Below are 143,640 nucleotides of genomic sequence, written 5' to 3'. Positions count from 1 at the left end.
GTAATCCCAGCACTTTGGGAGGCCAAGGCAGGTGGATCACAAGTTCAGGAGTTTGAGACCAGTCTGGCCAACATAGTGAAACCCTGTCTCTACTAAAAATACGAAAAATTAGCCGGGTGTGGTGGTGTGTGCCTAGAATCCCAGCTACTCAGGAGGCTGAGGCAGGAGAATCGCATGAACCTGGGAGGCAGAGGTTTCAGTGAGCCGAAATTGTGCTATTGCACTCCAGTCCGGGTGATGGTGCAAGACTCTGTCTCAGAAAAAAAAAAAAAAAGAAAAAGAAAGACCCGGAAGGATATGTAAATTTTATTTATTATTTTTATTTTTAGATAGAGTCTTGCTCTGTCTCCCAGGCTGGAGTGCAGTGGTGAAATCTTGGCTGACTATAACCTCTCCCTTTCTGGGTTCAAGCAATTCTACTGCCTCAGCCTCCCAAGTAGCTGGGGTTTTAGGCATGCTCCACCACACCCAGCTAATTTTTGTATTTTTAGTAGAGTCAGGGTTGCACCATGTTGGTCAGGCTGGTCTCAAACTCCTGACCTCAAGTGATCCACCTGCCTCAGCCTCCCACAGTGCTGGGATTACAGGTATAAGCCACCATGCCCGGCCTATATTTTTCTTAAAAAGGAAAACCTTATTATCTTTACTTTCTAAACAAAGCATGGCTGGGAAAAGAGAGAGAGAGGAGAGCATGTGCTGTGGCAGGGGGGCAGAGGCACATGTTCTGAGCAGAGAAAGAACACTGGGGTGAAGGCGCAGGGTGGGAGCTCAGGCACACTGGGGAAACACTAAATCAGTCTGGAGCGTGAGGTAGTGGAAAAAGGGACTGGGAATGTAGACTGGAGCCATATCACAGAGACCCTTAAATTCCAAGCTAAGGAATTTGCACTTCATTTAGTAGGCCACAGGGAACCTCTACAAGTGACTGGATTAGAAGTGCACTTTAGGAGGAAAACTTCAGGTGTGGATGAACTTCAGGTCTCATTACATTAGTTAAGCTGCTAGAGGATGATGTGGGCTCCTTCAGGATGGCGTTCTCTAGAACTGGAAGTGGGAAGAGAATCAGTCAAAATTCCCAGGTGTTGATTCTTATTCTGATGAGAGCTTCACTAGGTGTGAGCCTCTAGTCCATCACAGGTTGATGGAGCAGGCAGGTGAGTGAACAGCTGCTCTGCAGGGTGGGCCAGGACTCCCTCTTGTCAAGAGGAAATGCTCTGGACCGCAAAGAAACCTGCAAAGGTTTCCCAAACAGAAGGGAACAGAAACCCCAGCTTTTTCTTGCTCTCGCTTTAATCTAGCAAACACATTTTATGTTTAGTTGGCACCTAATCCGAGTTTCAACCTGCCAGTCGTGAAGCAAACAACATCTACCGAACACAGCCAAGTGTCCAGCTACCTGCCCTTTGTCCACCTTCCTGACAACCCAGAAGGGCTAGGATGAGACAACCAAAGCACTGACGGGCCCACTGGACTGGGTGAGCCTGGGAAGCCCTTAGGACCCAGGGGTAACTGACCTCAAGACATATGTGTCTGGGCTGGGTGCAGTGGCTCATAATCCCATAATCCCAACACCTTGTGAGGCCAAGGTAGGAGGATCACTTGAGCACAGGGGGTCAAGGCTGCAGTGAACTAATTGTGCTACTGCATTCCAACCTGGGTGAGAGAGTTAGACCCTATCTCAAAAATCCCAAACAAAACAAAACAAAACCTGTGCCCCATCTCTCATCTTTGCTTAATTGGGTTACAGAAATTACTATTGTGAAACAGGGAAAAGGTAAAAACAAGAACAAAACAAACAAACAAAAAAACCCACATTCTCCTTACTCCTAACCCTCTACAAGAGGTCAAGTGAAGTCACCCCTCCTTGACTTGCTGAGGATGGCCAAGCCATGAAAATGGCTTCTCAATTAGCCAGGCACGGTGGCGCGTGCCTGTAATCCCAGCTACTCAGGAAGCTGAAGCATGAGAATCGCTTGGAGCCGGGAGGCGGAGGTATCAGTGAGCCGAGATCGCACCACTGCACTCCAGGCTGGGTGACAGAGCAATACTCCATCTCAAAAAGAAAAAAAAAAAAAAGAAAATGGTTTATTAAAGGCTGCAACAAGGCCAGACAGTACAGGGCAGGCAGAAAATGACACAGAAAGTCGGACCAGGGACAGCTGGAGGAGTTTACTCCAACATGGTGCCTGGAGGTACCTGTTAATTATTTATGGTTTGCATTAATGAATCTCAGAAATCAGGAAGCACTCATTATAAGAGAAATGCAATTAAAACTGCAGTGAGAAACTATCTTTTACCTATGGGATAGGCAAAGATCAGAAAGCTCAATAAATTCTGAGTTGGTGAGGGTATAGGAAACAGACTCATGTACCCCGTGACTGCAGTTGTAAGTCAGTAGCTTCTGTGCAAGGCGATTTAGCAGTATTGATCAACACCACAAATGCATGCCATTTCAGCCAAGCAGGTTCACTTCTGGGAATTCATTCTGCAGAAATGCACATGTGCAAAGCAACCTAGGGACAAGTGTGTGTATTGCAGCTTTGCTTGCAACTGTACAAGATTAGAAAATAGAGGGCTGGTAAAATTGATTATAGTTAATCTATTCAATTAAATGTTATGAATTATGATATGTACTAATCTGCAAGATAAATTACTTTGAAAAAGCTAGGGAAAGAATAGTGTGGATAGTATTATATCATTTGTATGAGCATAAAAGATAATGTGTGCATGTCTGTATGCTAACATTGGGGTGGAAAACAATACATACTTGCTTACATAAGCAAAAACTATCTCTAGAATTAAACACTACAAAACTTCCTCAGCTTGCTCCAGGAAGGGGAACTGGGTAGCTGGGAGGCAGATACATCGCATATTCATTTGTACCTTTTAAATTTTATCCTATGTACAAGTGGTACTTGATAGAAACATCTGCAATGGCTCACACCTGTAATCCTAGCACTTTGGGAGGCCAAGACAGGCGATCGCTTGAGCTCAGGAGTTGAGTCCATCCTGGGCAACATGGCGAGACCCCATCTCTATAAAAAGTAAAAGGTTAGCCCAGCGTGGTGGCACATGCCTTGTCTATAGTCTCAACTACTTGGGAGGCTGAGGTGGGAGGATCACCTGAACCCAGAAGTTTGAGGATGCAGTGAGCAGTGATTGCACCACTGCATTCCAGCCTAGGTGACACAGTGAGACTCTGTCTAATAATAATAATAATAATAATCAGCAGCAGCAGCAAATGCCATGGAGATTCCTCCAACAGGGTGCCCGCTGGGCAGTGCCTGTCCATCTGCAGCACCACCTGCTGCTGTTAGTGAGCATGCACTGTGCAGGGTCGGGGCAGGAGGTGACAGGGTGGGGGATTCTTTGAGGGAACACTGCATCCTCTTTAAAGAAAGGCAGAAAGAGGGCCAGGCAGGATGGCTCACGCCTGTAAACCCAGCACTTTGGGAGGCCAAGGCAGGTGGATCATACGGTCAGGAGTTTGAGACCAGCCTGGCCAATATGGTGAAACCCCATCTCTACTAAAGAGACTCACCAGCTGGGCGTGGTGGTGCATGCTGTAGTCCCAGCTACTCAGGAAGCTGAGGCAGAAGAATTGCTTGAACCCGGGAGGTGAAGGTTGCAGTGAGCCGAGATCACACCACTGCATTCCAGCCTGGGAGATAGAGGGAGACTCCATCTCAAAAAAAAAAGAAAGGCAGAGAGGAAAGAATAGTGTATGATGCTGGAGCTGCAAGAGCCTTGGAAAGGACAGGATGAGCTGGGTGCCCTGGTGCACTCCTGTAGTTCCAGCACTTTGGAGAATTGAGGCAGGAGTATTGCTTGAGTTCGAGGCTGCAGTAAGCTATGATCGCCACTGCACTCCAGCCTGGGCAACAGAGTGAGACACTGTCTCAAAAAGGAAAACAGAAAGGACAAAAGGCATTGTTTGGCATCTGAGATCTGAGGCACAGCAGAAGGGGCAATGGAAATGGAATGGACAGTCCTGGACTTGAGTACTGAACCTGTCTTCGTCAGCTGTGAGCCGCTGGACACATGACCCTTCTAATAAGTCTCAGTTCTTGCCCCATAAATTGGGCTAATAATGCCTTCCCTTAGGGTTGTTGTGAAGATCAAATAGGGCACAGAATGTGAATAGTGCTTTAGAATTACAAAAGTGCTATAAAAATGCTAGGGGATTATTTTTAACTAGCCCCCTCATTTTATGAGGTAATAAGAGGAAGTATAGGGCAGTGGTTAAGACAGAGACTCTGGAGCCCAGAACTGCCAGAATCTGAAACCCAGCTTCACTGCTATCCAGGGTGATCTAGGGTGAATTACTGAATTTGGAGATCTCTGTTTTTCACCTGTGAAATATGGCTAGTAATAACATTTTCATCGTGTCATTGTGAGGATTAAGTGAATAAATATACATAAAGTACTTGGCATCATGTGTGGTATACAGTAAGTTCTGTGTAAGCATCTGCTATGACTGACTTTTCATCATACATGCAATGCTAATGTACCTTACATAGGGGCTTGATAGGTGTTACCAAGCAGTACCATTTTACATGTGAGGAAATTGAGACCAGGAGAGGGGACATAACTTGCCCAAACACCTCCCAAAGAACTCTAGGCACCTCCTAGACATAAGTGCTGTAGTTCAGAGGGCATTCTCAGGTAGGGGTGTTATTTCTTAATTGGGCTCAGGATTTCGAGTCCATCCTGGGCAACATGGAGAGACCTCATCGTTACAAAAAGTAAAAAATTACCCCAGCACGGTGGCACATGACTGTCTGTAGTCCCAGCTACTTGGGAGGCTGAGGTGGGAGAATCGCTTGAGCTCTGGAGTTTGAGGATGCAGTGAGCTGTGATCACACCACTGGATTCCAGCCTAAGTGATAGAGCAAGACTCCCTCTCATCATGATCATCATCATCATCAGAAGAAGCAGAACCAGAGAATGCCATGGAGATTCCTTCAACAGGGTGCAACCTGAATTAACAATCTGAATTAAAGCAGGGAGAGATGGAGAACAGAGGAAGGGGGACCAAGAGGAAGAGAAGCTTTGGAAGAAAGATACAGAGGGCAGGGTTTGTGGGGAGACAGATGAGTATCCTGCTTCAGGCTCTATGAGAACTTAGCAAAGAGATGTGGCACTAACAGGAAACCGAATTAGAATAATAGGAAATGAGAATTAGGGTTGCAGGACCCTGGCAGAACTTCCGGGTGGAGGATCAAGGATAAAAGATCTTCAGCCAAGCTTTTGTGGGGGATGCAGAGCTGGGTGAGAATTGAGAACATGATGATAATTATCATCTTCCCTGTGAATAACTATTCCCCCAAAAAGGCAACATGCTGTATTGGAAGGAGCACTAATAAGTATTTATTGAGTATCTACTATGTACCAGGCTATAAATCAGAGAGTTTAAAAGCTACTATTTCTTAACTGGATGCCCTTAAGCAAATGACTAAATCTCTGACCCTCTGTTTTCACAACAGGCATAGTAATACTTACCTGGCAGGATTATCCTAAAAAATGAAGTTAGGTGATAATTAACGTGGAAGCCAAGCACAGTGCCTGGCATCCTGTTGGCACTCACACGCTTTAGCTGGATCTAAGTTGAACATCTCTGTGTAGGGCACTGAGCCAGGTACCGGGAGGAATACGAGAAGTTGTGAGGTGGGAAACCTTTTGCCAAAGGTGTTTGGGATCTAGCTGAAGAAACAGGACAGATGCATGAAAGATGTAAACAAATAAACAGAAAGCAGTTCCCATAGTACATTTCACAAACTGGAAATGAGCAGCTAGTTTGAGGTGTAGGCATTCATCAGGGGCTGGGCTGCTGAAGGGGGATCCCTGAAGACATGACCTCAAAGGACTAGTGAAGGTGAGAAGAATGAGGTGCAGGCCAGGTAGAGAAGAGCAGAGGAAATGCCTGGCTCAGAAAGCAGTGGGCAGGAACAAATGTTTACTAAATACTTCTGTCAGTTACCTGCCAGGGGCTTTCCAGGCCCTAAACTTACTGCATCCCCACAGCAACTTGTGAGGCACTTATCTTTAACCCCATTTCAAAATGTTGAGAATCAGAGAGGCTAAATAACTCGCTAAAAGTTTGGGAGACTGAAGCAAAATGAGGCCAGGAATTTGAGGCCAGACTGAGCAACACAGAAAGACCCCATCTCTGAAAATAAATAAATAGCTAGTGTGGTGGCAAGCACCTATAGTCTTAGCTACTCAGGAAGCTGAGGCAAGAGGCTCCCTTTGCCCAGGAGTTCAAGGTACAGTGAGCTATGATCTCACTACTACATTCCACCCTAGGTGACCGGGAAAGACTCTGTCTCTTAAAAATAAGCAAAACAGCCAGGCACAGTGGCTCACACCTGTAATCCCAGCACTTTGGGAAGCCAAGGCAGGTGGATCACAAGGTCAGGAGTTCAAGACCAGCCTGGCCAAGATGGTGAAATCTGTCTCTACTAAAAATACAAAAATTAGCTGGGCATGTGGCAAGTGGCTGTAATCCCAGCTACTTGGGAGGCTGAGGCAGAGAACTGCTTGAACCCGGAAGGCAGAGGTTGCTGTGAGTGGAGATTGTGCCGCTGCATTCCAGCCTGGGTGACAGAGCGAGACTACATCTCAAAAATAAATAAATAATAAAGCAAAACAAGGCCGGGTGTGTTGGCTCATGCCTATAATCCCAGCACTTTGGGACGCCAAGGCGGGCAGATCACCTGAGGCCAAGAGTTCGAGACCAGCCTGGCCAACATGGTGAAACCCCATCTCTACTAAAAATACAAAAATTAGCCAAGTGTGATGGCACATGCCTGTAATCTCAGCTACTAGGGGAGGCTGTGGCATAAGGATCACTTGAACCCGGGAGGCAGAGGTTGCAGTGAGCTGAGATGGTGCCACTGCACTCCAGCCTGGGTGACAGAGCAAGACTCCATCTCAAAAAAAAAAAAAGGCAAAACAAAACAAAACAAAACTGGGTTTGTGAAAGCCATAAGGAAGAAACTAAAGATCATGTGAAGGAGTATTATGAAGGAAATAAGGGTGCTGAGGTGAGGCTACGGAGGTAGTACAGACCATGCCATGCAGACTCTCATACACCAAAGTGAAGAACTCTGGATTCGATCCTAAGTACAGTGGGAAACTACCGAACAGTTACAAGCAGGGGATCCAACTGATGTTGGATAAAGAGCATTCTGGGCTGCTGTGTGGAATAGGATTGAAGTGGCCATGAGCAGAGACAGAAGCAAATTGCAGTTTGCAGTTATCTCAGAAGATTGGTGGTGGCTTGGACTGGGGTGGCAGTGGAGACAGGGAGAAGCAGCACATGAAAGACTATTTTAGGAATAGAAGTGTGAGATGTGGCTGAACTGGGTATGAGCAGAGTTCAGAGTGTTTGAAGATAAGGTTGACTCTGAGATCAGGAAATGCAGCTTCTGAGATTGAAAAGATTGAAGGAGGAAGCGATTTGAGGCAGGAGGGAATAGATCGGGAGTTTAGTTTATGTGGCAAAGAGAAGACCATAATGTAAATTTCCCTTGAGAAAATTCAATCCTGTTAGAAAAGGTAAATAAGTGTGTAGTTTAAAAACATGGGTGAAACATTTTAAGATGTTTCAACAAAATGTTTGTTAGACATAGGCCGAAGTCATAGGGTATGTTAAATAGCAAGTAGAGCATCTGTATGTTAAACAGAGATAGGACCAAGAAATGCCTAATATTCGTGAGGCACCTGGGTACTGAACAGTCATAGTATACTAAATGCACAAAAGGTGCTAAATATTCCTAATATCCTAAACATGCATAAAACACTAAATATACCAAAGTCACTAATATTCAGGAGACACCAAATATATATGGGCACTCAATACCCATGTGATTTTGCTTTTGCTTTTGTTTTGAGACAGGATCTTGCTCTGTCACCCAGGTTAGAGTGCAGTGGCACAATCATGACTCACTGCAACCTCTGCCTCCCAGGCTTAAGTGAGCCTCCCGCTTCAGCCTCCCAAGTAGCTGTGACTACAGACGTGTGCCACGAGGCCCAGCTAATTTTTGTATTTTTAGTAGAGACGGGGTTTTGCCATATTGTACAAGCTGGATTCAAACTCCTGGGCTCAAGCATTCTGCCTGCTCAGACTCTCAAAGTGCTAGGATTACAGGCATGAGCCACAGCACCTGGCCCATGAGGTTTTTTAAAATAAGTTGTATTTTGTTTTTAATTGACACATAATGATTATACATATTTATGGGGTACAGTGTGATGTTTCAATATATACACACATTGTGTAACAATCAGATTGGGGTAATTAGCATATTCATAAGGTTGGTTTTTTTTGTTTGTTTTTTTTTTTAGAGAGACAGAGTCTGGCTCTGTTGCCCAAGCTGAAGTGCAATGGTGCAGTCTCAGCTCATGGCAGTCTCTTCCTCCCAGGCCATTCTCCCACCTCAGCCTCCCGAGTAGCTAGGACTATAGGCACGTGCCACCACACTTGGCTAAATTTCTTTTGTATTTTTAGTAGAGATGGGGTTTTGCTGTGTTGCCCATGCTGGTCTCAAACTCATGAGCCCAAGGGGATTTGCCTACCTCAGCCTCCCAAAGTGCTGGAATTACAGGTGTAAGCCACAGCGCCCGGCTGCTATCAGGAGAGTTTGTCGTGTGTGTGTGTGTTTGAGTTTCCAACTTTTAAGTTCAAGGGTATGTATGCAGGATGTGCAGGCTTGTTACCTGCCACGGTGATTTGCAGCAGATCATCCCATCACCCTAGGTATTAAGTCCAGCATCCCTGAGCTATTCTTCCATAATAGCTATTCCTCCTCCCACACAAGGCTTTAATTCAACCCATTGGTAACATTTATTCTGGCCCCATGTGCCCTCTGCTCAAGATAAACAAATAAATTGTGGCTACTCATCAGGCTAATTAGCCAGCTACAGTTATAGCCCTGCAAACTTGTTCCTCTGTCTGAAAAAGCAAGTGTGTGTCACTGGACCAGGCAGCTATCTATCTGTGGGTACCCTGGCTTGAATGTCAACTCTGGCCCTTGTAACATCATCATCAGGGAAGGAGACGCAATAGAAAAATATATAGAACAGGTGAACCCATGCACCCTAGATTCAGGTAGTGTGGTCCTCCCCCCAGTTTGCACCCTACCCTAACTTGGTTAAGTAGCCCCATCCCTTTTCCCTTGCATCTTGCTCTGTGTTTTAAATTGATTCAATAAACCATGTGATTCAAGCATTTTACCTTTGTCTAGGAGCATTTCTGTTCTGTAACCTCAGGGATAGCTCTGTGGTCATGAACTTGGAGGTTATTATTGCAGCAAGATAATTTCCCACATGACAGACCTCATGGTGTACTTTTGTTTGGCAGTGAGGCAGCATGTTTAAAGTGGTGTTTTGGAAACATTATGTGGCAGCTGTGTGTGGCATGGATTGAAGTAGGGAAGACTGCAGGCAGAACTAAGACAAGACTCCTGGCTAGAAGGCTAAACCAGTATAGGAGCATTAGGAATAAAAGAATGGGGTGTACTTTTTTTTTTGAGATGGAGTCTTACTCTGTTGCCCAGGCTGGAGTGCAGTGGCACAGTCTCAGCTCCTGGGTTCAAGTGATCCTCCTGCCTCAGCCTCCCGAGTAGCTGGGATTACAGGTGCCCATCACCATACCCAGCTAATTTTTAAAAATTTTTTCAGTAGAAACAGGGTTTCACTATGTTGGCCAGGCTGGTCTCAAGACCTCACGATTCACCCACCTCGGCCTCCCAAAGTGCTGGTATTACAGGTGTGAGCCACTTCACCTGGCCATCTCACCCTCTTAACTTGTCAGTTTGGAGCAAGCATCAGGAACATGAGGTAAGGGAAGAGTTGTCCCAAAAACTGAGCAATAGCAAGAACACAGTGGTGGGAGGAGCCAGAGTTAAGGGCGGGCAGGCGATGCAGCTAAGGAGGTTGGGGGGACAAGAAATTACAGAAAGTAAAGGATGGAAGGAGTAGCATGCATGAACCATGGGGTAAGCAAGCAAGAGGTCAAATCCAGCTACCCAGGTTCCCTGAGTGTGGGGAGACAGTTGAGGTATGGCCTAGGAAATCAAGGGGCAGGGAGCAGGAATCTAGGCTGGGAGACTGGAAAGCAACAGGCCAGGCACTAGGCAGAGGGCTGAACATTAAGGGTCGAGTCCTTAGGCCAACAAGTCCCAGAAACACATATAGGCAGCAAGTATGGAGCCCAGAGTATTATAAGTGAAGGGATCTCAATTTCCCAATTAGAGCCAGACCTGTCTCAGCATGTGCACTCCTTATAACTTGAATATGGTTTTAAAAGTATGATTATGGCTGGGTGTGGTGATTCATGCCTGTAATCCCAGCACTTGGGGAGGCTGAGGCGGTTGGATACCTGAGGTCAGGAGTTCGAGACCTGGGTTCAAGTGATTCTCCTGCCTCAGCTTCTCAAGTAGCTGGGATTACAGGTGCCTGACCAACACAGTGAAACCCCGACTCTACTAAAAATACATTAGCTGGGTGTGGTGGCACAGACCTGTAATCCCAGCTTCTTGGGTGGCTGAGGCAGGAGAATCACTAGAACCTGGGAGGCGGAGGCTGCAGTGATCCGAGATCATGCCATTGCACTCCAGCCTGGGCAACAACGGCGAAACTCTGTCTCAAAAAAGAAAAAGATTACATTTTTTGCCTGGCCAGAGATGTGAAAAATCTCTGTTTTTACATGTTATAGGCTTACAGAAAGAAACATGAAGAACATATTCCTAGTATTTATTCCTATGCTGGTCTGAATTCAAGAAACATTTGGTCACTCCTTTGGGAATGGAATCAGCCTGCATAGCTCCTAGGGTGAGAAGGCAGGGGGAAGAAACAGGAAGAGATAACATTTGGAGTTGGCCAGATCCATGGGCTCATGACAGAATGTTCTAAATCACCAATTCAAAAGGATGTCACTGGGATGGCTGTCATGGCTTGTGCCTATAATTCTAACGCTTTGAAAGGCCGAAGGGAGAGGATTGTTTGAAGCCAGGAGTTAGAGACCAGCTTGGGTGACAAGGCAAGACCCTGTCTCTATATAAATATATATATATAATCAGGGGTAGGGGTTGTGGCACACGCCTGTAGTCCTAGCTACTCAGGAGGCTGAGACAGGAAGATTGCTTGTGCCCAGGAGTTCGAGTTTACAGCGATTTACGATTGTACCACTGTATTTAACCCTGGGTGACAGAGTGTAGCCCTCTGCACAAAGGTTTGACCAAATTATGATTTACAGGAAGGACTGGCTTGGCCTCAGGAAGGGACCATTTATTTCAATACCATTGAACTAGGACCAAGCCTCCCAATTGTACTAAGTTGTCCATGATCAACCATGGATTTGGAAAGGAAAATCCCATTCCCTTCCTGGAGAGGCTAAGAGGGGCCTTAGTAAAGCACATCTCTCTATCTCCTAATTCAGCTGAGGGACAACTAATCCTAAACGATCAATATATTACCTGGGTAGCTCCTGACATCAGAAGGAAGCTACAAAAACCGGCCCTGGGACCAGATAGTACTTTAGAGAACCTCCTGAAAGTAGCCACCTCAGTCTTTTATAAAATAGAGACCAGGAGGCCCAGGAAAGAGAGAGGAGATGCAGGAAAGAGGCAAAAGCTTTAATGGCCATTGTTTAAGCTCACAAACTCCAGAATTCCCAGGGTGTACCTTTAACTGCTAAAAGATACGGCAAGAATAGTTCTCTCTTCTAAACTCAAACCACTCCCATACAAGGCTTAATTTCTTACAGCTCAGGGTACAATGTTGTTAGTATATTTTACTTTTTGTCTCTGTAATCTTTGGCACTAAATTATTTCCTTGTTTAATACATATGTTTAACTCATGCATACTTAACCTTATAAAACTTGTTTTTTTCTCTCGAACCTAGAAGCCACCAAACTTCAGAGCCCAGGATGATGGCTCCCCTATGCCAGGAACCCTTAGATAGACCTCTGGGAGGAGTCTGACTGCTGTTTTCCCCAAAACAAGGCCCCCTGTCAGCAGGAAGCAGTTAAGACTGGTCTTGGTCCATATTCTAAGGGCAGTTAGATGTACCTCTTCAGAGTGGAGAAATGATAGGGAAGTACTGGGAAGGGAAAAGTGTGGTCCTTTTAAATGATAGGGAAGAGTTTCAAAACTATTGGTAACATTTCTCTTGTCAAGAAATGCCCATCTTTTGACCCAGTGATTCTATTTTTAGAAATGTATTCTGACTGGCTCAGTGACTCACACCTGTAATCCCAGCACTTTGGGAGGCCGAGGCAGGCGATTCACCTGAGGTTGGGAGTTCAAGACCAGCCTGACCAACATGGAGAAACCTCATCTCTACTAAAAATACAAAATTAGTCGGGCGTGGTGGCACATGCCTGTAATCCGAGCTACTCAGGAGGCAGAGGCAGGAGAATCGCTTGAACCTAGAAGGCAGAGGTTGCTGCTGTGAGCTGAGATCACACCATTGTACTCCAGCCTGGGCAAGAAAAGCAAAACTTTGTCTCAAAAAAAAAAAAAAAAAAGAAAGACAGAAAAAGAAAGAAATGTATTCTGAGTAATTGGAAAAGTGTTGCAATGTATTGAACTGCCTGGGACTCCATAGATATATGGTCTTATCTACCACTCAGAACTTTACCAGACAGGTACCCTCAGCCTTTTACAGATCAGGACACACGTTCAGAGGTTAGAAAAATGCCACAAGTGCTCACAGATGCTACGGCAGTGAGCAGTACCAAAGCACGCCAAAGGCTCGGCTCACCATACGTTGTCTGTCTCTCTCCATTTTTCCCACTATAAATTTTATTCATTCGTATTCCACTGTGCTGCATCTTGATCACGTGTTACCTGATTGAGGGGCAGGATTGAGCTGAGTGAATAATCTGGTTCATGGATACTCCTGGTTTTGTTGGCCTAGTGGTTGTTCCCTCCTCACCCCACCCCCTTTCTGTAGCAGAGGTGATTAGAGACTAGGGATATTGGAGTCTGAGAAGGTAAAGGCTATCCTTTAGAGGAGGAGAGGTAGCTAATAACCAGGACTAGAAAATGTCTAGACCAGGCAGGAGCAGTGGCTCATATCTGTAATCCCAGCACTTTGGGACACCAAAGTTGGGAGTTCGAGACCAGCCTGGCCAACATGGTGAAACCCCATCTCTACTAAAAATACAAAAATTAGCCAGGAGTGGTGGCGCACACCTGTAATCCTAGCACTCAGAAGGCTGAGGCAAGAGAATCGCTTGAACCTGAGGTGGAGGGTGCGGTGAGCTGAGATCATGCCACTGCACTCCAGCCTGAGTGAGACTGTCTCAAAAAAAGAAAGTGTAGATGAGGGACTGGAAAACTAGCTTAGGGGCACGCAGGTAGGAAGAGAGGACAGGGAAGATCTAGAAACCTCCTAAAGCTACACACAATTGTACATTCATGGGGCGTCTCGCCATATTTTTTTTTTTTTTTGAGACGGAGTTTCGCTCTTGTTAACCAGGCTGGAGTGCAATGGTGCGATCTCGGCTCACCGCAACCTCCGACTCCTGGGTTCAGGCAATTCTCCTGCCTTAGCCTCCCGAGTAGCTGGGATTACAGGCGTGCGCCACCATGCCCAGCTAATTTTTTGTATTTTTAGTAGAGACAGGGTTTCACCTTGTTGACCAGGATGGTCTATATCTCTTGACTTCGTGATCCACCCAACTCGGCCTCCCAAAGTGCTGGGATTACAGGCGTGAGCCACAAAAGGTCCAAAGAGTTTTGAGATTCTCAGAGGATCAGTGGCCCCCAGAAGCTTTAAGATCCATTTAAGGTAAGAGTGATTCTAGAGGAGGGATCGTGGTACACTGAGTGGCAAGACTGCAGAAGGGAGGGCTGGCCCAGCTCAGACACGGACCCAAGACTCCATGGCAGGCGCCACCCCCCACTCCACACCCCCACCCCTGGACAGCATCTCCCCACCCTCCTGAAGAGTTTTTGGAACAAAAAGCAGTTCCCCATCCCACTGAGCTGAACCCCATCTTAATTCTTTGGGGATGGTCAGAAGAATTTTGTTTTGAGAAAGTTTAGTGGCATTTTTCTAGAGCTGGCTCTTAAAGAATCTTCTTAAAGGGCAAAAAGTTTGGAACGAATGTTAAAGTCTTCTGGAGGGAAGTCTGGGCTGGGAGGAGGGAAAGCCTGATCAACAAGAGGGGGCAGTCAGGAGAAGTGCCTGGGACCTTGAAACCCCCAGCATTGCCCTGGGGGAGGGCAGAAGAGCAGGCAGAAAGCAGCTGCGGACCGGAGACCTGCCCCAGGCCCAGGCGCCACATGTGAAAGTATTTCCTTCTTGGCCCTGACCCTCTTAACAAGCACAAAGCTTTGCTCTTCCAAAGGGTGGGACTAGCCCACTTAACAACGAGGAAACTTTTTTCCTGCTCATAGGGTGACCTGGAAATCTCCAAAAGCAGATCTTTAGGCTCCTGTTTTTAACTGAGTTTTCTGAAAAAGGGAGCTGAGGTGCCCTCTCCCTGTGGGGCCGTGAGCTCAGGTGGATTACCTCTGAGTCTTCCTCCAGGGCACTTTCTCCTCCTTATTCAAAATTCCCCAAACTGAGGTCTAAAGTTTCCTTCCTCTAAGAGTGTTCCATTTAAGACACAGGAGAAGGGTGTGGAGAGGAGGGTTCCCCCGACACTACACTTTTCAGTAGGGTAATTCAGCCCTTGGCTACCACCGCCCCACAAAAGGGGAAGGATATCTATAAGATCTGTTCTTTCCAAAAGATGCAACTGTCTTATCATCTGTCTTCCTCCTCAGTCATATAACCTATTTTGTCAATTTCTCAGGCCTTCTTCCTTTATGTTGGCAGCAGACTTTGAGGAGGGGGTTGCTCAGTGCAAAGGTCCAGGGACAAATGTACCCAAAGCACACAGAGTCACGATCTTGGGGGGCTTAGAGGTGGGAGAGGTTCTCCCCAATCTTCAACAGAGACCAGCCCCTCTTCCCACTGGGCTCAATACCAGGCACTGGAAAACCCCACCTGATTCTCCGGCTTTCACCATTATTACAAGGAGAGGCACTCATAATTTGTAATTTTACTTTTTCCTGAAGCCTTTGCCGGGTTCCTTTAGAATCTTGCAACAAATGGAGCCAAGGGGCGGTGACACCTCCTCCTGCCTGCTTCTTCAATAGTTGAGGAAACCTCACATTTAGATCTCACACTCGTTATCATTTGATAAAAAGCTAGTTTTAACTAGCCACTGACACAGATGATTGGGGGGGGAAATTATATATTTTTGGGAGGGGGCACTGCTGAAATCCACAGGCTTCATACAGTTCCAAACAAAGCCCCACATGACTTCAATTACCACCAAACATTTCCAGTTCCCCTCCCCCAACATAAACTAACACACGCAAACACTTGGAGGTAGGGGTTCTAACTTACTTTCTCTCTTGTCCTGAAGACAGTCAACAAAGGGTGGTAAGGCGCCATTTACCCCATCACCATTTAGCTAAGAAAGCAAGGTCTAGGACTGGGAGCCCTCTTCTCTGCCCCACCCACAACCAAGTAGGTAAGGGGGAGAGGGGAGGAGGAGGTGTGGTTTGGTTAAACTAATAAAATGTTACAACCCTGTTAAATACAATTAAAGGGATAGATCTCTCGAAGATAATTAAATGCATTTATTATTATGATTATTAGCTTTTAATTTACACTGCTAAGAAACGGGAGATAGTGAAAACTGAGTTATGTGGCATACTTGTATTCAACCAATCCTTTGGAATTAAAATTCTAAAATATTCCAAATAGTTGAGGGAAATAATGTGTATTGGAAACAGGAGTTCTCACACCAGCCAGGATACTTTTCGACATCACTCCTCAGGCAGCTAACTTAAGAAAAGCCTTGACTTTTATTTGTGGGGGATAGGGGGAAGATAAGAAACATCTGCTATAAACATTCTATCAATCTTGTGATATAGAATGTCATGTAAACATTCAACCCACCCCCACAGCCACAAAGAGCCTGTCCAGAGCCTTCCTCCAAGCAACACCACTTTTTTTTTTTCATTTTTTTCTGGACAAATTTTAAAGAAACCAGTCTTTCTGTCAAAGGAAAACTAAAAAGCCCATCAGCCCATCAGTCCCCTCCCTCCAACCCACCCGTCTTTATTGCTTTTTGAAAAAAAATAAGCCCTAAACAACCACAAAAACCCACACAAACCAATCCAGAAACTACTAACCTGAACAGTTTGGGGGTTCTGAGATCTCCTGGCATCTCTCCCCTTTTTTTCCTGCGGTCCTTTCACCCCCCAGCCAAAAATTTCCTAACAAATGCTCAATGCGAATGCTTCCCCTGGACATGCAGGGAGGCAGGATCAATACTCCTGGTGGTGTGTTTTGGTGCCGGGCTGTTTCAAAACACACTTCACAAAGCATTTTCGGGCCACTGGAAGCATTTGGTGCAGCGAACTGAAACGAAGAGAAGCCAGAGAGGGGAAAGATCTTCCAGCCTGCAGGGGAGTGGGCCAGGGGGCCGAGGCCATTCCCACCCGATCTCCACCTTCTCCTCACCAGCACCCCCCAACTTCGATTTTTTTTCCCACATCTTCATCTCAGTTGAGACTTTTCCAAAGAGTGAATGAAGCAAACAGGACAAATGAGGAGGGAAAGAAAATGGGGAAGGAAACAAAACGAATCCAAGTCCTGTTCAAAATATCCAACAGCTTCCACAGGCCCAGCGTCAGTGACGAGCCTCACAAATTTGGCTTTTATATTAGTTGAATGGAACGAACTCCCAACGACTCAAAAGCCAACAAAAACAGCGCAGGCTGGGTGCCTCTTCCAGCAGGCCCAGCCCTGCCATATCACAAAAAACTCCAAAGTAGGGGCGGGTTTTGAAGGGCTCTCAAGAAAGTGAACCCTTCCCCCAACTACGCCCCCTTACACACACACACTCACACACACACACACACACCCCTCATTCTTCAGCCCTGGCGCCCATACCGCTGTTTTTTTTTTTTCTTTTTTCTTTTAAATAGAAAATATATATAATTAAATTTACAAAGACTATTTACAGTTTTAATTACAAACCTTGTGGGGGTGTTGGGCAGAGAGTTCTCTTTTAAAAATCAACCTAAAAGTGAAATGGTTTCGATCGTTCTTTATTTAAAAAAATAAAATACGGAGTCCGTAGGGGGCCTCACCCCAGGCGGAGGTTAGCGCCGCGCGGGACCGGCCTGGGAGCTCCCCTCACACGGTGGTCTCGCCGTGCCGACTGTTGGTGAGGCGAGTGTAGAACTTCCTCCACGAGTGCAGCGTCTTGCCCGACCAAATCCAGAAGCCCGATGTGATGCCCACGATGAGCGTCATGAGGTATTTGATCATGTAGACCGTGAAGTCGGGCGACATGCGCGGCGTGTAGTGCGCCGGGCACGGGATGGCCAGGCTCTTGCAGTGTTGGCTCACCCACGAGCGCTCCCAGTGCTCGCGGAAGGCCTGCTCGTAGAAGTAGCAGGCGATGACGATGGTGGCGGGCACCGTGTAGAGCACCGAGAAGACGCCGATGCGCACCATGAGCCGCTCCAGCTTCTCGGTCTTGGTGCCGTCGTGCTTCATGATGGTGCGGATGCGGAAGAGCGACACGAAGCCGGCCAGGAGGAACGACGTGCCGATGAACAGGTACACGAAGAGCGGCGCCAGCACGAAGCCCCGCAGCGGGTCCAGGCTATTGAGACCCACGAAGCACACGCCGCTCAGCAGGTCGCCGTCGATCTGGCCCATGGCCAAGATGGTTATAGTCTTGACCGCTGGCACGGCCCAGGCGGCCAGGTGGAAGTACTGAGAGTTGGCCTCGATGGCCTCGTGGCCCCACTTCATGCCGGCTGCCAGGAACCAGGTGAGAGACAGGATGACCCACCAGATGGAGCTGGCCATGCTGAAGAAGTAAAGCATCATGAAGAGGATGGTGCAGCCCTCCTTTTTGGTGCCCTGCACCACCGTGCGGTAACCGTCCTCGGAGAAGCGCTCGTTGCACACCACGCGCTCCTGGAGCACGAAGCCCGAGATGTAGGCCACCGACACCATGGTGTAGCAGCCCGACAGAAAAATGATTGGCCGCTCTGGGTAGCGGAAGCGCTGCATGTCTACCAGGTACGTGGTGACAGTGAAGAAGGTGGAGGCGCAGCACAGCACCGACCAGGTGAGGATCCAGAGGCGCGCGAAACGCGTCTCCTCTTGCGAGAAGAACATGGAACCATCTGGCCGCGCGGGTTCGCAGGGCGCGGCACAGTCACGCTCGCCCAGAAACTTGTAGCTGAGATAGGATGGCACCTTGAGGACGCGCGGGCAGTGGAACGGGTGCTCCAGCGTGGCGTAGCGCGGGGGAGCGCCGCCGCCGCCTGGGCCGCCCGGGGTGCCCCCGGCGCCGGGCTGCAGACCTGGCGGTGGCGCGGTAGTGAGCAGCGCTGGCGCTCCGTCCTCGGAGTGGTTCTGGCCCACGCAGATCTGCTCCGCGCCGTGGCGCGGGAAGTGTTCGCAGCGCAGGCGATCGGGCCACTGAAAACCGAACTTGTTCATGAGCGCTTCGCAGCCCTGGCGCGCGCGCTCGCAGATAGAGCGGCACGGCGGGATGGCCTGTTCCAGCACGGTGCACACGGGTGCGTACATGGAGCACAGGAAGAAGCGCAGTTCGGGGGAGCACTGCACCTTCACCAGTGGATAGAACTGGTGCACCTCCAGGCCTGCGTCCTCCTGGTTCGTGTGGCCCAGAAGGTTGGGCATGATGGTCTGGTTGTAGGCGATGTCGGTGCACAGCGGGATGGAGATGGGCTGGCAGAAGCCGTGGTCCGGGATGGAGATGCCCTTCTCCCCGTGGAACTGGGCCGGCCCGGCGGCGGGCAGAAGAAGCAGCGACAGCAGCAGGCGGGGCAGGGCGCTGCGGGGCCGCATGCTGGCCACCGCCCCCCACCCGGTTCCTTGGATCCCCCCGCCCCCGCCCCCAACCCGAAGACTGCGCTCCTTCCCCGTCGCCTCCTCGCTGCGGCCGCGGCCTCCCGCGCCTCTTTGCAAACTTTGCGCACGGCCGCAGAGTTGGGGTGGCCGGGCGGGGGAGGGGGCGGCGCGCCTGCCCGCTGGCTCGCCGCGGTCCGACTGAGACGCCCGAGACACCGCGCGCCGCTGCCCTCTCTCCTCTTCCTACTCCTCTCGCCTCTCAGCTCCCCCCTCCCCTCCCTTCAGCACCCAGCGACTTCTTTGTGCCTCCTCCAGCCCTCACCTCAGCCTCTCCGGTCCCAATTAGTCGGTTTCAAGGGGGCCCCCGCTGGCGGCCCCGCCCTCTCTTCAGCCCCCCAAAAAAGGGATCCTTGAAACCGCCCCGTCGAGCTCTAAGCACCATCCCAAAATGTGCTGTCGGCCAATCAGATTTAAACCCGAGGACCAGGCCCGAGGGCTGGATTGGTCGACCACAACATAATGAGATCAGAAACCAGATGCCAACAAAACTACCCCCCCCCCCCGCCACCCCGCACCCTTTTGCTTTTTAAAGAGACAAGCTATTAGTACACTAAGGACTGTTTGCCCAGCCCGGGATTCTCCGGAGTCGACCCGGCGAGACCGGGGAACACACGTTCCTCAGAGCCGCGGTGGACCCAGGGTACTCAACCCTGGCTTACTCCTCTTCCCCGGGGCCGAGGTGCTCTGCCAGGTGGGGACTTTTTAAATCCTTGCCCCCGACCCCGATCCTCGAACTCCAGCTATTTCTAGTCCAATTTTTCAAATCTAGTGAAAAATCTCAAATCTAAAAATTAAAACAGAGAGACTTAATAAAAAAACCTATTAATTTACAAAGACCTTTTCTGGTTTCTTTCTGGAGCCCAGGCGAAAGTTTCACTTCACTTTACACGTAGACCCCCTCCCTCGCCCTCCCCGACACACACCCTTAAATAACCCTCTGAAAAATGGGAACCTGTCTCTTTAAGAGGCTCTTAAAGGGACCTGGACTCCGAGGCGTAATTGCCCCGTAGCCAGCACAAAGGAGCCCATTATGGTTCTTTGTGTTCAGTGGCACCTCAAAGTGAGAAAACTCGGGAACTCGGAGGCCCGGAGCTGGAGGGTTGGGGCGGGGGGTTTGGAGGGAGCGAGGGGAAGGAGAATGGCCTGGAGCTGCGCTTCTTCCTCCCTCTTCTTCCCCGGCAAATCTTAATTGTGCAAACTAAAGTTTAGTTGCCCTAAGGAGGAGGTCTTAATCGAAAGTTAATGGTGGGGGGCGGGACGGGGGGTGACGGGCAATTTTGAGTGAAGAGACGACTCTCTTAGGCCTGACGAACGTTTGGGGGAACTTTCCTTCTGCCCCCGAACCTCTACCTCCGCCCCCTAAAAGCTTCCAGATCCCGTCTCCACTTGTCTAGCAGGGTGAGAGGGGAGTTTTACCCAAATCTTAAGTGGTTCCACAGCAGAGAGGGGCGGCGTGTGTGACGCGGGAGGAGACTGGGGGGTTATGGTGAATTATCCGCCCCCGCCATCTCTCACATGGTAAGGGGCGAGGGGTGGCCAGCAGGGTTCCTGCTACTTTCAGAAATTTTTTTCCTTCCAGGATTTTAAATTTGAGAAGCGAGTCGAGGAGGAGTTTGCATGTAAATCTCCTGGGCCTGGTGCTGGATGATGGATCAATTATTTTCTGTTGTCTCTCCCGAGGAACGTCGTCGCGGGGGGAGAGGGGGACGAGGGGGGGCACACTTAAAAAAAAGAAAGAAAATTGAGTTTAGAAAGCCCCTTTGCTTCACAGTGTGGGCCAAATCCTCACAGTCTGGCGAACTGTTTCTTGCTCCAATATAGAAAGGAATTGTTTTAAACAACAGCAGCAGAAGAAAATAACAAAAAGAAGAAAGGAGTGGGGAAAAGGAAAGAATGTTCTAAGTAGATGGATACAGGGATCCAGGTTTGACAGGATTTAAAAAAAAATTTTTTTTTCCCGTATTGAATGAAATAAAGATGTTCCAGTTCCTTACAACTTGAAAATGTTCCTCATTACATCCTGGGAAAGTTGTCTTTTCCCTACACTAGAATGAATGTTTTTCTTCAAAATTGGGGTGTGTGGGGGGGCATATGCCTCTCTTTTGTGCATCCCATTTCCAGCCCACCCATCTCTATTTCACCAGCAAGCCCATTTTCCCACAGAGCAGGCTAAGGATGGGAACATTGTCCTCTCTGCTCCATCTGAGCCTGAGCTTTTGGTCCTCAGATCTCCTGTCTACTCCATGTCAAAGCATCTTGAGAGCCAGTACCAATCCAGGAAGCTAAGCAGTGGAAACACAAATGAATGACAGGCTCCCATACTCCACTCAGGAAGCTCGCAGTCTGTTAGGAAATAGAGAGCAAATCTCCAATGTAAACGAAGCATCTTCAATTTCCTTCCATGACAAACCCATTTTCCTGCCCTAGGGCCAGGCCTGAGTGACAGTTATCCCCCATCCAGCCACCCCAAGGTGGGACAGGGAGCTGGAGCTGGAAACAGGAAATAGAAGACATTCTTCCATTCACTCAGGCAACTTTTCATTCCTTCAACACACTTTTATTCTGATTTCAAACCATCACAATAGGTGCTATGGAGAATGTGGAAAAAGATGACAGAATCTGCCCTTCAAGAATTTATAGAAGGCCAGGGGCAGTGGCTCAAGCCCGTAATCCAACACTTTGGGAGGCCGAGGTGGGCAGATCACCTGAGGTCAAAAATTCAAGATCAGCTTGGCCAACATGTTGAAAACCCGTATCTACTAAAAATACAAAAATTAGCTGGGCATGGTGGTGTATGCCTATAATCCCAGATACTCTGGAGGCTGAGGCAGGAGAATTGCTTGAACCTGGGAGGTGGAGGTTGAAGTGAGCTGAGACTTCACCAACTGCACTCCAGCCTGGGAGACAGAGTAAGACTCTGTCTCAAAAAAAAAAAAAAAAAAATTATAATAGCCCAGATAAAAAGCGAGTCCACGAAGATGTTACACTTGTCTAGCATTTGTACATGAAATAAGGAGGAATCACAGTATTTCATGTTTTCTCTTGCCTTTCACGTGAGGAACCTGAGTGTGAACAGGATCAGAATGCATCTTCAGATTACAACCCTACCTACAGCAATTCCAATTCTGCCAGCCTGACTCTTGAGTACAGGAGCCCTGGAACTAAAGGATGTCATTTGTAATTTGATAGATACAGCACTTAGTTCTGAGTTTTTAAAAATTATCTTGGGCAGCCAGGTGCAGTGGCTCATGCCTGTAACCCCAACACTTTGGGAGGCTGAGGTGGGCAAATCACCTGAGGTCGGGAGTTTGAGACCAGCCTGACCAACATGGAGAAACCTTGCCTTTCCTAAAAATACAAAATTAGCTGGGTGTGGTGGCACATGCCTGTAATCCCAGCTACTCGGGAGGCTGAGGCAGGAGAATCACTCGAACCGGAGAGGCGGAGGTTGCGGTGAGCCGAGATGGTGCCATTGCACTCCAGCCTGGGCAACAAGAGCGAAACTCTGTCTCAGAAAAAAAAATTAGATTGGGCAAGATGCAATGGCTCATGACTTTAATCCCAGCACTTTGGGAGGCCAAGGCAGGAGAATTGCTTACAGCCAGAAGTTTGAGACCAGGGCAACAAAGTGAGACCCCTGTCTCTATAAAAATTTTAAAACATTAGCTTTGCATGGTGATGCATGCCTGTAGTTCCAGCTACTCAGGAGGCTGAGGTGGTAGAATTGCTTGAGCCCAGGAGGTTGAGTCTACAGTGAGCTGTCATCGTGCCACTGAGCTTCAGCCTAGGCAACAGGGTGAGACCTCCAAATATATAAAAAAATTAGCTTGGTCATTCACGTGTACCAAATTTGTAACACTGTCACTAACTGTACAGCCTTGGAACAGTCACTTTGCTTCTTTGAACCTCAGTTTTCCCATCTGCAAAGTAGGAATAAACCAAAGGATTTTTAAAATGTGAGACTCCACATCCAAAATAACTTCAGAATGACAAAAATACATTTCATAATCATAAAGCACCTTTTAAAACAAGAAGTTACATTGAATTAGATATTTATTTGGCAGGCATCCTGGGAGATCTAGGGTAATTGCTACTGTTTTTTGAGTTTCTACTAAGCTCTGTTTATGTATATGCCTACAAAGTGGGTATTATATTTTGTTTACAGACGAAGAATCCACCTTACGTGAGATCTGGCAACTTTCTCAAAGTCACGTAATATGTGGCAGAGGTGAGACTGAAAGCAGGCCTGTTTGGCTCTTAAAGCTGAGTTCTGTCTCCTACATCATGTAGCCCCTAATGTCTGTAAGAATTGTGTGCTGTTATTCACATAACAAATTTATGGCCAGGCACAGTGGCTCATGCTTGTAATTCCACTTTGGGAGGCTGAGGCAGGAGGGTCACTTGAGGTCAGGAGTTTGAAACCAGCCTGGGCAACATAGCCAGACCTCATCTCTCTTTCTTTTTTTTTTGAGAGGGAGTCTCACTCTGTCACCCGGCCTGGAGTACAATGGCTCATTCTTGGCTCACTGCAACCTCCACCTCCTGGGTCCAAATGATTCTCCTGCCTCAGCCTGCTGAGTAGCTGGGATTATAGGCATGTGCCACCATGCCTGGAGAATTTTTGTATTTTTAGTAGAGACAGGGTTTCATCATATTGGCCAAGCTGGTCTTGAACTCCTGACTTCATGATCTGTCCACCTCAACCTCCCAAAGTGCTGGGATTACAGGCATGAGCCACCACACCTGGCCTCTCTCTTAAAAAAGAAATTACATTGAGTACCAGACCTAACCCCTTATTCCTATGGAGCTCATGTCCTAGTGGGAGACACTTACATTCACTGCAGTCAATGACAGGGATGTAAAATTGCCATGGGATTCGGTGCTGTGAAGGGAAGATCCATAGTTCTTTGAAAGCATCATGGGAGAGGGAATCTGACTGAGTCGGGAAGGTAAGAAAAGTTCTGTAATTGGAGAAAGGACAAAGCAGGACACGGTAAAGAGGCCAGCAGGGATCAGAGTTGCAGGGCCTCACAGATCATGTGTGAGGTGTTAGATGTAGAAACATGAACCCACAATCTAATAGGGAAACAGACATGTAAACAGACAAGGCAGGTACCGGCATTCCAGACAGAGGGAACATTGTGTGCAAGGGTGTGGTGGGGTGAAACAGATGGAGGGGGCAGGTAGTACAAGACTTTGGCCCTGTGAGAGTCCCACGTGCATCTGGGAGAATGATGGCAGAGGAGGCTTTAAGTAGTCTGATATCTTGGATACCTTGCACACTGTCTGGGCTCCTAGAGATGGGGCTATACTGGAGAGTTTCGGGAACAGAAGAGGTCACATTTGCATTTTGAATTGTGCATTTGGGCAGTTTTGAAGAGCATGATGCCAGGAGCCTGAGATACCAGTTACAGATTGATCATAAGAGACCAGGCAAAAGAAAAAATGAAGGAAGAATACTAGCGTTAAAAAAAAAAAGAGACCAGGCAAGAAATAGTGAGGGCAGGAACTGAGATGTGGCAGTGCAGATGATAAGGAGAGAGAGAGAAAAAGCAAAGAGATCAACCAAGCTCTGACCTAGGTGCCCTAATGCCATTAACCAGGCTAGGAAATGCAGGGAAAGGGCAGATCATGTGCGTAGTCAAGCAAGCCTGGTCCAATGGCACATCCAAGAGAAAGTGTCCAGAAAGCAGGTGAATAAACTAACTCTGTGCTCAGGTGGGAGCTCGGCTAGATTTAGATCTGGCACCTTTAGCCTATGGCAGATTGTATGATCGTGGCTAAGATCATCTAGGGAAGATGGATTGGGCGGGAAGGCCAAAGCTTTGGGGAATGTCAGTATTTAATAAAGGTCATGGGGCCAATGAGGAGGGAGACTGAGAAGGGGTGTTTCGGCCAGCAGAGATTCTAGCCAACATGAAGATGTCTCAAGGTTTGTTTCTTCTGGGCCTGGGAGCCTCAGGTCAAATTTTTGTTTGTTTTTATTTTTGAGACAGGGTCTTGCTCCATTGTCCAGGCTGGAGTGCAGTGACTCAGTCTCACTCACTGCAACCTCTGACTCCCTGGCTGAAGAGATTCTCCTTCCTCAGCCTCCCAAGTAGTTGGGATTTCAGGTGTCCACCACCATGCCCAGCTAATTTTGTGTTTTGAGTAGAGACAGGGTATCAACATGTTGGCAGCTGGGTCTCAAACTCCTGACCTCAAGTGATCTGCCCGCCTCAGCCTCCCAAAGTGCTGGGATTACAGGCATGAGCCACTGTACCTGGTTCAGAATTTTTATTTTTCTTATTTCGGTTGTGAAAATTAAATGAGACAGCATATGGCACTCACTATGACCTGGTGCTAGGCTAAAAGCTTGGTAATAGTAGCTATTATTTTATCCAATAAATTATTGAGCACCTACTATATGCAAAGCAGATAGTCTGCAGAGACTCAGACTCCAGCTTCAGGGAGCCTACAGTCTAGGGGGCCACATTCTGCTCTCCCTCCCTAAGGAGCATTTCTCTTTAATCTTGGGCTTCTGCTCTGGGCTGGGAACCTAGGTGTACCTAATGCACAGAAGTGCCACTTTTTCCCTAAACCCCAAGGCACCATTGTTAATCATTTCTGCTTACAAATCTGATATCTAGGACCAAGCGGAGTGGCTCACACCAGTAATCCTAGCACTTTAGGAGGCTAAGGTAGATTACTTGACCCAGCCTAGGCAAGATAGCCAGGCCCTATCTCTACAAAATATTTAAAAATTAGCCTGGTGTGGTGGCATGCACCTGTAGTTCCAGCTACTCAGGAGTATGAGGTGAGTGGGTCACTTGAGCCCAGGAGTTTGAGGCTACGTGAGCTATTATCTCCCCACTACGCCCCAGCCTGGGCAACAGAGTGAAAACCCATCTCAAAAAAAAAAAATCTGATATCTGGGGTAACTGTTGGGTACCTACTGTAAATCTGCTGTACCTTCCATTCCTCCATTCTGTGGGATGGACTTGGAAGGAGTAGAAATCTCAACCTAACAGGAAAGCAGAGAGAACAGCTGCTGGAGTGGAAAGAAACTTGGTCTGGGGCTCCAGATGTCTGGGCTGCAGGCCTGGCTCCAGCCCCACTGGCCCAGTAGCTTAGGTCAGTCATCTTCCCTTCCTTAACTGTGACTTTTTCATCTGTAGAAAGGGATCATAAAACTATTTATTGATTTTACCTTTGAGCCAGATGGAGGAGGCTGTGAGAATACGATGCTTGGATCGTTGAAACTTTCCTTGCTTCATGCCAACCAAACTAAATGAAAGGCTTGTATGTCAGAGATAAGTGAAATGACAGCAACCTCCATCACACACAGGCATGCTCAGGAGAGGAGAGCATGGGGAAATTCTCACTCCTAAGGAAACCTGGGGAGATTGCCTAGGGCTCCCATTCCCCCCACAGAAATCCTCCTATCTCTGGCCTTTTACCTCGCCCCTGTCACAGTTTGGTAATTACACATGTCTGGGTCTCCTTGTGCCTTTTCCTTTCAAGCCTTGCTTTCCAGAGAAGCCATCAGCTCTCTGTCCTTGAGGGCTCTTCTAAGGGACAATGCCTGGTATGGTGACTCCCCAGGCAATTCCCCCTGCTTCAGTAAGCCCGGTGGGGACAAGTCCTCTCTTTGTTTCCTCTATTCTGGGTCAGTGTCCTTTTCAAAGCACTGAGGTCTCCACCCTAAGGACGGAAGGGCTGTGTTACCTGTTTGGGAGACAGGGAGCAAGGAAGAGGCCTTAATTTCAGATACTTTAAGTGCCTCAATGGTTTTATTTTCTAAGCAAAAATATTCTGCTCTAAGTTGGGTGGGTCCTAGACACGTGGAAAACAGGTCTGAGCCTGCAGAGAATCAGTCTCCTTGGCTACCATCTCCCCTGACCCATATAATATGCCTCTACTTTGGGTGAATTCACCTTTCCTCCTCTCTCCCTGAACCTATTAAGACCTTGAATCCACCTTCAGGTGAGGTATCAAATTCCTTCTCCCTGTACTCCATCCTCCATTTAGATCTCAGGGAAATGGCCCTTAGAAATGGGCCACAGGCCAGACACAGTAGCAATCTCAGCACTTTGGAAAGATGAGGCTGGCGAATCACTGGCACCCAGGAGTTGGATACCAGCCTAGGCAACATGGCAAAACTGTCTCTACTAAAAAGAAAAAAAAAAAAAAAAAGCCTGTCATGGTGGCACATGCCTGTAGTCCCAGCTACTCAGGAGGCTGAAGTGGAAGGACCACCTGGGTGGAGGCTGCAATGAGCTGCAATCCTCCCACTGCACTCTGGCCTGAGCAAGAGGAGTGTGACACTATCTCAAAAAGAAAGAAGAAAAGAGTAGGAGAGAGAAATAAAAGAAAGAGAAAGAGAGAGAGAAGAAGGAAGAGAAGAAAGCCGGGCATGGTGGCTCAAGCCTGTAATCCCAGCACTTTGGGAGGCCGAGGCGGGTGAATCACGAGGTCAAGAGATCAAGACCATCCGGGTCAAAACGGTGAAACCCTGTCTCTATTAAAAATACAAAAAAAAAATTAGCTGGGCATGGTGGCACGCACCTGTAGTCCCAGCTGCTGGGAAGGCTGAGGCAGGAGAATTGCTTGAACTCAGGAGGCGGAGGTTGCGGTAAGCCGAGATCGCACCATTGCACTCCAGCCTGGGTAACAAGAGTGAAACTCCGTCTCAAAAAAAAAAAAAGAAAGAAAGAGAAGGAGAAAAAGAAATGGGTCACTGAATAATCAGGAGACCTAGGACTCCTGGGACTCCACTTCCTGACAACTTGTGGGTTCAGTCAGTGCAGCCAACCCCTGCCAAATTCCAAGGAAGGAGACTTAGCAGAGTATAGCTGTTACCCTTTTATCTCTCCAATACCCTTCTTCAAGATCTCTGGCAGGGAAAATGGGCCATAAAAGCATTAAACAGATAATCTGTTAATTGAGGGCCTTAATTGGCCCAAGCCTGGGCCTAGTGAGACCAAGGTGTGTGCTGTTCAGAGCCAACTGGGAAAACAGGATCTGGAAAGCCAGTGTTGGATTTGATTGGGTGATTCTGACATCTAGATCAGGAAATAAACGTCCCTGGGAATGAATGGTTTAGATATTTTGTCTTCCAGAAACTTCCAGAACCTAATGCCAAGGGGAGAGGAATAGGAGAGCCTAAATAGCAGAGCTCTGTAGATGTGGAGGGGTCCTTGGGCTGATGGGTGGGTGTGGGGGTACTCCCTTGGGAGGGAGGAAAAGGCAGATTGGCTTCCCGGTTGGGGCTCCCCTCCTGCTCCAGCAGAGCACACTCTTCCACCCCAGCTGCCTGGAATCTCACTCTGATCTTTCTTTTCCTCCTTCTTCCTTTTCCACTCCTCCTCTTCCTCCCTCCTCTCCCAGAATGTCTCTCCAGGCTGGGCCACCTCACCCCCTCCCCTTCCCCTTTCCTGTAACTGAAGCTGTTGCTGGGAGTTGGAGGAGCTGGGCTGGTTTGAAAGGAGGCCCTGCTGCTTTTCAGGGAGGAATTGAAACCGTGGAGCTGGGGGTGAGAGGAGGCAGCAGAGCGGGAGGGGGTGGCTTGAGAAATCAAAGCGGCTGCAACTCCATCTGGGAAACCAACTTTGATTTACTAGCAAGGACCTAGCTCTCCCACTACCCCCACCCTTGCCCACTCCCCCTCCTTCCCTGGACTTTGCTTTGTGGTGACAACTGGGGGATGGAGGACCCCCTCCCAACCTGAAAGGCTGCTCTTGCCCTGGGAGGATCAGCCTAGAGGAGGAAGGCATGGGGGACCCTGCTCAGTCAGGCTGCAGTGTGGCTGAAGGGGGCCCAACATCTCAGGAACCTGGGAGGGGAATGGATACTCCTGGGAAGGAGGAAAGCCTATTGGCCTGGCCCAGGCAGACTCAGCCCTGCTCTGGCTTGGGGTCCAACCCCTTCCTGAGATGTGGGGCTGGGATGGGGCACAGAGGGAGAAGGCCAGGGCTTTTTCATTTATCTATAACCTTCCCCTCAACTGGGAGACTTGGGGGCCATGGCTGCCTAGGAAGAGCCAATAAAAGAAAATGACTGAGAAGGAAAATCTATTGTAATAGACTATTTTGTGTTGAAATTCAGTGTGAGCTATGGAGGACACTGGGTTCTGGTGGGGACCTGAGCCATTTTGGGTGGAAGTGCTACCTTTCTCCTCCCTTCCTCTCTTGTCCTCTCTGTTTCACTTTTCTCCTCTATCTAATTCTTAAACCCCTCAAAGTTGAAGAGGCTCTGTAACCAAAACCCTGCAACTGAAATAGGATCCTGAAGGTCCTAAACCTGAGGGCCAGAGTGGAAATTCAGAACAAAGTGGGTCATAACTTCAGGAAACGCTTATGCATTTCCCTGTTGTCAGCTGACTCCATCCATTCCTCCTTGGTGTGGTGGTGAAAGTTTAAACCCCTGGGCTCCTGGGTTCTAGGCAGAGCCCCCTTCTTCTGAGCCTCCATCACAGCAGCATTTTTCAGGGTTCAGCATCCAACTTTCAGGACTAGCTCTTAGGAGAGAAAGGGACTAATTCGGCACAAATCTAATCTTTTCTGAGCTCACAGTGTCTGGGACTGCCACATCAGAGCTCCTACCCAAGGACAAAGTTTCTGAAAGCTGAGTCCACATGCTTCAGGATCATGGCAGGAGGGGCAATGGGACCTGGGGTCTACCTGTTAGAAATACAGATTCCTGGGCCCTGCCCACTGATCCAAATATATCATCCCCAAGTGATTCATATGCACACTTATAAAGCTATCTGCCTTCCAGACCTCCAGACCATTCAGTTAGCTTTCAGAGCCCCCTAGTTCCTTTTTTTTTTTTCCAGACTGGGTCTTGTTCTGTCACCCAGGCTGGAGTATAGTGGCACAATCATAGCTCACTGCAGCCTCAAACTCCTGGGCTCAAGAGATCCTCCCACCATTCCCACCTCCTTCCTGTACTGCAGAGGCTGGAAGCCAAAAGCCTCCTCTCTCAGCTTCCCTTGCAGCTAGAGCTCTGGATGCAAAATGTACTCATTTGAGATTTGGAAGGTGGAAGGGCAAATGAGGTCATGTTCTTGCTGCTGTGGGCTATTTCTGCTGGCACGCAAGGTCTTGGAGATGGGGTTTGTCCTACAGCAGCACCCAGTGTCCAGTCTCTGTGACAGCAGTAGCAGCAGTGGCACTGATCCCTAGGTGCAGTTACCCTCATTTAGTTCCAATGGCAGCCTCTTTATTTCTTTTCTTTTCTTATTTCTTTTTTGAAACAGAGTTTCACTCTGTCCCCCAGGCTGAAATGCAGTGGTACGTACTTGGCTCACTGCAGCTTCCCCCTCCTAGGCTCAAGCGACTTTCTTGTTTCAGCTTCCTGAGTAGCTGGGATTACCGGTGGGCACCATCACACCCAGCTAATTTTTTATGTTTAGTAGAGAGAGGGTTTTGTCATGTTGGTCACGGTGGTCTCAAACTCCTGGCCTCAAGTGATCCGCCCACCTCGGCCTCCCAAAGTGCTGGGATTACAGGCATGAGCCAAGGCGCCCAGCCAACTGCAGCCTCTTGACCTCCTACCTGCTTGTGGCAGAGGTAGCAGCTTCTACTGGAGGTCATTTCTGTGGCTTTGAGACAAAGTTTACTCCTCCAGCCCATCCAACAGTTTCACAAGCACCTAGTTTCCTGTTGTCTTAGTCTGCTTGGGCTGCCATAACAAAATACTGTAGATCGGGTGGCTTAAATGACAGAAATTTATTTTCTCATAGTTCTGGAAGCTGGAAGTCTGAGGTCAGGATGCCAGGATGGTTGGGTTCTGGCTACGGCTTTCTTCCCGGCTTGTAGATGGCCACCTTTTCAGTGTTCACGTGGCCTTTCCTTGGTATATGTAGGTTGGAGGTGGGGAGAGATTTCTCTCTGTTCCCCTTATAAGGCTGCCAATCCTATCAGATTGTGGGGGGGGACCCTTCCAACCTCATTGAACATTAATTACCTCCTAAGACCCCTATCTCGAAATACAATCACATTGAAACTTTGGGCTTTAACATATGAAATTTGTGGGACCACAGTTAGTTTGGTCTATGGCATCTGTATTGAATCTTTTTTTTTTTTTTTGAAACAGAGTCTTACTCTGTTACCCAGGCTGGAATGCAGTGTTACACTCTTGGCTCACTGCAGCCTGGACCTCCCATGATCAAGCAATCCTCACTTTTGGCCTCCCTAGTAGCTAGGAGCACAGACACCCACCATCATGCTGGGCTAATTTTTTCTATTTTAGGTAGAGATGGGGTGTCACCATGTTGCCCAGGCTGGTCTGGAACTCCTGAGCTCAAGCGATCCATCCACCTCGGCCTCCCAGAGTGTTGGGATTACAGGCATGAGCCACAGCACCTGGCCTGAATCTCTTTTTCGATTAACCTAGAGCCATTCCACCACTGTAAATCCTTGAAGTCCCCTTCTCTGTGGTGCTTCCCTGATACCACTCCCATCCTTTCTCTGAGTTGATGTTTATCTTACACCATTCAGCATGTGGCATGTGTTACCTACATATGTCTAACTACTGCCTCCCCACCCCCCAGCAAGATAATCTCCTGAGGGCAGAGGCTGTGTCTTGGGTTTTGTGCATATCTGAGTGCCTTGTGTGTCATAGGCACTCAAGAAAATTGTTAAATGAATCAAGGCTCTCTGTAAATACGGCAAGGTCTGAACTCCCTGGGCTGGGTAATCTAGAGACACAAACATCCTGCCCTGGACAGCGAGCCCAATTCTCTTCCTCATACATTCTGCCCCACCTCTGGAACCCACACTTCGGAGGGGAGAAGCTCAGCTCTGGGGAGGAAAAATAAGCAAGCCAGGTTTCTAGGGTCCAGATTTCTAGTCTCCAGTTTTCACAAGTATCTGGTTTCTCAGAGCCACATTTACTTACGAATATGCCCTGTCTCTACAAGAAAAAAAATTACAAATATTAGCTGAGCATGGTAATGCACACCTGTAATCCCAGCTCCTGGGGAAGCTGAGGCAGAGGGCCACTTGAGCCTAGTAGGTCCAGGCTGCTGTGTGCTGTCACTGCACCACTGCACTCCAGCCTGGGCGCCAGAACAAGATCCTGTCTCAAACTAAACAAACAAAACAAATGAATTCTCTTTTTTTTCTTTGAATATATTCTCATCTCCAGTCTGAGAAGGAGTGAAGTGACAAATCTGACATCATCGTGAGAACCCATGAAGTGGACATAGGACACCTGACTGCTCATGTCCTGGTCTTGGTGCTTAATACTTTTCTGACCTTCAGTGAATCTTTGTACTTCTCTGAGTATCGGTTTCTCCATCTATGGAATGGGCACAATAAATCTGTCCTGTTGCCTCTGAAGTGAGGAATGAATGAGAAACTGGATTTGTATGGAGAGTTGCTTTGGAAAAGGGAGCTCAGATGGTGCATGCTGTTCTGTAACCTGGAAGTAGAATATCACCCAGAGGTCACCATGGGGGCCTGCACACACACATGGGGCAGACCTAGTCATGAGGCAGCACGCTGGGCAGACCACCGTCCTGGACTGGCACTCAACAGACTCAGCTCTGCTTCCTGATTGCATTCGCTGAGATAGGTCACTCCCTTTCTGAAGCTCCAACTCTTCATCGATAAGAGGGAGACACTAATCTTCTCATGAAGGGTGGGGAAGATAAGATCAAGCGGCGGCTTCACGTAGTGTACACTCAATATAAGCCTTTAGTGTTGCTCTTTCCTGCTCTCCCCAGATCAGGCAGAGGCAGCTGGAGAAGGAAGTTTTCCGAGGAGTTGAGGCAGGTGTCAGACTTCTTTTTTTTGATGGCGTTTTGCTCTTGTTGCTCAGCCTGGAGTGCAATGGCGTGATCTTGGCTCACCACAACCTTCGCTTCCTGGGTTCAAGTGATTCTCCTGCCTCAGCCTCCCTAGTAGCTGGGATTAGAGGTATGCACCACCAAGCCTGGCTAATTTTGTATTTTTAGTAGAGACGGGGTTTCTGCATGTTAATCAGGCTGGTCTCAAACTTCTGATCTCAGGCGTTCCACCCGCATCAGCCTCCCAAAGTGCTGGGATTACAGGCGTGAGTCCGGGCACCCAGCTTTTTTTTCCAGACAGTCTTTCTCTGTCACCCAGGTTAGAATGCAGTGGCACAATCTCAGCTCACTGCAACCTCCGCCTCCCAGGTTCAAGCAATTCTCCCGCCTCACCCTCCCGAGTAGCTGGGAGTACAGGTGCATGCCACCACGCCCAGCTAATTTTTGTATTTTCAGTAGAGATGGGGTTTCTCCATGTTGTCCAGGCTGGTCTTGAACTCCGGATCTCAGGTGATTCATAGGCCTCACTCCCAAAGTGCTGGGATTACAGGTGTGAGCCACTGCACCGGCCAGGGTGTCAGATTTCTAAGGCTCTGGGGGTTGGTTGCTTTCTCCTGTGGCTGGATCACTGATTAATCCTTGAGGAATCTCGAGGCCTAGGGGTTGCTAGTCTAGAGGGACACATATGTGAATGCTGGTTAAAGTAAGAGTCTACAGGGGACTTCAGTTTTGGGGACAGATTGATACCGCCTCTTTGAAGCTGGGGCTGACCCAATCACTCTCCAAGCATTCCTCTTCTGAGGCACACCCCCTCCAAACTCTTCCAGTCATCTCTAAGTGTCCCAAAAAGGTAGAAACGGACTCATTTGGAAGTGAAGAAAGAGATCAGGGCCTCAGCTCTGCAAAGCTCCTTTCAGGCCCCTTGGGAGGAGCCTGAATGCTGAGGCAGCTTGTTGGGAGGGACTCCAGTGATGGAATGAGGAAAGGCAATTCCTACCTTGTGGATGGGTTTCACTAGGAAGAGAAGAACACTTCCCTCCTCTCCCCAGGAAGCTTTTCTTCCCTGCAGCTGGATCTCCCCCGCCCCATCCCAGGCCCTTTCCTTAGAGACAGCCTGCAGAGCCTGGAATGAGAAGAATCTGAACTACAAACAGACCTCCCAGAGGCACCCCCAACTCTTTGGTAGCCACTCCTAGCCAGCAAAAGGCTGGCTTCCTGGAGTGGAGATTGGGAGGCTGGACTGGGGTTTGGGCTTTGGAGAAGGGGCCTAGTTGGGGTGAGGTGGTATTTTTTCCTGAAGAGAGAGGGGAGGGAAAAGTTGAGGCCAAGATAGGGACCATGTCACGTAAGAACCATTTTCCAGGCAGGGCGCAGTGGCTCAGCACTTTGGGAGGCCGAGGTGAGCAGATCACTTAAGGCTAGGAGTTTGAAACTAGTCTGGCCAACATGGTGAAACTCCATCTCTACTAAAAATACAAAATTAGCCACATCTGGTGGCAGGTGCCTGTAATTCCAGCTGTTTGGGAGGCTGAGGCACAAGAATCACTTGAGATTCCAGGAGGCAGAAGTTGTAGTGAGCCGGGATCACGTCACTGCACTCCACCAGCACTCCAGCCTGGGTGACAGAGCGAGAATCCATCTCAAAAAAAAAAAGAACCATTTCCAAACCCCAAATCAGACTCAGCAATAGTATACTTGCAAGGGCCATGGAATTTTGAAATTAAGCCTGTCCCAGGATGATCCAGGCTGTGAGGCCCATGCCCCAAGAGTGACTAGCAATTGCCCAAACCCAAATACAACGCAGGAAGAGAAAAGGAACCTTTAGCGCCCCTGCTCACCTCACTCCCTTCCTGTCTGAAACACTCAGTTGAGGTGGCCTCCAGAGGACATTCTCTGCCCCATCCTGTCTGGGCTGCATAACAGTTTGAGAAGCCAGTGAATGGGCTTTGGGAAGTTGGGGGCAGGGGTTGGAATCAGAGAAAAGATGGAGAGACCTGCCAAAAGGGCAGATGGCACAGAGCCAGAGGAGCCCCTCATGCCTGCCACATTTCCCCACTGTTCCCCTGGCATCCCTCCTCTCACCTGGACCCAGTCTGGGGCTTTGATGTGAGTCAGCCAGGGCTGTCAGTGCCCAGGGATGTCAGGCAGTGTACCAATGTACCAGTGGGGGAACCCTGGGGAGGAGAGGCTGCTGGAGAGGGAAGCTGCCGTAGGCACGTTGACCTCTTTGCAGGGGCCTCTCTCTCCAGCTTGTATAACACAGCTCCTGCCAAGGGTGGTATAGAAAGGCACAGAGCCCACAGTGGGCTGGGGAAGGCAGCTGAAAAGGCAGCTTAAGGGCTTCCTGCTGGGTGAGATGGATTAGGGGCCTGTAGGGAGGGAGCTGGGCAGTCAGAAAGGCGCCGGCCCAGCGCCACAGCCCCTTGGCCAAGGCCCTCTGGGAGCAAGAGCCCCTGGGTGTCTGGCAGGTGGGCGGTCAGGTCAGCATCCTCCACCTGGCCAAGTGACTGGGAGGATGAGGACCCAGCTGGGGTGACGCACAGGGATGGGGAGCTAGACCACAGGGCCCCCCAAATAGAGGGACATTTCTCAAGGAGCAAATAAGACTTCTAGCAGGAAAAAGGAGGAGGGAAAGAACTGACTTGCCCAGCTATTCTACTCGTGTTGCCCTGCTGCCTCTCACAGTGAAGGTCTCATCCCAGAGGTTTCCTGATGGGAGGGGAGGGGACAACCCTTCCTATCCTCCAGCCAGCCCTCTGCTTCTCAAGGACCCCCATGTGGAGCTGAGAGAAGGGGACCCACATGGTCCTAAAGTTTCCACACAAGCATCGATTTAGGAGAAGAGCACAGGTGGCCACTGACACAAGCTGCACTGCTGAGAAACCTGGTGACAGTCTCTGGCTGCTTTTGCTTTGGGCTCCATTTGTCTAGTCCGTGAGATGGGATCTCTGTGGCCACACCGTGGAGTGGAATGAGGACTGCTGGAGGAGTCAGGGGATCTGACTTAAGCTCTTGGAGACTTGTGTTTTTTTCACCAGTCAAATATAGAAGAGTCTGTTCCATTGATTAGATGGTGTATCTATCAAAGATGACACGTGGCCCAGTGTCATGGCTCACGCCTGTAATCCCAGCACTTTGGGAGGCTGAGGCAGGTGGGCCACTGAAGGTCAGGAGTTTGAGACCAGCCTGGCCAACATGGTGAAGCCCTGTCTCTACTAAAAATACAAAAATTAGCCAGGCATGGTGGCGGGCTATAGTCATAGCTACTTGGGAGGCTGAGGCAGGAGAATCGCCTGAACCTGGGAGAGGGAGGTTGTAGTGAGCCGAGATCGCGCCACTGCACTCCAACTTGGGCAACAGAGTGAGATTCCATCTCAAAAAAAGAAAAAGAGATGACACGTGCATTCTGGAAATTGCAAAGTGTGATATGGCCTTGAGGTATCGTTACCCCTGAAGTGCTTGTATGTGTGTATCCATCCTTTTGATGGATGTTTCATGGGAGGGGAGGGACACACTGAGAACCAGGGACTGCCATGTGGGATGCTTTGCAACTCTATCTTCACAAGGATTTTGAGAGAATGTCATTGTTGTCCCCATTTTACAGATGAGAAAACTGAGGCTCAAGAGCAGAAATAACTTGCCCAAGTTTGCAGAAGCGCATAAAAGGGTATCCGAATTAGAAAGCAAGACTCTTGGGTCTCTAATAGGTCATGTGGCCTCAGGGTCTGGAACCATTATTCGTAGGTCTCTATGTTTAGAGCAAAGATTTCCCCAAAGGTTTGAGTCCTCCTCCCTCTAGTTAGGCTCAGTTAGGAACTAGGCTTGGATTCTCAAGACATTTCTCCCCAGCGTACAAAAGGTTAGGGAGGGTTTGCAAAGTGGGTGAGAAAGTCTGAAGTAGGCCCAGATGACCAGATAAGATACACGTGGCCACTGGGGACATTCTCTGGGGAGAAGGGACTCCAGGGAAGGGTACTTCAGCCTCGGGGCATCCCTGGATCAGAGCCGCCCTGTCTCCCATCTCAGTGGGGCCAGCCCCCTTCTTTGTGCTCGTTTTTTTCCCACAGTCCAGCAAGGGGGGTACTGGGATCCCAGGCCCACCCCCTCCTGCTGGGCGGCACCCCATCAACCCCCACATAAAAAGCTTGAGAGTGGAGAAGGAGGGGGGCATTCTTACTCTGAGAAGGCCTGGGCACCCTTCTCTCTTTCTGGGGAACAAGCAACTTGCTGATGGCTTGGGCCCCTTCCCCAGCCCCTGGCCCCAGCCCTGGCTCCCCCAGACAAAAAGCTGCTTTACATGAGAAGAGCGGGCTGGCCTGGCCTTACTCGGGCACTCAAAGAGGCGGTAGCCCCTGACAGCCGCCAGACTGCCCCTTCCCACAAGCCGAGGCCTCATTTAGTTGCAATTAGCAATTCTTTGCATATCCCCGCGAGGGGCTGAGAGGGTTGCTCGCCCTCACCTCCCAAACTCAGCCTTCAACCTTAGGAAGCCTCCCAGCCAGGGCTCCCCTTTCTGTCCCCTTCCTCCTCCCTCCTCCCTCCTCCCAGACTCCCCCTTGCTGCCCCACCCCCAGTTCACAGACTAGCTTGTTGACTCTCTGAGTTCTCCACAGGGGAGGCACCCAGAGGGTCCAAACCTAGGGTGCTCAGGGTCTGGGTAGGGGTGACCCCCTCCTCAATCCACACTGCCCCTTTCCCCCTCCCTTCCTACTTCCTACCTCTCTCCAAATCAGGAGTAGCTTTTGGATCACTGGGAGGGGAAGGATCCAGGAGTAGCTTTTGGATCCACTGGGAGGGAAGAGAGGTTTTAAGAAAGAAATCTGGGGCCAGCACTTTGGGACGCCAAGGTGGGTGGATTACAAGACCAGGGGTTCGAGACCAGCCTGGCCAACATGGTGAAACCCTGTCTCTACTAAAAATACAAAAATTAGCTGGGTGTGGTGGCACACTCCTGTAATCCCAGCTACTCAGGATGCTGAGGCAGGAGAATCACTAGAACCCAGGATGCAGAAGTTGTTTGTGAGCTGAGATCACACCACTATACTCCAGCCTGGGCTCAGGGCGGGGAGGGGGTGGTAGAAACAGATCTGAGGGTGAACTGGTGGCGCAGAGGTCCGGGGGTGCTTGAGGAGGGGAGGGGGCTCTTTCTCGAAGGCAGTCAGGGACTCACCTCGTCTCCCCAGGCTGGCCTGCCCCTTAATGCTATCATGTGGTTCTCTTCTTCATGCAGAAGGGCTTCTGTGCAGGGCTGGGGACCTGGAACACTCTGACACCACACCCAGGCAGTGGTAGGGTGGTGCAGCTTTGGAAAACCACTAAGAGGGAATAGAACCCCAGAGCTCTGTTTAGGCTCACACAAATCCGCTCCTCAGTATCTGGTCCACCCATGAGAGAGGTAGGGGAGGAGAGGGAGAGTCAGGAACATCTTCAAGCCCTTGATCCACATTAGTTTTCCCCAGGGTCCTCCCCTCTACTCCTCCTAGTCTCTCGTGGGCTTTTCCTGTCCACACCAAGGGGAGGTGGGGGCTCCATACAGTGGGGGCTCCAGAGCCGGCGGAGAGTGGGGGACCAGCCAGGCCTGCACTCCCTACACCCACAGGGCCTTCCTTTCCCCACAGACTGAGACGGAGCATCCCTGGGGGAGAAGACTCCTTTCAGCGATCCCATCCTTTAATTCTGCCCTGACCTTAAGGGGGTTCTGTGGGGAGCAGGGGATGATGTACAACAAACACCTGTGGTCCACCTTGTTATTAAGGGGCGGGGCAAGGCAGAGGGACTAAGGCCCCTCCCCTAGGGTCATCTCAGCTCCACCTGCGGCTTTTCTGGAGGACTCAGGGATTCCTGGCTGGTATGGTGGTGAGGGGCATCTATCTCCTAGGGGTCTCTAGGATTTGTGAAAGGAAGAGGGCAGGACTGATTTAGAGGCACAGCAGAGGCTCATGGTTGAGCTGAAATGGGCTGGGTTATTTGGGGTGGTCCTCTCCCCATTTTAAATATTGTAGAGTGCCCTGCACATGGGTGTGGGCAGGCATGGCTTAGGTTTAAGAGATGAAGGAGAAAGATCTACCTCCTCTTACCAGCCTGTGATGGGCTCGCAAAACTCACAACCTTGGAACCTGGCCTCACATCTCAGAACCAGGGAGAAAACTGCAGACTGACTCTCAAAGAAGGGGTTCATTGGAGGCCCCAGGTGTTTCTAGAGAAAGAATCACTCATGATTATTTCCTTGGGAATTTGCCTCCCTTTGCCTTGAGAAATCCACAGCCATTGTTTGGGAAGAAAAGGTGCCCTATATTTGTTTATTTTAATTATTAATTTGTTTTGTTTTTGAGACAGAGTCTCGTTCTTGTCTCCCAGGCTAGAGTGCAGTGGCATGATCTCAGCTCACTGCAACCTCCGCCTCCTGGGTTCAAGCAATTCTCCTGCCTCAGCCTCCTGAGTAGCTGGGATTACACGTGCATGCCACCATACCTGGCTAATTTTTGTATTTTTAGGAGAGATGAGCACCACGATTGGTCAGGTTGTTCTCAAACTCCTGACTTCTTGATCCAACTGCCTGGGCCTCCTAAAGTGCTGGGATTACAGGCCTGAATTTTTAATTTTTTAAATAAATATATATATATATTTACACATATGTATACATATGTGTGTATACACACACACGCACACACACCCATATATATATATATATTTAAATAGAGACAAGGTCTCACTATGTTGCCCAGACTGGTCTCGAACTCCTGAGCTCCAGTGATCCGCCTGCCTCGGCCTCCCAAAGTGCTAGGATTACAGGCGTGAACCACTGCACACAGCCTAAAAGTGCCCTCTAAATGAAAGAAGGGATGTAAGTTCCCAGCTGGAGGTGAGGGGTCCGAAGCGGTAGCTAGGAAAGCGAGGGCTGAGGTCCTAGCCCGAGGGAGAGAGGCACCATCTCGGGCTTCCTTCTCCGAATCTATCCCTGGGGCTTTCACTGGAAGCCTGGATTCCAGTTCCTCACAGGGCCTGGAAAGGCTGGGCATCTGGATCCCGGGACCCTGCCTCCTTCAGCTTGCTGAGAAGCTCCGGGTCTCTGGACCTGTGAAGCCCTGGTGGCCACCTAGCTCCTCTGGGAGGAAGGAACTGAATGGGGGTCAAGTGTTGGGAGGTCTGGGCAGGAAGCAGTTGTAAGCCAAAGGCAGGAAATACTCCTCAGGAGCTGTCCTCCCGCAGCTGACCTCCTCTGAGAAGACTATACGCTGCCCTCCCCTCCAGAGCTGTGCAGGGAAATGGGGACAGACGGTAAAGGAGGCAGGGGCCCTGCCACTCACTGCCACCTCCCATTCCTGCCTGGCAATTTCCCTAGTCTGTCCAGGTCCAGACCCTCCCCAGCCTGAGGCATCTAGAGTTCCATCTGGCTGAGAGCCCTTCCATCTGGCACCACAGTCTAGGCCCCCACAGTTTGCAGGTCAGCAGGCCTTGTCTCCCTCCACTCACCCAGGAGCACTGGGCACCCAGCCCCGCTGCTGGCTGGCCTTGCCTCCCTGGCCTTTGCTGTTTTGGTCTTGCTGTTTCCCTGTGCTCATCTCCCCAGGGCAGAATCCTACAAATCTTTAGAAATACAGCTAGAACCTGGAATCCACTGAGACAGCTACCCTGAAACTCTCTCCCTCAGGAATTCCCGCCTCTGAGTTCCTGCACCAAGTTGTTCTCACTTCTCAGAACACAGACCACATGTTCCCCTGTTTTTGAATTATTCAGATGATCCTGTCTGTCTTCCACTGAGCTGAGAGCTCCCAGAGCAGCTCTGCCCCACAGAAATAAGATGGAAGTCACAGATGCCAGATAACGTCTTGTTTAAAAAACCCAGTTGTGGCCGGGCGTGGTGGCTCAAGCCTGTAATCCCAGCAATTTGGGAGGCTGAGGCAGGTGGATCACTAGGTCAAGAGATCAAGACCATCCTGGTCAACAAGATGAAACCCCGTCTCTATTAAAAATACAAAAATTAGCTGGGCATGGTGGAGCGCGCCTGTAGTCCCAGCTACTCGGGAGGCTGAGGCAGGAGAATTGCTTGAACCCAGGAGGCGGAGGTTGCGGTGAGCCGAGATTGTGCCATTGCACTCCAGTCTGGGTAACAACAGTGAAACTCTGTCTCAAAAAAAAAAAAAAAAACAAAAAACCCAGTTGTTAGCTGGGGGTGGTAGCTCATGCCTATAATCCCAGCACCTTGAGAGGCTGAGTAGTGGGCAGATCACGAGGTCAGATGCCATTTCAAATGTTCTACCCAGCTGGATAACATGAGACCTCACCTGCTAAAAACAAACAAACACAAACCTATATAAAAGCTGGGTACAGTGGTGCATGCCTGTAGTCCCAATGACTCAGGAGGCTCAGGCAGGAGGATAGATTGAGCCCAGGAGTTTAAGGCTACCATGAGCTATGGAAAAATTAACTTTTGAGACAGGATATCACTTTGTCACCCAGGCTGGAGTGGAGTGGTGTGAAGACGGCCCACTGCAGCCTCAACCTCCTAGACTCAGGCGATCCTCCTCCGCCCTCAGTCCCTACAAGTAGCTGGGATTACAGGTGTGCATCACCATGCCCGGCTAATTTTTATATTTTTTGTAGACTCAGGGTTTCACCATGTTGCCCAGGCTGGTCTCAGACTCCTGAGTTTAAGCAATCTACCGGCCTTGGCCTCTCAAAGTGTTGGGATTACAGGTGTGAGCCACCATGTCCGGCTAAAATTAATTTAAATAATATATCTTATTTAACCCAATAGATCCAAAATATTATCATTTCCACATGTAATCAATACAAAAGTTGATAATGCTTTATTTTACATTTTTCTCAGTCTTTGGAATTCAGTTTGTATTTTGAGCCTGCAGCACGTCTCAGCTTGGATTAGTCACGTGCTCTGCAGTCATGTGGCTGCTGGTGGTACATTGGACAGCACAGTTCTAGAGAACGGAGACGGAGCCCTGGGTTTATACTTTAAAAGTCCAGATAACATCTTGTTTTAAAAAGCCAGTTGTGGGAGCGGGAGAAGGAAAGGTAGGGGAAAAAAAAACCCAGTTGTTAGCTGGGCATGGTGGCTCACGCCTGTAATCCCAGCACATTGGGAGGCTGAGTAGCAGGCAGATCACAAGGTCAGAAGTTTGAGACGAGCCTGGCCAATATGGTGAAACCCATCTCTACTAAAAATACAAAAATTAGCCGGGCATGGTGGCACTTGCCTGTAGTCCCAGCTATTCAGGAGGCTGAAGCAGAAGAATCCTTTGAACCTGGGAGGTAGAGGTTGCAGTGAGCCAAGATTGTGCTATGACACTCCAGCCTGGGCAAAAGAGCAAGACTCTGTCTCAAAAACAAACAAACAAACAAACCAGCTGTATGGCCAGGCGCAGTGGTTCGTGAAAGATTTATACGATCTAAAGAGGAACCGGAGTACAATCCCTGCACTTTGGGAGGCCGAGGTGGGTGAATCACCTGAGGTCAAGAGTCCAATACTAGCCTGGACGACATGACAAAACCCCATCTTTACTAAAAATACAAAAATTAGCCGGGGGTGGCTGGGTGCAGTGGCTTATGTGTGTAATTCCAGCACTTTGGGAGGCCGAGGCAGGCGAATCACCTGAGGTCAGGAGTTTGAAACCAGCCTGGCCAACATGGTTAAGTCCGTCTCTACTAAAAATACAAAAAACTAGCCGGGCGTGGTGAGGGGCACCTGTAGTCCCACCTACTTGGGAGGCTGAGGCAGGAGAATCACTTGAACCCAGGAGGCAGAGGTTGCAGTGAGCCAAGATTGCACCACTGCACTCCAGCCTGGGCAACTAAAGTGAAACTTCTGTTTCAAAAAAAAAATTAGCTAGCTCTGGTGGTGAGCACCCATAATCTCAGCTACTTGGGAGGCTGAGGCAGGAGAATCACTTGAACCCGGGAATTGGAGTTTGCAGTGAGCCAAGATTCCACCACTGCACTCCAGCCTGGGCAACAGAATGAGACTCTGTCTCAAAAAAAAAAAAGCCCAGTTGTTGGACTCAGACTGCATGGGTTTGAACACTGGCTCAACCTCTAGTTGTGTGGCCTTAGACCTGTCCCATAACCACTCTGTGCCTTAACTGTCTACTCTGTAAAACAGGCTTAACAACCCTCATAGAATTGCTGAGGATTAAAGAACTTAGATCAATGCCTGGCATACAGCAGGTGCTCATTAAAGGTTGGCTGTCTTCATCTCTGCAGGATGCTAACCTTGGCCCAAAACAATCATTTATTTATTTGACACAGGGTCCCTCACCCAGGCTGAAGTGCAGTGGGACAATCTCAGCTAACGGCAACCTCCACCTCCTGGGCTCAAGAGGTCCTCCCACCTCAGCCTCCTCAATAGCTGGGACTACAGGCACACGCCACCACACCTGACTAATTACAAGGTGTTTGTAGAAAAGGGGTCTCACTATATTGCCCAGGCTGGTCTGAACCTCTTGGGCTTAAGCTATCCTTCTGCCTCTCAAAGTGCTACCATTACAGGCCTGAGCCACCATGCTGGGCCTCTTGCCCCAGCCAATGGTTTGCCGGAAGATTGAATGAGAAAAATAGTCCCTTGCCCTCCAGGAGGTTGAAGCAGAAGTGAGAGCTGGGTGGGGCCAGTGAGTTTTGTCTGGAGAAGCTGGAATAGGATGGAAGAGGCTCCAGCTGTGGGGGGCGGGAGGCTCTCTGGGGGGACGAGATGGAGGTTTACAGCTGGGCTGCCATGGAATTTGGAAACTCACAGCAGCATAAGGCCTGGATGATTCATTGCTGCATCGAAGCTTCTGGGGTTCACAGAAGGGAGGTCTGGAGGGCTGGAACCTGCAGAAAACGCTTCAAGGAGCAGCGTGAGGTTTGAAAAGCCAGCGAGCAGCGGAGAAAAGGGCTGTTTGAGACAAAGGGTCTGATTGGAGTGAGGCCCGCTGCCTCTGGCGGGTGGCCTCCGTCGCTAGCGGCCTGCCTCGCGGGAGAGGGGAGCGTCTGAGGATTGCATTTTGAGGCCACAGCGCCCTCTGCTGGACATGGGGACTTGATGGCAGCAGCACGAGTGGGAGCAGGGGACAACATGGGCGGGCGAAGTTCTGTGCCAGATACGGTCCTTCCCATTCCCAAGCACCCCTGGGAGGATCACACAATCGGAATTCCTTAACAAGTATAGGACGTTCATAGAAAACGAGCAAGCCCTGCAGTGTACTCGTCTGTTGGGTCATCTTCATTTGCTCACAGCTGGTGTAGATGAACGTGTACTATATTAAGTTTATTTCACCTCATAATGCTTACAGGGCTGTGGATTAGAGGCAAATAATGATAACAGCTAATGTTTACATAGCCCTATGATGTGCCAAGTGAGATTTTATATCATTTTACAGATGAGGAAACTGAGGCACACACTTTGTTTTTGTTTTTGTTTTTTTTAAATAACCAGCATAACATGACATAGCTGACATAGAGCCAGTAGGGTGCAGAGTGTGTGCACTAAACCATCACTTCCTACTGTTTCTCTGAAATAATCAAGGCCATTTTCCCCTTTACATAAGAGATGTTAAGTCCTGGGTGCTCCATGTATCTAGACATTCCTAGTTCTGTTCCTGATTCTCAGACCACTGCTAAATAATTTTTTTTTTTTTTTTTTTTTTTTTTTTGAGACAGGGTCTTGTTTGGTTGCCCAGGCTAGAGAGCAGTGGCAGGATTTCAGCTCACTGCAGCCTTGACCTCCCTGGCTCAAGCAATCCTCCTGCCTTACCCACTCGAGTAACTACAGGCATGTGCCACCATGCCTGGCTAATTTTTGCTTTTTGTAGAGACAGGGTTTTGCCATGCTGCCCAGGTGGGTCTCAAACTCCTTCAGCTCAAGCAATCTGCCTGCCTCAGCCTCCCAAAGTGCTGGGATTACAGGGGTGAGCCACGGCTCCTGTCTTAATTTTTTTTTAAGTGATGGTGGCTGGGTGGAGTGGCTCACCCCTGTAATCCCAGCATTTTGGGAGGATGAGGTGGGTGGATCACTCAGGTCAGGAGTTCAAGACCAGCCTGGGCAAAACAGTGAAACCCTGACTCTAATAAAAATACAAAAAAAGAAAAAAAAAATCGCTGGGTGTGGTGGCCTGCACCTGTAGTCCTGGAGCAAAGTGTTTGTATTCTTTGGCAATACAGGCTGATTCTTTTTTTTTTTTTTTTTTTTGAGACAGGGTCTCAGTCCGTTGCCTAGGCTAGAGTGCAGGGGTGCAATCTCAGCTCACTGCAACCCTTCCCGCCCAGGCTTAAGCAATCCTCCCATCTCAGCTTCCTAAATAGCTGCAACTCTAGGTGTGCACCATCACGCCCAGCTAATTTTTTCGTATTTTTTATAGAGACAGGATTTCACCATGTTGCCCAGGCTGGTCTGGAACCCCTGAGCTCAATGGTTTCACCATATTTCCCATGCTGGTCTCGAACTCCTGAGTTCAAACAATCCACCTGCCTCGGCCTCCCAAAGTGCTGGAATTACAGGTGTGAGCCGCTGTGCCTGGCCCTGCTAAACACAGTGCTAGAATATCTGCAACTTACTTTCAAATGGTTCAGAAAAAAACCCAAAACGTAAATTTACATATACAGAGAGGAAGAGAGAGAAATTTTGCAATTTAAGAATCTTGAATCTTGAATTATAGACTTAAAAATGGTTAAAATGGCAGATTTTGCTATGTATAATTTACAACAAGCTTTTTGTACAATAAACAGGGCATGTGGGGGCTGCATGCTGTTATTCTGCAGATATACTGAGGAGGCAAGTTGACCAGCTGCTAAGGGACTTGACCATAGTCAGACAATCTGGCTCTGTCTTCCATAGCTACAGGAGCCAGGGCAAGTTTCTTATCTCTCAGCCTCAGTATTCCCATTTGTAAAGTGGAGATTATCAAATTTCTTGCCTCTTAATGTGTCAAAAATTACTTCAATAATCCATGTAAAGTATTAAGCATAGTGCCCGGTATAGAGCCAACTCTCAGTTCCTTCAGTTCTGGAAAATGTTCATGTATTATTTCTTGTATTATTACGTTCATTTATTCTTGACAGGGAATGATTTTCTTTCTTTCTTTCCTTTATTTTTTCAGGGTCTCGCCCTGTCACCCAGGCTAGAGTGCAGTGATGTGATCACGGCTCACCGAAGCCTTAACTTCCCAGACTCAGGTAATTCTCCCACCTCAGCTTCCCGGGTAGATGGGACTACAGGTACACATACCACACTGGCTAATTTTTATATTGTTTCTAAATATGGGGGTTTCTCCATGTTGCCCAGGCTAGTTTCAAACTCCTGGCCTCAAGTGATGTGCCTGCGTTGGCCTCCGAAAGTGTTGGGATTACCGGTGTGAGCCACTGTGCCCAGACTGTTCTTTCTTTGTGTGTGTGCTTTTGTTTGTTTGTTTTGTTTTGCGTCGTCCTTGTGGCGCGCGGAGCTGGGGCTGGAGGGATGGGTCCGCCTCCAAGGCTGGCCAGTGCCTGCGCCGCGGGGCTCCCGTTAGGACGCGCATTCTCATACCCTCCTTCAGCTGCGCGCGCCCGGGGGCGTGGGAGGGGGCGGGGAAACCGGAAGGGGCGGTTGTCGCAGGAGGGAAGGAGCGAACCCTGAGAGCTTGTCCTGAGAGCAATGAAGGCGGCAAAAAGGCGGACCGCTTCTCCCGCTTCTACGAGGACCGACACTTCCCGGTAAACTCGGGTATCGCGGAGGATGCGGGTAAGGCGCTGGTCGAGCCCGTATCTCCTTCATCTCCGGCTCCCAGCCCTCTTCTTTCCAGGCTTTCCTCCAACTTGCGAACCGGCTCGCTCTTCTCCCGTCTCTGCTTTCTCAACGGGCTTCCCGGCTTGAGGGAGGCCGCATCTCCTCTCAGCCCCATTCTCTTACCTCTGAAACTCAGGCCGCGGGGTTTGGGGCTTCCACCTCTTGGCGTCGGATTTCGGAACCCCGGCCTGGGCGTTGTGTGGGGGTCTGTAGCCTCGGGGTTTGCCCGGCCTGTGCCGGCGAAGGGCTGGCTCCCAGGGGACAAAAGGGGTGGTTGGGTTGGGCTGGGAGGGCTTCCGAACCCCGGGATTTTGCTCTCGCGGACCCTTTTGGGGTCCTTCTCTCTTCAGAATCTCAGTGTTTCACTGGCTGCCTTCGTTATCAGACGCCTTACTGGTTAGTGAAACATTGAGATTTCCCGGGGCGTATAAGCGTTGATGTAGTTATTAGACTGTTAATCGGGCTTGGAAAAGGGTAAGTTACTGGACCGTGGTCCAATGTAAGTGTGATATAGCTGGCCTAGAGTGAGAACCTGAACAATGCCATTTTATAAAAGACAAAACTGTTTGCATTCTCCTCACAATGACTGCTAACCTTAGCTTCTGTAAAACTGCTAGTTTACAGAATGCAAAGAAGTAAAGCTGCTCACCTTCTCTTATCTGTAACTGCCAGAATTGCTGGCCTTTGTTTACCAGTAATAACCAGAATAAGCACCCCCAGATAATTCCATCCTGGCGCCAAGTAACTAAAAATCCGTGGATCCCACCCCTACCCAGACGATGTGTAAACGAATACTAATCTTAGCATTTGTGAACCGCTTAAGTGACAATCAGCATGTCAAATAGTCCCCTGGCCCTCGGAATGTCCGGAACCCCCTCACCCTCATCTTCGCCCAGAAATCCACTGGAATGTCCGGAACCCCCTCACCCTCATCTCTGCCCAGAAAGCGATTTGAATCCACTAGACCTCGGAATGTCTGAAGCCCCTCACCCCATCCCCTCCTCTCACCCCCAAGTTGATTTTTACGGGTATAAAACGTCTTGTCACCTTCTTTTACAGGGCCACGGGTTGGAGAGACGTGAGTCCTCCGTGGTCGCCGGCAATAAACCCTGCAATTTGGCATACGTTTGTCTTGGTGTTGACTTTCTATGCTCGGTCCAGTATAACATAAGCTTAACCTCAAATCCTATCTCGAAAGAAGATTTGTAAGAAGCGTAATGGTAATGGGCCTTCCGTAATGATAATGGTCACTAGTGCCAAAAGCTTGCTTTTTCTTTCTCCAGTTGCAAATGTTAGTAGGGAAAATGCCCTTATGATGGCAAGCTCTATTGAGTAAAAAATAAAGGTCAAATTCGTATAGCTCGTTTTTTCTTTGCTTAAAATACTTTGCTGTTTAAATTATTACCGCGGAAATCTCGAAGACTAAAAGGGATTTAGTATAGATTGGCTATTTGTAGGTAAAACACATCCGTAGAGTCTCAAAAAAACCACTGCATTACTACCGCATATCCTGGCAACTGCAATTTGGGTCAAGAGATGAATCTCAGAACTCAAGTTTTGATCCCGCTGCAGATCCTACTCAAAGCAATACGAAAGCACTCTAGCTGTTGTTTTAGAAGGCAGTTTAAAGGGTTTGGATTCCCTGAGATGGTAGGATTGGTAAATAAATATAGGTAAAGCAGTTTAACAATTTTAACCCAGCACTGTTAATAGTCTAGTACATAGAAGGCTTACGAGAAGTTTTGCAGCTAGGGATCTGGAGGCTGTTGAAAAGCCTTGTGAGATCATGCGCCTGCTGTATAGCTGCAGCACAATACAGAAGAATCTCAAGGTGTTCTATGGATATAATGCAGATTCACCGAAGTTTGGAAGCAGTTCATGTTAGCCTTTTGGTCTCAGAAACATATGTATTTTTAGCAAGCACCGTAAAATACGAGTAGGCTGCAAGGTGTATGAGCTTTATTGATTTTTAAATTACCAATAGAGACATATTGATAACCAAAGCCTGAAAATGCTTTTCAGAGGAGAGAATCTCAAGGTGACCTAATAAAATTGAAAATGGATAATATGGACAATACTGTGAACCACAGAATTCCAGCAGGCTTAACAAAAAGGATTTTCAGGGCCTTTAAGGAAGATTTTGAAAATTGTGGATAGCAGAGTGTGAATGCTGTTTTCTGAAAAAAAAAAAAAAAAAAAAAAAAAAAAAAAAAAAATTGAGGGACTTAGCCTCTACTTTTTCAGTAGTCAGTTTCTAAGTAAGATGACCCTCTCTTCAAATGCTTTAGTTGGGTATTGCAAAACCTGATTTTGGTTTCATGGTAGTCGTTTGAAGATGATACGTATACTTCAACTTTATTTTCTGCTTATGTGTTGAAAGAAGCAACCCCTGTTAAGTTGGATCAGCCAGGAAAATGTTGGCTTTTAAAATTCAGATATCCTAGCATTTTAGGTAAATAGGGTATTGGACATGAAACCTTTTTAGGCTGTTGTAAGATGTTAAAACGTTTATAAATTGTGTTAACATTTCTAAAATGTATTCATTTAAAAACAGTGATTTTTTTCTGGATGTTTTAATAAAGGGAAAAATACAGATTGACTCTCATTAATGATATTTTTTGATTCAGTTATTGGTGAGAGAATGTAATGTAATAGGATGCTCCTGTGAATAATGTATCTGAAACATTTTCAGCTTTAGGTTATTCAAAATTAAATGTGGCCTCCTTTTTAGATTTTAAGTAATAAATGAGGTGAAGCCACTGACCATACTTGAAAACAAATCCATAGTAGGTTTCCAGACTCAGTGGATAGATCTTGTTGCTTTCATCAGATCTTGTAGCACTGGACATTTCTCTGTTCATCTTCTCTGGTAAGATCAGATGACTGTCATTTTCTTTGTCTTTAATTTGGCTGGTGATTTAAAGTTGTAGAACTTCACTCTACCAGTTTATCAAGTGCAAATTTTGGAGAGTTTGATGTCTCTTGAAATTAATATGGAGTCAGGGAGTTGGGCTATTACAATTTGTGAATACCTAAAGTTTCAAAGGTATTTTGTAGAAAGTAGTGAAAAGTTATAGTTAACAGTGGTATGCACTCATGAATATAGAGATTAATCATTATCAGCGACCTACCTTTTTTTTAATTGGTAACTTTACTAGAATAACAAACAGGTCCTATTCCACAGGCTTTATCTGTCTCAACACACAGTCTTCACTATAACCCTAGGAGGTAGGTACTGTTGTTACTGGTGTTTTCAGCTGAGACACAAAGAATTAAGTACATCTGTTAAATGACAGAGCCTAGATTCATACTGGCTTTTGGACTCTTGAACTTGTGCTCATGACCATTCTGTCTGCCTCTGGCAATTATATATTTTATATAGCTGCAATTGAATAATCAAATGTGAAGAAGGATAAACTTGTAGGTGACAAATAATAAGGGAGCTTTTAGAAAGCTGATTCAATTCCAATTTTTATTCTATTCAGTTTTGTTCAGATCTGTTTCTTTCTAGTCTCCCAAGGGTTTCTAGGGAGGTTTTCAACAGTGATAAATTATATTGTTTCATAGAGGATAGATTGATAACTGTTTTAGTTTAGACATTTTTTTGTCTAGACTTTTAAGTGTTTTTTGTTTTTTAAATCTTTGGGAATCTTTGTAATCTAAGCTGATGTGTTTATTTTTACAGGTGTTTTAAGAGTTTTAACTACTTGTTTAAGAATTTGACCTCAATTTCTGGGGCCGCCGCCGCGCCGCGACTTGAGGGCGGGAGGCTGGGGGAGGGTAGCGGAGCCGGCACCGTCGCCATGTTGGGTCTGAAGCGGCTGCTGTAGGCGCCTACCTAGCGAGCCGGCGTGCGGAGCGGGCGACAGCGGCGTGGGATCTGCCTCTCTGCCAGCGGCCTGGGGCGGCGGCGGCGGCGCCATGAGCGGGGGCACCCCTTACATCGGCAGCAAGATAAGCCTCATCTCCAAGGCAGAGATCCTCTACGAGGGCATCCTCTACACCATGGACACCGAAAACTCCACTGTAGCCCTCGCCAAAGTTCCATCCTTTGGTACAGAAGACAGACCAACAGATCGTCCAATACCACCTCGAGATGAAGTCTTTGAATATATTATATTCCGTGGGAGTGACATTAAAGACCTCACTGTTTGTGAGCCACCAAAACCACAGTGTTCTTTGCCTCAAGACCCAGCTATCGTTCGGTCCTCACTAGGCTCATTGACTTCTTCATTCCAGTCCATGGGTTCTTATGGGCCTTTCGGCAGGATGCCCACATACAGTCAGTTCAGTCCAGGTTCCTTAGTTGGGCAGCAGTTTGGTGCTGTTCGTGTTGCTGGAAGCTCTTTCACATCCTTTGGAACAGAGACATCAAACAGTGGTACCTTACCCCAAAGTAGTGCGGTTGGTTCTTCCTTTACACAGGATACAGGAGCCCTAAAAACACAGTTATCTCAAGGTCGTTCAAGCCCTCAGTTAGACCCTTTGAGAAAAAGCCCAACCATGGAACAAGCAGTGGAGACTGCCTCGGCCCACTTACCTGCTCCAGCACCTGTTGGGAGAAGGAGCCCTGTTATCAACCAGGCCTTTGCCATCTACCAGCCAAAAAGCAATAGAGAATCAGGGGCACAGGAGAGCTGAAGTACACAAAGTTTCAAGGCCAGAAAATGAGCAACTCAGAAATGATAACAAGAGACAAGTAGCTCCAGGTGCTCCTTCAGCTCCAAGGAGAGGGCGTGGGGGTCATCGGGGTGGCAGGGGAAGATTTGGTATTCGGCGAGATGGGCCAATGAAATTTGAGAAAGACTTTGACTTTGAAAGTGCAAATGCACAATTCAACAAGGAAGAGATTGACAGAGAATTTCATAATAAGCTTAAATTAAAAGAAGATAAACTTGAGAAACAGGAGAAGCCTGTAAATGGTGAAGATAAAGAAGACTCAGGAGTTGATACTCAAAACAGTGAAGGAAATGCTGATGAAGAAGATCCACTTGGACCTAATTGCTATTATGACAAAACTAAATCCTTCTTCGATAATATTTCTTGTGATGACAATAGAGAATGGAGACCAACCTGGGCTGAAGAAAGAAGATTAAATGCTGAAACATTTGGAATCCCACTTCGTCCAAACCGTGGTCGTGGGGGATACAGAGGCAGAGGAGGTCTTGGTTTCCGTGGTGGCAGAGGGCGTGGCGGTGGCAGAGTTGGTACCTTCACTGCCCCTCGAGGATTTCGTGGTGGATTCAGAGGAGGTCGTGGGGGCTGGGAGTTTGCAGATTTTGAATATAGGAAAGACAACAAAGTTGCTGCATAGTCTACAAACAAGTCTCTGAAAATAGGTGAATTTCTAGCTCTTCATGGTCCTGAAAATTGATTTCAGTCTTTGCGAAGAATGAAGAAGTGAATTCGCTGTACATTTGTCACCAGCACTGGGTTTTAGTTTTTTGTTTGTTTTTCTGCTTATTTCAAAGATAAAATGCAGTTACTTTTGGGGGTGGAAGGCTCATCTTACAACATGAGCATTAAATATATTTGGAATAGCCGAAGCTTAAGTAATTTCTTATATATAGTTAAACTAAAGCAGTACTTGAGTGGGACTTACAAGTATTTTTTCATCACTGAAAGGTTTTTTTATCACTAAATTGTATTTGGCAATTGCAAGTTGCCTGCAGATAGGGCCGTGATACTGTGTTTTGAGCCACAGAAAGTTGTGTGCGTGTGTGTATGTGTGCGTGTGTGTGTATCTTTTTCCTCCTTTCTTTTGGGGAATCCTGTAATATGAGGTAGCTTATTTCGTCAGTTAATTAGGGTGCTGGATGGTAGAGAATTTTGTCAGTCAACTATGTACACAGAGTAAATACTGTTTCTTAGGCAAAGGTAACTTTTTTATATAGTTGTAAAATTCCATTATATTCCATTGCCAAAGAAACATTAAGACCTTTGTATAGCTGTATAAAAAGCAACTAATTTTTTAAAGAATAAACATTTTAAAGTCAGCAAAAAAAAAAAAAAAAAAAAGAATTTGACCTCAATTTCTGAATGAGATATTACTTCTGCCAGCATTTATCCAATTAAGGTGTATTTGTTCTCAGATTGAAGTGTTACACAAACTAATGGAAAATAAAAATATATAATGTAACTTAAGATAATCAACACTTTGGATTGCAGGTTTATTAAAGAAAGCTTTGTCTGTTCAGTGATGTACAGCTAGCTGAACGGTGCCATTAAGATACAGGGCTTAGCATTTTATGGTTGCGCAGCTTTATTGGTGATGCAGCTGAATGCTAGTGAGGAAATGTTCTTTAGTATATGTACTGGCAGAGGACTGATGATTCGTGTTACGAGCGTTCTCTGCATTTTATTTCTAATGAAAAGGAACTATAGTAATAGATCAGTGAGTGATAAGTTGATAAGAGAAACAAGATACGCTGTCTTAAAAGGTCATGATAAAAATACAGAAATTGCCCAAGAACTTTCTGTAATCTATGTAAGTAATCATAATGGTAAATAGCAATAAGCTAGTCATGTATTACATTTATGCAGTGTGTTCGTAGGATTCCTGTTTGTGTTTCCTATATGTAACTCCAGGAAGTTCTTAGTGGAGACTGTTAAGTGAAGAGGTTCATAGTTTTAAGATATTTAGGCTGCAGAAGTGTATTAGTATATTTTTTGTAGGTAATGGAGTTGGCATTGTAATGCAAGTATGTCAGATATGACATGTGGGCAAGTGTTCTAAACATTTTTTCCTATGTCTCTCTTCTGTAATCTGGAAGAAATGCCACAAGCTATGAAAATTCATGTCAGTTTGATTTGGGATACTGAAACTAATGCAAAATCGTTACTCTTCCCAGTCTCATCGTATGATAGGTGAGGAAGATTAGAATCAGGGCTGTACCAGTTTCGAAATACGGATGCTGAATTGACATGATTATTAGCAAATGCAAAGTGATACTGATATTGGTTAATATATTCTCAGGAGATCAAGAGTGACCAAAGTAAAGTCAGCATAAGAGAAGTTTCCCTGGAGGTGATTTGAAGGGTAAAGTGTACATAATCACTTTTTAAGTGTGTGACATATTAAGGAGTAATATCACAGAGAAAGACGTAAGTTGCAAATAGGAAAGATTGGGGTTGGGAAGAACTGTGATGATGTGTTTCATTATTTGTTTTCAAAGTAGGCATGGGAGGCAGGAAGAAACAGATCTGGACAAGTATACTATTAGGCTGAGTATTATTTCAGAGCTCTTACACTACAGTCAAAATGACAGAAAGACAGTTATATCTGTTGTATCCTTTTTTTCTATACATGTAACAGTGCTCATTAGAGTACTGCAAAGGGATTCTTTCATCACATTTTCTCATATCTTTATGATAAATTGTATAACCAAAGCTAAAATATATCCTAAGCTATCCTGATGTGCTGCTTCTTAATTGAAATACATTTCCGTGTGATTTCTGTCTATCTGGCTACATGATAAAATTTTCAAAAGGACAGTGTGTTTTCTATTTCTCTCTTTTTTTTTTTTGAGACAGTGTCTGGCTGTTGCCCAGGCTGGAGTACAGTTGTGGGATCTTGGCACACTGTAGCTTTCACCTCCCTGGCTCAAGCAATTCTCTCACTTCAGCGTCCTGAGTAGCTGGGGTGACAGGAATGCACCACCATGCGTGGCTAATTTCTGTATTTTTTTTTTTTAGAGATAGGGTTTCAAGTTGTTGCCCAGGCTGGTCTTGAACCCCTGGGCTCAAGCAAGCTTCCCACCTCCGCCTCCCAAAGTACTGGGATTACAGGGATGCACCACTGCACCCAGCTGACAGTATGGTTTTTTTTGATGTGGTCAAGATTAAAAAAATTTTTTTTGAGATAAGATCTTACCGTGTCGCTCAGGCTGGAGTGAAATGACACAGTCATGGCTCCCTGCAGCATCAACCTCCCAGCTTCAAGTGATCCTCCCACCTCAGCCTCCTGAGTAGCTGGGGCTACAGGCATGTCACCATGCCCTGCTTTTTTTTTTTTTTTTTGCATTTTTATAGAGATGGGGTCTTGCTATGTTGCCCAGGCTGGTCTCAAACTCCTGAGCTCAAGCTATCCTCCCACCTCAGCCTCCCAAAGTGCTCAGATTACGGGCATGTGCCACTATACCTGGCCAATAATACCATTTTCTGAAAAGAAGTAGCAGAAGTTCATGAGATCGTGAATTATAAATCTGAAATCCATGTAAAAATTTCATTTTTGTTCTTGTGACTTAGTTTCTAGTATTTTATTAATGAAAATGGTTTCTAGCTTGACATAGATTCCAGTTCATGAGTTGTATTAAAATTCCTTCCCTGAAACAACTTGGTACTTTTGCTTGTATGTCTGGCATTAATTTTCTTTTTGTATTAACATTGCCATTTAGCATTAAGTGAAAGCAGATTCATGGTAATTAACAAAGGAATTACATATGACCACCACAAATACTGAAAGAAGTCGTTGATTTGATATTGCAGTGAATACCAGAAGATGTAATCATTTTCCACTTATAAAAAGTGAATTGTCCATTTAACTGTGGAAGTCTAAGCAAATGTGCTTAATGCATATTGTATTAGTCAATGCAAAAAGTTAAATATGCCCAGGCTGAAAGAAGGCATATACTGTATGCTCATTCCTGTGCCAAATGATTTCTTTGGAATTTAAACAAATGTGTTAAGTATTTTATTCCTAATTTAGGAAGAAAAAGCAGCTAATGATTTCTGACATTGTACATAGATTAGTAGCATGTAACTCTGTTATTTAGTAATCACTATAGATAGTAAGGAATTAAAGTTGTTAGTGAGGAAAACAGGCGTATCCTGCCATTTGCTTTCTTTTTGTGATAGTTTTGAGGTACGGTCAATCCTGTGTGCAAGTCACTCGAGCAACCAGAAAGTGTCTTTGTAATATGCATTTGATCTCATCTCATGAAGTTGCAATTATTTGTTACCATCCTTGCCACTCTTTGGCAATTACATTGATTTCAAAGAGGATTTATCTTAGTGTTTCATAGAATTGAAACAAAACTTCTTTACAGGTTTAAAGTTGTAATAGAAAAAAGTCATAGAGTTTTCTGACATTTATTTATTTATTTTTATTTTTTTGAGATGGAGCCTCACACTGTCGCCTGGGCTGGAGTGCAATGGCACAATCTTGGCTCACTGCAACCTCTGCCTCCTGGGTTCAAGAGATTCTCCTGCCTCAGCCTCCCAAGTAGCAGGGACTACAGGTATGTGCCACCATGCTTGGCTAATTTTTGTATTTTTAGTAGAGACAGGGTTTCACCATGTTGGTCAGGCTTGTCTCAAACTCCTGACCTGTGATCCACCCACCTTGGCCACCTAAAGTGCTGGGATTACAGGTGTTAGCCATCGTGCCTGGCTTAGTTTTCTGACATTTTAATAGTGACATTGTTGGTAAAGTCAGTACTTGTCTTATAGCTCACATAACATTATTCTTCCAGAGTTAATGAGAAAAGAGGAGCTTCGTTTTTTTGTCCTTTTTTATAGGTAGTGCTGATCAAAATCAAGAAATTATTTTGATACTCTAGGTCTTTGCTGGGTTCGACCCACAGACCTTGGCAGAATGCTGGATGAACAAATGCACTCCTACACTGATATCTAGTGAAAGAGTGGGCTAGGGGACCAAGCAGCTTACAGTTCCCGAGAAATGTGCTGTAAAGAGTCAGCACCCTGATCACCTGGCACTGCAGGCATTTATTCAGCATAGATTTAATGACAGAGGCTTTGAGTCAACATATTTATGGGTAATTAACATGGTCACCCTCCCAGAAGAGAGCAGTCCTGCAGATGATTAAAGGCCAGGTTCTGTGGCCTAAGTAAACTAGCTTATCTTTCAGCTTCTTTACATCCTCTTGTTATGTAACCTATGCTTTCAGGCACCAATAAGAGAATCTGGCTACCTTCAGCCAAATCCTATTCTGAAGCTTTTGTAAAACCTTCTAGCTTTCCAAGAAGGTATGTGTTTTTCCTATAATTTTTCTCTTGTAATTTCTCCCACCACCCTGACCAGATTCCTACATCTCCCCCTTTTGTTTTTAGTGTAAGGTTTTGTTGATTGAAGAGTACAGATGTGTGCAGTAACAGGTCTGTCAGGTGTGGTAGTCACTACTCGTATTCTGGCTTTGCATCCTAGAATTAGTAAATAACGTAAGACAAGCATGAGTATAATTAGCAACATTCTTTTCCAATCAAGGAGTGACCCCCGCCACTCCAACCCAGGAGAGAGGTTCTCACACACCCTTCCATGTGGCTATTTGTTGGGCATGTAGATCTTTGGCATTTAGGGATTCTAGAATTTTAGGTGGTTTTTTTTTTTTTTTTTTTGAGATGGAGTGTTGCTCTGTAGCCTAGGCTAGAGTACAGTGGCGCGATCTCAGCTCACTGCCACCTCTGCTTCCCGGGTCCCAGTTCAAGCAATTCTCTGGCCTCAGCCTCCAGAGTAGCTGGGATTACAGGCACGTGCCACCATGCCCAGCTAATTTTTGGTAGAGGTGGGGTTTCACTGTGTTGGCCAGGCTGGTCTTGAACTCCTGACCTTGTGATCTGCCCGCCTTGGCCTCCCAAAGTGCTAGGATTACAGGTGAAAGCCACTGCGCCCAGCCTACAATTTTAGTTTTAAGTTGCTTTACGTCTGCTGTTAAATTGTTATGAGAGGTTCCCCAGAGGTGGTGTTTCACCTTATCCCAGCTGTGTGTTGATTGGTTCCATGGTAGAGAAGTGACGCAGATAGGCTTATGTTCCCAGTCACAGTTTAATTACTGTCAGAATGCCAGTGCATCTTGTCGCTCCACTACCTATTCCAAGGCAGCCTTGAGGGCTTGCAGATGTGCAAGAATCTTTTGATCTATACCCTGCTGTAAGAGAGGTTCATTAGACACATTTCTGGCCAAATTATCTACAAAGGTAGCTGTTTGTACTGGTTTAGTAGCATGCTACAGCAACACTAGCAGTTGCTAGGATGACTATGGCTGAGACTATAAAGGCTATAAGTGTAACTGTGAATCTTTTGTGTTTGACCTGGGACAGGGCACGTTCTAAGGTGGCAAGAGCCAAGGAACCTTGCCAATTGTGTGTTAAATTGCCTGGTAGGAAGCCTCAGATTGTCTCCTTAAAACCATTACACTAGTAATATTAGATATATTGTAATTAGTGACATCAGAGGCAAATCAAGCCTGTCGCTTCACTCGGGTCACAAACGTGGAGTTTTGGGGTGTAATGGAAATATCGGTTCCCATAAGGAAAACATATGGATGGGTAGTGCAAATTAGGCACTGATCTGTGTGATTATGATTAAAGGTCATAGTATAATTGATACTGGAATTATGATATGTTCCATGCCAGGTGTTAAGGGAGGTGCTAAGACGTCTGAGGTGCCATAAAGTGTCTTGGGGTGGCATGGGCTCTACTCAGGGTTTGGGATATCCCATCCCCCCATCGGCCAAAATCATAGGGGAATGGGGCGTGGCTACGAAACTGTTACTGATGCCATGATGGATGCAGATATCATTATGATCACCCTGCAAATGACCATGGGGCTCCAGTCTAAGATGTTATAATTGCCTAACTGGAGGCCACGGGCTTGTTCCCCATGACAGACCTCCCAGCCAAAGTGGAATCCATTGCTTTCCCATCTTGGTTCTTTATTTTCTTTTTTTTGACAGAGCCTTGCTCTGTCGCCCAGCTGGAGTGCAATGGCATGATCTTGGCTCACTGCAACCTCCGCTTCCTTGGTTCAAGTGGTTTCCCCGCCTCAGCCTCCCGAGTAGCTGAGACTGCAGGTGTGCGCCACCACACCCGGCTAATTTTTTTTTTTTGTATTTTAGTGGAGACGGGTTTCACCATGTTGGCCAGGATGGTCTCGATCTCCCGACCTCATGATCTGCCTGCCTTGGCCTCCCAAAGTGCTGGGTTTACAAACGTGAGCCACCATGCCCGCCCATCTTGGTTCTTTAGCACAGGGAGGAATGTTGGGGAAAGTGACATTGGTTGCATGGCCCAGTTTGAGGCTACTGACAACCAAGAAAGTTAAGGCATTTCCCTGGCCATAACGTAGCCATACTTGTGTTTGGGCGGGTACACAGTAAGTAACTTTGACAAAAGTAACTTTTATAACTTACACACGGTGGGAGGATAGTGGAGTGATAGGTATGTTACCTGACACCGTAGTCCAATGTGTATCATTAATGAGGGACCCCACTGGGGTAAATCTATCCCTCCCAGCCCAGCAGTTACATTATTAGAGGCTGGGAAGTGGGTGTCTGCCCAGGTGACAGGGCGAAAGAAAGGCGGGTCTAAGATATAATCCCAATAGAGTGTAGCAGGTAAAGGTTGCAGGCAAAGCGAGAGGATAAAAAGGATTAATACCCTACTCGAGTCACAATGTACAACAGACAGAATAGCAAGGAGCAAATTAGCTGGAGTGAATGGTGTCTGCATCCGGAGCAGGATTTGCTCAGCCTCCTGAGTTGTCTTCAGCGTCCCTTAGGTAACATCTGGGGGCTTGTGCTGTCCAAGAAAGTCACGTTGTTTGGGGCTTTGGGTCCTGCAGGGTCATTTTCTTCATTTCTGGTACTGGGTTGGGTCCTAGCCATGCCATGGTATAGTTTGATGCATTGTGCTGGAATGCAAAGATGACCTGAAGGGGCGTGAACACAAGCATATCCTCTTCCCCACGTTAGCAATTCATTTGGACCACACCGTACATTACTATTTATATCTTTCCATAAAACTTCAGGTTTTATATCTTGAGAGGTTTTAGCAAAGTGCTTTTCTACAGCTGATTGAAATTTATCATCTAAATTTTAAAAATTAAGGGTAAATGAGGCTTGTACTAGTAGTGTTGCAGGGTTCTTATACTACCACTTTTTTGTTTTCTGAGCATATTTTTTTTTTTTTTTTTTTGAGACGGAGTTTCGCTCTTGTTACCCAGGCTGGAGCGCAATGGCGCAATCTCGGCTCACTGCAACCTCCGCCTCCTGGGTTCAGGCAATTCTCCTGCCTCAGCCTCCCGAGTAGCTGGGATTACAGGCGCGCGCCACCGTGCCCAGCTAATTTTTTGTATTTTTAGTAGAGACGGGGTTTCACCATGTTGACCAGGATGGTCTGGATCTCTTGACCTCGGTGATCCACCCGCCTCGGCCTCCCAAAGTGCTGGTATTACAGGCATGAGCCACCGTTCTGAGCATATTTTTAAGGGTGGAGTGGGCATGTTCTATTATGGCCTGTCCTTGGGAATTTATATGGGATGACTGTGCAATGTTGGATGTTCAATGTGTGACAAAATTGTTGACATTGTGAGCTGGCATAAGCTGGACCATTATTCGTTTTAATTTTTCTGGGCTGCCCATAAATGGGCTAGCAGCTTCATTATCTCTAATGACTTTTCTTATCTCTTTATAAGCATCAAAAGAAATGGGGTCATGTACTGGATTGCCTTGTGGATCTTGCATTATTGGGCAGGCCAAGAGCTCCACTTCTAATGCTGCTTGCCTGCTTGCCCATAAAATATGTTTAATGATATACTGAGTAGACTCTCCAGGAGGAACACGTGCACTCATTAGATGAGTGTTGGTATCGATGGATACATATACATATCTTAGTTTTCCAAATTCAGGGATGTGTGTAACATCTGTTTGCCATAACTGATTAGGCTCTAGCCCTCTAGGGTTAACACCTGTTGAAGGAGGGGGCCATACCTGTGAGCTGACAATCTGGGCATTGCAGGATAATTTGTTTAGCTAGTCTCTGGGTAAGTTGAAATTGTTAGGTAAGTTTCTACAGTTTTGGTGGAAAAATTGATGTGATTGTGTGGTTTGGTCAAGCAGTGATGTCATGACCTGTAGGTCTGCTTGATCATTGCCCTAAGCCAGTGGACCAGGCAGTGAGCTATGGGCCTGAATGTGTGTAATAAAAATAGGATGTGTGCATTGATCTAGCAGTTGCACACAGGGTGGTCTCCAGAGTGGACTTAATGAGGGCTGTCTCAAGGCTCTGCAGTAAGTAAATAGAATAAGCAGAATCACTAACAATATTGATGGGCTAAGAGGAAAAAGTTTCCAGGGCCAATATTAAAGCTCCAACCTCAGCTCTCTGAGTGCTAGTAAATCCAGATCAAATGAGGGAATTATGTGGTCTCTACCAAAACATGCTTTTCTGTGTTTACCGGAGCCATCAGTAAACAGTGTTAAAGCATCAGATAATGGGGGATTGAACTATTTTTGTAGGCAAAACCACAGAAGTAGAAGATAAAACTGAAGGAATTTGTCAGTAGGAAAGGTATGCTGTATATGGCCTGTGTAATCAGAGAGAGCTATTTGCAGGTCCATAGATAATGGCAATACTGCTTTGAATTTCTTTTTATTTAAAGGAATCCTGATGATTTCAGGGTAATAACCTAGCAACTGATTACATTGTTTGCGACCTGAATAGATGACTTTACTGACTAACTGGATACAGGGAGAGTTTTAGTCCTGGTATGTGAGCAAAAAATCCATTCTAGAAAGCATAGCCCTGGGGCCATCTGTCCTATTAACTCTGTAGGGGAGTGTTTGGTGGGAAAAATAAACAATTGAATTGAATATTCTGGGTCTGTGCATTGTAGCTGCCTCTGAGAGATAGCTAGTTCTATCTCCTCAATTTCCCTTCTTACTGCAGGGGTTAAATACTTGGGAGAATCAGGGAAGCATTGCCTTTTAAGATAGAAAACAGGTTTTGCAATTTACAGTAGTTAGGCCCAAGGTGAGGTGAAGCCAGTTAACACTGCCCAATAATTTTTGATAATCATTTAAGGTATGTAAGTTGCTAGTATTAATTTAACCTTTTGAGATCTTACTGACTGGGAGCTTAGTATGTATCCAAGGAGAGGACATTTGTAATTTTTTAGGTGCTATGATTTGGACAAAGGCATATAAACTTTAAAAGTACTGACCCTGTTGGGGCCGCTAATAAAATATCATCCATAAAATAAATAATCTTGCAGTTAGGAAATTCTACTGGGGAGCAAAGCCTGATATACATGATACTGACACGTGGAAGAACTGTTCAGCATTCCTTGAGGAAGCACTTTCCAATTAAATCGGCAAGCTGGCCTTTGATTATTGATAACTGGTAATGTAAACACAAATTTTTCTCTGTCCTGTTCTGCAAGAGTAATAGTATAAAAACAGTCTTTTAAGTCAATAACAATTATAGGCCAATCTTGAGGAATCACTGTGGGGGAAGGGAGGCCCTGTTGAAGGGGCCCCATAGGTTGCATAGCCTGTAAGTCATGAGAAGTCTCCATTTGCCAGACTTTTGGGAATGATAAAAATGGGTGCATTCTAAGGGCTGTTAGATGGTTCTATATGGCTGGCTTTTAATTGCTCCTCAACTAATTTATGGGCTCTCTGTAATTTCTCTCCCTTCAGAGGCCACTGTTCTACCCAAATAGGGTCTTGAGAGAGCCACGTCAGGGGTAGGAGAGGAATAACAGTGGCCATTATTAGAAGGTGGTTTGCTGTTCACATAATTTATCAAACTCTGCCCTCCAGAGGAGGTAGTGACTGGTGATTAAAGTTGTTTTAGCTAGCATTGACCAGTCCCATGGTGTCATATGGAAGTTGTTTGCTATGGCTTCAATTAATCCTTTTGTAAATGGTCTAGCAGCTCCATTATCCCCTAATGACCTTTTTCTGTTCTAAGATCCCACAGAGGATACCACATTACATTTTGTTGTCATTTCTCTTTAGGCATCTCTTGGCTATGACAATTTCAAAAAACTTTTAAAAAGTAAAAACTTAATGTTATAATTGTCATATTAAATTTCAGCCTAATTGATTATTTCAATTTATCTTAAGTGCTATGATGTGTCCTGAAGCATAGTGGAACCCTTTGTCTAATTTTTATCATATATTTGTTTGATTTTTATTTCTTTTTAAGAACTCATCAGTTCTAATGTCTTCTTTGCTTTATTTTTATTTACTTATTTTTTTTAAAAAAAAAACAGGGTTGAGAGAATGATCCAAGATGGCCGATCGCTAACATCCAGGGATTGCAGCTCTCAGGGAAAGCGCGGAGAACTAGAGGACGCCACACTTTCAGACAAATTCTGGTTGCTCACGGAGCAGAAGATCCCCCAGTGGAGGAAACACACGGGTGGCCAGCGCAACTCCCATGGCCAGCGCAGCGGTTCCTCCGGCACCTCGGCGCGGCAGCTCTCGGAGCAGAGTAAACAGGTTCGGAGGACCCACATGGGTCCCCAACACAACACCAGAGCCCGGCGCAGCGGCAGTGACGGCACCTCGGCACAGAGTAAATGGGACCGGTTCCCCTTCTGACCGAGGTTTGGAGCCCCGGGAGACAGAGTCGCCTACTACGGACACAAGAAGGAAGTCAGACAGGAGAATCCTGGGCAGAAAAGCACCATCCGTTTTAACGCCGCTGCTCTGGCCCTGGGAACTAACAACCTGGACGTCCACTCAAGAGACCTAATCTGAAAGTTGGTAAATTCAAAGACGACAGGAGGATAAATTTACAATGACGGGAAGAAACCAGCGTAAAAAAGCTGAGAATACTCAAAGTCAGAACGCCTCTCCCTCTAAAGATGATCACAGTTCCACATCAACAATGGAACAAGGCTTGATGGAGAACGAGCGCATCCTGATGACAGAATCACTCTTCAAGGAATGGTTAATAACAAACTTCGGTGAGTTAAAAGAACATGTTGTAGCCCAACGTAAAGAAACTAGGAACTTTGAAAAAAAGTTTGATGAAATCCTATTGAGAATAGACAACTTAGAGAGGAGTATGAGTGAAATAATGGAACTGAAGAATAATACAATACAGGAACTCCGAGAAGTATGCACAGGTTTAAACACTCGAATTGTTCAAGCAGAATAAGGGATATCAGAGGTCAAAGTCCAACTTAATGAAATAAAATGCGAAGAAAAGATTAGAGAAAAAAGGATAAAAAGGAATGAGCAAAGTCTCCAAGAAATGTGGGACTATGTGAAAAGACCAAATTTACGTTTGATAGGTGTACCTGAATGCGACGGAGAGAATGAATCCAAGCTGGAAAATACCCTTCAGGATATTATTCAGGAAAATTTTTCTAAACTAGCAAAGCAGGTCAACATTTAACCCCAGGTAATACAGAGAACACCACAAAGATATTCCTCAAGAAGAGCAACCCCAAGGCACATAATCGTTAGATTCGCCAGGGTTGAAACGAAGGAGAAAATACTAAGGGCAGCCAGAGAGAGAGGTCAGGTTACCCACAAAGGCGAGCCTATCAGACTTAGAGCAGATCTCTCAGCAGAAACTCTACAAGCCAGAAGAGAGTGGGGGCCAATATTCAACATCCTCAAAGAACAGAACCTTCAGCCCAGAATTTCATATCCAGCCAAACTAAGCTTCACAACTGAAGGAAAAATAAAATCTTTTATGAACAAGCAAGTACTCAGAGACTTTATTACCACCAGGCCTGCTTTACAAGAGCTTCTGAAAGAGGCATTACATACAGAAAGAAACAACCAGTATTAGCCTTACTAAAAATATACCAAAAAGTAAAGAGCACCAACATAAAGAAGAATTTTCATCAACGAGTGGATCAAACAGCCAGTTAACATCAAATGGCAGTAACCCTAAATTTAAATCGACTAAATCCCCCAATCAAAAGACACAGCCAAAACCCAACGGCATGTTACATCCAGACCTGTTTCACATGCAAGGATACACAAAGACTCAAAGGAATGGAGAAAGATTTACCAACCAAATAGAGAGCAAAAATAAATAAATAAAAAGCAGGAGTTGCAATTCTCGTATCGGATAAAATAGATTTTAAAGCAACAAAGATATAGTGATAAAAGGATCAATGCAACAACAAGAGCTAATGATCCTAACACCCAGATACGAGACTTAGATTCAATGAGACAGAAAATTAATAAGGATATCAAGGACTCGAACTCAGATCCGGAACAAGTAAACTTAATAAATATTTATAGAGCTCTCCACTTCAGATACACAAAATATACATTCTTGTCAATACCACATCACACCTACCCATAAGTTTAAATGAAACATTGATTGGCCATTATTAATACCAAGTTTTTTCAAAATAAAGCAATATTTCCATTTACTCTCCCTCTTTCTCTTTCTCTTTCTTCCTCTCCTTTACTTATTATTTTTTTTCTTTCCTTCTCTCAAAAAAAATCAACTTGTAAACCTCTAGATCCAGGTCGGCAATGTCTCTCTCATTGCTTGATTTCCTTCCTTCCCTTCCCTCCCTCCCTCCCTCCCCGCTTTCTCCCTTCCTTCCTTTCTTCATCCCTTCCTTCCTCCCTACCGTCCTTCTTCCCTCCCTTCCTCCCCCCCCCGCAAAAAAAAAAAAAAACGGTTTAATTTTTCATCCAGGCTCAAGCAATTTTCCTGCCTCAGCCTCCCGAGTAGCTGGGATTACAGGCGCCTGCTGCGATGCCCAGCTAATTGTTTATATTTTTAGTAGAGAAAGGGTTTCACCCATGTTGGCCAGACTGGTCTTGAACTCCTGACCTCAGGTGATCCACCCACATTGGCCTCCCAAAGTGCTGGGATTACAGGTGTGAATGCTAAAATAATCTGAATATATCGTGGACTTTAGTTAATAATACTGTATCAGTTGGCCTCCCAAAGTGCTGGGATCACAGGTGTGAACCACCCACCACACCTGGTCTGCCCATATTCTTTATTGCCGACTTTTCAGTAGCAAGAGGGTGACTCTGGTGTCAAATATTGAGAAGACAAGCAAGAAAATTAGGTGGTCTGTGACTTTAAGCTTTCAAAATTTTCATATAACCTTAATAGATATTCTGATGTTGTTTTGTGTTTACCTTTGAACTTTTAAAATGAAAACTAAATGTATGTTTGAGTCAACGCCATTTAAAATAAATTTCTGGGCCGGGCATGATGGCTCACGCCTGTAATCCCAGCACTTTGGGAGGCCAAGGCAGGCAAATTGCTTGAGGCCAGGAGTTCGAAACTAGCCTGTCCAACATGGCAAAACCCCATTTCTGCTTTAAAAAAAAAAAAAAAAATAGCAAAGCTTGGTGGTGCATGCCTATAATACTACTTTCTTGGGAGGCTGAGGCACAAGAATTGCTTGAACCCAGCAAGCAGAGGTTGCAGTGAGTTGAGATCGTGCCACCGTACTCTAGCTTGGGCGATACAGGAAGACTGTCTCAAAAAAATAAAAAATAAACAAAGTAAATTCCTGATTAAATATTTTAAATTTTATTTTGAGGCCGGGCATGGTGGCTCATGCCTGTAATGCCAGCACTTTGGGAGGCCGAGGCGGGTGGATCACTTGAGGTCAGGAATTCAAAACCAGCCTGTCCAACATGGCAAAACCCCATCTCTACTAAAAATAAAAAGTTAGCCGGGCATGGTGCTGCATGCCTGTAATCCCAGCTACTCAGGAGGCTGAGGCAGGAGAGTTGCTTGAACCTGGGTCGTGAGCCAATATCGTGCCACTGCACTCCAGCCTGGGCAACAAGAGCAAAACTCCATCTCAAAAAAAAAAAAAAAGTTTTTCTTGAAATGCAGTAAGTATGAAATTCAAAAGGAAAAAAATGAAAAAAGTGTAGTTAAAAATAGTGTCCCTCTCACCTCTTATCTCTTAGACACTCATTTCTCTCTAAGAGTCAACTTCTATAAGCTTCTATCTAATGTATTCTAGAGCTGTTCTGTGCATGTTTTTTAGTTTATTTTTATTTAATTTAAAAAATTAACATGCAGTAGTGACTTATTTTGATACGCATTTCTATGAACTTATTTTTCGGTATAAATTTTTTTTTAAATTTTACTTTAAGTTCCAGGATACATGTGCAGAATGTGCAGGTTTGTTACATAGGTATACATGTGCCATGGTGGTTTGCTGCACCTATCAACCCATTGTCTAGGTTTTAAGCCCTGCATGCATTAGATATTTGTCCCAATGCTCTCCCTCCCCTTGCCCCCGACCCCTGACAGGCCCCTGTATGTCATGTTCCCCTCCCTGTGTCCATGTGTTCTTAGTGTTTAACTCCAACTTATAAGAACATGCAGTTATTTTATTTATTTATTTATTTATTTATTTATTTTTGAGACAGAGTCTTACTCTGTCGCCCAGGCTGGAGTGCAGTGGTGACACCTTGGCTCAGTGCAACCTCTGCCTCATAGGTTCAAGTGATTCTCCTGTCTCAGCCTCCCGAGTACCTGGGTTCTCAGACATGTACTATCACACCTGGCTGATTTTTGTATTTTTCTGTAGAGATAGGGTTTCTTGATGTTGGCCACTTAGCTCAAACTGATGTCAAGTGATCTGCCCGCCTTGGCCTCCCAAAGTGCTGGGATTACAGGCATGAGCCACCATGCCTGGCCTAGTTCTATGAATTTTAACACATGCATAGATTCTTGTAACTGCCACCACAGTCTGCCTGCAGAACAGGATTTGAATTTAAATGTTCAAAAAATACATTTTTTAGAGGGGAGATAGAGAAATATTTTAGCCTTTTTCAAAAATTAAAGCACACTTAAGATACAATGAAAGTCACCCATTTACATGTACAGTTTATCAGCACCATAAGGGTGAAAGGAAAAGTACAATTTGAGTATTGACAAAATGCATCATAGTGTAGCCAGCACAACAACCAGTGTATGGCTTCTGACAATCATTGATCTTTTCCTTTTCTTCAGATTTGCTTTTTCCAGAATGTCCTATATATGGAAGGCTTTTGAGTATGGCTTCTTTTCACTTGGCATAATGAATTTGAGATTCATCTCCATTATTACTTATATGAATAATTTGTTTCTTTTTAGAGCTGAGTCATATCTCATTGTATAGAGTGGTACCATAGTTTTCGAAGGTCATTTCCCAGTTGACAGACATTTGGATATTTTCTAGTGTACAAATAAAGTTGTTATAAACATTCACAGACAGGTGTTTTTATGAATGTGAGTTTTCATTAGGTTAAATGCCTACGGACAGTATTGCTGGGTTGTGCAGTAAGTGCGTGTTTTAACTATTTTTTTTCTTTTTTTGGCTCCTGATTAAAACAACTGAAAGTGTAGCTTAACTTTATAGGAAATTTCCAGATATTTTCCCAAAGTTGACTGTACTATTTTATGTTCCCACCAGCAATGTATGAAAGTTGTTCATCTGAAATTTTATCAGAGGAGTGTTCACACCTGTAAACCCAGCACTTTGGGAGGATAAGGTGGGCAGATCATTTGAGCCCAGGAGTTCAAGACCAGCCTGGGCAATATGGCAAAACCCCATGTCTACGAAAAATACAAAAATTAGCTTGGTGTGGTGGCGTGCACCTCTAGTCCTAGCTACTCGGGCGCCTGAGGTGGGTGGATTGCTTAAGCCCAGGACTGTTGAGCCTGGAGTGAGCTGTGATGGTGTCTGTCATAGCACTCCAGCCTGGGCAACTGAGGGAGACCGGAGACCGTGTCTCCAAACTAACAAGTAAAAAAGAAATAAGTGGTATTAGCTTTTTTTTTTTTTTTTTTTTTTTAAGTGAGACAAAGTCTCAGTCTGTTGCCCAGGCTAGAGTGCAGTGGCGTAATCTTGGCTCACTGCAACATCTGCTGCCCGGGTTCAAATGATTCTCCTGCCTTGGCCTCCCAAGTAGCTGGTATTACAGGTGCCTGCCATCACACCTGGCTAACTTTTGTATTTTTTAGTAGACATGGGGTTTCACTGAGTTAGCCAGGCTGGTCTTGAACTCCTGACCTCATGATCCACCCACCTCAGCTTCCCAAAGTGCTAGAATTACCAGGCATGAGCCACCGTGCTGGGCCGAATTTTTCTTTTTTAAATACTATTTTAATAGGCATGTGGTGGTAATTCCTTGTGGTTCTAGTTTGTATTTCCTTAATGGTTAATGATCTTGATTGTATTTTCATGTGCTTGCTTGCCACCTGTATATCATTGAGGAAATGTCTGTTTAAATATTATGCCCACTTTAAAAATTGAGGGTTTTTTCCCCCCTCTTTTGAAAATTCTGTGTATTTTCTGGATACAGTTTTTAATCAGGTATGGATTTGTTTAGTATTCATTGGCTTCTGATTTTTTTTTTTTAAAAGGAATATGATTTGTAAATATTTTCTCCCAGTCCAGCTTATCAGTTTTTTTATTTCGTATTTGATTGTGCTTTTGGGTTGTCTCTAAGAAAATATTTGTCTAGCCTGTGGCCACAAAGATTTTCTCCTGCATTTTTTTTTTTTCTAGAATATATCATTTTCAGTGTTACATTTAGGTCTGCAGTGCATTTGGAGTTAATTGGATTGAGGCTCTTTTTTTGTTTTGCATATGGACACCTTGTTCTAGTACCATTTATTGAAAACACTGATTTCTCTGTTGAATTGTCTATATTATTAATCCTGATTTGTATTGCATCTGACAGATCCAGAATGATTTGAAAAGTTAATTAGCTTACTGTATTTAAAAATCTGCTAAGTGTCTTATTTGAAACCTGGCATTTGCTGACAGCAGTTTTTTATCTACAGAAGGGTTTTCCAAAATAACTTTAAGCCTAAGATTAAAAGAAGATTTTGCTAATGATTCATTATCTGTTTGGAAAAACTTGCGTGATTTTTCATGCATCAAATATGAGCCGAAATGGTTTTTCCTAGAAGGTGCCCATTTTCTTTTTTGTAGAATTACTTGGTAGTTCTCTAATAATCTGTGTTTGGGCTTTATATCATCTTTGATAGTGATACATTTTGGGGCAATTCTCTTTTTGTTTAAAACTATCATATAGTTGTCCTAAGTTGAGTACTTCTAGGCCAGGCTTGATGGCTTATGCCTGTAATCCTAGAACTTTGAGAGGCAGAAGCAGGAGGATCACTTGAACCCAGGAGTTTGAGACCACCTAAATCAGAATCAAAAACATAGCCAGCTAGTGTGGTGCATGCCTGTTGTTCTAGCTACTTGGGAGGCTGAGATGGGAGGATTGCTTGAGCCCAGGAGTTCAAGGTTACAGTAAACGATGGTGGCTCCACTGCACTCCAGCCTGTGTGACAGAGAGAGACTCTCTCTAAACAAACTGACTGAAAGTTTAATTACTTAAAAAAAAGGGGGGGCCTGGCGTGGTGGCTCACACCTGTAATCCCAGCACTTTGGGAGGCCGAGGCAGGCGGATGATGAGGTCAAGAGATCGAGACCATCCTGGTCAACATGGTGAAACCCCATCTCTACTAAAAATACAAAAATTTAGCTGGGCACGGTGGCACGTGCCTGTAATCCCAGCTACTCAGGAGGCTGAGGCAGGAGAATTGCTTGAACTCAGAAGGCGGAGGTTGCGGTGAGCCAAGATCGCGCCATTGCACTCCAGCCTGGGTAACAAGAGCGAAACTCCGTCTCAAAAAAAAAAAAAAAAAAAAAGGTAGTACACAATTATTGTTGTTAGGGTGAGGGTTTTCTTATTTTTCTTATTTTTATTTTTTTGGTTGGAGGAACTTTTGGTTGGAGGAACTCTTGTTTGTCAGCCAACCATGATTGCAGTGGCTCAGTCAACTCGCTGAAGTCTTAAAACCCTGGGCTGAAGTGATCCTCCTGCTTCAGCCTCCCAAGTAGCTAGGACTGTAGGACTACGATGACAGGCACACGGCACGATGCCCATCTAATTTTTTTTGTTTTATGGACAAGATCTCGCTATATTGCCCAGGCTGATGTCCAACTACCTGGCCTCCAACTGTGCTCCTACTTCAGCCTCCCAAAGTGCTGGCATTACAGGCATGAGCCACTGTGCCTGGTTTATTTTTTATCTTTCACTGTAGAGTGAAAGAATTGCTATTTGGCTGTACATTGGGGTTCTGTAATATGATGAGGTATGAGTTTATCTCAGTATTTGGATATTTATTATTTATTGATTTAGTTTAGAAGTACTTTGCAATTAACACCTTTAAAGTAACTTAAAATTTTAAGTGTTACAGTATAAATTAAAATGCCAAGAAGCAGATGTTTTGGAGGTTAATTGAAGACAGACTTTGAGGCTGGGCCTCATGACTCACGCCTATAATCCCAACACTTTGTGAGGCCGAGGCGGATGGATCAGTTGAGGTCAGGAGCTCAAGACCAGCCTGGCCAACATGGTGAGATCCCGTCTCTACTAAAAATATAAAAATTAGATGGGTGTGGTGGGGTGTGCTTGTAGTCCCAGCTATTCAGGAGGCTGAGGCAGGAGAATCCCTTGAATCCGGGAGGCAGAGTCTGCTATGAGCTGGTAGCGTGCCACTGCGCTCTCGAGTGGGCGACAGACCAAGACTCCATCTCAATAAGACATAACAAAAATAAGACAGACTTTCAGGATTAATAGCTGCTTAAAAAAATTTTTTTTTTTTGAGATGGAGTTTCGCTGTTGTTACCCAGACTGGAGTGCAATGGCACAATCTCGGCTCACCGCAACCTCCGCCTTCTGAGTTCAAGCAATTCTCCTGCCTCAGCCTCCTGCGTAGCTGGGACTACAGGCGCACACTACCATGCCCAGCTAATTTTTGTATTTTTTAGTAGAGATGGGGTTTCACCATGTTGACCAGGATGGTCTTGATCTCTTGACCTCGTGATCCATCCGCCTTGGCCTCCCCAAAGTGCTGGGATTATAAGCGTGAGCCATTGTGCCCGGCCTAAATTTTTAAAATAATTTGTTGGTCACTGCCTTTTTTCATTTCTAAAATGACTACTCTTAAGTGCCTTCTTTTGTTGTCTTTGGAAAATGTACTCTTGTCCCTTGCTATTCCATTTTTCTCCTTTATTTCCCCTTTCTTTATTTGGATAGACTTTGCCAATCAATTTTATTTTTATTATTTTTATTGCAGTAAAATACATGTAACATAAAGTTGATCACTTTAACTATTTTAAAGTATATGGTTCAAGCCACGTGTAGTGGTGTGGCGCCTGTAGTTCCAGCTGGTCAAGAGGCTGATGCTGCGCTCCTTGAGCCCAGGACTTTGAAGGCAGCCTGGGCAACATAGCGAGACCCCTTCTCTTAATAGAAGTGTACAGTTCAGTGGCATTAAATACATTAACAATATTATATGACCATCACCACCGCCATCTTGTTCTAGAACTTGTTCATTACTGCCACACCATTTTAGCACCTAATTGATCCCTAGTGTTTGGCTGCCATATTAAGTATTAGGTTTGTAAGAGATAAACAAGACTCAGTTCTTGTCCTCAAAGACTCAGTCTAGTGAGAGAAACCTAGTATTTATGATACAATGTGGCAAATTACATGTTAGAGCTCCCCATCATTTAATTTTATTTATTCAATTAGAATTTTAATTTTACCTTGAAAAAGCAGAGTAACTTTTTGTTAGGTTAACATTGAAGATGTCATATCATTCCACACACTGAATTCATTTGGGCTAGACCGAAGTCCTTTAGTCTTTTGATTTAGGTCATTGTGGATTTAGGTCATGAGGACTCACAAGTCCTCATGCCCTATACTTTATGACAAGAAGGGAACCAGAAAGTTGATATTTTGATTTAAAACCAAATTATGAGCTATTCCTTCATAATGAAGCAGGGAGATCTGTGAAAACTATGATTGGAGGGAATTTCTTAGTTGTCTGCAACTATCATTTGTCGAAACTGTTTTTCCTTATTTTAGTTGTGGTGACACCTTGCTTGATTATGATCAAATACAGCATTGTACAGGCATGTTTATTTCTCTTGGCCGATCATCTTGAGGAATAGTTGCTTTGGAAGCTGTCAAGAGCTTATTTTTAATTTCTTGAAAAGCTGGGAGGTATCAGTTGATATAAAGTTTAATGTCAGCAGTTTTAGTTTAAAATAATGTTATCAGATTGAGCAGTATTTTTCAAAATACTATGACTTATTTACTTCATTATTAAAGACTCAATGTAATATTGCTTATAAAAGTAAAACAGGCTGGGCGTGGTGGCTCACACCTGTGATCCCAGCACTTCAGGAGGCCAAGGTGGGTGGATTGCCTGAGCTCAGGAGTTTGAGACTACCTGGGCAATGTGACAAAATGCCATCTCTACTAAAATATAAAAAATTAGCTGGAACTGGTGGATGCTTGTAGTCCCAGCTACTTGGGAGGCTGAGGCACAACAATCACTTGAGCCCTGGAGGCAGAGGTTGTGGTTAGCCAAGATCGTGCCACTGCACTCCAGCTTGGGCGACAGAGTAAGACTCCGTCTCAGGAAAAAAAAAAAAAAAAAGGCAAAACAGCATGGTTCTTTGTTTATAAGATTGTGTCGTCTTCCTAATGTAGTCAGGCCAAAAGAGTTGGTGTCCCAAACGGTTAATAGTGTTTTAGTTTACAATTTCAACACTTGTTAGGAGAATAAAAGTTCATATTACTAGGCCTAGATTCCTAATAAGCTGTATTTTGTTGTGTTTGAAATAGGGGCTCATTCTGTCACCAGGCTTGGAGTGCAGAGGCTTGATCATGGCTTACTGCAGCCTCAAACTCCTGGTCTTAAGTGATCCTCCCACCTCAGCCTCCTGAGTAGCTGGGTCTACAGGCTCAACCACAATGTGTGGCTAATTAAAAAAAATTTTTTTTTGTAGAAACAGGGTCTCACTGTATTCCCCATGCTGGTCTTGAACTCTTGTGCTCAAGTGATCTTTCTGTCTTAGGCTCCCAAAGTGCTAGGATTACAGGCGTGAGCCACTGTGCCCAGTCCTAATACATTTTTATAATTTTTTTTCTTTTTTGGGGGTAGGGGACCAAGTCTCACTCTGTCACCCAGACTAGAGTGCAGTGGCCCGATTTCAGCTCGCTGTAACCTCAACCTCCCAGGTTCAAGTGATTCTCCTGACTCAGCCTCCTGAGTAGGTGGGATTACAGGCGCGTGACACCACACCCGGCTAATTTTTGTATTTTTAGTAGAGGCAGGGTTTCACCATGTTGGTTGGGCTTGTCTTGAGCCCCTGATCTCGTGATTTGCCCGCCTTGGCCTCCCAAAGTGCTGGGATTACAGGTGTGAGCCACCTCGCCCGACTGTGTGGTGTGGTTTTGATTGCCTACTGAAAAAGAATTATTGCAGTGTCCTTTTAGGTAAAAATAATAATAACAATAATAAAGAAAAGTTTAAAATAACCCTGAGTTTGGTTAGGCTGTTAATAAATTTGACTTACTGTTTTTGAAAAATAACTGTAATCATCTTTTTTCAGGGTAATCACTTTGATCAGTATGAGGAAGGACACTTGGAAATTGAACAAATGTCACTTGACAAGCCTATAGAATTGGTAAGATAATCAGTGCTTAATTTCAGGTCTTAGCCAGTTAGTTAGGTAGCATTCGTGTGATACTTGATGTGAATGAAGTTAAACTTACTGTACCAGTAGTACAGTTTAGAGTTGTTTTCTTGCATGCCAAATAGAGTTTGAGATATAATCTGATATTTAATACGTTGGGAAATCAGTCCAAAAAAATCTAGAAACACATTAGAATTTTGATGAAAAAATATCTTTTTGGCCCATATTGATACATGTTGAAGGTAGCAAGTTAAAAAATTAGCTGGGCACAGTGGCGCATGCCTGTAATCCCAGCTACTCAGGAGGCTGAGGCAGGAGAATTGCCTGAACCCAGGCTGCGAAAGTTGCGGTGAGCCGAGATCAAGCCATTGCACTCCAGCCTGGGTAACCAGAGTGAAACTCGGTCTCAAAAAGAAGAAGAAGAACAGTAAACATTGCAATGTCCAAATCTTCGTTAGTCTTCCACTTTATTGCTTAGATGCTTCTTTGGTGTTGGTAAGGTCGTGGGCTGCTTTTTCCTTTATTTCTGAATCGTCATTAATTCATTAGGTCACCCTGCCGATGGTGAAGGTGTCTGGGGAACCTGGTGTTACTCAGCACTGCTCTGCTTGGTGGCCGGAGCAGGGCTCTCAGTTGGTGCCTCACCTGCCTTGGCCTCTTTGCCATCTTGTGAAGGAGCGTTAGGAGGACGTGGGCGACGCCAGTAATTGTAGGGATGCCGGTATTTACAACGAACAGACGGCTGGTTTGGAACACTGGAGGCTTGCTGATTCTCTATCTTCAGCCTCTCCAACTGCTGGGGCAGGTCATGGGCGAGGAGGTCCCCTGCTACGGTACCTTGGGCGGTAAGTTGGATTTCGATGAACCGGTCCCTTAAGTTGTGCTCCCTCTGGGACGCCATCCTTCATCTCTCCAATCTCACCAGCCTGTATTCTGTTGGGATGGGGTCAGACCCGTGAGAAACGGTCACAGGTCTGTCCCATATGATAAGGCGGGAACCGCCGTTGCCGGTACTGAGGGCGATACTAGGGGTGGTGCAGCTGATTCTGGGCCCCCGAGAACTGCCTATCAGTGGCGGGGCGGGGGGGGGGGTCAGAATTTTCACTGCCGCTGCTCTCTTCCTCCTCCCCAGTGTAATTTTGGGGAGGGCCACGGCGCCTTCCATAGCAGCCATGTCTGTAAAGGCGCCGATCAGCAGCGTAACGACTCCCTTCCACGGGACATCCATCCGGGCCAGTCACACTGGCTGCTTCTGCCCCCTTCTTTCCTTCAACCACATCAAACTCTACAGTTTCTCCATCTCCTACACTGCGCAGATATTTCCGTGGGTTATTTTTCTTGATGGCAGTCTGATGTACAAATACATCTTCTTTGGTGACATTTCGATTTATAAATCCGTATCCATTTCTGATGTTGAACCATTTGACATTGCAAAGGACTTTGGTGGTGAGAACTTTTTTCACCGCATCTTCGCTGCCGGTGGCGGTGGCTAAAGAGGTGGCGGCCACGTCCCCACAGGGGTTTCCTGTGACAAGGGCAGCCGACACCTGTGGCCGCAGCCTGGGGCACACCGCTGCCCGCAGGGCTCTTGGGCGCGGGGTCCTGGGGAGCCGCGGTGGCCCCCTCCACCAGAGCCTGTGGGAGGGTGGTGGTGGTGGTGGTGGTGGCCTCGCCCGCCTGGCTCATGCCTCCTTCTCCGCTCTCCTCCCGTGCCTCGGTAGCGGTTGGTCAGCGATTAGCGTGGCTGGTGGTCGCAGTGGCCGGGGCTTGCTCTCGGGGAGGCCAGGGCAGATCTCATGGCACAGGTGGCGGCGGCCGACGTGGGGTCTCACGGCGGAAGCGACTTGAGGAGGCTGGGGCAGATCCCGTGACGCAGGTGGCAGCGGCCGAGGTGGGGTCTCGCGGAGGAGGCAACTCGAGCTTCAGGCTGCGCGCTTGCTCTTGGGCTCCTCGCTCGATCTTACTGCCGAAGGTGCTTCATCTTATTCCAGTGTCTGGCATAAGCATATGGTGCATAGCGATGGTTTTAAAATTGAAGTGGGGTTGGGACCCGTGGCTCACACCTGTAATCCCCGAATTTTGGGAGGCTGAGGTGGGCGGCTCACTGAGATCAGGAGGTCGAGACCAGCCTGACGAACTTGGTGAGACTCTGTCTCTACTAAAAGTACAAAATTAGCCGGGCGTGGTGGTGCATGCCTGTAATCCCACCTTCTCAGGAGGCTGAGGCAGCACAATCACTTGAACCCGGGAGGCGGAGGTTGCAGTGAGCCAAGATCACGCCATTGCACTCCCTGCCTGGAGTGCAACAAGAGGGAAACTCCATCTCAAAAAAATTAAATTGAAAATGGAAGGGATCCGAGTGAAAAAGAAAACTGAAGGGATTCCAAGAATCACCTCATTTGGATGGACCTATCATAATTGTATTTCTGATATCAGTGCTGACTTCCTCTCACATTTCACAGGAAGCTAGACTTCTTTTTTTTTTGAGATGGAGTTTTGCTGTTGTTACCCAGACTGGAGTGCAATGGCATGATCGAGGCTCACTGCAACCTCCGCCTTCTGGGTTGGAGCAATTCTCCTGCCTCAGCCTCCCGAGTAGCTGGGACGACAGGCGCGCACCACCATGCCCAGCTAATATTTGTATTTTTAGTAGAGACGGGGTTTCACCTTGTTGACCAGGATGATCTCGATCTCTTGACCTCGTGATCCACCCGCCTCGGCCTCCCAAAGTGCTGGGATTATAGGCGTGAGCCACTGCGCCCGGCCAGAAGCTAGACTTCTTAAATCTTGAAGTTTCCTTGGTGGGTTTTATTTAAATTGAGTTAAAATAAGTATTTTACAGGGAAAAACTTCAAAACACTTTGCAACTTTGGGAAGAAAGTTAAATAAAACACCCTAGCCCCAAATTAAGTTCCCACTGAAATGAAAGACTTTTGCTCCTTTAAAAAAAAAAAAAAAATTCCATATATAGTAAATAATGACTGTTTTCTTTTGGAGATTAATTTAGAAACGTAATCCCTATTTAAGAGCTTTTATATGCAGTCATGCATTGCTTGCCATGTGAGGAGGAGCTTGAGAAATGTGTCACTAGGTGATTTCATCATTGTGCTAACATCATAGCATTTACTTACACAAACCTAGATGGTATAGCCTACAGCACACCTAGGCTATATGGTATGGCCTATGACCCCTAGGCTACAAATCTGTACTGTATGTTACTGTACTGAATACTGAAGGTAATTGTAACTCAATGGCAAGTGTTTGTGTATGTAAACATGGAAAAGGTGTAGTAAAAATACTGTATAAAAGTAAAAATAGGGGCTGGGCACAGTGGCTCACACCATTGTAATCCCAGCATTTTGGGAGGCTCAGGTGGGTGGATCACCTGAGTTCAAGAGTTCAAGACCAGCCCGGCCAACATGGCAAAAACCTGTCACTACTAAAAATACAAGAAGTAGCTGAGTGTGGTGGCGCATGCCTGTAATCCCAGCTACTCAGGAGGCTGAGGCAGGAGAATCGCTTGAACCCAGGAGGTAGAGGTTTCGGTGAGCTGAGGTCAAGCCACTGCATTCCAGGCCAGGAGACAGAGCGAGCGAGACTCCATCTCAAAAAAAAAAAAGAAAAAGATTTTTTTAAAAAGTCTAATTTTCCTTTAGTCATAAAATGTAGTCTAAACATAGTTGAGACTTATGTAACGTAGGACTCACCCAGCTGTATTCATCATTTATTTCCTAACTGAAACAAGACTGGGAAGGAGGTATACATAAATAAAACCAAAGAAATACCCCCAACCCTACTCTGCTTTCAGTCTTCCCTTCTTTGGGCCTTTTCTAAAATTATTATATTTTTTGAGTAGTAACACAAGTTACAAGGCCAGGCATGATGGATCACACCTGTAATCTCAGCACTGTGGAATTCCAAGGTGGGAGGGTTGCATGAGCCTAGGAGTTTGAAACCAGCCTGGGCAACATAGGGTTCAGGTTTCGTCGCTACAAAATATTTCTTAAAACTTAGCCAGGCATGGTGGCATGTGCCTGTAGTCCTCACTACTCATGAGTCTGTGATATAGCTGGCCTAGAATTAGAACCAGTACAATGCCATTTTAAAATGGGAAAACTGTTTCCATTCTCCTCACAATGACTGCTAGCCATGGCTTCTGTAAACTACTAAGATTACCTTGCAAAATGTAAAGAGAGGACAAGCTGCATACTTTCTCTTATCTGTAACTGCCAGAATTGCTGGCCTTTGTTTACCAAAGTAAGCACCCCCAGATAATTCCATCCTGGCGCCAAGTAACCTAAAATTATATGGACCCCACACCTGTCCAAATAATGTATAAACTAATGTTTACCTTGACCTCTGTAAACCACTTAAGTGGCAATCGGAATGACAAAAGTCCCCTGGCCTTGGAATATCTGGAGCCCCCTCACCCCTCTCAGCCTAGGAGTTGATTGACAGCTTTCATTCCCATCTCTGTTCCTCGTCCCCACTCCCAAGGTGGTTTTGTGGGTATAAAAAGGTCTTGTCACTCTTCTTTCTCTGCCACTGGTTGGAGAGACGTGAGTCCTCCGTGGTCGCTGGCAATAAACCCTGCAATTTGGTATACTTTTTTTCTGGTGTTGACTTTCTGTGCTAAGTTCAATGCAACATTTTGGAGGCCCCAGCGAGATCTTATTTTTCATCACCAGACAAAAGCCATTTCAGAGTCTCACCCGAGTGGCCGCTCCCACCTCGGAAGCCTCTAGGGGAGGCGCCCCCTGAGCTGTCTCAGGGCCCCCGGAGTGCCACTGCGGAGGAGCACCCACCCGGCCGACATTCGCCCAAAATTCTTCAGGGTCCTAAAAGCCTCCGGAGGTCGGTTGGTTTGGAATCTGGGAACCGGTTCAAGGGAAAGGGCCTGTGTCGGGGGACTGACGAGTCACTGCAACTCTGACCTGGCAAGCCTCACCGAGACGTCGCTTGAGGCTTCTGGTGGCAGTCATAGTGGGTGGCAGCCTTCTGGTAGTTGGTACAGTGGGTACCCGCATCGGGTAGCTGGTATAGTGGGTATATCAGCGTCGAGTGGCTGGCATAGTGGGTGCCAGCCTTTTGGTGGCTGTCATAGTGGATGGCAGCCTTCTGGTAGCTGGCATAGTGGGTGTCAGCATTCGATTGTTTTCCGTGGCCTCTGTGTGAGTGAGAGAGTGTGTGAGTATCTATGTAGTCCCACGGCTGAAAGCTACGGGATTTGAGTGGGCCTCCACCCATGGTTCCACGGGAGCATCATAAGGCCTAATGGTGACTCACCTCAGAGCTGTCCTACTCGGACTTCCATCCTGAGGTGACCAGGCCCGGGGATTATACAGGTGCACCTTGAGTCAAGACGTTCCTGAAATACCCCTCTGGGGGCGTGGCCGGGCAGGCAACTGAGTGGTCTCCTCTGGGAGGCTCCCACCCTTTGTTTGTCACTCTTGTGTGTGGTCCTGTCTCGTCTGTAAGTTTGTCAGTATTATTAGACTTCTGCTAGCAGACATACACGATGCAGGGAACTTTCATTGATTATATCCCTGCAGAGATTACTCTATTCTTCTTTCTCATCTTTTTCTTCTATCACTGAGGCCTCATTCTTTCTTTCTCCGCCATGTGGCAAATAGTCTTAACTTTAGTTGTTTTTATTTTCTTCCTTGTTATGATCATTGTGGCCTGTAAATTCTCCCAGCCACCTCCACCGGGAAAAGACTATTTTTGTCCCTGCTGGGTCTGAGTCCATGTCGGGAAGGCAGTTGTGCCCCCAGCACCTCAGAAGTAGTTTCTTTGGGGTTGTAGGAAACAAAGTCCTAGATCAGGGTCTATAAGAGCTCTTTGTCTGGTTGGGATGGAAAACTGGTAACTGCCTATTCTGCCAGAAAAGTGTCCAATGTTATTATAAGCAGTGCCCGGTAGTGTATCACAGGGAGGCCTTACTAAAACCTGCTTTAGAGAGGGCAAAATTTGAATTAGAGGCTTTCCAAAGTTGGCTATACCACAGAAAAAGAAAGACACAGGTAGTAAGCAAGAGTCCTGAGAGAAAGGAAAAGAAAAGAAAGCAAGAGAGAGGAAATAGGGAAAGAGAGAGAAAACAGAGAAGAGAGTGGAGAAGAAAAAAAAAAGGGGGGGAGACAAGAATTTAATGCTTTTCAGGGTCCCTGTGTAAAAGTGACAAAAAGCTACAGGGGCGAAGAACTCGCAGCCGGCCCAGCGGCTTGGAGCTCAGTTTAAACTGACACCAAAAGCATTTTTTTTCCCTTCTCTGCCGGCTGCCCGCCCCACCTGGCTTTCAGGCAGGCCACGTTGTCTCAGTGTAGCATTTGCATGTAAAAACTAGCTTTAAGAACAGCTTTCTAACTCTTTGTAGTGCAAATTATTTATTAACACAACAGTTAAGGTGGAGCGGGGGGAGCCCCAAGCTGCAATATTGTAAGTTCAAGTCCTCAATAAGGCCAGTCTTAAACTAGTAAAATCTCTCAGGGGAAAATTTAAAACTGAAAGAAAACGACCAAATGGGCTCATCACAGTCCTGACCATACACCCACCTCCGATGCATGACGGAAAACTTTAAATTAGGGTTCTCTGGCCAGTATGGTGTTAAACTAACCCCACAGAGGCTTCGCACCCTTTGTGAGTTAGAGTAGCCAGTCTTTGGGGTAGGCTGGCCAGATACGGGGACATACTACCCCAAGATAACCCAGGCTGTCTGGAACATCGTGTCAGGGTCCCCAGGCCACCCTGATCAATTTCCATACATCGATCAATGGCTGAGGCTGAACCAGCAACCCGCTCCTTGGCTTGAAAAATGTATAAAGTGTGCTGGACTTCAGGTTATGCTAGCAGGCACCCCCCCCAAAAAAGGGGCCCCTCAGCACTGGCTGTTCTTCCAGGCCCTGCCGAAGACCAAGAGTTGCCTCCACCGTATTCTCGGCCCTCGGGGGTGGGGTCCCAACACCCCTTACTGGATAGTACTAATGACCAGCCCTTGTCTCCTCTCCACACTCGAAGCAGGGCCCTAAATTCACCGGCGGCCCTTCTTCTCCGAGAGGCTCCCCAACAAGAAGAAAACAATTGGGGTCACCCATTCTTTGTTCACTTCTTGTCAGGTGACTTATATAACTGAAAGGTGATAGAAATTAAAGAGAAGGTCAAAACACCAAGTGCTGGCACAAGCTTTATAAAAAGCAAGGAAAAATCTACTGGGCTGCACCCAACATTGACATGCAGCACCTGTGGCCTGGCAAAAGGAATTTTTATGGCCTGCAAGCCGGCAGATACCTCCACTATGAGGGGCTGTGCAAGAGGGGAGGGGCTGGGGAAGTGCTGAGTTTAATAGTTCCTGTGAAGGCTGGGGAACCACTAAAATGGCAAGAGGGGTAGGGTTAGAAAACTACTGAAATAGAAAGTACCCCAGGAAGGGGTCGTGCTGGGAGGCTGGAGGATCTTGAAGCGGTAGCAAAATTTTACAATAGAGTAAGTTCTGTCAGAAAGCTCAACATCCCCCGTTCTCTGAGAAGCCCCAGGCTTTGACAGGGCTCTTAAAATCTGTGCTGCAAACTTATCACCCCATTTAGAATAACTGCCAACAATTATTACTGAGTTTGTTCACCACAGAGGAGAGGAGTAGAATCAGACAAGAAGCCCATAAAGCAATATGTAGGACGGGGGGAAGATCAGAAAATGCCAGGACCAAACTAAAATAGTATTTTTCATCTACCCGACCCCACATGGGGGCCCAACACCTTGAGGGGTCACCAGGCTCTGAATACTTTTCACCGGTAATTGTTAGAGGGGGTTAGGAGAGCGGCTCCATGGTAGCGACTGTAAAAATCAGCGGGCCATAAATCTGGCTTTTGTTTCCCAGTCTCCCCCAGACATCAAAAGAAAATTGCAAAATTAGAAGGGTTTCAGGGAATAAATTTAGCTCAGTTGTTAGAAATTGCCCAAAAAGTTTTTAGCAATAGGAACACCTTAGAGGCCAAGCAAGATAAGGGAGTTACTAAAGCAGTGATAACAGCACTCCAGGAAACCTGAGTTACCTCCCGGGAACCAGAAATCCAGCAGAGAAGCTGCTGCAAAGTTTTAAGAATTCCCCCACTTTGTTTGATGAGATGCTGAGCCAAGACCTTGCTGATTTCTGAGCTGAGTTATAACTTACTCTTAGCCACAAAAACCCAGGATGACTGTAAAGAGACCACCCAGTCATTACTAAGGACCCTACAGACTTTAGAGTACTGGGTCTCAGCTAAAAAGGCCCAACTCTGCCAGCTGAGAGTTACTTACTGGGACTATATTATAGAGAAAGGCAACGGGGCACTGGCACCCAGAGGAATCCAAGCAGTGCTGCAAATACCCACCCCCACCACGAAACGTGAAGTTCGAGAATTCCTTGGGGCTGTAGGATACTGCAGACTATGAATTTTGGGATTTTCTAAGATAGCCAAGCCCCTGTATGCCTGCACTGGAGGAAATCAGCCCTTGACATGGACAGAGGTAGAGCAACGGGCTTTTGACAAGCTCAAGACTGCCCTGACTGCGGCCCCAGCCTTAGCCTTGCCAGACAGCTCTAGACCTTTCCAGTTGTTTGTGCATGAAAAACAGAGCGTTGCTAAGGGGGTGCCCACCCAAACACTGGGACCCTAATCCCAGCCAGTCCCCTATCTTTCAAAAGGACTTGACCCGTAGCCTCTGGGCGGCCAGCTTGTCTGAGAGTGGTGGCGACCACAAGCCCTATTAATCAAAGAGGCAGACAAGCTGACTTTGAGGAAGGAGTTAAACTTAGTGGCTCCCCACGTGGTAGAGTCGCTACTCCGTGGAGCCCCAGAAAATGGATGTCAAACGCCGCCACATTGCTACCTGACAGTGGGCCAGAGGAGCCAATTCGTGACTGCCAATAAACAATAGATGTCCTCCACGCTGCGCGACCGAATCTCACTGACGTCCCCCTGCAGAACCCGGAAGAGGTATTGTATACGGATGGAAGCGGCTTCACGGTCAACGGAGTCAGGTATGCCGGGGCAGCTGTGGTCACCCTACAGCGAGTTATCTGAGCTCAGGCTCTCCCACACGGGACCTCAGCCCAGAAGGCTGAACTCATAACTCTAATAAAGGCCTTGGACTGGGCAGAGGGAAAAACTGTCAATATCTACATAAATAGTCGATATGCCTTTGCTACAGCCCAAGTACATGGACCCATTTATAAAGAAAGAGGGCTGCTTACCTCAGAGGGAAGGATCATCAAAAACAAAGAGGAAATCCTAGCCCTGCTAGAAGCTCTATGGAAGCCCAAGGCAGTGACATTAATACACTGCAAAGGACACTAGAAGGGAGATTCATTAGAGGCAAGGGGATATAGGGCAGCTGACCCACAAGCCAGATAGGCAGCCTTGAGGCCAATAAAACCTCTGACTCTTCTTGTGACTCTGCCGGCCCCAAACCTGCCTCATACCCCAACATACTCACCTGAGGAAGAAAACTTTGCTTAAGAACAGGGGGGACGACAAGATTCCACAGGGTGGTGGATTCTACTGGACGTAAGGATTGTGCTCCCCGAGGCTCTAGAGAAGACTCTAGTTAAGGACACACCAGGCCATTTACTTAGCGGAAACAAAACTCAGTGAGTTGTTAAAGGCCAGATACTACATTCCACATTTACATAAAATTGTTAGGGAAACTACTATTCATTGTAATGTAAGCGACAGGGTAAATTTAGGAGACAGTAAAACTAGTCAAGCAGGAATAAGGCTTAGGGATACTAGCTCAGGGGAACAGTGGAAGGTAAATTTTACTGAAATAAAGCCCCAAGCTTGAGTCTGTAAATGCCTCCTTATGTTTACAAACGCTTTTTCTGGATGGGTCGAGGCTTTTCCTGTTAGGTCAGAAACCGCACTGGTAGTAACAAAGAGACTGTTATAGGACCTGGTTCCTCGGTTTGGCTTGCCCCTGACACTGGGATCAGATAATGGCCCTGCTTTTACGGCACAGGTTTCACAGGGCCTAGCCAAGGCCCTAGGCATATCCTAGAAGCTACACTGTGCCTATTGCCCCCAGAGTTCAGGGCAGGTTAAAAGTATGAACCGGACCATAAAGGAAACTTTAACAAAATTTATTCTAGAAACCGGTGAAAACTGGGTCAACCTGCTTCCTTTTGTTCTCCTCCGTACCCGATGTACTCCCTATAAGAAAGGCTTTACTCCTTTTAAAATTATGTTTGAGAAGCCCCCTCCCTTACTCCCCAAACTTGTAGACACCATACATGCTGAAGTCCATAATCATACACTCCTTAAGTCCTTGCAAGCACTCCAGTCTGTCCAGTCCCAGGTGCATTCGCTCATCAGGGGAGTTCGACCTACTCCAGAGGACCTCACTGACCAGCTGCTACACCCCTTCCAGCCGAGGAATAAGGTCTTAATAAAGAGATTCACTGCCTCCAGTCTGACTGCTCGCTAGAAGGGACCCTACACCGTGATTCTGGTCACCCCCATGGCAGTCAAGGTGGACAGACTGACTGCCTAGATTCACCATTCACACGTCAAGACTGCACCCCCTGATGCAAGATGGGAAGTGGTTTCATCCTCAACGGACCCCCTAAAGCTAAGACTTTCACGCCGTTCACAGTTGTCATCCTAATCTCTTTGATTCCTGTAACCACCCCCCTTAATGCCCACTTATTGTCAATAGGTCATCACGGAAGGCTCAACGGGACAATTTGTTAGTACTGTACTTGGGGCTGGAACCACCCTTGTCAACTTAACCCTAGAGTACATTCCCAGAGATCCCATAACCTTCTCCCTAGAGCTCTGCACTCTCTTAAATGAGAGCCTAGATGCAAATACTATAGGACAAATGAAGACAAAAAGATGGGGCAGGGAAAATGCGGTGAGGGCGAAGGAGATGGATGTGGGAACGTAGTGGCTGAAAAACGGCTTCAGACAATGAGGCTATATCTATGCCCAAGGTCCACACCAGATAAAAGGTGAAATTCTTATAGCACCCAATACAGACAGACTTTGGAAACGGGCCCCCATAATTGTACCCCTATTAGTGGGACTGGGAATAGCAGGGTCCACCGCCATAGAAGTATCTGCCTTAGTCACTGGGGACCAAAATTTCCAAACTCTCTCACATCAAATAGATGCTGATATTGCCCATCTGGAAAATTCCATTACCAGATTAGCTGAACAAGTAGACTCCTTGGCTGAAATGGTATTGCAAAATAGAAGGGGGTTAGACTTGTTGTTCTTGAAGGAAGGAGGGCTGTGTGCGGCTCTCGGTGAGCAATGTTGCTTCTATGCAAATAATTCTGGTATTATCTGAGACAGTATTGCTATGGTTAGAAAAAACTTAGAAATAAGGAAACACCTCAGAGAGGCCTCAGGAAATTAGTACCAAAAACTGTTCTCTTGGTCCCCTTAGCTGACATCCCTGCTCACTGGGTTAGCAAGACCCTTGATGTTAGTGGTCCTAAGATTAACATTTACACCATGCCTTTTAAACATGCTCTGCAAATTTATCCAGGAAAGAATAGATTTGGTAAAATTAATAGTTCTAAAACCCAACTATGGGCCTCTGTGTCAAAAAGAGGACCCCTATTAAAGATTTAATTTATGTTATAAGAACAGGGGGGAATGTGATATAGCTGGCCTAGAATTAGAACCAGTACAATGCCATTTTAAAATGGGAAAACTGTTTCCATTCTCCTCACAATGACTGCTAGCCATGGCTTCTGTAAACTACTAAGATTACCTTGCAAAATGTAAAGAGAGGACAAGCTGCATACTTTCTCTTATCTGTAACTGCCAGAATTGCTGGCCTTTGCTTACCATAGTAAGCACCCCCAGATAATTCCATCCTGGCGCCAAGTAACCTAAAATTATATGGACTCCACACCTGTCCAAATAATGTATAATGTTTACCTTGACCTCTGTAAACCACTTAAGTGGCAATCGGAATGACAAAAGTCCCCTGGCCTTGGAATATCTGGAGCCCCCTCACCCTCCTCTCAGCCTAGGAGGTGATTGACAGCTTTCATTCCCATCTCCGTTCCTCGTCCCCACTCCCAAGGTGGTTTTGTGGGTATAAAAAGGTCTTGTCACTCTTCTTTCTCTGCCACAGGTTGGAGAGATGTGAGTCCTCTGTGGTCGCCGGCAATAAACCCTGCAATTTGGTATACTTTTTTTCTGGTGTTGACTTTCTGTGCTAAGTTCAATGCAACAAGTCTAAGGCAGGAGGATCACTTTAGCCCATGAGATCAAGGCTGCAGTGAGCTGTGATTATGCCACTGTACTCCAGCCTGGGCAACAAAGCAAGACCGTCTCAAAAAAAAATTGCTGGATTCAAGGATACATCAATTTTAACTTTTGAGTAATCCAAGTTGTTCTCAGTAGTGGTTTTCCCCGATTTTTATTCTCATGGCTATGATATAAGTATCTCTTTCCCCATAATTTTACCAAGCTTGCTCTGGTCTTTCTCAACCCGATAAATACCTGAAGGAAAGCTGTTCTTTGCCTAAAGTGAGATATTAGAGATATTTTCCCCAGTAGGTTTGTTGACTTTGTTGATGATAAAAAATAGCCAAATGTATCCTTTCCTTTTGTGAGACAGGCTTGCTCTGTTGACCAGGCTGGAGTACAGTGGTAAGATCACAGTTCACTGCAACTTCAAACTCCTGGAGCCAAAGGATCCTCCTGCTTCAGCCTTCAAATAGCTAGTAATATAGGTACATGCCATCATGCCAAGCTAATCTATTTATTAATTTTTTTGTAGAGATGGGGTCTTGTTGTTGCCCAAGCTGATCTTGAACTCCTGGCCTCAAGCGATCCTCCCACCTTGGCTTCCAAAGTCCTGGGATTACAGGTGTAAGCCACTGTGCCTGGCCTTATCCTTTACTTAATGGCTTCTAAGTTGTGGGTTAAGCTTAGAAAAGCTTTTCTTATTCAGATATTATTTTTAAGAGAATTCTACCGTTGTTCATCCTAATAATTTTATAATTTCATTTTTTACATTTAAACCTCTCATTAATCTGGAATCTATGTGGGGTAAGGAACAACAATGGGGATCCAACTTTTAAAATTCTGGGTTGTTATTTAGTCGTCCCAATACCGCTTTTGAGTGACTGAGGCTCTTTCTAGATGTTAGATTTTTCAGAAGTTAGACTCACAAGTAGAGATGACTAGTGAGCTCAGAATTAGTGAAACAGACACAAAAATTAGGGATTTAGGGGCCCTAAAACACATATAACATCAAAAGCACAGATCCTGAAATCCAGCATCTATCACATAAAAAGCATATTGATGACTCCTGCTGTTGATCTTGGAAGTCCTAAGGATGGATTATCTCTAATTCAGTTAAAATAACTATGTACTACAAATAGGTGTTAATAAACAAGCATAGATGGCATATTTACAGCTTGTATAATGTGAGTTCACTTACTTTGTCTTCATAACTACTCTTTAAGAAGATAAGCAGCTGAGATTTTAATTGCCATTTATTGCCGAGAACAAGGTACCTTGTTCCTTTCCTTATAGGGGATAGTAGTGCCAAACTCAAACCGAGATCTTATATTTCCAAATGTTAACAAAATGCCATTATACCCTGCACCAAGTACTTTTACAAAAAAATCAGTGAGACTTCCTACTCACAAGGAGGTTGAAACAATTTTTAATTCAATATTTAGACTGAACAGATACTTAATTTAAGCATGAAAGGAGTACACAGAAGTAGAAAACATCATCCTTGGCTTCAAGGAAACTTCAAAGGTTTACAGCAGTTAAAAAAAGCAAGACTTAAGGGAACAGAAAGTAAGCCTGAAGGTCAGGAGCCATGTCTTATCATGTCTTACGGTATTTACAGCTAGTATAACTAGAAGGTAATGTTTGGTCGGTAAGTATTTGTTGATTGACTAAATGTACTGATCGAACCTTCTAGACAGGAAATATTAGACCCCATTCATTTTCCCCAGGAGCTAAATTTTGTCTGTGATCAAAGAATCAGCCAAATCATCAAATAGCTCTTAAACAACGTAACCTAGAAAGTTCAGGCACCACTTCTGGGCTACACCTATGACTAACTGTATTTCACAGAAAAATAAAAATTTTGAACTACATTCTATTACCTAACTGCCAAAAGGTTATGAAACAATTTCCATAACTTAATCCAGTTGAAATGCTACAAAAGACAACTATCTTTCACTCTTGCTTTATTCTAAATTAAACACATCCTCTGCTTCTATAATAAATAATTGTTCATAATATTTCTCATCAGTAGTGCTGCTTTTGTGTTGTTTCCTTCAGCTATCTTGTCAACACTATCTTTTTTTCAGATCTTTTATTTTTTAATACTAACATTCACTTATTTGCCACACACAATACTAAGGGAGAACAAAATGTGATAAGAAAATATGAGTATAAAAGTAAACTCAGTTTATAAAGCATAATTTTATTTATTTATTTTGATACAGTCTTGCTCTGTTGCCCAGGCTCAAGTGCAGTGGCATAATCTCAGTTCACTGCAACCTCTGCCTCCCAGGTTCAAGCGAATCTCCTGCCTCAGCCTCTCAAGTAGTTGGGATTACATGCATGCACCACCATGCCCAGCTAATTTTTGTACTTTTAGTAGAGATTTGGTTTCACCATGTTGGCCAGGATAGTCTCAATCTCTTGACCTTGTGATCCGCCTGCCTTGGCTTCCCAAAGTACTGGGATTACAGGCGTGAGCCACTGCACCCAGTTCCAAAGTACAATTTTATATCCCGCCACAGACTTCATTTCAGAGTATGCATGCCCTATTCTCCAATCTATTCAGTGACAAGATATTGGCACTGGAGCCCGAAGGACTGTAACTTTTGTTGGCAAAAGCCTTGCATGGGTCAAAATAATTTTTAAACCTTTGACAAAAAAATCCCAAAAAGACCTGGCTTCAAATTTCAGTCGGTGGTTGCATGTTAGATATGTTAAGAGACCTAAACTCAAATAAAAAGGAAAGTTGACAGTAAACTAGTCAATGCAAAGAACTTACAAAAGCATAAGCTCAGAAATTACATGCGATGCCTCGTCTATAAAATACCAAGGAAGCATTACTGTTTACACCAGAGTGACAGGGCTTTCTTGAGTGATTATTTATACCAAAGGTTTAGTACAGTTAAAGAAGTCTGTCATAAATTGCCTCAATATACCATAAGTGTGGATATAGTCTAGGTTAAATTATATGAGTACTACAGAAAGAGACATGTGAGATAAACCAGCACAATACCTGCACACTGTTGAATCCGACAGTAGGAAATAAACAGCCAGTTATGAAACAAACTCAATTCTTAATGTCGGAAACAGAATAAGGCTCCATTTTTTTTTTGGAGAAAAGACACTAATCATTTAAAACAGATGGACTTTGCACCGACAATGTGAATATGCTTAACATACAGAACTGTACACTTAAAAATGGTTAAGATGCTAAATTTTATGTTATGTGTTTTGGAAAGGGTAATTTTTTTTTTTTTTAACAGAGACAGTGTCTCGCTCTGTCACCTAGTCTGGAGTGCAATAGAGTACACAGCTCACTGCATCCTTCAACTCCTGGGCTCAAGTGATCCTCCCACCTCAGCCTCCCTAGTAGCTGGGACTACAGGTGTGTGCCACCAAGCCCAGGCAATTAAAAAAACTTTTTTTTGGTAGAGATGGGGTCTTGCTATATTGCCCAGGCTGGTCTCAACTCTTGGCCTCAGCTTCCCAAAGTGCTGGGATTACAGGTGCTAGCCACTGCACTCAGCTATGTTATCTGTTTTTTAACAATTTAAAAGAAAAAAGAAAAACCTTCAAATGAGCTTTAAATTTCCCTTGAATTTTTAAATGAATAGATTTATGAGTTATTGAGTACTTACTATATATACTTGTTACCATGGAGATGGAGGAAAAATATGGATAAAACCTAATTCCTCTTTTCAAGAAGCTCAAAGTTTTGTTTTGTTTTTTTTTCCCAGACAGGATCTCACTCTGTCACCCAGGCTGAAGTGCAGCCTCAACCTTCTGGGCTCAACAATCCTCCTACCTCAAACCTCTTGAGTAACTGGGACCACAGGCATGGACCACCATGCCCAACTAATTTTTCTTGGGGGGTGTAGGGGGAGATAAAGATGACATCTATGTTGTCTAGGCTTAGGTGCTCTTCCTGCCTCAGCCTCCCAAAGTGCTGAGATTACAGGCATAAGCCACAGCACACTGCCTAAAATCTCCTTAGAAACAAAAATTGGTAATAATTTTGGATCACCCAAAGTAGGTGAGTAGCCATTTACCTATCCTTTCTTAAACATATTATCTATCTCTTCTCCCTCCCTTCTCTCTGCAGGTTCTAATTGTACTTTAAAGTCTCTGATGCTTACCATGAAAAATTCTGGGATTCAAACAGATTTGCTAGCCACTATGAAATGGCCCCACCTTGTGTGCCTGAACAATTGCTCCTGGGAGTCCTCAAATAGAGGAGGTATTTCAAATTGGAGAGAAAAGCACATCTAGTCTTCTGGCCCTCTCCTAAAGCAATCACATCCATTCAATTCAACCCAACACTTAACCACTGGGACAAACTATATCAAAAAGACATCTCGATTTCAGTCCTAATTATCTTCTCTATTCTGAGCTCTTACAAAGACTGTGGTTTAGGCCGGGCGCGGTGGCTCACGCCTGTAATCCCAGCACTTTGGGAGGCCGAGGCAGGTGGATCACAAGGTCAAGAGATCGAGACCATCCTGGTCAACATGGTGAAACCCCGTCTCTCCTAAAAATACAAAAAATTAGCTGGGCACGGTGGCGCGTGCCTGTAATCCCAGCTACTCAGGAGGCTGAGGCAGGAGAATTGCCTGAACCCAGGAGGGGGAGGTTGTGGTGAGCCGAGATCGTGCCATTGCACTCCAGCCTGGGTAACAAGAGTGAAACTCCGTCTCAAAAAAAAAAAAAAAAAGAAAAAGAAAAATTTGTTTGTAAAACAAGACATATATTGTTTTAAATACACATATAAAATCATTATGGTGCACAAAAGTTTGTTGCAAGTTATTTTTGTGCTATACCATCTGAAAGAATTAGAAACACTACTGATTCCAAGGCATGATTTCCACATTACTACACATCACAAAAACTTAATACAACACTACTGCTGCTGAGGCTTCTTCCCTTCTCCCCGACTAACTGAACTGCCAGGAAAAGCATTTCCTTACCCAGTGCTCAATGTCTATTTATAACTTTATTACCCCCTAAAAAAAGAAAAGATTAAAAATCTCAATATAAGTAATGTTAGCAGAAAACAAAGGTAAACAGGCGCTTTACTACTATGAAAACAAACTTACCTGTGCAGAGAATCCTTATTTCCTATCATAATTCCTGTAGCTGAACAATTCTAGAAAGGATAACGATGGCAGAATGACTCTGAGAGTATATGGTTTATTAAGTAATTGTTTAATCTCTTGATAGATGCATGTTGTAACTCTATTTGGTACCAAGATTTAGGCCAGAGTGCAGTGGTTCGATCTTGGCTTATTGCAACCTGCGCCTCCTGGGTTCAAGTGATTCTCCTGCCTCAGCCTCTGGAGTAGCTGGGATTATAGACGCCGGCTACCATGCCTGGCTAATTTTTTGTATTTTTAGTAGAGACGGGGTTTCACCATGTTGACCAGGATGGTCTCGATCTCTTGACCTTGTGATCCACCCGCCTTGGCCTCCCAAAGTGCTGGGATTACAGGCATGAGCCACCACACCCGGCATTTACTGTTATTCTTTAAGAAACAACTGCAAAAAGAAAATGTCAACAGATTTTTCCAGCAAGCTGAGAACCTGGGAATTCCTGCACAGAAGACAAGAGAGCAACCTCCCCAGTTTCAGTAACCACTAGGTTTATATTTTTTTTCCTGATTTTTACTCTTTTGGTAATATAAACTGAAACAAGAAATATTAATACCACATGGGGAGAACCCCAACCAAAGAAATCTGAAATATATAGTAAATGCTTTTTTTTTTTTTCATTTTTGTTCATTTTGGATGCTGGTGCTAAACCTCCAAGTGTCATGATTTAAAAAGAAATTTTATATCCTCATTTATTTCTAGGATGAAGGAAGGATAATACTTTTGCTTTCTTATGTGACTCTCTTTGAAAACATGCAATAAGAAATTCCTCCAAAATAACATTTTTACCCTTCAAAGGGAAAAAAAAAAAAAGATGAAGCACCTTCTTAGAATTTACATACTGTAAATTGTGCCAGTCGGTCAGTAATAAAATGGCTGGATTCTAGTTACAGTCGTATTTCAGGAACTTGTTTTACATGCTGAGTTTACAACGTAAGCCACTTCTCCATGTGTGCACACAGGGTAGACCTCTGAAGGGTGGCACTGTAACTTCTAGGGTAATGTGTTAAGTCGAGGCAGGATGACAGTTCAGCCTCCTCCCAGGCTAGTGCAAAGGGCTCTTCACTCAGATTGAAGCCTTCTCTCCCAGACTGAATTCCCCACCCCCAACAGCCCTCCTACAGAAAATTTGGAGTCCTTGCTTATTCCCTGGCGGCCCCTACCCAACAGGGTCATGAATCAATTATCAAACATGCAACAAAAGATATAGAAAGTTTAGCGAAAATGGCAACATTTTGGAATGACTGTAATGTGCGTTCTGCCTGCCACCCTAACTGGCACACATTTTGCAGGTCATTTGCTCTCCCTGGAAGGAGGAGTATTCTCAGATTTCACCTTGGTGGAGGAAGAGTTCAGGCTGCCAGAACTGGGCTAGCGCTTCCGAATATCCTGAGACAAGGTCCTGTGACTTCCCTGGGAAGCTCTGCGGTGCCCCCACCCCACCCCACTCCACTCCACCCCACCAGGCTGCTGGAGTCCTGGGACCCACCCGGGTCTGCAGCCCAAATCCTTCCTTGCTAAGGACAGGGCGTGGAGGGGTGTTCCAGGGGCTGGGTGGGAAGGGGGGCTTGGGCGGGATTGTGACATAAGATCACCCTGGTAACATGGAGCAGAACTGGACCCAATGCTAATAAAGGTAGTGTAAATAAAGGTGTCATAAAGGATGGGGCGGGGCACGTGCTTGTCAGGGACACCAGCCTCTAGGGTCTGCCAGAATGGTTCCTGCTCAATGCACAGAAACAGCGCTTCTCATGTCTGGGCTAAGTCTCTGGGCCCTATGGCCCCTCCTCACGTGGCTAATAGTCCAGGAGGCTCAGCCTCTGGAGTGGGTCAAGGACCCGCTCCAGCTGACCTCTAACCCCCTGGGGCCGACTGAGCCCTGGTCTTCCCGCCCCTCCAATCTCCCATGGGAATCTCTCCATGGGCTTAGTTCCCCGGCAGACCCGGGGGGCTTTGATTACCTGGGGTCCTCTGCTTCCTCCCAGAGGTCAACCCCACCCCAGGAATTGGCTGAGAATTTGGTCCAATTTCTGGACCCAGCTAGAGACCTGCCCCCGGAGCCTGAGCACTCTTGGCAAGAAAGGCTCCCAGAGGTGGGTCCAATGCCGGACTGGGATCAGAAACAGACCCTAGTTCAGCCTCCTCGCCTCAAAAGCAGGGTTCAAACTGCAGACCTAGATCAGGCTGCAGATCATCAGGCAGATGAAATACTTGTTCCACCTCTAGATAGTAAGGTTTCAAAAGCAACAGAGTCTATAGTTTCTCCCAAGAACCTGAAGAAAGATTTAGCTCAGCACTGGAGACTTGCTAAGGTTGTGGGAATTCCACATCATTTTATATCAAAACAACATCAAAATTTGTTTTGCAGGATATTCTGTATCCCGGCAGCCTGCCTCCAGAACTCCAGGTGAACTTGGATGAGCCTCCAGGTCCTCCTGTGGAGCCTGAACTTTCCCCCAGTGAGCAGGAGCAGCCAGCTCAGCCTTCTGAATCTTCTGGGGAGCTTGAACCTTCTCAGACCCAGGAGGAGACCCTAGCTCAGCCTCCAGAAGAGATGGAACCTTCTGCAATCCAAGAGGAGACCCCAACTGAGCCTCCAGGTCCTCCTATGGAGCTTGAACTTCCCCCCAGTGAGCAGCAGCAGCCAGCTCAGCCTTCTGAGTCTTCCGGAGAGCTTGAATCTTCTCCAGCCCAGCAGGAAGCCACAGTTCAGGCTCTAGAGCCCCCTAAGGAGGTAGAACCTTCAAGCCAGCAGATGGTCCCAGCTCAGCTCCCAGAGCCATCTAAGGAGGTTGCAGCTCAACCTCCAGCTCATGAGGTGACACTTCCATATCCAGACCGTGTTCAGACTCAGCATTCAAACCTGACTCAAACCGCAGTTCAACCTTTGGATCTGGAGCTTACCATCACTCCTGAATTTACTACAGAGGTTATACCTTCCACAGCCCTGACGACTACAGCTCCTCCTCCAAAACACCCTGAGGTGACACTTCCACCTTCACCCAAGGGTCAGGCTCAGCATTCAAACCTGACTCATCTCACAGTCCAACCTTTAGATCTGGAGCTTACCATTGCTCCTGAATCCACTACAGAGGTTGAACCTTCCACAGCCCTGACGACTACAGCTCCTCCTCCAAAACAGCCTGAGGTGACACTTCCACCTTCAGACAAGGGTCAGAGTCAGCATCAAAACCTGACTGAAGTCACACATCCACCTACTGAACTAGAACCTACTCAGGATTCACTGGTGCAGCCTGAAACTTACGCCCAAAATAGGGCTTTAACTGTACGGAAAGAACAGGCCTCCACAAGCACCAACATATGTGACCTCTGTACCTGCAGAGATGAGACGCTGTCGTGTATTGCTCTCAGCCCGAAGCAGAGGCTCCGCCACGTGCCTGTGCCAGAGCCGAACACCTACTACAGCAACTTCACGATCTTGTAAGAATCACCTTTCCCTCCATTGTCCTCTGTGTCCTGCCTGACATGGCAGGCTTTTCCTGGAGGCCTTCCCGGGCCTTCTTTATCTCCCCAAGCCATACTGACAGCTGACTTTCTGCTTTCACCTTTGCTTGTCCACTCTTCCTTCTCCTCATTCTCCTTTACTGTTAGGCCCCTTCTCTAGTCTTTTACTTTTACTCTAGTCTTTTACCCTTACTCGTTTTCTTATCCATTTTTCTTTAGCCTCATCACGTCATTGCTTAACCGCTGCTCTCCTCCCATTTTCACTTCAGCCTCTTTACAGCAGCCTGTCCCTCTCCCCATCTCAGTGATGATGCTCTAAGTGATTAAGAGTTGATTCTGGAGCCAGGCTGCCTGGGTTTGAACCCAGGTCTGTCATTTATTAGCGTGGTGACCCAGAGCGAGTTATTCTGTTCTGTGACTGTTTCCTCATCTTTAAACTGGGGATTATGCTAGTTACCATTTCACAGGATTGTTGCAAAATTTAGTTGAGTGAATACATGAAATGCTTGCATTGGTGCCCAGCATATGTAGGAGAGTTGGTTGTTAAAATGATTACTCAGTCCTCTAGTTTTGTCCGGAACTCACCTTTGTCCCTGGCTTTCTATATGTAGCACTCGTTTTGTGTCCAACCCAGGGCCAAGTATGCTACCGTCTCCGGAACATGAAAATGCTAGGAAGGAAGAGAGAATAGGCACAAAAAGGGAGGTATATATAATTAAGTACTAAAAGATAATGCAGAACATCAGTGCTAGAATTTACCAGAATCTGTGATCCCTGAGGTGTGGAGGTCAGGGAAAGCTATGTAGATAAGCTAAAATTTTACTTGTGTCTTAAAGAGTAGCTGTAATTTGTTCAACAGAAAAAAATGGGAGTATAGTCCAGGCAAAGGCATGGCTACAGGTATGGTTGGAATTTAGTAGACCAATCTCACTGCACAGAATCACATGAGGGAACAATGAAGATATGATTGTGTAAAACCTTGATTATCAGCTATAGGAGTTTGAAAGTTACACAGGGAGATATGGAAAGCCATTGAAAGTTTCCAAGCAAGAGAGATGAAATGATGAAAACAGGAAGATCATTTTATTTTATTTGGTTTTTTGCTTTATGTTCAAGTGTAGAGATGAAAAGGATTGTTTTAGAATCCATATGTAGAGTGCCCTAGAGGAGAAAGCTTAATTCAGGGAGACAAATAGAAAGGTCTAGCAAAACCTAGGAGTAAAGTATGAAGGGGCTAAATCAGATTGGTTGTAATAGAAGTGGAAAGAAAAATCCTAGGATGTTTCAGCAGAGGGCACTGGGCCAAAGCTTTGGTGTTACCTGGCATAGGGTTTCTTTCTTCTTATTTGTTGATAATGATAAGCCTTGCCCATTTTCTGTTGAATTATTTACCATTTTTGTATTGATTTTTTAGAAGGAGTTGTTTAGACACGTAAGTGCTTTTGGATAAAATACTTACATTTAAAGTAATTAACTGGCATCATCTGTCTAAGAGATTGGAGGGATAGGAAGTTAAGCTTCAGGAGACGCCTCATCATTTGTGCCAGTGGCCCCGCATTATTTTTTGTACAAACTGGAAAGCTGATAGCTCTGGAAATTAAAAGGCAGGTGTTATTTTCTGTAACTGAATATCCCTGACAAGGCTGCCATGATTCTTTTACTTATCCTGTTCATTCTTTTCCTACCTATTCAAGGATATAAACTGTGTTTCTTTACAGGAATTTACAAGGAAACTATATTTCTTATATTGATGGAAAGGTATGGAAGGCATACCATTGGACCGAGAAACTGTGAGTATATTCTCTCCAAATATGACAAAAAAACTAACTGCATTGTAAGATTCTTCTTGGTCCAGAATTTTGAGGTCTTTACTTCTGAGAAAAGGTATTTCCCCTCCATACCCCAAATCAACCTCTGTTGATTGCAATCCTATGGTTATTTTAGAATTAAATTGGGTGAGCTTTCTTTAAAGTAAGAGGTAATTTAAACTTATTTTTTTTCATACAAATAATACATGATGATATTCCCTTTTTTTCCTCTCTCTCTCCCCCTCACCCGCCTCCCCGCCAGAGACAGGGTCTTACTTTGTTCCCCAGGCTGGAATGCAGTGGCACAATCATGGCTCACTGCAGCCTCCATCTCCCAGGCTCAAGAGATCCCCCACCTCAGCCTCCAAAGTCTCTGGGACCACAGGTGCATCACAGCACGCCCACCTAATTTTGTATTTTTTGTAGAGACAGGGTCTCCCTATGCTGCTGAGGCTGGTCTCAAACTCCTGGGCTCAAGTGATCCTCCCACCTTGGCCTCCCAAAGTGCTGGTATTACAGGCATGAACCACCACCTTCAGCCCGTGATTTTATTTTTAATGTATAAAAATGAAATAACAGATAGAACAAAAACCCTCCTTGTGCCCTACTCCCTTGTTACCTGAGGTAATGCTACCCTGCATTTGGTATATATTCCTCAAGACTTTTCCCCTTTGCCTACATACATTAACATAAAGCAAAATAGATTTGTTGTGTGGTTTTTAAAATCTTTTTTCTTTACATAAGTGGTAACATCTTGTAACTTGATTCTTTCACTTCATGATATGCCTTAGATTTCTTCCCTTCCCAGTACTTAGAATCCACAACCAGTACTTAGTTACCCTATTCATTTAAACAATCCCAGTACTTAGTTACCCTATTCATTTAAACTCCTGCATAATCCATAGTATGGATGCATCATAGTTTATTTAATAATTCTCCCATTGATGAATGTTTAGATTAACATTTAGTTTTCTTGTTATGTGCATTGCTGCAATGAAATCCCTGCACATGCTTCTTTGGGAACATGGGAAATTATTCCTGTAGGATAAATATCTAGAAATGGAATTGTTGGGGTATGGGGTATTTATGACTATGTAGACATAAAATTGTAATTGCCCTAGAAAATGTGCCAACTTACTCTGTTGTCAGTAGAATATGACAGCATTCATTTCCCCACACTTTTTCACCACTGGGTATTCTCCAACTTTTGCTGATGTTATGGGTGAATAAAAGGGATTCCATCTAAATTTGAATTGTTCTGATTACTCATGAATTTAATTAAATACCTTTATATGTTTATTGAACATTCGTGTTTCTTCTCTGAGCTTTCTGTCCTTTGTTCATTTTCCTGTTGAATTGTTTTATCATTTTCTTACTGATTTATAGAAGGAATTAGTTTAGACACATAAATGATTTTGGAAAAAATGCTTACATTAGAAGTAACTTGCATTTTTCAAAAGAGTTTGTGTGTCACATCATTAGTTCAACTTACATTGAACTAATGTAATTATATTATATAGACAAGTCATACGTGAGTTCTAAATGAAAAATAAAACACTGGGTGGAAAAAAAGGGAATATAATCATGTATTATAAACCAGCTGGTTTTATAAACCAGCATTATAAATAAAAATGCTGGGTGCAGTGGCTCACAACTGTAATCCCAGCACCTTGGGTAGCCAAGGTGGGCGTATCACCTGAGGTCAGGAGTTTGTGACCAGCCTGGTTAATATGGCGAAACCTCATAGTACTAAAGATACAAGAATTAGCCAGGCATGGTGGTGGGTGCCTGTAATCCCAGATACTTGGGAAGCTGAGGCAGGAGAATCACTTGAACCTGGGAGGTGGAGGTTGCAGTGAGCCAAGATCGTGCCACTGCACTCCATCCTGGTCAACAGAGTAAGACTCTGTCTCAAAAACAAAACGAAACAGCAAAAAAAGACAATCATAATAATCTAAGAAGAGGAATTATGGTCACTTTAAAATAGTTTCCCCCACCCTTGTCTGATATCTTATTGATAGGAAAAAAAAAAATGCTAGAACCAAACAATTCTGTTTTCCAGCTCTAGAGGAGAGGTGTGACTCTCTGGGGGTTGTGTTCCAGATGGAGTCTTCTGAGAATAAGGAAGGTGTGGGAGATGGCTAGTAAGGGAGTGTACACCTTTCCTCCAGGGTTCCAGGATGCTGTCCACTTTCAGACAATTGTTCCTGCCTGGAGGAAGACACTCTGCTGCCTGGCCCAAGGAAGAAGGATATGGGGTTGATGTGCCTCTGGCTTCTCCTCCTGCCCTGTCCCAACCAATAACCAAGTATTTCTGATAAAGGAGCATCTGTAGAACTGCTTCCACATTTTGAGCTAACGCTGTGGATTTTAAAATTACTTCTGTTCTATAATTTTTAGGGATTTGGTAGTGGTTGGATGGGTAGAGATCTGGCATTTTCTCAATCTGCCACTTGAAATAGCACAACATTTTAGGAAAGCAATTTTGTACCTTATTATTACATTCTAGAGAAACTCAGACAAAAATGTTATCAGGATACAAGTATAAGAATGTTCAAAGCAGCATTGTTTGTAATAAGGAAAAATTAGAAAAATCTCAGCATCCATCCATAGTAGATGAATCAGTACATTGCAGTATAATCATTCAATGGAATACTCTACAGCCTCATTATTCATTAGAAATCTAATGCGAGCCACATACATAATTTTAACTTTTCTGGTAGTCACTTAAAAAATAAAACTAAAAAGGAAACAGGTGAAACATGTTAATATATTTTATTTCACCCACGTGTCTAAAATATTATCATTTCAACATGTTATTATGCTATTAATGAGATAGTCTGTTTTCATACTAAGTCTTCAAAATATCCAAAGTGGTATCATTTCTACATGTAATTAGTATAAAAATTAATTGTGGAGTTTACATTCTTTTTTCCATAGTACCTTTTTTTAACTAAAGTCCAAATTTGGTTTCTAAATTTTCATCAAAAAAACTTAATCTGTTCTGCTGAGAAATCTAGGGAGAAAGTTAATAATAATAATACTTAATCTGGCAGGATGTTAGGTAGCTCATGCCCGTAATCCCAGCACTTTGGGAGGCTGAGGCAGGTAGATCACCTGTGGTCAGGAGTTTGAGGCCAGCCTGGCCAATATGGCAAAACCTCATCTCCTCTAAAAATACAAAAAATTAACTGGGTGTGATGGCAAACACCTGTAATCCCAGCTACTCGGGAGGTATAAGAATTGCTTGAACCCAGGAGGTGGAGGTTGCAGTGAGCCAAGATCGCATCATTGGACTCCAGCCTGGCTGACGAACAAAACTCCATCTCAAAAACAAAAACACTCAAGCCTGTAATTCCAGCACTTTGGGAGGCTTAGGTGGGCGGATTACCTGAGGTCAGGAGTTCGAGACCAGCCTGACCAATATGGTGAAACCCCATCTTAAAAAAAAAAACAAAAAAACACCTTAATCTATAGATTTTATAAAATTTGCAGTTGAAAAAGTAGCATCATTTACCCAAATTGTTCCAAACATACATTTTCTAACGACTGCATTGAGTGTCAGCTTTGAAATTTAAAAATAATTAAAATGATTGAAATCAAAGATTCAGTTCCTCAGTCGCATTAGCCACTATCACTAGCCAAATGTAGCTAGTGACCACCTTATTGAAAGCACAACACAGGTCTTGAACCAGCCTCAGCAACATACATCTTAAAAGTACAAACAGATTATTGAGTGAAAGAAGTGATACAGAAAGTAATATGTATAATATGATTTCATTTATATAATGTTCAAGAGACTAAACTATGTTGTTTATGACTGACACATAATAGGTAAAACTACATTTCATTTCATTTTATTTTATTTATTTTTGAGACAGGGTCTGCAGTGGTGCAAACACGGCTCACTGCAGCCTGGACCTCCCATGCTCAAGTGATCCTCCCATCTGAACCTCTCTAGTAGCTGGGACTACAGGTGATGCCAACATGCCCAACTAATTTTTTAAATTTTTCTAGAGAGGAGGTCCTGTTGTATTACTCAGACTTGTCTCGAACTTCTGAGCTCAAGCAGTCCTCCCTTTTTGGCCTCCCAAAGTGCTGGAATTACAAGTGTGAACCACCATGCCCAGACAGAACTATATTTTATTTCTTATTTATTTTTTTGAGATAGAATTTCATTCTTGTCACCCAGGCTGGAGTGCTATGGTATGATCTCAGCTCACTCCAACCTCCACCTCCCAGGTTGAAGCAATTCTCCTGCCTCAGGCTCCTGGGTGGCTGGAATTACAGGTGCCTGCCACCATACCCAGCTAATTTTTGTATTTTTAGTAGAGACAGCATTTCACCATGTTGGCCAGGCTGGTCTCGAACTCCTGACCTCAGGTGATTCACCCACCTTGACTTCCCAACGTGCTGGAATGATAGGTGTGAGCCACCATGCTAGGCCAGAACTACATTTTAAAAGCAAGAAAATTATTACAAAAGTCAGGATAGTGGTTACCTATAAGGATTAGAGAGAGGTTTATGATTGGAAAGGGTCACATTGGGGGCTTCTTGGATGCTAGCGGTGATCTTTTCTAACGATGTTACATGGGTATCTGCTTTATAATTATTAAACTGAATATTTGGCCAGGTGAGGTGGCTGACATCTGCAATCGCAACACTTTGGGAGGCTGAGACAGGAGGATCGCTTGAGCCAGGAGTTTGAGACTAGTCTGGGCAACAGAGTGAGACCCTGTCTCAGAAATTAAATTAAATATAAACAACATTTATATTTTGTGCACTTTATGCATATTGTAGTTCTCAAATTTTTTTAATGGGGAAAAATGTTGAATGGCTTCACTTGCAGCCCTGACATAGTTCCATGTGGGGCTCTCGTAATAAGGTTTGGGGAAAGAGAGGAGCTGATCTTGGCGTCACCCAGGGTTGGATTCTAACAGGGACTTTGTGATTTAGAGAGGACGGATTTAATATACAATTTTGTGGGAAGAGTGGGTAGGGTGTGCTTGTGTGTGTGTGCATGCATGTGTGTGTGTGTGTGTGTGGTAGTGGTGGTGGTGCAGAGAGATGGACACAGAAATGAAAATGTAAGAGAAGGTTTTATGAAAGTAGAGCAGATACCATCTTGAAATTACTATTACCCAGCTTTCCTCCACATATAGGAGATAGTCCTGTGTAGCAAATAGTTGTAGTTTGCATTTTAATCTAGAAATAACCTTTTCATTTTCCAGAATTCTCAGTGAAAATTATTTGACTGAATTACGTAAGGATTCATTTGAAGGCCTGCTATCCCTGCAGTATTTGTAAGTTAGTTAGTTAATCCTATTTATGAGTTTTAGTCATATTATCAGTAAAATGAGATAATCTCTAAGATTTCTTCCAGGAATAAAATTCTTTAATTCTGTAAGTTTATATAGGGTCTTAGCCCATCTCTAGCATTAGTTACTTCCTATGCATTTTCAATTTTTAAATTATATAGACAAAATACAGACAGAAAAAATTCAAATGGTGAATCTGAGCAGTGATTGACATTCATATGAACCTTGTTTTATAACTGTTCACATACCATCTTCTTATATTCAATCTACAACCAAGAGATCAAATCTAATCTAGGGTCTATTTTTAAATAGCTCATTAAGTTAATAGTTTTTGCATTTTTTTTTTTTTTGAAACTGAGTCCTGTACTGTCACCCAGGCTGTAGTGCAGTGGCTCGATATTGGCTCACTGCAATCTCCACCTCCTGGGTTCAAGCAATTCTCCTGCCTCAGCCTCCTGAGTAGCTGGGACTACAGGTATGCACTGCCATGCCCAGCTAATTTTTTTGCATTTTTAGTAGAGTCCGGGTTTCACCATGTTGGCCCAGATGGTCTTGATCTCCTGACCTCATGATGATCGCCCACCTCAGCCTCCCAGAGTGCTGGGATTACAGGCGTAAGCCACTGAACCCGGCCGGTCTTTGCATTTTTAAAGGACTGTGAAAGAAACAGAAAAGAAACAAAGAGAAATATGCAACAGAGATCATATGTGGCCCACAAAGCCTAAAATATTTACTACCTGACCTTTCCAAAAAAGGATTTGAGAAAGTTGGTTTAGTAGAATGAAAGGAATTAAAGATAAGTTAACATTGTTGCCTGAAAGAGAAGAAAATATAGACCACCTACATTCATTTGAACATCATCAATCCAGAATTTTTTGGTAATTTAATCTGAATTAAATTAACATTTAAATACTAAAAAATCAGCTGAATTATATAAATAATATTATCAAGAATATTAAGCTACCAAGAGAATAGACTGGTATAAAGGATTTCATTTTAGGAATTGTTATATTAAAATTGATTTTTAAATGATGGTTAAGTGGTATAGCTACAAATGTTTACACTAAGTAACCACATCAGAAATGCCCCTGAGTCTTCAATAATTACAAAATAACTATCTCCTCAACCCTGTTACCAAGGAATGGATACCTGTATAGTATTTTTGTCTGTTTAGAGGTAAGAAGATACTATGTTCATTGCTATGAAAGCATGATTCTCATCCTCTGTCCATGGTCCAGAGGTGTGTATGTCACTAATCCTTATTAAGCTCATTAGGGATGCTCTTTTGCAAACAGATTCTTTCAAATGCAGAAGGCTTAAGGAAAGTGGGTATAAAGACCCTCAAGTGGATGCCAAAGTGCTACAGAGGCCACGAAGTAATAAAACAACATTTCCTTTAAAATAGTCATTTTCCTTCTATGCACTACTCACTCCCCCAGCTATCCATTTATTTTGCAAATATATGAGTTTGCTTTATTTCCATGTATCAGTTTTAAACATGGTGGGCAATGCAGATAAGCAAGACCTAGTTCATGCTTTCAAGGAGTTTATGCTCAGAAGAAACGGGATGAAAAATAACTACATGCAAAAAGAAGAAATAAATGTGAGCACTAGGAGTGATAAATTGTTTCTGGAGCATAGAAGAGGGGGAAAATGACTTCAATTTGGCCCCAGGAAGGTGTCACTAGAACAATGCCATTTGAATAGGACTTTGAAGGGCCATTGTGTAACATTGGCCAGACATCTTGGGGAAAATATTCTAAGCTTGCAAAAGGAAAATGTGAGAAGGCCCAAACACAGGAAAGTATTTGGGGAATGCCATGAGTACCTGTAGAGTACAAGGAGGGAGAGTGGGAAATTGGAGCCAGATCTTCTAGGGCTTTCAATGCCAACCAAGCTCAGGAGCCATCATGGGGAACCGTGTTATCACAGCAGTGCTGTAAGATAGATCTGCCTCACAATCACTGGGAGGGCACATTAGAACTCACTTCTGGACTCCACCCTCATAATTATTGATTCAGTTCATCTAGAATGGGACCAAGAATTTGCATCTTCAGTAATTTCCCAGGAGGTACTGGTCTTTGCAAGCCACTTCTGGAGAGTTTATATGATGCCTGTGTGTAGGGTAGTTTAGGAAGGGAGAGACCAGAGATGGAGACACCAGCCAGACAACATTACACCATCCAGGTAAAGAGGGTGGGACAAGCTGACAAGTGGAATCAATAAAAATAAGAGGGCCAACTGTAGTCAAGAATGGGTTTTGACTATATTGGTTTTTATTCAAAAAATGAAAATCCAGTTCCAGGTTGTTTTTGTTGCCCTATCACTATATAACTGAAGAAATTGCTTTCATGAAATATTAAAGCAATATGAAGCCAAAAATGAATTTCTATTAATATGATAGAAATTCTGTTAATAGGATTTGAATTAGTTCAAAGTTATGTGTTAAAGGGTTAACTTCCTTCCAAATGATGTGAAAGGATGTCTTTGATTTCTTCTGATATTGAACTGGCTCAGGAAAATTGACCTAAACTAGGAAGGTATATAAATGTGAGACTATTCCTTTTAATATTGGAAACTATATGTAGAGAAAAAACTTTGTGCTCATAATCTGGGATTTGATGAGACTACAAAAGGGCATCTAATCAAGTCTACTGCTCTAGGAATAATTAATCCCAAAGTCTATCAAGATCTATAGTTGTATATTTTATTTATTAAAACCATGAAGGTGAGACTCTAGGAGAGGTACAGGCAGGGTTAGGAGTTCTGGACAGTTTAAATACACATCCAGACGTTTAGAGCATAGATGAAAACTGTATTCAATACTATTCTAAACTCTTGCTATTTATCCATACTAATTTGACATCTAATAACTAATCAAGGCAATATTTTCCTTTTACTTTTCCTAGAGATTTATCCTGCAATAAAATACAGTCTATTGAAAGACATACATTTGAATCACTACCATTTTTACAGTCTATGTAAGTTACAAGTAAAACTTGATTTCATTTGGAATTTTTATAAAACTCAATTATAAACCTCTTTGCTATTAATTTTGAAATGATTAAAATTTTGCCAGTAGAAAGTTAACTAAAATTATATAGCAAATCCTTTTGTCTCTAGCAAAGATTAGTGTGAACATTATTACACATATCATAGTGAATCATCAGAGAGCAGTGGTTCTCAACTGGTGTGATTATTATACTCAGGTGACATTTGGCAATGTCCAGAGACAGTTTTGGTTGACAAAACTGTGGGTGTGCTCCTGGCATCTGGTGGGCAGAGACCAGAGATGCTACTAAACATCCTCCAGGGTACAAGACAAACCCCCACAGCAAAGAATTTTGTTTTGTTTTTGAGACAGAGTCTCGTTTTGTTGCCCAGGCTGGAGTGCAGTGGCACGCTCTCAGCTCACCACAGCCTCTACCTCCCAGGTTCAAGCGATCCTCAGCCTACCAAGTAGGTGGGATTACAGGTACTCACCACCATACCCAGCTAATTTTTTGTATGTTTAGTAGAGATGGGGTTTCACCATGTTGGTCAAGCTGGTCTCAAACTCCTGACCTCATGATCCGCCCGCCTTGGCCTCCCAAAGTGCTGGGATTAAGGCTTGAGCCATGAGCCTGGTGGCAAAGAGTTATATAGACCAAAATGTCGATGGCACTGAACTTGTGAAATCCTGTTCTAGAGAAATAAAGATCACTTAACACAAGTATTTACTGAGCAGTCACTGTTTTGTATCTAATGCACCACATGTGCAATGTTAAAGTATAAATCATAAGCTAGTATCATCCACAGTACACCAAGAAAGGATTCAGGTTGTGTTCCATCCTATGTAAATTAGAATCATGGCAAATGATAAATGTTCTGAAATAATTTTTTTTTCCTTTGGCTTGTGTCTTTTTTTGTAGAAATCTTGGTTGCAATTTACTCACAGAACTGAGCTTTGGAACATTTCAGGCCTGGCATGGAATGCAGTTTTTACACAATTTGTAAGTGAAATAGAAAATGAATATGTGTAAACAACTATTTACATGTGAAAACCTCATACAATTATTGGTTAGCTGGGTATAAGCCCATTACGAACTCTGAAAAGTATGTCTTAAGATCCATTCGTTTTTCTCAAATGGGGAAACTAAGGCACAAAGGCCAGGAGACTTACTTACATAGCTTATATATGACTTGCTCTGCTTTTCCTAGTTCTGACCTTTGGCATGGGCAAGAAAAGGCATCAAACAAATGACCCTCAAATTAGCCTTGTTGACAGGTGTGGTGGCTCAGGCCTATAATCCCTGCATTTTGGGAGGCAGAGGCAGGCAGATCACCTGAGGTCAGGAGTTCAAGACCAGCCTGGCCAACACAGTGAAACCCCATCCCTACTAAAAACACAAAAAAACTCAGCTGGGCATGGTGGTGCAGTTTTTTGCTCCCTGGAGGACTTTGTGTTAAGCTTCCTTCCTTGTAGCTAAATGTTGCAGACATTTCAGCAGTTAGAAACTGTGCATAGGTGCAGGAATCAAAGTTAAATCCAAAGTGTAGGGCCACGTATGGTGGCTCACACCCGTAATCCCAGCACTTTGGGAGGCCGAGGCGGCTGGATCACCTGAGGTCACAGGTGTTCAAGACTAGCCTGGCCAACATGGCAAAACTTGTCTCTACTAAAAACACAAAAATTAGCAGGGCATAGTGGCACGTGCCTGTGATCTCAGCTACTCGGGAGACTGAGGCATGAGAATGGCTTGAACCCAGGAGTCAGAAGTTGCAGTGAGCCGAGATTGTGCCACTGTCCTCCAACCTCTGCCAGGCTAGTCTTGAACTCCTGTGACCTCAGGTGATCCACCCACTTCAGCCTCCCAAAGTGTTGGGATTACAGCTGTGAGCCACTACACCTGGCCAAGATGGTGTTTATGTTAAGTTATGGTGCAAAAAATAATTTGTAAAGAAAATACATCACCATAGCTTAATTTCATATACTTTCCTGACTACTCTTTGACCATAAATACAAATTTTATTCCCTTGCAGCTCAAAAATTCTGTGATTTCTCTGTATAACATAACCGGCAAATCAGAGTGGGTATGTTCAATGGCCTGAAGGGGGCTTTAGACTCAAGGTGAAGATTCTCCTTTACATCTGACTTTAGAAAGGACTTTCCACCTCTCTTGAGTTTCAGAAGTCTAGTTTCACACAGTTCATTTCGAGGTAGAGGGAGGCGTTCAGGAAGTGTCTGGACGAGAGCAACAGTTTCTGCAGATGCTCCTCTCTGTCCTCATTAATTTGCTGATGCCTAACTTAGGAAAAAGACACTGAGGGTCTGTTTTTCTTTTGCCCTCACATCAGAGAACAGGCTCATTAGGTCCCTCCACCAAGAGGTGTAGGTAGCATTAATAAAATGTCTTAAACTCACCACTGTTACTAAGCACTTTATGATACTGGGAGTCCCTCATAAGAATCTGGTGGCCGGGAGCAGTGGCTCACACCTGCAATCCCAGCACTTTGGTAGGCTGAGGTGCGTGGAACCCCATCTCTACTAAAAGTACAAAAATTAGCTGGGTGTGGTGGTAGGTGCCTATAATCCCAGCTACTCAGGAGGCTGAGGCAGGAGAATCACTTGAACCCAGGAGGCAGAGGTTGCATTGAGCCGAGATCATGCCATCGCACTCCAGCCTGGGCAACAGAGTTCGACTCAGTCTCAAAAAAAATAATAATTTGGCCAGCTTCACTGCAATTATGTAGGCAACACCAAGAAAACACTGGAATCACAGCTGATAAAAATGAATGAATTCACTCAAAAACATTCATTCAGTGCCATGTCCATTTGTGCCAGGTACTGGTACTGAGTACTGGGGGTACAAAAATCTGTCTTAAAGACACACCAAGATGGAGACTGTCATACCTCAAGAAGGAAGCAGATGCTGATGGGAAAACATAGGACAGCTATGTGGGCATCTGTACAGCAGGGTGACAAGGGGAGGACAAAGTAGGAATGGGTGGTGGGTTAAGGAAGACTCGAGGAGACACCACCTTGCTCATCTCGAGCTTCTGTGTTCATCTTAACAGAAAAAGGCATTTGCTTCATGGTGATGAGAAAAATCAGAGCTAGCTGATACTGGAAATTAGTACTCATTTCATATAAGCAGAATAGAGCTGTACCCTTCAAACTAAGACACAGTTACTTTCAAAGATTGACACAACAGTCTCAACACAGCAAGTTTATGTTGGGGACTGGGCTCCTTTGTTTGGAGTCAAATTTTTCTAGTAAAGCTACATTGCAGAATCATATTTGGCATATGTGACATATAGCCCCATTGCATTTTGTTCCAAAGGCAAATTGCCAAGTAATTTTTTGACCAATATGGCACCATTCTGTGGTGTTTGTAAGTTGAAAGAATGTATTTTCCTGCATTACTTAAGTTTGAAGAAAAAAAAGAGGCCCCAGCTGTGGTGGATTGATGGTGAACTGAAAAGGGCCTAAGCTTCAGGACTTCTCACTTGCACAGGCCCCTTCCAAGGTTCTGGGAGGGCTCCTGGCAAATTTTGTATTCACGATTTTTTATGTTTCCACTGGATAAGGTTCAGACCCCACAAAATTCTGAAATAGCCCCTGGGTTCCAAAAGTTACAACCCAGTAAATTTCTTGAATGAAGCATCTACGTTATTGACAAATACTGACTGGCCAAGTTAGTGTGGTAGCGTCAGTCTCTTTTGAATCTGAAATCCATCTCAAAGGCATACCAAGAGCTTATTAGTGGACTTAACTGGGTTCTGCTGGCCCAAGCGCAGTAAAGCCAAACAGCTATATCAAGGGTTTGTATTGGGGAAAGGAGGGCATTTATTTGCAAGGCATTCAACCAGCAATGGTTGATGATCCTAAATGTTGAGTATGTTTATATTTTTTCCCTGACTTTAAAGTGCTTCTCCTTCATTTCCATACACAGGTCTAGTCTGATGGCTTATCTTTAAAAATTCTTCGTCATTTCATTGGTTCTAACAATACAAACTCCATAATTTTAGAAACTGGATGACTTTGCAATGTAGAAAGGCTGGAGTGCAGTGGCGCACTCTCAGCTCACCACCGCCTCTACCTCCCAGGTTCAAGCGATCCTCAGCCTACCAAGTAGTCGGGATTACAGGTTTTACTCAGATAGAGCACGCTCACATGCTGGCTTGTCTGTGGCACATCAATATCGTGCCAAGAATGTAAGCACAAAGAGAGAAGAGGAAAATCCAGGCTTTATCCCACTATCAGAATATTAGTGATGTAGGTGTGGCCACCCTGTGATGGCAAATTGAGTCACAAGCATGCCTTGTTGTTCCCCCCAGTCTGCTGACATCAGCTTCCTTTACATAGCGGTAGATGCACAAAAGTTTGCACAGTTGAGGGTATTGTCATCACGTTTTGGTATGTACTGGAACAGAGAGGCACAAACATTAAAGATGAAAAGAACAACTCCGTCTGTCCTTTGGGGTGATTTAGGGTGGCTGTTTAAATTTGTAATTGTTGAAAAGTCTTGAGATTGTCACACCTGGCAACTCTTATACTTTTCTTCTCTCACTGCAGCTTATTCTTCTCCCCTGTGTAACAAGCTGTCTTTTCACAGAAGCTTAGCGTTTTCTTCCTCTGCCCCATAGCATTTTTTCAACACTTACATTTATTAGGTGCTGTTTATGTTCTAGACACCTAAGTGCTTATACAAGTGAGATAACATGTCCAAAGTTCTTAGAATAGTGCTTGGCATATGGTAAATGCTCAATACATGTTACCTCCTATAAGAGCTCATTTTCATTTTTCCAACAACTCTGTGATGTGGATATTATTATCATTTCTATTTTGCAGATGAGGAAGTTGAAACTCAGAGATGCTGGGTAATTTACTTAGGTTCACACGGCTATTAAGTGGCAGAACCACTTAACAAGCTTTGCAAGTAATTTTCTATGCAGCTGTTAGTTCCTCTGTAATAGGAGCTGAATGATGACAATTTGGCTTTGTGTGCATCGTATCCTACTTTGTAACTTGAATAGGACCTTTAGAGCAGTGACCTTCATTTCCCTCTGAGAATCCCATGCTTCTGGAGCTCCTGACTGTACCACTTCTGGGCATCCCCAGGATTTATGCTCACTGGCCAGTGCTGGTGTGACATCACGAAGGCTGAGCATCATCATGTGCTGTGTCCAGCCCACTGCTAGGTGCTATACTCATTTATTCATCAAACTGCCTTGGACTGTAAATGCTACCCAGAAAGATTCACGTTCTTACTCAAGTCACTTCACCAGAAAGTGACAGAGCCAGAATTCAAACCCAGGTCTGCCTGATTCTCGGTTATTCTTCATTGCCAGGGAGTCTTCTTCAAGATTATTCTCAAGAGTTTAAGATAGAGGCTCATGGCCAGGCATGCTGCATCATCCCTGTAATCCCAATACTTTGGAAGGCTGAGGTGGGCAGATCACTCAAGCTCAGGAGTTCAAGACCAGCCTGGCCAACATGGTGAAACTCCATCTCTACTAAAAATACAAAAATTAGCCAGGTGTGGTGACAGACACCCATAATCCCAGCTACTCTGAAGGCTGAGGCAGGAGAATCACTTGAACCTGGGAGGTGGAGGTTGCTGTGAGCCAAGATCATGCCACTGCACTCCATCTCAAAAAAAAATAGGCTCACCATTTCAGATTTTCTAGACTTTGCCCCTGAAAAAGGGTTTATGTGGTACAGTCAGAGGTCTTGTATTGAGGAGCTTGGTATGGAGAGATGTGTTTTCATGGATCAAGGACCTATGTAGATGAATCAAGGAAAGGGATTACTTTCTCCCCAAGTACATCACACATATTGGATGAGGGTCTAGGTCACCTTATTTCTTTGACTAACTTCCTCCATGGAACTGCCTTGGGATTCTAGCATAGATCATTTTGGAGTTTGTCATTTAAATTTAAATTTATTTTCACGGCATGCTTTGGACATTTTTTCAGCTAAAGCTGCTTGGATTTCAGTACATCTAGGGCAGTGATGACATGCTCCAGTACTTTCGTCTCTGTCTCCTCAGTTAATAGAAAGGAAACATAACCCATCTGTCTGGCCCTATATAGAAGAATTTGGAGAAAAAATAAAAAGCAGGCAAGAAATGTTCCCTTATTTTGTGAGCTACCTTTATTCTGTCCCATGGTTCTGTAGCAAAAGGCTGGCACAAAAATATTTGAGTTTTTCTCTTCTAATAAGGCATATTTAAAAAAATTATTTAGAGCAATACTTCTTAAACTTTGACTCTGAGACTGAGTCAAAGTTTGCCAAAAGCTTGCCACATTTTATTCCCATAAAGATATCAAAAAGGCAATGGACTGGGAGTCAGTGCACCTTAGTTTAATGTATAAAATTAAGGACTTGAACCAGAAATGGAAATGATCATCTACTGTGCATATAAAAACACTTGAGGCCGGGCTCGGTGGCTAACGCCTGTAATCCCACCACTTTAGGAGGCCAAGACAGGCAGATCGATTGAGTTCCAGGAGTTCAAGAGCAGCCTGGGTAACAAAGTGAGACCCTGATCTCTACAGAAAAACTTTTAAAAAGTAGAAACATAAATATAAATAAATAAAAACATTCATATCATTTTGTTTGTGGAAAAGAGTTGCTATAGAGTCCTCAAAGTTGACCTGTTGAGTCAGTTCCCACTCAGTGGTCCAGGCACAACCTTAGTCAAGAAAAGAATGCCCTAAAACAGGAGGAATATAGGATAATAAAGGAAAGGAGGAAGGGAAATGAAGGAAAGAAGGAACAAAGAAAGAAAGAAGAAATGAAAGGAGGGATGGGAAGGAGGGAAGGAAGAAAGGGGAAGAAGGAGGGAGGGGAATGAAAGGAAGAAAGAATGAAAGAGAGAAAGAGAAAGAAGGAGGGAGGGAGGGAAGGAAGAAAGGGAAAGAAGGAGGGCGGGTGGGGAATGAAGAAAGAAGAAAGAATTTAAAAACCCATAAGGTTAAAGTAAACCCTTTTTCTTCATACAGATTAAACACATGAGTTCAAATTACAGCTTTACTTCTTAATAGCTTGGTGACCTAGGACAAATTATGTAACCTCTCTGTTTCTCAGTTTCCTCATTTATAAAATAGGGCAATAATAATGTCTGCCACATAAGGTTATTGTGAGGATTAAATGTGAAGTGCCGATCACAAATACCTGCCAGCCCAATAGATACTCGCTGTAATAATTATTATTTTTATAATTTCTGCAAAAGTATGGTGATGATTCTTGGATTAACCTAAAGGCAGATTTTCTTTTATTTCTTCCTATTTCTTTTATTTTTTTCATTCACTTTAAAGAATTAAAAAGAAAACAGATTCCAGCATTTTGGAATAAAAATTTGCATCAAAATGAATTTATTCTTTTTATTGACATACAAACAAAATGTCATTTTTTATTCAATAAACATTTATTAAATGCCTAGTAAATTTCAGACATCATGCCCAGCACAGGGGTCACAAAGACAATAAGATGTGGTGTCTTCCCTTAAGGAGCTGATAGTCCAGGACACTGACAGGTAGACAGGTGGTTACATGCAATGTGGCAAAGACTGTGATGTGATACTAGAATACAAGTGGGAGTATGTGATAGGAGTATGGTTTTGACCTGTTCCTCCTCTTAGATTTATCGCTTTTTCTTGGGCTATAAAGCAAAAGAATTGGTCCTATGTTTTTTTTCCTTAACTGCAAATTAGACCATAAATTTTAAACTTTAGAAAGATAAGACAAGTGGCCAGGCACAGTGGCACACACCTGTAATCCTAACACTTTGGAAGGCTGAGGTGTGTGGATTACTTGAGGTCAGGAGTTCGAGACCAGCCTAGTCAACATGGTGAGAAACCCTGTCTCTACTAAAAATACAAAAATTAGCTGGGCATGGTGGTGGGTGCCTGTAATCCCAGCTACTCCGGAGGCCAAGGCAGGAGGCGGGAGGATCACTTGAGCGTGGGAGGCAGAGGTTGCAGTGGGCTGAGATCCAGCCATTGTTCTCCAGCTGAGGTGACAGAGCAAGACTCCATCTCAAAAAAAAAAAGCAACTTGAATTATGGAGGACACTAGAAACAGTGTTTCCTACGGAGTCAGGGCTTCCTACCAGCAGAGTCACTTCTGGGGTTTTTGACCTGAAAAGTTCTGTGGCTTATTTTTTTTTTTCCCCACATTTTGTTTTTTCTATGTATCCCCCTCTTTCTCTCCTCTGCTTTATCTTCTAGAGACCTAGGTAGTTCCCAGAGGACTAGTGCTTTATGGAGTCTAATGGTGATTTATTGGGAAAAAACAGAAAATGATTTTTTTTACCTACAAGTTCTATACCAAAAAAATGAATATAAAATTTTTATGCAGTTTCACACATTGAAAATGCAGGTAATTTTAATTCCTTGCTCTTTTCAGAATTCTCAATCGCAATCCTCTGACAACTGTCGAAGATCCATATTTGTTTAAATTGCCAGCATTAAAATATCTGTGAGTATTACAGTACTCTCATGAGTCATGAAATGATTTATGCTCTTTTTAAGTTTTTCATCAATGATTAAATATTTTGCATTTAGGCTAAAAAGTCATAATTTAAATTTAACTGGGTTATTAAAAAAAAAGTTATTGGCAAAGAAAAGGATTAAGAAAGGATATATAGTGGTCAAGACAGCCAGCAGGGGAAGAGGACAGTGTTGAAGAACCCATACGGATTTGGAACATGCAGACACATGGAGGAATATTACTTAACTAAGAGAGGAAGGAGGAATAGGTGTTCATTATTCTAAAAAGGAAAAAAAAAGTAAATAATCAAGATGAGTGAATCCAATATGAAAATGAGAAGTAAGATAATGGTTAAAAAAAAAAGTACAAGTTCTACTCTTGAATATCATTAATTTGATGATGCAAATCAACTTAAATTTCTTTAATAAGAGCTCTCTGGAATTCTGCAGCAAATAAACTCTTGAGTTGGCTTGTTTTATAGAAAAGCCAAAATTGAAGTAATCACATGTTCTTGAAATAACTTTTTTAAGTACAGAATTTTTGTATCAGCATTTATATCACGAATGTTTCGGTTTTCCTCTTCAGAGACATGGGAAAAACACAAGTTCCACCTACAACAGTTAAGAACATCCTCATGATGACTCTTGAATTGGAAAAACTGTAAGTTATTTTTTTCTTAGATTTATTTTCATTTAATTGGTTCTTTAGGTGGTTTTAGTTTTTTTTTTTTTTTTTTTTTTTTTTAGAGACAGGGTCTCGCTGTGTTGCCCAGGCTGGAGTGCAGTGGCTATTCACAGGCGTGATCCCACTACTGATCAGCATGGGAGTTTTGACCTGCTCGTTTTTCGACCTGGGCTGGTTCACCCCTCCTTAGGCAACTTGGTGGTCCCCCGCCCCCGGGAGGTCGCCATATTGATGCCAAACTTAGTGCAGACACCCGATTGGCATAGCTCACTACAGCCCAGAACTCCTGGGCTCAAGCGATCCTCCTACCTCAGCCTCCCGAGTAGCTGGGACTACAGGCATGTGCCACCGCGCCAGGCTGTTTTAGTATTTTCTTAAGTCAGGTTTATTGAGATATAATTTTCATATAACAAAATTCACCCTTTTTAAGTGTACAGTTCGATGAGTTTTGACAAATGTATATTGACATAACCACCACCACATTCCCAATATAAAGCATTTCTGTCACCTCAAAAAAGCCCCTGGTGTCCCTTTGTAGTCAATGCCCTCCTCCCACCATCAGCCCTAATGGTTAGCTACTAATCTGATTTCTATTTCTATAGTTTTGCCTTTTCCAGAATGTCTTATAAATGAAATCATACAGCATGTAGCCTATTGTATCTGGCTTCTTTTACTTAGCATAATTTTTTTTTGAGATAGTGTTTCACTCTGTCACCCAGGCTGCAGTGCAGCCACGTGACGTCAGCTCACTGCAACCTCCACATTTCAGGTTCAAGCAATTCTCCTGTCTCAGCCTCCTGAGTAGCTGGCTGAGATTACAGGCACCTGCCACCATGCCTGGCTAATTTTTTGTATTGTTAGTTGAGACAAGATTTCACCATGTTGGCCATGCTGGTTTCGAACTCCTGACCTGAAGTGATCCACCCACCTCAGCCTTCCAAACTGCTGGGATTACAGGCATAAGGCACTGTGCCTGGCCTCACTTAGCATGATTTTTTTTGAGATTATGCTACCGTCCATATTGTTGCACCTATCAGTACAGCTGGCCCTCCATATCTGCAGCAGGTTCCTCATCCATGGATTCAACTAACCATGGATGGAGAGTATTTGGAAAAAGTAAAATGTATGAAATAATAAAAACAGTAGAAATTTTAAAATACGGTATAATTATTTACATACCATTTATACTGTATTAGGTATTTAAAGTATACCCAAGGCTATATACAAATACTATGTTATTTCATATAAAAGACTTCAGCCTCTGTGGACTTTGGTATCTGCAGGTGGTCCTGGAGCCAATCCCCTGCAGACACCAAGGGACAACTGTTCACTCCTTTTCATTGCTCAGTAGTATTCCAGTTGTGTGGATGTATCCATTTGTTTATCCATTCATCAATGTATGGACATTTGGATTGTTTTCAATTTTTTGGCAATTATGAATAAAACTGCTAAAAACACTCATACACAGGTCTTTGTGTGTGAACCTATGTTTCATTTCTCTTGGGTAAATACCTAGGAGTTGGATTGTTCACATGCTAAGTGCATATTTAACTTTTTAAGAAACTGCTAAACTGTTTCCTAAAGTGTCTGTGCCATTTTACATTTCCACCAGCGTTGTGAGTGTTGCAGTTGTTCCATAACTTTAGCAGATTCTTTTTTTTTTTTCCTTCGGCATAGTCTTGCTCTATCCCCAGGCTAGAGTGCAGTGGCACTATCTTGGCTCACTGCAACCTCCACCCCCTGAGTTCAAACAATTCTCCTTCCTCAGCCCCCCAAGTGGCTGTAGGCACCCACCAGCACACCCAGCTAATTTTTGTATTTCTAGTAGAGATGAGGTTTTGCCATATTGGCCAGGCTGGTCTTGAACTTCTGACTTCAAGTGATACATCCGCCTTGGCCTCCCAAAGTGCTGGGAGGGGTGAGCCACCATGCCCGGCCCAGCTGATTTTTTTTTTTTAATTTTTTTAATTGCCAAAGCAGGAGTGCAGCTGCACGATCTCAGCTCACTGCAATGTCCCCCTTTCAGGTTCAAAGGATTCTCCTCCCTCAGCGTCCTAAGTTACTGGGATTACAGGAGCCCACCACCATGCCCAGCTAGTATTTGTATTTTTAGTAGAGACAGGGTTTCAGCTTGTTGGCCAGGCTGGTCTCAAACTCCTGGCCTCACATGATCCACCCACCTTGTCCTCCCAAAGTGCTGGAATTACATGAATGAGCCACCATGCCTGGCCCAGCCCAGCAGATTCTTGTATTTCAGTTTTTAAAGAAATGTTTGCCCTTCTACTGCTAGATGTGTAGTGGAATCTCATTGTGGTTTTAATTTGCATTTCTTTAATAGCTAGTGATGTTGAATGTCTGTTCATGTGCAAATATCTTCTTTACTAAATTGTTCAAATCTATTCCCATATTTTAATTGAATATTAATCTTTTTATTAATGAGGTTTTTTTCCCCTCCATGAGAGATTATTTATTATTGAGTTTTAAGAGTGCTTTATAGACTCTAGATACAAGTCCTTTCAGGGACCAGGTGCAGTGGCTCACGCCTATAATCCCAGCACATTGGGAGGCTGAGGCAGGAGGATTGCTTGAGGCCAGGTGTTTGAGACAACCTGGGCAATATGGTGAAACCTCATCTCTACCAAAACTATAAAAACAATCCAGGTATGGTGGTGCACACCTGTGGTCCCAGCACTTTGGGATTTCTTGAGCCTGGGAGGTCGAGGCTGCAGTGAGCCATGATCACCACTGCACACCAGCCTGGATCACAGAGTGAGATGCTGTATCAACAATTAAATAAGTAAATAAATTTTTTTTTTTAAAAAAGGCCTTTTAGATATGTGTTTAGTAAATATCTTCTCTCAGATTGTGGTTTGTCGTTTCATTCTGTTAAAAGTGTTTTCTGGCTGGGCACAGTGACTCACGCCTGTAATCCCAGCACTTTGGGAGGCCAAGGCTGGTGGATCATCTGAGGTCAGGAGTTCGAGACCAGCCTGGGCAACATGGCAAAATCCCATCTCTACTAAAAATACACAAATTAGTGGTGGCAGGCACCTGTAATCCCAGCTACTCAGGAGACTGAGGCATGAGAAATGCTTAAACCTGGGAGGTGGAGGTTGCAGTGAGCTGAGATTGCACCACTGCACTCCAGCCTGGGCAACAGAGTGTGACCCTGTCTCAAAATGAAAAATAAATAATAAAAATAAAAGTGTTTTCTGAAGAGCAGAAGTTTTTAATTTTTATAAGCTTTAAGTTAGCAATTTTTTCTTACATGGCTTGTGCTTTTTCCTTACCTAAGAAATCTTTAAGAACCTGTTGTCTAATCCAAAGTCAAGAAGATTTTCTTTTATGTCTTCTCCCAGAAATTTTATAGTTACATTTAGGTCTATCTATGATCCATTTTGAGTTAATTTGCATATATGGTGTGAGGTATTTATTTATTTTTTTCAATTTTATTTTTTAATTTTAGTAGAAACAAGGTCTATGTTGCCCAAGCTGGTCTCAAACTCCTGGCCTCAAGTGATCCTCCTGCCTCACCCTCCTAGAATGCTGGGATCTGGTCTCAAACTCCTGGCCTCAAGTGATCTTCCTGCCTCACCCTCCTAGAATGCTGGGATTACAGGCATGAGCCACTGTGCCTGGCCTTCTTTGCAGTTAAAATTATATGTACATATACACACACACACACACACCAGCTAGGTGTGGTGGCATACACCTGTAAGTCCCAGCTACTAGGAAGGCTGAGGTGGAAGGATCATTTAAACCCAGAAGGTGGAGGTTGCAGTGAGCCAAGATGGCACCACTGCACTCCAGCGTGGGTGACAGAGCATGACCCTGTATATATGGGCAGGGCCCTATTGTGAGTTTGTTACACAACTTACTGCAACTTAAATTGTGCCACCCATGCCCCAACACACAATATGGCAAGCTAAATAGAAAGTCAGATATGCTAAGGCTAGTTGAGCGCATTATACAAGATTAGCATGGAATGGGCCCTTCATTTAGCACTGCTGCATTCATTTTTGTCAGGTCACTTTGTTATCTTCACCACGTTGTCAAATCTGTTTTATTGCTCTAGCCTCATTTTCCTCAGCCTCCTGCAGCATCTTCCATGTCAGCTAGATCCCTTCCTCTCTGGATGAAGTCCTCTTCATCAACCAGCTTTCTCACTTAGTTCTCTAATATAGTGAGGTTCTGTCTGCTTTCTTCTTTACCATTAGTGGATAAGAAAAGTGCTCCTATTCTCTGTAACCATTTGTCATCAAGACCTGAAAGACATTGAACTAACTGCCCTATTGTAGTTCATTATTGGGAGTCTTCAGGAGTTGACACATTTATATACAAAGGAAGTAGGCCAGCTCATTTGAGTCTTGGCTCATGTGTAATGATCTTTAATGCATATTGGAAAATTACTATTCTCAAGTAAGAATAATCTATACCTCAGGTCATTTACAGTCTCAAAGATTTGTCAGTATACTTTAAAACAGTTCTGGGAACAGTTAAGGAGACTAAAGAACCATGAAAACTAAATGCAATGTCTGATGTTTGATTGGATTCTGAGTTTTTTTAAGCCATGATATGATTGGGACAGTTGTGAAAATTTGTAAATGGACTTCATAGTAGGCAATGATAATATTAAGTTTCATTGGGTGATAATAGTATTCTGGTTATGGAGGAGAATGCCTTGGTTCTTAGGGGCTGCACACTGAATTATTTAGTGGTGAAGGCTCATTATATCTGCAACTAACTCTCAAATGTTTTGTCCAGAAAAATGTGTAGACATACATACATGGAAAGCAAATGTGGCAAAGTATTAGCAACTGTTGGTGTTAGGTGGGAAATTTAAAAAAAAAAAAAAAAAAGGCAAGGAAAAAAGCAACTGTTGATTCCAGATGGAAGTTATACAGGTGTTCATCACACCATTTGAAAATGTTTCCCAGCCATCCTAAAGCTTAAATGAAAAAAAGAAAATGTTTAAAATAAGAAGTTGAAGGCATGAAAATAATAACAAAAACTTTGGGTTCATGCCTGCAATCCCAGCACTTTGGGAGGCCAAGGAGAGAGGGTTGCTTGAGCTTAGGAGTTTGAGACCAGCCTGAGCAACATGGTGAAATCCCATCTCTACAAGAAATACAAAAATTAGCCGGGCATGGTGGCACACACTTGTAGTTCTAGCTACTCAGGAGGCTCAGGTGGGAGGATCACTTGAGCCCAGGAGGCAGAGGCTGCAGTGAGCTGAGATTGCACCACTGCACTCAGCCGGTGTAACAGAGTGAAACCCTGCCTCAAAACAAACAAAAGAAACACCTTCATGTCAGAGTTAAGGTTGCTATATAAGTAAAATGCTAGGTTATGGTTCTGGGTCCACTCTTTCTATATGAAGATCAAAGGCTTCCACTGGACCCAAAGGAACACTACTAGTCACTAGTGGTTATTTCTCTATAGGTTTGAAAGCTGTGTCAGGCCAGCTTACTGGATGCAGTTTTAATATAAAACTCTATACGTTTGCTTATACCCATTACTGGAAATAGTAAAACAAACAAACAAACAAAAAAAACTATATACGTTGTACTCCCAACTCATAGACTTCATATATCCATGAAACACTCCTCTGTTTTCACAGTTTTAATGAGGTCCTGATAAAGTCATCATTTTGAAGGACCCAGAAAAGGGCCCCACAGTCTCTGCAATGTAATAATTACAGTAGTTAACATTTGTTGAGCACTCACTGTGTGCCAGGCATTTTTCAGGTATTGATTCATTTAATCCTCAAAACTCATGAGAGGTAGGTACTATGATGACAAGGCCAAGGAACAGAGATTAAGCAGTTTGCCCAAATTCACATTATTAGTGGAGCTGGGATTTAAGCCTAGTCTGGCTGTGGAATCTGTATTCTTAATGACCATGCTATACTGCTTAAGATTAACCTTGAGATTTACTCCAGTTAACAGAGGTTGTTTTTATCTCTCTAAAACTGCCCCCAATAAGCCATAACAATAATCAATTATCTTGGTATCTCTTTTGCCCAAATTTATATTTTGAAAAAAACTCGAACATACCATAAAGATGAAAGAATAGTACAGAATCCAATCAAAGGTCAGGCACTGCATGTCATGTCTTCATTTCCTTTAATCTAAACCATTACTCTACTTTTTTTTTAATCTTTCATGATACTGATATTTCTTAAGAGTCAACGATAGCTGTCTTGTAAATTGTCCCACAATCTGGATTTTTCTGTTTCCTCATGATGAGATTCAAGTTAAGCATTTTTGGGAAGAATACTGCATAGGTGATACATCCTTCCTGCCTCGTGACCACAGGTGGCCCATAATGCTAAGTTTGATCACTTGATTAAGGTGATCTTCCAGGTCTCTTCATTGTAGTTATTTTGCTGGGTGCAGTGGCTAACACTTGAATCCCAGCACTTTGGAAGGCTGAGGTGGGCAGATCACTTGAGTCCAGGAGTTCTAGACCAGCGTGAGCAACAGGATAAAACCCTGTCTCTACTAAAAATACAAAAGAAAATTAGCTGGGTTTGGTGGTGCAAGCCTATAGTCCCAGCTATTCAGGGTGCTGAATTTGGAGGATCACTCGAGCCCGGTCGAGGCTGCAATGAGCTATGATTTTGCCACTATATTTCAGCCTGAGTGGCAGAGTGAAACCTTGTCTCATAAAAAATAATTTTCCCCTTGGTAATTAATAAATAATCTGTGGGGAGGTACTTTGAAATCAGTGAAGATCCTGTTCGCAAGTGTCTTTTTACCCAACTGTGTATCAATAATAATCCTTGTCTGAGTCAATTTTTATTACATTGGGGTGCAAAGTGACACTTTTTTAAATTTTGTCATTCCTTCTGCATTTACTAGCTGGCATTAGTTCATTAAAGAAGAACACCCCCTCTTTCTTTTTGAATACCATTCTTCATGGATTCTTCTTTATATTAGTTATGTTGTAGCTTATTATTGTTGTTATTCTTCTGAATGCTCAAATGTCCATCCAGATTTGGCCAATGAAATCTCTGTTATTTTTTACCCCACAATACATGTTAAACTAAGCTGTTTTCTTTTTTCTTTTTTTTTTTTTGAGACAGAGTTTTGCTCTTGTTACCCAGGCTGGAGTGCAATGGCCTGATCTCGGCTCACCACAACTTCTGCCTCTTAGGTTCAGGCAATTCTCCTGCCTCAGCCTCCTGAGTAGCTGGGATTACAGGCACGCGCCACCACGCCCAGCTGATTTTTTGTATTTTTAGTAGAGGCGGGGTTTCACCATGTTGACCAGGATGGTCTCGATCTCTTGACCTCCCCGCCTCTCTTGATCCACCCGCCTCGGCCTCCCAAAGTGACTAAGCTGTTTTTAATGCCCAGAGAATGTCTAATTAATTTTTCACTCCCAACAGGAATTGAAAAAGGGACTACAGAAGTTGGGGGCTTATTCAGACTCTTCTTAGAAGTCTACCTTCTTCCTGTGGACTTTCAGCCCAAAGCGAAATTTTTGAGTTGGGAAGAGATACTTCTGAATTAAACTACTGATCAGTGTCACCCAGTTCTAATCCCAACCACATTTATTCTAGGCATACCATACTCACTGCCATGCTTACCCTTCTGTTGTGCATCTCTGCCCTCCTTCCTGTGGCCTTCTGGTTCCTACCCAACTGTCCAGTCCATAGGCCTCAATAACAGCTTTTTGCACAGCCCTGTGGTAGCATTGGTCTGCCTCCTTTACCTACTCAAGAAACCCCTTCACCATTAATTTATTGTTCTGTGTTTTTATCTATAGGATCTTACCTAGCCATATGGCCTGCTGCCTCTGCCAATTTAAAAATAGCATTGAGGTTGCCTGCAAGACAGTCAAGCTGCATTGCAACAGTGCATGTCTGACAAACACCATACATTGTCTTGAAAAAGCATCTATAGGGAATCCTGAAGGAGCGTTCATGAAGGTGTTACAAGCCCGGAAGAAGCACACGAGCACTGAGCTGACTATTGAGCCAGAGACACCCTCAGACAGCAATGGCATCAATTTGTCAGGCTTTGGGAGTGAGCAGCTAGACATCAATGATGAAAGTGATGTTATCAGTGCACTAAATTATATCTTGCCTTATTTCTCGGCGGGAAATCTAGACGATGTGGAGGCAATGTTGTTACCGCTCATTAAACTGCTTTTTTCAGGTTCACAAGATGGTGACAGGCCCCTGGGTATTTTGAAAAACAATATAAAGAGCCCCTCTCTTCAACCTGCATCCAACAACTCAACTTACAAAAATCAATTGAGAAAGCTGTATTTTCTGGAAAATGTGTTAGATGCAGAAATTCAAGAAAAAATCGATGAGGTTAAAAGGGAAGAAAAAACTGCCATGCTTGTACAGTCCAGGCTTTTAGGTCCCAAATTTAAAAGGCCAATTTTTGGGACCAAATTAGAAACTGTCCAACCACAGGAAAACAGCCTGGCAAAGATTCAAAGTGTAGGGAAAAGCCTGGAGAGAGCAAACAGCGTCCTCATGGGCCCAGGAAGCATCCAGAGAAGGCACTTCAAAGAGGTGGGAAAGCAGAGCATCAGGAGGGAACAGAGTGCCCAGGCATTTGTGGAAAACACTGCCAAAGGAAAAAGGCCCGGGAGTGCGGCCCCAAGGGAAGTGGAACAGCCTCACCTGGTGCAGAGGCCCAAGAAGTTAGTGGGAAACACCATCTACACCAAGCCTTTGTTCACCCAAGAGCATAAGACAGGGGTCTCCTCTTTGCTGAAACCCTTCTCCATGGGCGGGCCCTCCGCCTCCACCTCTGCAAAAGCCCAATTTGAGATCAAAAACAGTCTAAAGGCTCTGTTCTCTGCAGCAAAGAGCCTCATAAATTCCCCTTCAGAAGGGGCTTCTTCATCTCAAGAAAATCATTTTCGAAAACTTTTTGCTCCTTCCATTGAAACTGCTATGCCAGAAGGCACCATCTCTGAAGACACAACCTACAATAATCCTCCTGAGGCAGATTCCACTGGAACTGCGTTCAACCTTGAGCCAACTGTTAAACAAACCCCTGAAATAAAATGGGAATACAATGACTTGGGCACTGACCTGTTTCCCAAGCCCAAAAACAATTACCCATTGCTCTTGTCCCCAGGTGATCAGTTTGAAATGCAGCTAAACCAGCAGCTACGGTCCCTCATCCCTGACAACAACGTGAGAGGGCTCATATCTCATGTTATCCGGACCTTGAAGATGGACTGCTCTGAGACCCAAGTGCAATTAGCCTGTGCTAAGCTCATCTCCAGGACAGGCCTCCTGATGAAGCTTCTCAGTGAACAGCAAGAAGTAAAGGCATCCAAGGCAGAATGGGATACGGACCAGTGGAAAACCGAGAACTATATCAACGAGAACACGGAAGCCCAGAGTGAACAGAAAGAGCAGAGGTTAAGTGAGGTGAGGACTACACAGAAAGGTGAGACCCGGACTTTCCCATCATTTAGCATATGTCAGGGAAGTGCCAACACAAGAGAACCTGGGACTCACAGGCCATAGCTTGTCTTGGCCGTGTGACTTTGGCCAGGTGGCTCATGCTTGTAATCCCAGAACTTTGGGAGGCTAAGGTGGGTGGAACACTCGAGGTCAGGAGTTTGAGACCAGCTTGGCAACATAGTGAAACCCTGTCGCCACAAAAAAACACAAAAATTAGCTAGGTGTGGTGACACATGCCTGTAGTCGCAGCTACTCAGGAGGCTAGCTAAGGTGGGAGGATCACCTGAACCCAGGGAGGTCAAGTCTACAGGGAACCGTGATCACACCACTGTACTCCAGCCTAAGCAACAGAGTGGAATCCTGTCTCAAAAAAAAATAAAAAAGAACCTGTAAGCTACTCACTTGGAATACTGGGGTTTTGAATAGTTAGCTTTCATCCTATCTCTTTGTTTTCTTAAAAAAATTGTTCTTTCTGTTTTGTTTTGTTTTGTTTTTAGCACACTAAAGTTGTTCCAGGATATGGCTTCAACAACAAACTCATCCTGGCAGTATCTGTGACTGTAATTGTAACAATTTTAATCATCATTTTCTGTCTCATTCAGGTAAGGACAATAATTAATTCAGGTTTTCAGAATGCAATCCTGTCTTTGTGTAGATTCAGAACCCACAAACTGAAAATCAAAGCCACTTTCCCACCTACTACTACTTGACATTCTCCTTCAGTTGTTTAAGGCCGAGGTATGCTTTGTTCTTTTACTGTAATGTATATTCCAGGATTTTTAAAGGATCGTCACTTCCAGGACATTTCTGTCAATTGAAATTAAGTTAATCCCACTAGACTATTTTAAGAAATTAAGTTGATATAATGGCAAAATTTCTCCCACCCAAAACTATGTCGACAATTAAATGTACTCTGCCACTAATTTACTTCCTTGTTGTTGAAATGAAATGTCTAATCTTCACCCTCACAGAGCTGTCATCAACCTGGAGAGGAAGGACAAGGCAAAAGAGAGGCATCATCTTGTAGACTTACCAGACTCACACAGTGTCTTCCTTCTCCAGTGTGTAGGGCATTGTCTAAATAGGTCCAGTTAAAGCACTACAGGGTAGCCATCTTTTAAAAAAGTAGTTGGCCACTTATTTAAGTTCACAGGGGAGGGGGAATGTCTCATACTCCAGCCCTCCTGAGCCCAGGCTCTCTGTGAGATGTGTCACCATTTCTCAGACACCATATGAGACATTTCTCCTTGGATTAGGGATGCTCACTCTGCATTACATATCTAAAGCCTGTATCTGGCTACTCTGGGGCGAGTCCTGTTTATAGCGCCCATTCCCAGAGCTTGCCTCTGTTTACCTTTTGTTCGATTACATGATGTATTACTTTTCCCAACAGGCCAGTGCTAGCATATTGGAAGAGTGAGTTAATAAGCTGGCAACCTTGACGCTATGCTGCCAATCCAACTTTATTTCCCTCACTCACCATTTCCATTATTGTGGCAGCCCTCCATTCCAGCCAGAGCAGCCCCTCACCATACCCTGGTCACACCATGCCCATTTCTGCTTTTGTCTGTACCTTTGTCCATTTAAAATTCCCTTGTTTCACTCTGCCTGAGGGAATGCTATGAATCTCTCAAAAGCCATCTCAAGTTCGTCTTTCTTCTTGACACCTTCCCTGAATACTCCAGCCCTTTTGAGCCTACTCCCTTTGTGAGATTTGTCACCATTTCTTAGACACCATATGAGAGACTTCAGAGGCTGAAGTGGGAGGATTGCTTGAGCCTGGGAGGTCGAGGATGCAGTGAGCTGTGGTCATACCACTGCATTCTTGCCTGGGCAGCAGAGCAAGACCCTGTCTCAAAAATAGCCACCACCAAAAACTATCTTGGGATTTGAATAGGATCACACTAAATTTGCAGATTAATTTGACAAGTAACATCTGTACAACATTCTAGGAACGTGACATCTCTTGTCATGTATTCATTTTTTTGAATGTCTTTCAGAAGAGTCTGTTTCCATCATACAGATCTTACACATCTTCTGTTAGATAAAAGATCTTTGTATTTTTGTTCCTAAATACTTCATACATTTTTATCGCCATTGTAAATGGGATCTTAATTCCATTTTCTAATTAGTTATTGGTGGTACATGGGAAAAGTATCTGAGGTAGCCATCTTTTTTAAAAAAGTTTTTTGTATGCTGATCTCTTGATTTTGTATTTAGCCATCATACTGAATTCTTATATTACTTCCAGTAAAATGTTAGTTGATTCTCTTAGGCTTTTTTGGCTGTCTAATATTTATCATTTCATATGCAAATAATGATAGTTTTCTCTCTTCCTTTCCAATAGTTATACTCTACTTTCTTCCCTCCCTCCCTTCCTTCCCTCCTTCCCTTCCTTTCCCCTCCCTCTCCCCCTTCCCTCCCTCCCTCCTTCCTTCCCTCTCTCCTTCCTTCCCTCCCCCTCCCTCCCTCTCTTCCTTCCTTCCTTCTTTCTTTCCTTCCTTCCTTTTTTCCTTTTCAGAGCCTGTTTTCACCCAGGCTGGAGAGCAGTCACTGTAATCTCAAAGTCTGGGGCTTAAGGGATCCTCCTACCTCAGCTTTCTGATTGGCTGGGACTACAGGCCAGCAGCTAATTAAAAAATTTTTTTTGTAGAGACAAGGTCTTGCTATGTTGCCCAGGCTGGTTTTTCTGCCATTTTAGAGGAAGGACTCGGGTTTCCTTTTTTTCCTGCTTTTAAGAGTTTTTATTAGGAATTATCTGTTGAATTTTATCTAAAACAGTCAATAAAATATATTAAGTGCCAGCTGCATGTAAGACCCTAAGTTAGATACAGTCGGCCCTCTGCATCAGCAGGTCCACATCTACAGATTCAACTAGATGAGGCTGAATATTTGAAAAAAAAAACAGCATAAAAATACAAATAGAAAATACAGCAGAACAACTGTCACCATTGTACAATATCTATACATTTTATTAGTGATGACTTAAAGTACATGGGGCCAGGCATGATGGTTCACACTTGTAATCCCAAGTGTGGGATTGTAATTGTAATTCCCACTTTGGGAAGCCAAGATGGGAGGATCGCTTGACCAGCCTGGGCAGCATAGTGAGATGTGGTCTTTACTAAAAATAAAAAAATCAGGTATGGTGGTGGGCACCTGTAGTCCCAGCTACTCAAGAGACTGAGTTAGACAGATCACTGGAGCCCAGGAGGCTGAGGCTGCAGTGAGCTGTGATTGTGCCACTGCACTCCAGCCTGAGCAACACAGGGTGATCCTGTCTCTAAATAAAGTATACGGGGGATGTATGTTGGTTATATGCAAATACTGCATCATTATATGTAAGGGATTGAGCATCCACAGATTCTGGTATGGTGTGGGGGCAGTATCCTAAAACCAATCCCCTACAAGATATCAAGGATGAGTGTACTGTGGAAGAATCAAAGCACTGTAAACAGCATACAATTCCTGTCTCCAAAAAGTTCTGTCCTCAGGTGGAGGAGACTTATAATGAATAAAAGGAATAAATACAGATTTGGAGATAGTGGTGGTTGTGATGGGTAATCTTAATTGTGTTTTCTTCCAAAACAGATATACTTTCATAGAAGGGCACCAAAGGACGATGAAGAAGAATTCCGAAGGTAAATATTAGTCTGGTGATTTTTTTTTTTTTTTTTTAATTCAGAGTCTCGCCCTGTCACCCAGGCTGGAGTGCAAGGGCACAATCTCAGCTCACTGCAACCTCCACCTTCCAGGTTCAAGTGATTCTCCTGCCTCAGCCTCCTGAGTAGCTGGGATTACAGGCACATACCACCATGCCCGGCTAATTTTTTGTATCTTTAGTAGAGTCAGGGTTTCACCATGTTGGCAAGGCTGGTCTCAAACTCCTGACCTCGTGATCCACCTGCCTCAGCCTCTCAAAGTGCTCGGATTACAGGTGTGAGACACTGCACCCAGCCAATCCAGCAATTTTTAAATTATAATTTAAGAAATAGAGGAAAGCTTAGAACTCTGTCCTCATTTTTCAGGGAGGAAACTACCCAAGACAGGAAGAATACTTACTTACCCTAATGCTTAGCCTGACTCCCCTGAAATTAGCTCCCCAGCCAAAGCTGAGCTGGATGGAACTAACAGGGACACATCTGATGTCCCCAACCCTTTGGGGAGGTGGGAAGGGACAGGAAGGGGAAAGGTTTTGGTGCCTGTTCCTGCTGGTGGTAGCAGGCTAGGGGTCTTCTTGGAGGCTCTGGGGAAGGGGCAGGGAAGGCCACCTGGTGTTGGAGTGAGGGTGCTAGTCTCCATCAAGGCTCATGGAAGGAAGGATATGTGAGTCCTTCCTCTAAAGTGGCAGGAAACACTACTTTCTCTTTTTTCTTTTTTTTCCTTTCTTTTTTCCCTGGATCCGAGGACTGGGGAAACACTACTTTTTCATCTTACTGGTTTTTGGGCTCTCCCTCTATTCCTTTTATACAAACCTCACAGAATTTTAACTAGGAAGGCCAAGCCAGGTGGCTCACACCTATAATCCCAGCACTTTGGGAGGCTGAGGCAGGTGCATCAATTAAGGTCAGGAGTTGGAGACTAACCTCACCAACATGATGAAACCCCGTCTCTAATAAAAATACAAAATTAGCCAGGCATGCTGTCACACACCTATAATCCCAGCTACCTGGGAGGCTGAGGCAGGAGAACCGCTTGAACCCAGAAGGTAGAGGTTGCAGTGAGCCAAGGTCATGCCATTTGCCCTCCAGCCCAGGCAAAAAGAGCGAAACTGGTCTCAAAAAAAAAAGAAAGAAAGAAATAGGAGAGACTTTAGACAGTAGTTTGTCCTTTGTGATAAGAAACCTGAGAACGAGAAAGGGAGAGTGTCTTGCCCCATGGTCACACAATGCACTCTGGCTTTTTCTATTTTATTCACATTCAAAAGAATATGTTGTCCTTTAAGCTGATGTCACAGCTCACTCACTCACCAGCGACAGCCTGCTGTATGAAGATCTATGAGATACACAACTTGGCTAGTTGCACTCAGGCACTTGCTTGAGGTGATTCAACTTATAGAATAAAGCAAATAAAGCATCTAGAAAAAAAAAGCGACCTCATCCTCCACCCCCCATCAAATGATGCCTTGAGACCAAGTCCGAAGGGGACTGATGTAAAATACTTGTGCCTACCTAGCATGGTTGTGCCATTTGTTCACTGTACAAGGGCGCTTGGGACTGAACATCCTCCCCGTGCTCCATGCTGAGCCATATACAAAGTCCCTCCAGCTATATTGTGGGGCCCTTCTGGACAGATAGGGAGAGCTTCTAAAAGTCCCACCTGCATGGAATTATTTTCAAGACCCCAGGTATGTGGTTTGCAGTGGTTCTGCTCCCTGTGATTTTGGACTGAGGTACTCATTTAGTCCTAATTAAGACCAGAGAAGTACAATGTGAGAGACGTGGGAAACAGCAGCATCACTCACTGTCTTGTGCCTGTGTCTCCCCAGGGGCATTTCCAGAGGTCTACCACACAGGACATCCTCACCGCAAAGTGCGACTCAGGTACATTGGAGCAGGATTCATTGCTGTGGCCAGAGAAAGCAGAAGACATGCAAAATTAATATTTCCCTTTCTATCTTCTAGGGTGGCTTTTGTTTAAGATGGCCGCTCTGGCTTAGGGATATGTACAGAACTCTCAGTGCCACACGCATGAAAAACATGGCACAGAAGCTGCATGACAAGGAGTCTGCCAGTGAGGACGAGATCTTCAACAGGTACACTTTTTAAACGATGGGCCCTCACAGTTCCCATCTAAAATGAGGAGGAGGAAATGATGGGCCCTCAGAGTTCCCATCTAAAATGAGGAGGGGTAAATGATGGGCCCTCACAGTTCCCATCTAAAATGAGGAGGGGGAAATGATGGGCCCTCACAGTTCCCATCTAAAATGAGGAGGGGGAAATGATGGGCCCTCACAGTTCCCATCTAAAATGAGGAGGGGGAAATGATGGGCCCTCACAGTTCCCATCTAAAATGAGGAGGGGGAAATGATGGGCCCTCACAGTTCCCATCTAAAATGAGGAGGGGGAAATGATGGGCCCTCACAGTTCCCATCTAAAATGAGGAGGGGATGAGAAGCTTAATTGCTCCTTTCAAGAATTAAAACCTTGCCATTGTTATTCTTATCCCAGGGACAGCAAAGCCCCAGCAGAAACTCCATCAGAGAACACCCCAACCAGAGAGTCCACTGCTGAGGGGGAGGACAGTGAGGCCCTGCTGTAGGAAGAGAGCACAGAGTGACTGTGGGGGTCCGGCACGTCTGCCGGGGGGCTTCCGACCAGCGGAGAGCCTCAGCCCCACTCAAGTGTTCTTAACCTGGAAGAGGGAGTGCGCGGAAGAAAAGATAGATAGAGAGCGGGGTCTGGAGGACTGCCAGGCGATGCCGGAGCAAGAAGTGCCAAGACAGCAAGTTTATTTGTGCAAACTACAGGTTATATACCTTTCAGTGTTTGAGGAGTGACGTACATTCCATTTTATCTTGAAATAAAGTCAAGAACAAAAAAATCACAAGAAAAGGGGTACAGAAAGTATGACTCTTAATCAAAGGGTGTACAGCAAAGGGACAATAAAGCTTGCAAAAAGGGGGTCATAAATCTAAACGTGTTTTTCTAAAATCAGTTAAGCAAGCAAGTAAGATTGTTAACAAGGTATAGCTGGACCTTTCTAAATGTCATTCTAACCTTGCCTATTAATATAGGATCATATGCAAACAATATGATTGAGTTAGCAGAGGTAAATGAAGTCATACCCTTATTGTGCAGAGAAGGAACTAGGAGGCACACAATGTCTACCCATACAATGTCTCATTAGACCACAAGGCCTGAGCTCAGCCATTCTGTTGCAAATGTCAGAGGCAAAGATTGATATTTATAAAATCAGTGCAGCCAGACTTCCTCCTTTCCCTTAGCTCAATAGCCTCCAGGAGAGGAGAAACATGTATGGGCTCAAGCTCAAGATGGCGAGGGTCCTGTCAAGGGCCCTTCGCAGGAGCGATCCCCACAAGTGACCCCAGTCCACCTACTTGCAAGGGCCATCAGAAAGAAAAACAGTACTGAAGCCAGTGGCCCATGCATCCACCAGAGGCAGGAGGCAGGGGAAGCACAGGCCATCTTGCCCTCCCTTGTTTCCCAGTCTAATTAGTCACCCAGACCTGAAAACATACCCTCAGGTAGTGGAGATTTTTCAATTAAATACTGTTGTTCTTGGTGCCCTCCCCTGGTTCATCAAGCACCAGTCATATAATACAACATACTTGACCTCCTGCCCGCAGGGGACCTCCCCTGCCTCCTGGCCCCTCTCATAGGATCACTGGGCCTACCTGCACTGTGGGGCCAAGCCCTGTCTTTTTCCCAAGCCCTCAAACCCATGCATGCATGTTCGTCCAGACGTGGGAGGGGGCTTTTCACCTTTATAAAATGGTGGAAAATTCACATTTTTTTTTTTGGTTTTGTAGTTGTTTTTCTTTTTAAAAATCCCAAGCCTTGGATAGCAGAGAGATGCTAGAGAGGCAGGGTCAAAAAGAGTGTGTGAGAGCAGTAATTTCCCAAACTGCCCTCTGCAAGACTATATTTCAGAAAACATGCTGGTGCGGCTACGTCTCCATTCACATGTACTCCCCTAGCCTCTCCCAATCCCTCACTGATGCACATCCATAGCTGCACTGTTCCATACCAGCAGTAGAATTCTGCAGAAGGCGCAAGGATTCCTCCACTCCATCTTCAAAGAAAAAGTCACTAATAAGTCCCATTTGGTAAATTAGTGAATGTTAAACACATGAGTGAGCAAAAGAAAATCTGAATGAACAAGAATTGGTAATCTACCTAACAGAACACAAGTGAATGCTGGCAGTTCAGTAATAGGAGGTAAAGAATGGTGCCGACTGCAGAACAGCAGTATGACTGCTCCCAGGAGCAGTATGACTGAGAAGCAGCCCCGCGTGCGTGCTGGTGGGGGTTCTAAGCAAAGCTAGTCACCCATCAGTTCCAATGAGTTTGCTGAAGCCGGACAAAAGACACCTGTTCTCGGGCCAGGTGCGGTGGCTCATGCCTGTAATCCCAGCACTTTGGGATCATGAGGTTAGGAGGTTGAGACCATCCTGGCTAACACAGTGAAACCCCATCTCTAATAAAAATACAAAAAATTAATTGAGCATGGTGGTATGCACCTGTAGTCCAAGCTACTCGGAGGCTGAGGCAGGAGAATCACTTGAACCCAGGAGGTGGAGGTTGCAGTGAGCTGAGATTGCACCATGGCACTCCAGCCTGGGTGATAGAGTGAGACTCTGTCTCAAAAAAAAAGAAAAGACACCTGTTCTCTTGCTGCCTGCCCCAGTTACCTCCCCAAGTTCCTTACTGAGACTGAAAAGTGTCTTTCTGTGTGATGACTTCAGTGAGCAAACAAATATTTGAGTGGAAAGCACAAGACTAAATAGTTAAAAGTATAGGCAGAGCAGCAGCTACCATTTACAATTTGCTTACTTGATGCCAAACCCTGGGTTAGGAATTTTACAGTCTTACATTATTTAGCCCAGCAATCCATGGAAGCATAGTTTTTAAAATTATCATCTGACATAAGGAAACAGGGCTCGAGGAACATAGGTGACCTGCCCAAGTGTCCAAGGCCACACATCGAAAACGACAAGTTAGCGTTTTACACCAGGCCTGTTGGACTTCAAAGCCTCTTAACCACTCCACTGCCCTGCTGTAGGGCATGGGAGATAGAGGGGGATGCGCTATGGTTGCCATCAAAGAGTCAGTAACAATAATATGGCGATGTTGAGGATGATGACAGCTGCTGTTTATTGGGCACCAGCTGTGGTCCAGGTACAGTGCTAAGCACTTCAGTTACACTGTTAAGTCACCAGGACAGACACCCACACCAGCTCTGTAATGGGATGAGTGTTAGACATAAGCAGGGAGCTGACAAGAAGCCAAGACTAGGCTGGGCATGGTGGCTTTCATCTGTAATCCCAGCACTTTGGGAGGCTGAGGTGGGTGGACCACCTGAGGTCCGGAATTCAAGACCAGCCTGGCCAACATGGCGAAACCCCATCTCTACTAAAAAATAAAAAAATTAGCTGGGGTGGTGATGCGTGCCTGTAATCCCAGCTACTCGGGAGTCTCAGGCAGGGAGAATTGCTTGAACCCAGGAGCCAGAGGTTGCAGTGAGCCGAGATCACACCACTGCACACCAGCATGGGACAGAGCAAGACTCCAGCTCAAAGAAAAAGCCAAGACTAGAGATCCTTGCACTGCTAGGCTCCCAAAGTCTGGATTCCAAGCATCTCCAGGTTCCTATTTTGGCATATTTATATAATTTTTATGCTTAATTTTTAAATATATTTTATGTATCTCAAATGTGTACATGTTTTTTGGAGACAGGGTCTTGATTTGTCACCCAGGCTGGAAGTGCAGTGGTGCATTAATAGCTCACTGTAGCCTCAAGCTCTTGGGCTCAAAAGATCCTCCTGCTTCAGCCTCCAGAGTAGCCGGGGGGCTACAGGCATGCACCACCATACCCAGCTACAAATCTTATTATTCCCAAATGCTACCCCACCATATTTCTAAAAACTTCCAAGAGTAATATTCTACTTTGCCCAGTTTGTCCTCAACTGAGCAATTTTGGCTGAGCCCAGAGTTTCTGCTGGGCCAGCCTGTGGATGAGCTGTGTCTCCCAGGCTGGTATCCATCCCTGCCTGTCACCTGGGAGAGGGAGGGGCGCCCAGGGTCAGGTGGAACAAAACATGACTGCCTAGGACTGCCCCTGTCTCCATCTCACTGACGGCAAACCACGGCTCAGAGGGCCAGCTCTTAAGTGAGACCTGAGTGCCAGAGAGAGGTGGACGCAAGGCCAACAGCTACCAAATGAATGAAAATTCTGATTCCAATTAAACCTGCCAGAGAAATAAAGCATTTGTAAAAAGATACCGAAATAAGGTGATGTCTGATTAGGGTAAACATGATGCAGACAAGAAATGCAGCAGTTCAGAGGGAAGGTCAGGCCGCCTGGGAAGAGTCCTTGAAAAAGACAGAACGTGCCAGATGCTGTGCCTGGTGCTGGGAAAGAGTTGACTAGGACAGCATCCCTCTCAAAGGGCTCCTAGACTGCGGGGAGGAACAGAAATCTGAATACATCCTGAGTAGACAGCATGGGATGGCATAGTGGCAGTGGAGCCAGGTGTGTTTCTGCTCTTGGTCAGCTGGAAAGGAGTAGATGTAAGGGTCAGCTTAGAAGAAGGGAAGTGGAAGACAAGGTTTCTGAGCTGACAAGAGGAAGGAGAGGCCTTCTAGACGGGACACTACAAAGGCAGAGAACCCCTAAGCAGAGTGAGCATCAACCTCCACAGGTTAAGGGCTCAGTCACACAGGACCACCCCCACATCAGATCCCAGTTGCAAGGCCAGGCATCACCTATGCATCTGACCAACTGGCTATAAATTGGAGGTCCCCACAACTCCCTCCTCAGGTTTGGCCATTTGCTAGAGCAGCTCACAGAACCCAGGAAAACAGTTTATCTACTATTACTGATTTATTACCAAGGATACATTAAAGGATACAAATGAACAACCAGATGAATAACACAGGGTGAGGTCTGGAAGGGTCCTTGTGGAGTTGGGGTGTACCCCCCTCCTGGCCCTTTACCCACTTTTGTTTGGGTGTCCGAGGCTTTGCAAAAGAATAAGGTGGGAGTCCATGGTGGAGTCACATGGTGAAGACCTAGTTAAGTCAGAGGCCTGGAGAGGTGTCATTCTAGCTGGGCAGCAGTTGACACACAACCATCCTCTGAGTTGATTGAAGAAGCACTTGGGATTGACCCAAAGTTCGTTCTGGAATGTTCTCACTGGAATGAAAGCTGAGTGGTCTGCAGGCCATATAGTATACTTGAAGAAAACAGCCATCATTGAAAAAGGCTGCCAGAGTAAAGGTGTCTACAGGGAAATTTAGGTTTTTTTTTTTTTCCTTGAGATGGAGTTTCACTCTTATTGCCCAGTCTGGAGTGTAATGGCACGATCTTGGCTCACTGCATCCTCTGCCTCCTGGGTTCAAGCAATTCTCCTGCCTCAGCCTCCCTAGTCTGGGATTAGAGGCATGCACCACCACCCCAGCTAATTTTTGTATTTTTAGTAGAAATGGGGTTTCACCATGTTGCTCAGGCTGGTCTGGAACTCCTGACCTCAGGTGATCCACCCAGCCTGTTTTGGGGTGTGTGTGTGTGTGTGTTTGGAGACAGTCTCACTCTGTCGCCCAGCCTGGAGTGCAGTAGCGTGATCTTGGCTCACTGCAACCTCTGCCTCCCGGGTTCAAGTGATTCTCCTGCCTCAGCCTCTTGAATAGTTAGGATTACAGGCACCCACCACCACACCCGAATACTTTTTATATATTTTTTTGTAAAAACAGTTTCACCATGTTGGCCAGGCTGGTCTTTAACTCCTCAGCTCAAGTGATCCACCCACCTTGGCCTCCCAAAGTGCTGGGATTACAGGCGTGAGCCACTGTACCCCACCAGGAAATTCAGTTTCTGAAAATACACCTGTGGATCTCTAGCCGTGAATATCCTTGGAGGCTGCTTTAAATGGCTGATCCTCAATGCCTCCCTTCTAACTCACATGCCTGCTCTCCTATATCAATCTCCCAGAAAAGGGGACCTCTTTTATTCCTTTATTTTTTTTTAAAGATGGGCCTCACTTTTTTCCCCAGGCTGGTTTTGAACTCCCGGCCTCAAGTGATCCTCCCGCCTTGGTCTCCCAAAGTACTGGGATTACAGACGGGAGCCCCGCGCCCAGCAAAGCCTCTATTAAGCCCTTGTGTGCTCACTCTGCGGTACTGCAGAGAGAGCGGGAAGGGAGCAGAGGTGCGCCGGCGTCTTCAGCTGGAAGTGAGCAGGGGGCTGAGGGTGGGAGAGGCCGGGAGCCTGGGGACGGGAGGAAGGACTGCATCTTCACAGGGACGCCACCCCGACCCTGGAGGTCAGGACCTCGCCTAGCTCTGGCTCTGAGGTCCTGGAGGAAAGAGATGGTGTTGCGACTCAGAAGATCGGGGGAGGGCCACCCCCATTTGAGAAGAGTGAAAATCCCGAGCCTGAAGCAGAAGCGGAACTGGTTGGAGCCAAGGCTTTAGAGGTGGCGCTGGGAAGAGGGTCTGGCGCCGCCCTGTGGACCGTTTGGGGCTCGCCAGGCTGAAGGCTCCTAAAACCGCAACCTGCGAACCAGAGTGAGGTTCCACGCGGATGGGCCGCAGCCCCGGCCGGAGCCCCCACACTGGCCCTGGACTTCTCCACCGCCTTACGGCAGGAGAGCTCAATAAGCTCCTTATTTAACGCACTGTTGTATCAGGTCCCTGTCGCAGCCGCTGGCCCTATAGCCTAATGAAGGAGCGGGTGCATGCACTGAACTTCTGCCACAGCAACGCGTCCTAATCCACCGTCCAGAACGGCGGCTAGAATAAGGTTCTCGCAGTCCTGGGCTTCGGCTTGAACGCTGGGCCGGCTGCTGCGCTCTGCGGCTCCCTGCAGGCCTGCGGATTGGCCAGGGGCCGTTCCTTCTGGGCCGCGGCTGAGGAAGCAGCGGCTGCACCAGAGAAGGGCTTCTGGGTGAAGGGGGAAGCGCACGGGGGCCGCGGAACCGCCTGAGGCGTCTTCAGGCCGCGGGCTCGGAACCGGCAGGCTTTCGTTTCTGCTTCATTCCATGGCCAAAGCAAGCCACGTGGGCAAGCCCCAAGCCAGGGGGCAGAAAGTACCCTCCACCCACCACAAAACCATGCAAGCGGAGGGTGCAGGGAGGGCTGAGGAATTAGGGCCAATGGTTCTATCTATCCCGGTGAGTGAGGAGCCCTGCTCTGGGGGTTGCATAGCCTGAGTCTGCTCTTGCAGTGGTGTCTGTCACTATGAAGACTCCACCCCGGGTCGCCATCAGGTCACGGACCCTGACAAGGCAAGAATCGCAACCTCCTCTGCACACAGCCCTGCTCCCTTCCCCCGCCCCATGCCTAACACCAAGCCTGGCCCTCAGGGATGACTCAGGAATATGAATAAGAGCATTTTAGGCCGTGCCTTCATTATCCGCATGTGACTCGTTATGAAATACAGACTGACTTCCTAAAGATCAGCACATAGTGCCAAGTATTTGCCCTGTAAGCTGTAAAGAGACTGCCATTTGGAGCTGGGATCTGTCCCCAGGTCTGTCAGACACCAAATCCCATATCTACTGCCACCCAAAGGGACCTCCAGAAGACAGGGGTTATAAAGTTGGAAAGAGTCTCACCACCTGAAATAACCTCAGAGAAGTCTGTCTAGGGCACAAACCTAGTCAGGGATCCACATAGACTTGAGGACAATTTTTTTTTTTTTTTTTGAGACAGTCTCATTCTGTCATCCAAGCTGGAGCACAGTGGTGTGAGCTCGGCTCACTGCAAACCTCAACCTTCTGGGCTCAGGTGATTCTCCCACCTCAGCCTCCCGAGTAGCTGGGACCATAGGCATGTGCCACCGTGCCTGATTAATTTTCTTTAAATTTCTTGTAGAGATGAGGTCTCCCTGAGTTGCTCAGTCTAATCTTGAACTCCCAGACTCAGACAATCCTTCTGCTTCTGCTCCTCAAAGTCCTGGGACTACAGGTGTGAGCCAATGCACCTGGCCTCTTAAGAACAATTTTAAAAACAGTAAGGTTCACCATCACAGCCTCTGCTGCTCTACAAAGCCCCTTGGCCCCTCTCATCAGGGCAAAAGCAAGATAGGCCCTAGATGTTCTGCTTAATGGTCACCTTTCCCAGGAGACTTTGCTCTTTAAAGGAGAACCACTTAGAGCTATGATCAACCCTAAAGAATGCCACCGGCACTATTGAATGCCAGACATGGGTCATGTGGCTTGGAGTATATTTTAGGACAGATACTCATGGTAAGTTATTTCCACCAGCCCCCAAAATTGACTATTCAATGTCCAACTATCTCGGGGCCCAGGCTGATAAAAGTGGAGGCGTGAGGAGCCTTGGGTTGTTTTGATGTGCCTTGGTCATGGTATATGTGGAAGATTTTAGAATTTGTTGTAAAAAGTGATGACCCATGGCTCTCCGGGCTGGATCTGGGATTGCTAATAGCTATCACGATTTCATATTTAATATTTTTTCACAGATTAGAGTTTCTTAGCTCCTGTTGCTATCTCTCTGCTCTCATGAGCTCGCATAAGAGCACATGAGAGCAGAGAGATAGTAAGTAGCAGGAGCACATTAAAGGAAAAACTCCTGGGCAATGTGGCAAAACCCTGGCTCTACAACAAGTCAGCCAGGAAGGGGGGCATGCGCCTGTGGTCCCAGCTACTGGGGAGGCTGAGGTGGGAGAATCGCTTGAGCCTGGAAGGCGGTAACTCAATCCAAGCAGAATCCCAGGTGGCTCATCCCAAAAGTAAAAGAAGAAGGAAATTCTATTGCCAGAAGACAAGGGGATGAAATGAGGGATGAAGAATCAAAGACTGAAGGTACTAGAGTTCCTTTTTATTTTATTTTTATTAATATTTAATTTTATCAGAGGTGGAGGGTCTCACTATGTTGCCCAGGCTGGTCTTGAACTCCTGGCCTCAAGCTATCCTGCCTGATGAGCCTTCTGAGTTGCTGGGATTACAAATGTGAGCCACTGCACCCAACTTTGGTTTTGTTTACTGGTTTGTTGTTTTGTTTTGTTTTTTGACAGAGTCTTGCTGTGCCACCCAGGCTGGAGTGCAGTGGTGCAGCCTCGGCTCACTGCAGCCTTGAACTCCTGGCTTCCAGATATCCTCCCACCCCAGCACCAACCCCCACCGCCTTCCAGTAGCTAGTAAAACCATCTCAGATAAAGCCTGTTTTGTGATACAGCGTTGACTATCTCATGGAATCTACTGGATGGTACTAAACATGGAAAGCAGAATGGTTGGGTGGGGGCTGGAAGTGCAGCTACTGAACTTGTGTCGCTGTTGTATCATCGCAGAGCTGAAAAACCTAAGTCGGGGACCGTCTGTATTTGACAAATAAAAAGCAGCAAAACCCACAGGGTGGATGGTTCCCTAGACAGTCTCCATTATGAAAGGTAACTGCCAAAAAAAAAAGGTATGTGGGGGAGGGTGGTCCTCACCTGAGACATGAGGGTGTCACAAGCTGAGGCTAAGCCAGTGCCAACTGCAATCCCAGTAATGTTCACCACCTGCGAGAGAACCACAGACCTGGTGTGGCAGACAACTACCTTGTGTCAACTGGGGAAATGTGAAAACTAGTTTTTCTTAAATAGTACAGCACATTATAATTTCTATATTTAAAGTTAAATTGTGGGCTGGGCAGGTGTGGTGGCTCATGCCTGTAATCCCAGCACTTTTGGAGGCCAAGGCAGGTAGATCACTTGAGGTCAGGAGTTTGAGACCAGCCTGTCCAACGTGGCAAAACCTAATCTCTACTAAAAATACAAAATTTGCCAGGCCTGGTGGCAGGTGCCTGTAATCCCAGTTACTTGGGAGGCTTCATCAGGAGAATTGCTTGAACCCAGGAGGTGGAGGTTGCAATGAACCAAGATCATGCCATTGCACTCTAGCCTGGGTGACAGAGTGAACCCTCTCTCAAAAAAATAAAAAATAAACAAAGTTAAGTTGTGGTTAACATCTAAAGGTGATGCCCTGATCTGCCAGTAGGATGTGCATTTAGTAATAATAGCAAACTTTTATTGAGCACATACTATGTGCCGGGCACTGCCCTAAGCCCCTCATGTACACAGTGCTAGGACCACTAATATCATTTTTTTGTTTTGGGTAACCTGAGTTACGGGAAGTGTATGTCCCTTGCCCAGGTTACTCAGATGGTGACCTGAGGCTGGGAAGCCTGGCTCCAGATCCCAGGCTTTCCCCCTCCAGGGAGGAACAGGATTCGTTGTGTCACCCTCTTGACCAGCCCTCACCCAGTCGCTGACAACCAAGGGCCTAGAGAGTAGCCCGAAGGCAAGGCGAAGGGGCACACAGGAGGAGAGGCTGAAAGACCCTCATTTTCATCCTGGGTCTCACAGAAGCGATGGCAGCCCCAGGTGAGTTAGTTTCTCCAGAGACCACAACTCTGGCCTGGTGAACACAAACTCCGGCCCCCACCACGGAACTGACAGGCCACACACACACTGCCCAGCAGGACCCCATGACACCAGGGTCTCCATCTAATCGTGCCGCAGGAGGACTATGGCACAACGAAGACACACCACACAGCGACACTCTACTCCAGCCAGGGGGGTGGCATGACTAAAGCTCCCAAACACCTCAGGCTGCCAGGAAAACGGAAAAGTTAAGCATCCCAATTTATGAAAAGTTTTGTGTTTTAAAAAGTCACACAGAGCTGGGTGCAGTGGCTCAAAGCTGTAATCCCAGCACATTGGGAGGACGAGGTGGGCAGATCACTTTGAGGCCAGGAGTTCAAGACCAGCCCAGTCAACATGGCAAAACCTCTTCTCTACTAAAAATACAGAAATTAGCTGAGCATGGTGGTATGCATCTATAATCCCAGCTACTCAGGAAGATGAGGCACAAGAATTGTTTTAACCTGGGAGGCGGAGGTTGCAGTGAGCCAAGATCGTGCCCCTGCACTCCAGCCTGGGCAACAGAGCAAGACTCTGTCTCAAAAAATAATAATAAAAGTAACAATAAAGTCACAGAAGAGTAGGGGGATGGGGGAGAGGGAGAGATGTGTTAAAGAAAAAAATGTTACAGTTAGACAGAGGGAATACGCTCCTGTGTTCCACCTCGCTGCAGGAAGACTGCGGTTACCACAGAGAGCTTCAAATAGCTGGAAGGAGGATACTGAAGCCTGGGCAACATGACCAGACTCCATCTCTACAAAAAAATTTAAATTAGCTGGACATGATGGAGCACAACTGTGGTTCTAGCTACTCGGAAGGCTGAGGCGGGAGGATCGCTTGAACCCAGGAGTTTGAGGCTGCAGTGAGCTGTGATTGTGCCACTGCACTCCAGCCTGGGTGATAGAGCAAGCTCCTGAAGAAGGGGAGGGGAGGAGGAGACAGGAAGGAAGGAAGGAAAGAGGAAAAGAAAGAAAAAAAGAAAAGAAAAGAAAAGATGATATTGAATGCCTCCAACACAAAGAAATGAGAAATATGTTACTCTCCCCTCATGTTCAGTCTACCCATGTAGGCAGGACCATGGCCTTGGGACCTGCCACTTCCACTGTCCCAAGCTTTTATCAACCTGAGCTCTGACGTTAGACCTCTCGATTACAACACACAACTTAAAAGACGGAACAAAAATTGCTACTCTGTCTCTGGCATCAAGCTGCCCAGAACACCACGCTCCCTGCCGTGGTGTCTACTTGCTGAGGGTCAAGGGAACTGTGGCTGTGCCTCAGCACCCAGGCCTGCCCTTCACCCAGATCAAGGCGTCCACAAAACCTCAGCATGATTTCCCTTGCCATCCTCACCCCCGGCTCCAGGCTTTCCCACCCATGTTCCTTTGACCCAGTTCTAACAGCTATTTATGTATCCTTTTAGGGAAGTATTTTGTAAACTAGTTCAAATTCTTTGTGGACCAAGGTGGAATATAAATAAATGTTCTTTTATTTAAACAAAACAAAACAAAACCACTTGAGTTGGGCACAGTGGCACATGCCTGTAATCCCAGCAATTTGGGCGGCAGAGGTGGGTAGATCACAGGGTCAGGAGTTCCAGACCAGCCTGGCCAAGATGGTGAAACCCCGTCTCTACTAAAAATACAAAAATTAGCTGGGCATGGTGGTGGGCGCCTGTAATTCCAACTACTGGGGAGGTTGAGGCAGGGAATTGCTTGAACCCGGGAGGCGGAGGTTGCAGTGAGCTGAGATTGTGCCACTGCACTCCAGCCTGGGCGACAGGGCAAGACTATGGCTCAAAAAAAAAAAAAAAGACACACACACACTTTTGTTAATCCTTTTATACTATGAAAATTTTTCAAGAGGTAAAAAACGTTTAATGTATTCGGCTTTCACAAATAGTTACCTTCAAAATCAGTCCATTGTCTTCCTAGAAGCTAGTTACAACTTAGCTGAAATACCACTGCCCTTGGCCAAAGATGAGGAGCCCCTGATCAGGAACAGGCTCCAGAAATTCCTGGGTTGCAACACGCTGGCCTTCCCACCTACCGTCTTCAGACCTTTCTATCTAAGTTTGGATTTGTGTTTACTCTATTCCTGTTATTTCTGCATTGAAAACTGGGAAATCTTTTCTACCCTCTTATCGTTGGGTGATCTGGGGGAGAAACAGAGAGAAACCACAAACCACATATAAAATCTTCAGTTAGTTTCTTCCCCCAAGATGTATTTTTAAATAATGTAAATGAAACAAATGAAAGAATAGGAGTCACAGAACCCTACACAATTATATAACCATAATGTTTTAACCCCTCACCGTGTTACAGAAGGAAAAGGGGAGAGAAATGGGATGAGAGAAGAAAAAGACAAAATCGGCCAGGCGCTCACACTTGTAATCCCAGTACTTTGGGAAGCTGAGGCAAGTGGATCACCTGAGGTCAGGAGTTTGAGACCAGCCTGGCCAACATGGCGAAATGCATCTCTACTAAAAATACAAAAATTAGCCAAGTGTGGTGGCACACGCCTGTAATACCAGCTACTTGGGAGTCTGAGGCAGGAGAATCGCTTGAACCAGGGAGGTGGAGGGAGGCTGTAGTGAGCAAGATCGCACCACTTCACTCCAGCCTGGGCAAAAGGGCAACGCTCTGTCTCAAAAAAAAAAAAAAAAAAAAAAGACAAAGACAAAATCAGGAGACACCCAGGTGAGAGTTCACTGGGATGGCAGCACATCTGGAATAGGTGTTTCTCAGAAATATCTGGCTGGGCCACATCTGCACAGGGACCAATCTCAGCAAAAGTAAGTATGAGCTTGCAGGTCAGCGAGAGAAAATGCACCACAAGGGCCAAGAATGAGCTGGCACAGGATGTGGGAACAAGGGAGCAGAAAGGACGCGTGAGTGGTCGTGGGAAAGAGAAGAAAGGGAGTGATTTTAAGGAAATGAAGCTAGCAGGGCTTGCTGAAGAATAGCGCTCTGGGTGTAAAAACAGGGAACTGTCTTGGGGGCTCCTAGGCGGAGCTTCCTTCAAGCTCTCTGAGCTGGAGGAGTCCTGGCTGCAATCCCAGGTCAAGGATGGAGATTCGGAGTTGGGGGACACCAACAAATTGGAGACATTTAAAACGAAGGGGTGGGGGAGCAAGGAAGGTAGGCAGCCACCAGATAGGTGGCAGGAAAGCCCAGGAAGGCTCAAGATGGAAACCCAGGAGGCACAGTCCCCAGCCAGAAAGGAGCAGGAGGGGATCACCGACAACTTTTCCTAGAGCAGATTAAGGAGTAGAACAGAGGCCGGACTGCTACCGGAAGAAAAGGAAATGACACAATGTTGACTTCCTGGCCAAGAGCACAAGCGCAAAGAAGCCAGAGTGGGGCTGGACGAGGAGATGGATAGATGGGATGATTTTGTAAGAAAGAAGAGACTTGATATGTTTATGACGGAGTGGGAACACTCAAAGGAGAGGCAGCTGCAGGAGAAAGGAAGGTTCCAGAGTGCAGGTGGAAGGCCAATATGGAAGAGCTAAGACGTCTGGGGCAGCATGTGGAAGGGTGGATAGGAGGAGGTCAGGGCCAAGTGCTCGGCCCAGGGCTCAAAGAGAGGGGCCAGGCAGAGCTGCAAGAGCAAGGAAAGATGAAGGGGTCACAGGCGGGGCCCCCCTGAGGTCAAGGGCAGGTAGGATGGGCGTGGAGACTTGACAGGGCTCCAGGAATAAAGGGTTGAGAAGAGACCCCAAAATGAAACCCAACACTTCTTCTTTTTTTTTTTTTTTTTTTTTTTTTTTTAAGACTGAGTCTCACTCTGTTGCCCAGGATGGACTGCAGTGGTGAGATCTTGGCTCACTGCAACTTCTGCCTCCCGGGTTCAAGCTATTCTTCTGACTCAGCCTCCCTAGTAGCTGGGACTACAGGCACACGCCACCACGCCCAGCTAATTTTTGTATTTTTAGCAGAGACAGGGTTTCACCATGTTGGCCAGGCTGGTCTCGAACTCCTGACCTCAGGTGATCTGCCCACTTCGGCCTCCCAAAGCGCTGGCTGGGATTAGATGTGTGAGCCACTGTGCCTGGCCCCGTGTGCTTGTTTTTGAGGCAGGATCTTGCTCTGCTGCCCAGGCTGGAATGCAGGGTGCAATCTCAGCTCACTGCAGTCTCGATCTCCTGGGCTCAAGCGATCCTCTCGAGTAGCTGGGACCACAGGCGGTGCAGT

The 143,640-nt window shown here is 45.2% G+C and overlaps 2 protein-coding genes and 2 pseudogenes across 51 annotated transcripts; 2 read left to right on the top strand and 2 right to left on the bottom strand.

Annotated features, from left to right (window-relative positions):
- Window positions 1-15,629: 15,629 nt before the first annotated feature.
- On the bottom strand, window positions 15,630-19,267 carry FZD2 (frizzled class receptor 2). The gene has a single exon (XM_017972406.4). It carries the CDS (start codon window positions 18,908-18,910, stop codon window positions 17,213-17,215), a length of 1,698 nt encoding a protein of 565 aa, XP_017827895.1. The 5' UTR covers window positions 18,911-19,267; the 3' UTR covers window positions 15,630-17,212.
- A 27,039-nt stretch (window positions 19,268-46,306) lies between these two features.
- Window positions 46,307-129,961, top strand: LOC103790533 (leucine-rich repeat-containing protein 37A2). Of its 50 annotated transcripts, none has more exons than XM_078373264.1 (22): window positions 46,307-46,424; window positions 55,615-55,736; window positions 62,513-63,211; window positions 73,673-73,747; window positions 74,306-74,601; window positions 86,528-86,619; window positions 89,262-89,383; window positions 90,101-90,235; window positions 92,436-92,542; window positions 93,512-94,584; window positions 96,327-96,398; window positions 101,648-101,719; window positions 104,644-104,715; window positions 105,646-105,726; window positions 113,129-113,200; window positions 113,798-113,872; window positions 121,670-123,302; window positions 123,836-123,940; window positions 126,930-126,979; window positions 128,827-128,881; window positions 128,963-129,093; window positions 129,509-129,961. In XM_078373264.1, the coding sequence occupies exons 10-22, from the start codon at window positions 93,698-93,700 to the stop codon at window positions 129,597-129,599; spliced, it is 3,396 nt and encodes a 1,131-aa protein (XP_078229390.1). In that variant the 5' UTR covers window positions 46,307-46,424; window positions 55,615-55,736; window positions 62,513-63,211; window positions 73,673-73,747; window positions 74,306-74,601; window positions 86,528-86,619; window positions 89,262-89,383; window positions 90,101-90,235; window positions 92,436-92,542; window positions 93,512-93,697; the 3' UTR covers window positions 129,600-129,961. The 50 variants fall into 50 exon arrangements, with proteins under 50 accessions (XP_078229390.1, XP_078229382.1, XP_078229397.1 ...); XM_078373256.1 differs by having other exon boundaries at window positions 46,307-46,452; XM_078373271.1 differs by lacking the exon at window positions 62,513-63,211.
- LOC118154007 (protein LSM14 homolog A pseudogene) lies at window positions 50,270-52,041 on the top strand (annotated as a pseudogene).
- On the bottom strand, window positions 74,269-75,611 carry LOC100410195 (Y-box-binding protein 3 pseudogene; annotated as a pseudogene).
- Window positions 129,962-143,640: the final 13,679 nt, after the last annotated feature.

This window comes from Callithrix jacchus, chromosome 5, assembly GCF_049354715.1.
Source record: "Callithrix jacchus isolate 240 chromosome 5, calJac240_pri, whole genome shotgun sequence".
Classification (NCBI taxonomy): Eukaryota; Metazoa; Chordata; class Mammalia; order Primates; family Cebidae; genus Callithrix; species Callithrix jacchus.
The sequence above is the reverse complement of the archived record's forward strand: the minus strand, read 5'-3'. Positions and strand labels throughout refer to the sequence as shown.

What these genes read in the sequence shown, in the direction of transcription:
- FZD2 (XM_017972406.4), bottom strand. Translation starts at nt 18,910, where the DNA reads ATGCGGCCCCGCAGCGCCCTGCCCCGCCTGCTGCTGTCGCTGCTTCTT.
- LOC103790533 (XM_078373252.1), top strand. Translation starts at nt 92,859, where the DNA reads ATGGTTCCTGCTCAATGCACAGAAACAGCGCTTCTCATGTCTGGGCTA. An exon ending in ACTCTTGAATTGGAAAAACT is followed by an intron (nt 113,873 to 121,669) that starts GTAAGTTATTTT and finishes TTTTATCTATAG; the next exon opens with GATCTTACCTAGCCATATGG. An exon ending in GATGAAGAAGAATTCCGAAG is followed by an intron (nt 126,980 to 128,826) that starts GTAAATATTAGT and finishes GTGTCTCCCCAG; the next exon opens with GGGCATTTCCAGAGGTCTAC.